The sequence below is a fragment of the Toxorhynchites rutilus genome, chromosome 1, assembly GCF_029784135.1.
Source record: "Toxorhynchites rutilus septentrionalis strain SRP chromosome 1, ASM2978413v1, whole genome shotgun sequence".
NCBI lineage: Eukaryota > Metazoa > Arthropoda > Insecta > Diptera > Culicidae > Toxorhynchites > Toxorhynchites rutilus.
The window spans coordinates 192,923,543-193,043,849 of record NC_073744.1 but is presented as its reverse complement, the minus strand read 5'-3'; the positions used below and the strand labels follow the sequence as shown (position 1 = coordinate 193,043,849).

General features: G+C 39.3%; 1 protein-coding gene across 2 annotated transcripts; it reads left to right on the top strand.

The window, feature by feature from the left end:
* The first annotated feature begins 54,249 nt into the window (after positions 1-54,249).
* Positions 54,250-115,899, top strand: LOC129762419 (PAX-interacting protein 1-like). 2 transcript variants are annotated; one of them, XM_055760653.1, is made up of 3 exons: positions 54,250-54,398; positions 54,934-55,051; positions 113,544-115,899. In XM_055760653.1, the coding sequence occupies exons 2-3, from the start codon at positions 55,034-55,036 to the stop codon at positions 115,227-115,229; spliced, it is 1,704 nt and encodes a 567-aa protein (XP_055616628.1). In that variant the 5' UTR covers positions 54,250-54,398; positions 54,934-55,033; the 3' UTR covers positions 115,230-115,899. The 2 variants fall into 2 exon arrangements, with proteins under 2 accessions (XP_055616628.1, XP_055616629.1); XM_055760654.1 differs by having other exon boundaries at positions 54,295-54,433.
* Positions 115,900-120,307: the final 4,408 nt, after the last annotated feature.

Here is a 120,307-nt window from a genome sequence, read left to right as displayed (position 1 = left end):
GTGCCAAATCAGAAAACAGGTCACTTTTTTATTAAATAAACTTAACGTTATTAACTATTTTTTGCTACGAACGGATTTAAACGTTTTGTATACCAATCGAATTGGAAATTTTTCAAAGATTTTTTTTGTTTGATATGCTATACATTACAATCCCATAGTCTGTATATGGTTTAAATTGATGAAAAATGGAAGCATTCTTATTTTTCCATACATTTGTTCTGTCCATTTGTGTGCTTTCCCGAACAGAGCTGCCAATAACGGGTAACTTATGCAACCGCTAGAACAAAAATAACGAAGGGGGATAGCGAAAAGAAAAAATTTGCATAGTATGTAAGCTGTTGCTAGCGTATAAATATTGCATCTCCTCTGAGGAAAATTCTCAGAATATTTCTGTACCCGAAACAACAAAGGTCGCTTATTCTGCTCGTTTTGTGTTTAATGTATCCCTTCGAGCTATGAACGTGAATATTTCACTTGAAGTGCATCTGGCATTGCAATTAACACAACCATCCGAGGCATGGCAAAGCAGGCGAAAAAAGAGAAGAGTACAAATGATTTTAGGTCGCTTCTAAACATCAGTGTTTGTTTTTTTTTGTGTGTAGCTTGTTTTCATTGCGCAAAACATAGAACTTATAAACTTTGTTGACGGTATCGACCGAGAGTCGAGAAACGATTTTTCATAAACGGTCATTCTTGCGATGTTTCATTTTTAGCACTGCAACTGTATGCATCTGTTAGATGCGTGTTTGATGCTTGTTGAAAGTGCGATACACTTCTTCTTATTTTTTTGAATTATAGACACTTGAAACTCAGAGAGTTCATTCGTCTTCGATGGCGATGCACGGAAGATGCCACTCGTTAATATTCAGTGCAATGCGTGCATTGATATAAAGAAACGAATTGCGACATATGACCATAGCGTATTGTTCTCGCAAGGGCAAAACATGATCGTTACTTCTCGAAATGAGTCTACAAAACTACGCAAGCCATTAAACATTTTCAGGGTCCCCGGAACTTTTTACAAAAAAGTTATTTATGAAATTTCGACGTATTCGCAAATAATATTTGAAATGATAAACCATCAAATTTCAAAAGAAAAAAGATTTCGTAGTCCTACGTTCTCAGCGGTCGTGTCTCTGATACAACCCCTCGATTTTTTTTTTACGATTTAATGTTTGCTGGGCAGGCCCGAAGGCAGTTTTAAATTGTTAAAATATGAATGAAATTTTTTACTTCATCTTATTTGATTACTTGAAACATGTAGTACTGAATTTTATTTAACCATTTCTATATAAATTTAGCGATATTTCCACTAAAGCACAAAAACAATCAGGAATGAAGTATCCGAGTGCAACTCTTTCGTATCATATGTAAGAACTTTAATTGCCCTAGAATCATATTTCAGGTAGCCATACTAGATAGCTACGGCTTGATAATCCAAACAACCGGAGTTCAAATCTCATCGAAGCAATTTTATAAGCGTGGCCCCACTCATATCAAACATTTATATCCCTGAAAGTCAATTGATTAATTCCTATTTGTACAAACATAATGTTTATAAAGGTTCTATATACATACAAAAATGGTGATTCCCTGGGCCGAACATTTTACTTTAATATTTTCCGCCATTTTATGGCAGTGATGAATCGTATATTCGTATGACAACAGACTTATTATGTTATTAGGTATTGCCTAATAACCTTGCATGTACAGTAAGTTACATCTAATTCGACATTTAGTTAATTGGACGGACCTGTAATGGGACACAAATAATAGGACTTTTCCATCTCTAATTGAATATTTTGTAAACATCGAGTTTGGTACCCGAAGTATGGCCCCAGATTGGAAGTCGCCACAAGACGTCGACATTGTACCACTATCATTGTGAATGTCCAATTACAGGCCAATCACCTCTAATGCGACACTGAGTAGTGTCTCGGTATGTCGAGGATTAGAGGTAACTTACTGTATATGCTATTTGGGCGCATCATATACCACCCAAAATATCAGATATTCGATGCTCTATATACGATAGTTATACGATTTAATGTTTGCTGGGTTGGCATACTTGGCAGCTTGGTTTGTCAAGTTCATAATCTCATGTCTACAGTTTTGAGTTAAGTGCAATTGAATGACGAAGTTGAACTAATTTATTTTTGTCACTATGTTTATCAGAACTCAAAAGACCGGCAAACAGATAATCTTTCGTTCTTAAAAGTTAAAAATAAAAAAAAGCAACTTTAACTTTCACTTTTCTCAAAACCGGAAATATTCTGACTTAAGAATAATTTTTAACTTAATATTCCAAACATACATGTATTTACAAGAATCTATAATAATTATCATAATTATCAAGAACATTTTCCGCCATTCGTTTTTGGGTTGTCTGTAGTAAATCGTATATACGCATGACAATAGTCGTACTAGATGCATGTAGGAGTCGGATATTCATCCATCCAATCATCGTGAATACTGTTGCAAGTGGAAAATAAATGTGTGTTCATTGCTTATGACATTATGCATTGTGACATAAATAACAACATAATACAGGAATTTAAATTTAATGCGACATGCCGAGGCATCACTCAGTGTCGCTTTGGAGGCGATTTTGGCCTGTAATTGAACATTGGCGATGTGAGGCGATGTCGACGTCTGGTGGCAACTTTAATGTGGCGCCATAATTTGGTCCCCGAACTCGATGTTTACAAAAATGTCCAATTAAACGTGTATGTGACACGTTTAATTGGACATTTTTGTAAAATAAGGTCTAAGGTCTGGTCTGTTCAATAATCTAAACGTCGCATTAAATGTAACTTACTGTATATAAACAATATTTATTCCCAGCTGTTTTGAGGCATCTCGCACAAATTGACAATATCATTCAGTTGTCAGTGCAAGTCGGTTCGATTTTTAGAGTGTAAAAAAAGTTCACTGTTTACATAAAAACAATATCGAATCGGTCCCACTTTTTTGCTTGAAGTTACTATCCCCTGGTGTTATACTCATTATGACAGATATGTTGTTGAGTTTCAACCGAAGAGAATTCATACGACACTGGGGAAAGGCTAATTCTTTCATTCGTGATTAAATTTTGATAATTTGTGGCACTGGTCAGAACTGCTCTTGATTCTTCTTTTTTTTCTTATTTTTTTATTCCCACTGAAAATCGAATTAATTTAAATACTCAAATGAACGTAAACCATCGATGAATTGTTTTTAATGCTTTATAAATAAACTTTCGTTTTGAAATATTTTTAAGTGTATCATTAAACTTTACAAATGAATTATCGTCTTCCTAGGAGGTCATTAAAAATATGCGTGGACAGGTTGTTGGCTATTTCAGAACCTTTTCCTTCCTTTGCGAGGACAATGACCCGCAAAAATCCAGAAATTTTTGCATGGAGTGTATGTATTTGACCTCTTCTGTCGTTCTCTTCCTAGGATGAAACTGTCCACGAACAACATGAGTAGCCTTTCGAATCGTAGCGTAATTCAAGAACTCTCCCCAATGCTGAAAACACTAAAATATGTACAAAAACTACAACTTTTCCGTAAGTGTCCATCTTTTCCACCTTAGTGAAGAAATAGTATTTCGATGCATTTTTTTCAATGACCCAGAATACATCAATGTTGGAAAAAATTTACTAGTATCAACGGTAATTATGATAGAAAAGGACCTGAAGTTTCAATTTGTACAACAACTGCGATCATGAAAGCTATATATGTGTAAAAATTGAGATTACACCTTTGGGTGTCCGTCTTTACTTACTTTCCCCTAGGGGATTTTTTCGCGATTGAGGGTTTTCTGGCTGCTGCTTTCCTACGAAATGGTGGTTTTCTCGCGTATTTCTTCGTAGTTTTCTCAACGGATGTGTAGTAGGATACTTTTACGGGACATGACGAAATGTGTCAATTACAGTTCTCAACTTGGGGTTTCTGGGAGATGATTTGCCTTTCAAATCGTTAGAGTAATGTCGGGACATTTTACCCATAAGCATTTCCTCTGAATGCCTCGTATTCTCAACCAAGCAAACCTATCTGCAGGTGCAATCCGTTCCTACAGTCAAACTACCGTTGGCAGAAAACATTTCATCTTTGGCAGAAATGATGCCATTTCCTGTGCATGAGAGTCAAATGCGCAAATAATGAGCTATTTTAAAAGCTTAAAAATGGTTTGTATGTATGCGAGCAGACATCTTTTGCTGTTTTCTTTTCTCTTTTCATTTGGGATTATGCAAAAAAAAAATGTCCATACGACGCCAATGGGGATCGAACCAAGGCCGGCTGGAATGCAAAGTTACACGACCACGCTATCCATATAGCTGCCAGCGTGTTATATTGAAGCGTGATAATATTAAACCTTATCATAAAATGAAGTTGGAAGGTGTTTTCTAAGACGATAAAGAAGAACATGATCGAGAATATATCTTTCTCTGTCTGGGCCGTGTATTTGGCAAACTATACGCAAAGCTTTCATATGCTTTCATTTAAATGGTCTCCTGTTTCGCTCCCTCATATTGGCTCTAGCTTATACAGGGTTTTCCAACTTTAAATTCCGAAAGTAAATTGAAATAAAACACACTTAGAATTCGAATTTCGATGAAACTTTTATTTCAAATTGAAGTTTGGTTTATGCCATTATGTGTGAAATACAACATCATTCAAATGTCCACCTAGGGCTTCCTCGCACACCTTGATCCGGAACAGGTAATTTTCGATGACTTTTCGGCACATATGGGGCGGTATCTCGGTCATAACTTCACGAATGTTGTCTTTCAAATGTTCAAGAGTTTGCGGAGAGTTGGCATAGACACGGTCTTTCGCATAACCCCACAAAAAAAAAAAGTCTAGCGGGTTCAAATCGCATGATCTGGACGGCCAATTGGCATCACCAAAACGCGAAATTATGCGTCCCACAAATTTCGTTCGCAATATGACCATGTTCGGTCGTGTTGTGTGGCACGTGGCGCCATGCTGCTGAAACCACATGTCATCCGTATCCATATCTTCAATTTGTGGCAAAAAAAAAACGGTTTACATGCGGCCATAGCGCTCACCATTCACAGTTACCGTCTCACCGTCCTCATTTTCAAAGAAAAAGACGGGTGGGTAATGTCGGGGACATAACCGGAGTGACGTAGGACTATACAAAGGGGACAGCTTTTGTTAAATATATATTTTAAATATATTGTTTTATTTTCTTCTCCTACGTGAATACCTACCTATCTACCTGAAAAATGGATTAGTTTACTGTTTACTCTTTATGAACATGTTGATGATTCTGAAAAGATCCTTTGGTGTTGCGTTTTTGTTATCACTCGATATCCCCATCTTGTTCGGTTAAACCTTCCTGTTTAGCTATTGCGTTTGCCACTCGCCACAGCTTTCACAGTAGGAAAATTTCTTCCCATCCAGCTTGTGACATGTTGTTCAGGAAATTACATTTAATGCGACGTGCCGGAGAAACACTCAGTGTCGCATTGGAGGCGATTTTAACCTGTAATTGAACATTTCCGATGACAGAGGTACAGTGTCGACTTTCAATGTGGGGTCATAATTTGGACCCCGAACTCTATGTTTACAAGAATGTCGCATTACAGATCCATCCAATTAGCTAAAAGTCGAGCTAAATATAAATTACTGTACTTTCAATCTAGAAGCAATTTAAGAATTGGTGAAAATTGAATAATCGGGGAAGTCCCCAACCATCAATAAGCTCAGCACAACTGCCGAATTCTCATACTCATCATATCCTGGCAAACAAATTATGAAAAAATCAATTTGTGTTTTATTATTATTTTGGATATTGTTTTAGAAAGCATTAAACTGTATTTCGTTAACTCTTTTTTGAAAGGTTTAATGGCCCTGATAAGCGCCTTGTTTTATGGAATGGTTCCAATTTAGAAAACTTTGTACTCGTGGTTTTGAAAAAAACCATTTCGAACGCCCTCGATGCCGCCTTGTTCTGGATTTGCCACCAAAGCAGTTTGTATAAAGAACAAACATTTTTCTTCTGCTACCTGATGCCGTTTTGCGATTGCGTTTGCCACTCGCCACTCGCTGCAACTGCCTGTTGTCTTGGTGTCCACCGAACCGAATGTGTTCTGTTCCGAATGCGGGTTTTCTTTTCGTCGCGAGCAGCTTTGCCAGCTAACTCGATCACTTCGGTGGCCGAAACTATATAACGCCGGCTAGGTGGACTGATGCACTGGTACTAACGCGCTCGGCCTAGCTACCCTTGCGGGGAACTCCAGACTAACACGGTTCGAGCGGGATTTTGCCTTTCCCTTCACTTTTCCTCCTTTGCCATATCCAACCATGGCTGCTTGTGTTGGTTGATTGATGTGATGTGATGCGAAACGATGTGGTGTACGGTTTGGATGAGAATGATCGTTACGGCAGCGGAGCGGGGATTTTTAAGCTGACTGGCTGGTTCGAGAATTACGCATGTGTGAGACTGCGACCAATGTTTCGTTCATATTTTTTCTTTTTCCTTTCCAATCGTGCTTCGTTGTATTTCGCTGCTGCGCTGGTTGACCGTTTTGGTCGGTACGATTTGAGGAGCACAAAATGGACCAATCAAAAATGGGCACATAGTGCATTTGGACAATGCTTGATATTTCACAATTATTTAATTATTTATCTCAAGAAAACTGAAATGTTATTCATTATGATAGATGCGTAGATATATTTCCTATCAATTGATGCAAAAACCTTTGCGATCTATTGAGAAATGCTCGAGTTATAAGCGTTCCAAATCTTGCATTTTTTCCTACTTGTTCAGTGCCTAGATTTTCATTTCACCCCCTATATCTTCCGGTTAGACGTAGTCCTACGTCAAAAGGGACACTTGACCGCAGTAGCAGCCGCACGCTTTGTACACCAGTAACCACGACAGCTGATAACTCGCTCGTGGGGGAACGTGAATAATACATACGTGTTGGGAAAGTGTAACACCACGACGGATCTCCAAGGATATAAGGATAATATTATATGTTAGCTTACCCCTCGTATATTGAAATATTCAAATTCATGATTTAAATAATAATCCAATCGCAATTATTAGTTTAGGAAAAGTAAAACTGAAATTAGGATATGTAAGAGTAATACAACCCATAGAATTATTTCAATTCCAAGATATGATAAATAACTTTGATAAACTAGTAAACCAAAAAGTTAAAACCAATCAATTGTATGCACTCCTTAGAAATAAAAACCTATTGTTACAACAAACATTTTCGAAGATCAACCCAGAGAAATAACGCATTAAACGATGGGACAAAATAGGAACGTTTTGGAAATGGATAGCAGGCAACCCTGATGCGAGCGACCTCCGAATGATTAACAAAACTATGACTGATTTGATTACAAATAATAACGATCAAATACTCATAAATCATGCTATTAATGGAAGGATACAACATATCAGTAAAATAACTAATGATCTTCTGCAATTGGACTACAAATCTAAACAACAACATGTAATAGAATTGAATCTTCTGACAATGCTGAATATTGATACCATCCAACAATTTCAATTTTCAAATTGAAATATTAGAAGATGCCATTATGCTAGCCAAACATGAATTTCCGAGCAGCCGAATTTTATCCATCAAAGACTGTTTAAAAACAAAGACATTTTTGAAACAAGCAAATATCTATGCAAACAAGCAAATATATATCATTATGAATAAAACACACATAATGTATATGTTTAAAATACCGCAATTATCAATGGAACAATATGATTACATAGAGCCACTTATTCAGAACGAAAAAAAAGTATCAGTGAAAAATAACTATATTATTTGAAATGATTCTCACATATAAGAGACTTCAAAGAAATGTTCTGGAGAATCCAATATGTTCATATGTGATACTGATGTATTACAATTACCTAACCAATGTATCAACAATTTGGTTCATATTGAACACGCAGACTGCAACTATGAAATAGTTCATACAACCGGAATAAACAAAGAAAAAAAATAAATTCCCTACCTCGAGTTGATGGTCTTTCTCCGGCATCCCAAACAGTGGTTGATGGTCCTTCTCCGGCGTCCCAACGAGCAGTTGATGGTCCTTCTCCGGGATCCGGACCAGTGGTTGGAGACGCACTATTTGTGGACGCTTCAGTGTTAGCCCGACAACACCGCGCTTCCTCGACGACTGTCCTTGGTTGTTTGGGAGAAGGTCCCGCTCGTTGTTCTCTCGCGCGTTTGCGGAAATTCCGCATATACTTTGCTGCCATATGTTTTGACATTGCACTTTTTATTTTTTACACACTTTCTCAATTTTTTCTCACTATCTTTTAGTTAATTTTTTTTCTGAAACCTTTGTACTTATCAAAGTCGGGCAACTTTTGGCGTATGCACATATCGTACAATCAAAATGATGGCTGTGATAGGGAATGCATAGGTGGTCATCAACGCGCGTTTTGTACTCTAGCGGTACACACTCACAGGATAGAGACAAATCGGCAGACTCAGCCAAAGGGGCGAGTCCAACGAGACGAACGAATGAGCGTTAAAAGGGAGCGATGGCAAAAAAATACATGCAATACTAAAAAGGGTCCTTTTCAGGATCACAAAAAGTCTAAAGAGTTTATTGTTTTGTTATCACTCGATATCCCCATCTTGTTCGGCTAAACCTTCCTGTTTAGCGATTTGTTGTCACTCGCCACAGCTTTCACAGTTGGAAAATTTCTTCCCATCCAGCTTGTGACATATTTTACAGTAAATTACATTCAATGACACGTCGCATTACCACTACTCAGTGTCGGATTGGAGGTAATTTTAACCTGTAATTGAACATTTGCGATGACAGTGGTACAGTGTCGACCTTCAATGTGGGGTCATAATTTGGATCTCTATGTTTACAAAAATGTCCAACTAAATAAGTCGCATTACATGTCCGTCCGATTAGCTAAATGTCGAACTAATTGTAGATTACTGTACTTTCAATCTGGAAACAATTTAAGAATTGGTGAAAATTGAATAATCAGGAAAGTCCCCAACTATCAATAAGCTCAGAACAACTGCCAAATTCACATACTCATCAAATCCTGGCAAACAAATTATGAAAACATCAATTTGTGTTTTATTATTATTTTGGATAATGTTTTAGAAAGCATTGAACTTTATTTCCTAAACTCTTTTTTGGAAGGTTTAATGGCCCTGAAAAGCGCCTTGTTTTATGGAATGGTTCCAATTTAGAAAACTTAGTACTCGTGGTTTTGAAAAAAACCATTTCGAACGCCCTCGATGCCGCCTTGTTCTGGATTTGCCGCCAAAGCAGTTTGTATAAAGAACAAACTTTTTTCTTCTGCTACCTGATGCCGTTTTGCGATTGCGTTTGCCACTCGCCACTCGCTGCAACTGCCTGTTGTCTTGATGTCCACCGAACCGAATGTGTTCTGTTCTGAATGCGGGTTTTCTTATCGTCGCGATCAGCTTTGCCTGCTAACTCGATCACTTCGGGGGCCGAAACTATATAACGCCGGCTAGGTGGACTGGTACACAGGTACTAACGCGCTCGACCTAGCTACCTTTTCCGGTGCAATTGGCGGATACACCTACGGGAAATTGCAGACCACCACGGTTCGAGCGGGATTTTGCCTTTCCCTTCTCTTTTCCTCCTTTGTTGAGTACACGATGCCGATGCCGTACAACCACACGGGTTTACGGTTTGAAAGAAAATAAGATATTTTTTTGGGGTCCGCGTGTTTTATACTCTAGCGGTACACACTCACAGGATAGAGACAAATCGGCAGACTCAGCCAAAGGGGCGGGTCCAACGAGACGAACGAATGAGCGTTAAAAGGGAGCGATGGCAAAAAAATACATTCATTACGATTTGTTCGCTCGTTGGATTCACATACAGACTAAAAAGGGTCCTTTTCAGGATCACAAAAAGTCTAAAGAGTTTATTGTTTTGTTATCACTCGATATCCCCATCTTGTTCGGCTAAACCTTCCTGTTTAGCGATTTGTTGTCACTCGCCACAGCTTTCACAGTTGGAAAATTTCTTCCCATCCAGCTTGTGACATATTTTACAGTAAATTACATTCAATGGCACGTCGCATTACCACCACTCAGTGCCGGATTGGAGGTAATTTTAACCTGTAATTGAACATTTGCGATGACAGTGGTACAGTGTCGACTTTCAATGTGGGGTCATAATTTGGATCTCTATGTTTACAAAAATGTTCAACTAAATAAGTCGCATTACATGTCCGTCCGATTAGCTAAATGTCGAACTAATTGTAGATTACTGTGCTTTAAATCTGGAAACAATTTAAGAATTGGTGAAAATTGAATAATCAGGAAAGTCCCCAACTATCAATAAGCTCAGAACAACTGCCAAATTCACATACTCATCAAATCCTGGCAAACAAATTATGAAAACATCAATTTGTGTTTTATTATTATTTTGGATAATGTTTTAGAAAGCATTGAACTTTATTTCCTAAACTCTTTTTTGGAAGGTTTAATGGCCCTGAAAAGCGCCTTGTTTTATGGAATGGTTCCAATTTAGAAAACTTAGTACTCGTGGTTTTGAAAAAAACCATTTCGAACGCCCTCGATGCCGCCTTGTTCTGGATTTGCCGCCAAAGCAGTTTGTATAAAGAACAAACTTTTTTCTTCTGCTACCTGATGCCGTTTTGCGATTGCGTTTGCCACTCGCCATTCGCTGCAACTGTCTGTTGTCTTGATGTCCGCCGAACCGAATGTGTTCTGTTCTGAATGCGGGTTTTCTTATCGTCGCGAGCAGCTTTGCCAGCAAACTCGATCACTCCGGCGGCCGAAACTATATAACGCCGGCTAGGTGGACTGGTACACAGGTACTAACGCACTCGACCTAGCAACCTTTTCCGGTGCAATTGGCGGATACACCTACGGGAAATTGCAGACCACCACGGTTCGAGCGGGATTTTGCCTTTCCCTTCTCTTTTCCTCCTTTGTTGAGTACACGATGCCGATGCCGTACAACCACACGGGTTTACGGTTTGAAAGAAAATAAGATATTTTTTTGGGGTCCGCGTGTTTTATACTCTAGCGGTACACACTCATAGGATAGAGACAAATCGGCAGACTCAGCCAAAGGGGCGGGTCCAACGAGACGAACGAATGAGCGTTAAAAGGGAGCGATGGCAAAAAAATACATTCATTACGATTTGTTCGCTCGTTGGATTCACATACAGACTAAAAAGGGTCCTTTTCAGGATCACAAAAAGTCTAAAGAGTTTATTGTTTTGTTATCACTCGATATCCCCATCTTGTTCGGCTAAACCTTCCTGTTTAGCGATTTGTTGTCACTCGCCACAGCTTTCACAGTTGGAAAATTTCTTCCCATCCAGCTTGTGACATATTTTACAGTAAATTACATTCAATGGCACGTCGCATTACCACCACTCAGTGCCGGATTGGAGGTAATTTTAACCTGTAATTGAACATTTGCGATGACAGTGGTACAGTGTCGACTTTCAATGTGGGGTCATAATTTGGATCTCTATGTTTACAAAAATGTTCAACTAAATAAGTCGCATTACATGTCCGTCCGATTAGCTAAATGTCGAACTAATTGTAGATTACTGTGCTTTAAATCTGGAAACAATTTAAGAATTGGTGAAAATTGAATAATCAGGAAAGTCCCCAACTATCAATAAGCTCAGAACAACTGCCAAATTCACATACTCATCAAATCCTGGCAAACAAATTATGAAAACATCAATTTGTGTTTTATTATTATTTTGGATAATGTTTTAGAAAGCATTGAACTTTATTTCCTAAACTCTTTTTTGGAAGGTTTAATGGCCCTGAAAAGCGCCTTGTTTTATGGAATGGTTCCAATTTAGAAAACTTAGTACTCGTGGTTTTGAAAAAAACCATTTCGAACGCCCTCGATGCCGCCTTGTTCTGGATTTGCCGCCAAAGCAGTTTGTATAAAGAACAAACTTTTTTCTTCTGCTACCTGATGCCGTTTTGCGATTGCGTTTGCCACTCGCCACTCGCTGCAACTGCCTGTTGTCTTGATGTCCACCGAACCGAATGTGTTCTGTTCTGAATGCGGGTTTTCTTATCGTCGCGATCAGCTTTGCCTGCTAACTCGATCACTTCGGGGGCCGAAACTATATAACGCCGGCTAGGTGGACTGGTACACAGGTACTAACGCACTCGACCTAGCAACCTTTTCCGGTGCAATTGGCGGATACACCTACGGGAAATTGCAGACCACCACGGTTCGAGCGGGATTTTGCCTTTCCCTTCTCTTTTCCTCCTTTGTTAAGTACACGATGCCGATGCCGTACAACCACACGGGTTTACGGTTTGAAAGAAAATAAGATATTTTTTTGGGGTCCGCGTGTTTTATACTCTAGCGGTACACACTCACAGGATAGAGACAAATCGGCAGACTCAGCCAAAGGGGCGGGTCCAACGAGACGAACGAATGAGCGTTAAAAGGGAGCGATGGCAAAAAAATACATTCATTACGATTTTTTCGCTCGTTGGATTCACATACAGACTAAAAAGGGTCCTTTTCAGGATCACAAAAAAAAGTCTAAAGAGTTTATTGTTTTGTTATCACTCGATATCCCCATCTTGTTCGGCTAAACCTTCCTGTTTAGCGATTTGTTGTCACTCGCCACAGCTTTCACAGTTGGAAAATTTCTTCCCATCCAGCTTGTGACATATTTTACAGTAAATTACATTCAATGGCACGTCGCATTACCACCACTCAGTGCCGGATTGGAGGTAATTTTAACCTGTAATTGAACATTTGCGATGACAGTGGTACAGTGTCGACTTTCAATGTGGGGTCATAATTTGGATCTCTATGTTTACAAAAATGTTCAACTAAATAAGTCGCATTACATGTCCGTCCGATTAGCTAAATGTCGAACTAATTGTAGATTACTGTGCTTTAAATCTGGAAACAATTTAAGAATTGGTGAAAATTGAATAATCAGGAAAGTCCCCAACTATCAATAAGCTCAGAACAACTGCCAAATTCACATACTCATCAAATCCTGGCAAACAAATTATGAAAACATCAATTTGTGTTTTATTATTATTTTGGATAATGTTTTAGAAAGCATTGAACTTTATTTCCTAAACTCTTTTTTGGAAGGTTTAATGGCCCTGAAAAGCGCCTTGTTTTATGGAATGGTTCCAATTTAGAAAACTTAGTACTCGTGGTTTTGAAAAAAACCATTTCGAACGCCCTCGATGCCGCCTTGTTCTGGATTTGCCGCCAAAGCAGTTTGTATAAAGAACAAACTTTTTTCTTCTGCTACCTGATGCCGTTTTGCGATTGCGTTTGCCACTCGCCACTCGCTGCAACTGCCTGTTGTCTTGATGTCCACCGAACCGAATGTGTTCTGTTCTGAATGCGGGTTTTCTTATCGTCGCGATCAGCTTTGCCTGCTAACTCGATCACTTCGGGGGCCGAAACTATATAACGCCGGCTAGGTGGACTGGTACACAGGTACTAACGCACTCGACCTAGCAACCTTTTCCGGTGCAATTGGCGGATACACCTACGGGAAATTGCAGACCACCACGGTTCGAGCGGGATTTTGCCTTTCCCTTCTCTTTTCCTCCTTTGTTAAGTACACGATGCCGATGCCGTACAACCACACGGGTTTACGGTTTGAAAGAAAATAAGATATTTTTTTGGGGTCCGCGTGTTTTATACTCTAGCGGTACACACTCACAGGATAGAGACAAATCGGCAGACTCAGCCAAAGGGGCGGGTCCAACGAGACGAACGAATGAGCGTTAAAAGGGAGCGATGGCAAAAAAATACATTCATTACGATTTTTTCGCTCGTTGGATTCACATACAGACTAAAAAGGGTCCTTTTCAGGATCACAAAAAAAAGTCTAAAGAGTTTATTGTTTTGTTATCACTCGATATCCCCATCTTGTTCGGCTAAACCTTTCTGTTTAGCGATTGCATTTGCCACTCGCCACAGCTTTCACAGTTGGAAAATTTCTTCCCATCCAGCTAGTGACATATTTTACAGTAAAGTATATTTAATGCGACGTGCCGAAGCACCACTCAGTGTCGCATTGGAGGCGATTTCAACCTGTAATTGAACATTTACGATGACAGTGGTACAGTGTCGACTTTCAATGTGGGGTCATAATTTGGATCTCTATGTTTACAAAAATGTCCAACTAAATAAGTCGCATTACATGTCCGTCCAATTAGTTAAATGTCGAACTAATTGTAGATTACTGTACTTTCAATCTGGAAACAATTTAAGAATTGGTGAAAATTGAATAATCAGGAAAGTCCCCAACTATCAATAAGCTCAGAACAACTGCCAAATTCACATACTCATCAAATCCTGGCAAACAAATTATGAAAACATCAATTTGTGTTTTATTATTATTTTGGATAATGTTTTAGAAAGCATTGAACTTTATTTCCTAAACTCTTTTTTGGAAGGTTTAATGGCCCTGAAAAGCGCCTTGTTTTATGGAATGGTTCCAATTTAGAAAACTTAGTACTCGTGGTTTTGAAAAAAACCATTTCGAACGCCCTCGATGCCGCCTTGTTCTGGATTTGCCGCCAAAGCAGTTTGTATAAAGAACAAACTTTTTTCTTCTGCTACCTGATGCCGTTTTGCGATTGCGTTTGCCACTCGCCATTCGCTGCAACTGTCTGTTGTCTTGATGTCCGCCGAACCGAATGTGTTATGTTCCGAATGCAGGTTTTCTTATCGTCGCGAGCAGCTTTGCCAGCTAACTCGATCACTCCGGCGGCCGAAACTATATAACGCCGGCTAGGTGGACTGGTACACAGGTACTAACGCGCTCGACCTAGCTACCTTTTCCGATGCAATTGGCGGATACACCTACGGGAAATTGCAGACCACCACGGTTCGAGCGGGATTTTGCCTTTCCCTTCACTTTTCCTCCTTTGTCATGTCCAGACATGGCTGCTTGTGTTGGTTTGTTGGTGTGAGGTGATGCGAAACGATGTGGTGTACGGTTCGGATGAGAATGATCGTTACGGCAGCGGAGAGGGGATTTTTAAGCTGACTGGCTGGCTCGAGAATTGTGAGACTGCGACCAATGTTTCCCTCATTTTTTTTTTCTTTTTCCTTTCCAATCGTGCTTCATTCTATTTCGCTGCTGCTCTGGTTGCCCATTTTGGTCGGTACGATTTGAGGAGCACAAAATGGACCAATCAAAAATGGGCACATAGTGTATTTGGACAATGCTTGATATTTCACAATTATTCAATTATTTATCTCAAGAAAAATGAAATGTTATTCGTTATGATAGATGCGTAGATATATTTCCTATCAATTGATGCAAAAACCTTTGCGATCTATTGAGAAATGCTCGAGTTATAAGCGTTCCAAATCTTGCATTTTTTCCTACTTGTTCAGTGCCTAGATTTCCATTTTACCCCCTATATCTTCCGGTTAGACGTAGTCCTACGTCAATACGGCCCGATGACTCCACCAGACCATAATGCGCACCAAACAGTGACTTTTGGCGGATGCAATGACCTCTCAACAATCACGTGTGGATTTTCTGAGCCCCATATACGGAAATATTTGGTGTTCACATAGCCACCGAGCTCGAAATGTGCCTCATCGCTGAAGAAAATTTGATGCGAAAATTCAGCATTTTGCTGTTGTTGCTCGTTCACCCAATCGACGTATGCCCGACGCATTCCATGGTCACCACGCTCTAATTTTGGTACCAGTTGGACTTTATATGGATGTAGGTGCAAGTCCAAAAGCAAAATTCGCCACAATGATGTATTTGACAAGCCCAATAGCTGAGCACGCCGTGGAATCGAAACATTCGGGTCATCCTCCACACTGGCAGCAACAGCAGCAATATTTTCGGCCGAACACACATTACGATGATGCACAGGTTTCACAATATCCGCTACGGATCCAGTTTGATCGAATTTACGCACTACATTAGCGATTGTGTGCTCTGTAGGCCGTCCATGACGACCAAAATCCGTCCGTAATGCTCGAAAAACATTTGCCGGTTTTCCATCATTTTATAGTATAATTTAACAAAATTAACACGTTGTGCGATGCTAAAACGATCCATATTGTAAAATGGCAGACATTCAACTAACGATATGACGCTTTGGTTGACAGCTATGTCAAACGGTTGTCAGCGCAGGGCTGTATACTTTCGGAAGCCCGAAATGGAAAACCCTGTATATTATACAAATGATATACATGTATTGGGGAGTAGAACATTTTATGTTATCTTTCAGCTCATTTAATGTAATAAATCGGGATGCCAGAACATGTGCTAAAAATTCACTTTGGGTGTACTTAACAACACACAAGCTTTCAGCCTGAAGCTTTCTCCAACAAAAATCTAGTTTAGAAAACGTCGGGAAAAGTTGTAGACAGGACTTTGACGTCATACTAGCAATGGTGAACATGAGGGCAGGCATTATTCCACAGCTAACAATTGACGATCTGAGGTGAATTTACAGAACCAAATAATCAGATTGTCGGAGTCAGGTTAGAACACTCTATGACCCGATCCCCAAAATATATCGCTCAAAACAATGATGTCCCTAATTGGAAAGAAATGTTTGGGAAACCCCAAAAGCCCAAAATGCAACGCACGGAAATCAGCGCCAAAGTGGCTCGATTGCGTGATCGTACCCTTTTCGCTCTTTCTCGATCACGCATGCATGCATATTAAGGTGTCATAACCACAGCGCCATTTCGAAACTTTTGCTCTCGTTTCTACCGTTTTGATGTTCGAAATAATAAGCTCGCCATTTTCTGAGCAACTCGCATATGATCGTGTGTTATTTTTCATCGCACACTCGTATCTGGTTTCGTCTTGACAAAATCGGCACCACGCGTCAGTCGATACCCGTTCTATTTGGTTTATTTTTTCTCGAGCAACAGACGGATAAAGTTGTAACCGCAAAGCCCCGGTCCGAAAAAGAACTCTGCGAATGTCAAACCACCTGTTCTGGTATCATTTTCATCGGTATAAAGTTCTTTTAAGGCAAGAATTTGACATTCGAGCCCTCGGAAAACTCGAATCCATTGCACCATCGGTGAAAGACAAGTACTTTCTCGCAGCGGTTGCAGAGGGCGCCGTAATCAAAATCACCCGCCACGATCGCGAAACCCAGGCACAACTAATTAGGCCGGTCTCTCGACAGGCAAGATCAATCGTTCAAGTGGAAATTACTACCGCTTTCCTCGTGTGTGCACATAACCTAGCCTCGGGAGGACGACGGTTCTCATAGAGCACCGCTTCGATGTCATTTCCACTAATCGCTGTTGGCTTCAATAATTATGGTTTGCACCGCGTATGTACGTGCCACTCAATTATGCAATTCCGTCCGATAGGCCCATCACCAGTATAGTGGTCAAGATATTCGAGCCGACGGAATTGAAATGGAATCGATTTTCCGCGTTGTGCTTTTCTTTGGTTTCAGTCGCCGAGGGGAGGAAGTGGTCCTCCCCAAAGCAATTAACATTTCGCCGAATTACGAACACGGACAGGGGGGAGGTCCAAAAACATTGACCCGTGTTAAATTGATCGGTTTTCGGGTGAGGAAACCTTCAAACCGAGTTCGATACAGCTGTTCACGACTGCATAATTGATTATGACGAATAGGTTCGCGGTTATATGATTTAGATTTCGATCGGTAAATAACATCGGCCCACACGCCATTGGTAAATTGGTGCAGTAATTCAGGTGAAGAATCGTACCAAACCGAAACAAAAAATCGAACAGACGATGTAATGGGCGATTCGATAATTTTCACCGCCCTGAACTGGTTGCGACAGCTCATCGTTAGAATTCCATCGGTTATTATCAAACTGGAATGATCCCATCCCATGCAGCAACAACCTTCGCACCTCAACCGTGATCGCGAAATTTGCTGCATTGATGCATGCAGGTCCCATTGTGTGCATTACCGCACGCATTTTGCACGTGAGCAACCTCACAATGTCCGAATCATCGTTGAGCGACTCGGCCAGCCATTAACCCAATCCTGTCGTTCAACCACTACTCATCGAAAACGATTTTGGACGCGAGCAGAAGGAATGCTAAGCGATCGTCACGACTTGTTAATACCACTTACGAGCCACCTCCGAGGTCGCGGATTCATTATTCGGCAAGACCTCCCCGCATGAATGGATATTCAAAAAAGAAATTTCGTCTGCGCCTTTGTAGACTTACTTTGCCGAATTAAACCACCCGGCCGGAGTCATTTTGCGAGAAGTACAGGGTTTTCCATTTCGGGCGTCCGAAAGTATACAGCCCTGCGCTGACAACCGTTTGACATAGCTGTCAACCAAAGCGTCATATCGTTAGTTGAATGTCTGCCATTTTGCAATATGGATCGTTTTAGCATCGCACAACGTGTTAATTTTGTTAAATTATACTATAAAAATGATGAAAACCCGGCAAATGTTTTTCGAGCATTACGGACGGATTTTGGTCGTCATGGACGGCCTACAGAGCACACAATCGCTAATGTAGTGCGTAAATTCGATCAAACTGGATCCGTAGCGGATATTGTGAAACCTGTGCATCATCGTAATGTGCGTCCGGCCGAAAATATTTCTGCTGTTGCCAGTGTGGAGGATGACCCGAATGTTTCGATTCCACGGCGTGCTCAGCAATTGGGCTTGTCAAACACATCATTGTGGCGAATTGTGCATTTGGACTTGCACCTACATCCATATAAAGTCCAACTGGTACCAAAATTAGAGCGTGGTGACCATGGAATGCGTCGATTGGGTGAACGAACAACAGCAGCAAAATGCTGAATTTTCGCATCAAATTTTCTTCAGCGATGAGGCACATTTCGAGCTCGGTGGCTATGTGAACACCAAATATTTCCGTATATGGGGCTCAGAAATTCCACACGTGATTGTCTGCCAAAAGTCACTGTTTGGTGCGCATTATGATCTGGTGGAGTCATCGGGCCGTATTTCTTTGAAAATGAGATGGCGAGACAGTAACTGTGAATGGTGAGCGCTATGGCCGCATGTTAACCGATTTTTTTTGCCACAAATTGAATATATGGATACGGATGACATGTGGTTTCAGCAGAACGGCGCCACGTGCCACACAACACGAGCGAACATGGCCATATTGCGAACGAAATTTGAGGGACGCATAATTTCGCGTTTTGGTGATGCCAATTGGCCATCCAGATCATGCGATTTGATCCTGCTAGACTTTTTTTGTGGGGTTATGCGAGAGACCGTGTCTATGCCAACTCTCCGCAAACTCTTGAACATTTGAAAGACAACATTCGTGAAGTTATGACCGAGATACCGCCGCATAGGTGCCCAAAAGTCATCGAAAATTACCTGTTCCGGATCAAGGTGTGCGAGGAAGCCCTAGGTGGACATTTGAATGATGTTGTATTTCACACATAATGGCATAAACCAAACCTTAATTTGAAATAAAAGTTTCATCGAAATTCGAATTCTAAGTGTGTTTTATTTCAATTTACTTTCGGAATTTAAAGTTGGAAAACCCTGTACATTCATAAGACTGGCCATTTGAACTTTATGGTTGTGTTCAGGAGCGAAACATTCAATCAACAAAAACGCCAGTGTTTGATATCTATAAAACCAGATGGAAAAACTCTTACTCCTTTGCAAAATAAGCGTCAGTTCCACACGAATTACATAAGTTTCAAATTCGTAGATCATCTTTAGTTCTCAATCAGTTCAAATAACCTTTTCGGGGTGTTTTCGACCAAGCTGCGCCATGTTGTAGTGTGTGTCTCGTTCTACGCAGAGGATACTGCTCGTTTAAGCTCTTGAAATCACTCATACTGCTTATAAACTGCATCTACTTGTGAGATGCTACTAGTTCATAATGATCTAATACTTATGACAGACATACAGCTGTACTTGCGTTGTACTTCGAAAATTGTATGTCTGTCACCATGTACAGCGCTAGAACCATGCAAGCAACTCGGTACAATCGCTGTACCTGTACCGACCTATTTTTCCGCTGTACATGGCTACAGTTGTACAGGGGTTAGACATCAATTGAATATAGGCTATCCAAAATCAAAATCAATATGGCGTCATTTGTTTACCAACATATCATTTGCGAGGATTGAAATCGTTGAAATCACGGAGATAGTATGCTTTATTTCTAACTGCATGAGCGATTTTCATATTTCGGTTTTTCATGGAGGTGTTCACATTTAACATGGAGTTTAAAGTTAACCACTATTCGACTATATAACCGGACCGAGTTGTAAACAATAGTAATTGACAGAACCAAAATGTCAGTGAACCGCAGCAATATTGGGTACACTGGCAATATGAGGGATTTGACGTTTTAGTCATACCCCTGCAGTTGTACTGTGCGCAGCGCCATAGACGGTTAGTGGTGGGTAGCATGAACAAAACGAATCAAAACATTTGGTATACATTCTTTTCATTGATTTTCTCTTGAGTTAATAACTCAGATTGAAACATATTTGTTGTGTTCGATAGTATAGACGCTAAATAAAAACCTTTTTCATTGAAATATTGGTGAAAATACAATGCAATAAATTCAAACTTCAGATTGTCAGTCAGACATGCGGTACAATGTACAACCAAAGTATGTGTGTCATGCTATCGTGGTACCTGTACAACGCTGTACACGTACAGCGCTAGTACAGTTCTATGTCTGTCCATGGTATAAGATAAGATCAGACAATAGGGGGTCTTTTACGGACCAATCACGGCTTACAGAGACAAGGCTAGCTACTCCGGATCAGTCATTTTTTAGTGACGTCATCTGAGTCGTTGAAGTAAACAATGTGTTCTTATTTTTTATTTTTCGTGCTTTGTAAGTTTGTGCGTTGATAATATAGTTAATTATATTTAACACCATGAATAATTTCATAAAACATTTATCCACAAAGAACATAATTCTCGGTTTTTCGGAAAGCGAAAGAATCTCTTTTTTGGCCCGATAATGTCATTTTCATAATTTATACACCCGCTCACAGTGCATTGTACCATTTTCGATTTTTCATTTCAGGAACATTTACGCGTAAGTCGGAAAACAAAATACAACTGGCGACTGTTTACACTGACGACTCGGATGACGTCATCGAAAAAAATGTTTACTCGCTAAAGAACTAGCCTTGTCTCTGTAAGCCGTGCGGACCAATTTTCTGTCAGTCGTTCTGATTTCTGATTGGCTGATTTCGAAAAATTTTGTAAACAATGTCGATTTTTTCAGTGTTGCCAATAAAAATAGATAGCGTTCGATTTGCATTGAATTTATAAATATGAATTTAATGAATATTACGATATTTAGTTTAAAAGAAATGTGAAGGAATTATATGCAGGTTATGTATATGTTTTTTCACAAAGGAAAAAAGTGAACGGCAAAACACTCATTTTTCAATTTAGCTTCGTTAGGTCCCTAATGCGATTTCACATTTCAGAATACAATTTCCATTGCTAAGAAGAAATGAAAAGTGTCATCATTCACTATGCAGATGGAAGAGTTGTTAGCTCTTGCTCGTAAATATGAAAAAGAGATTGTTGATACACTCCAGGTTGTGTTTTGCAGACTACCAATTGTTACACTGCTGACATGTTCCTTCCCGCTGACTTATTTTGATGAGCTGTATAAAACAACAAATTTTGTTCTGTTCTGTCGAGGAAAATTTTCGCTTCATCGACGGTGTACTCGGTGTACTTATTCAATATTCATGTCATGCACATTATCACTAAAATTAGATGAAGTTGAAATTCGATATGATGTCGATGCTGCTTCACTGTTCATCAATTTCTGGGCTGAACATTCTTCTAGCCGCTTTGATAGCAAGTCCATCAAACCAACAATATGTTCTTGTGTATCGACTGTATACGAAGCATTCGGAACTACGGTCATGTGTTGCGAAAGAGTAACAATTTTCAAGTTGTTCCTGAATAGCAATGGAGTTGAGCGCCGTTGTTTTGCACGGAGAAAAGACTCTCCAGAAAATCTTGGACGAGTTGCTATGGATATCATTACTATATTATAGATATGGGTATTTAAAAGACTTATTTTATCTTTTAAAACATATTTTTTAGATTGCCTAATTGAAATTATGCAAAATCATTGAATTCGCACCAACCAAATGTTACGATTCATAAAAACCGAAAAAAACCCTAAATTTTATAATATTTGGCAACTCTGACATCTTCATGTCATGGCTTCGTTTTTGGACGACGAAGAATAGTAGGAAGCCAGTTGTCTCATCTTATCTTATACCATGGACAGACATACAACTGTACTAGCGCTGTACGTGTACAGCCTTGTACAGGTACCACGATAGCATGACACACATACTTTGGTTGTACATTGTACCGCATGTCAGACTGACAATCAGAAGTTTGAATTTATTGCATTGTATTTTAACCAATATTTCAATGAAAAAGGTTTTTATTTAGCGTCTAAACTATCGAACACAACAAATATGTTTCCAATCTGAGTTATTAACTCAAGAGAAAATCAATGAAAAGAATGTAAACCAAATGTTTTGATTCGTTTTGTTCATGCTTCTGAAATGATGTCGGAAAAGATTTATTCATCTGATATTTTTGTGTGTCATTTTCACGCTCTCACCTTCATAGAAACAAACAAAGTTTTGTAATTTTCGCGATGATATGATGGTATTTTGGAGGCTCCTAGTACTGGTGTATGTGATTTGAGAAAACTAGTTTACAATTAAGAAACATTTCATTGCAAATTCTGCTATTTCCGAGGATTAGGGATACGACTGTTCTCTGGACGTTTTTGCTCATTAAATGATGGAAGTAAGTCACAATACAATTATCATCTATTAAAAAACAATTGGTTACAAGATTTCATGAGCATTTGGCCCATGACATGACTTGAAACTTGAGAATCGGGATCTGCTACATTAGTTGAATATGAATCATTCGCTTTGCATAGTCCGTGTGATCCTGCTGTTTCATGATGCTTGGAGAGGTTCGATATGTATATGTTAGAGGCAAAGAAGAAAACAAACTTTCTACACCGAAAGCGTACATGAGGGTTTCGCTTGCGTGCTGGTGTATCATGAAGTACGAACCGAAGCAGAGTTGTTTCGTTCTCCTTTGTGTCGTGATTTGTAGCACGTAACAACAAAAGAATGCCGCTGGGGGAAATGATTTCTGTAAGATCATATTTGAATGAACGAAAGCGATTTTTTCACTGAATGTATCAATTGGCATACACTGGTCACAACACGTGTTGGGCGATTCCTCGGTTTTAGGAGCCACACACTACTATTCGTACGATCGCTCTTCATAACTTCTTGATAGGGTTTGATCTGGTAAGCAAGCTGACCAGTCCAGAATCTGAAGCCCCTATTCATTAAACCATGCCATGACCTTCCGTATTTAATGAATTGCTGTCAAATTACCCAATTATCACATTGTTTTTGATGCAAAAACAGCAGTAAATGATTCTGAAGTACTCCGTTGTACTTCTGACCGTTCATTCGTGTTGATGGTAAGCTATCTAAATCAGGCGTTTTTGAGAAAATTCTCCCCAAACCATAAAAAAATTTCTACAAAGCTGCGGGTCCAAAATTGGTATGGAAGCTAATCCCATGGGTTTAACTGTTTCAGAAGAACTTCTTTGATAAAAAAAAACAACTTGAAAAGAATTTCTTCATACTGGAAGGACTTACGGAACGTGTCATGTAATTTTTCAATTCGTAACTTTGCAGGTAGCAGTTTGATCGTTTGAGGAAACTATTTTGAAAAAAAAGCCCTGGTTCAGATAGCTTTTCGTCAACACGAATGAACAGTTAGACATATGACGAAGTACTGTTTGTTGTTTGTTGCTGTTTTTGCATCAAAAACACTGTGATCATTGAGCTATTTTGTATCAGTTCTTCTTAAGGCCTAATGGTTATTATAGTTATACTAGCTGATCCGGCAAACTTCGTCCCGCCCAAAATTTGTTTTTTGTTATCAATCAACCATTCACGTATTCTTACTATGAGCAAGATCATGGGTCCAATCGCAGAACTGTTCATTGATTGATCTTCTATTCGACCCCGTTGAATTTACCTTTTACTATAAAATTCCTAGTATTTCTAACAAAACTCATTCTAATATCAGATTATTTTCAGACATAATTCTCGTTCAAGATTTTTCAACCACTTGCAAATAACATGTTTCTCCGTTACATGGAATAAATGTTTTATACAGAAAATATGGTAGAATAAAAACTAAATCGGAGGGAAGACCCTAAATCGGACAATTCCTTCCTCGAGTTCTGCTCTTAACAACACATCCGGCGATCCTTTTTTTTGGTATAGATAGAAGAAGATATATGAGTGCGTTTCATCACATTAAAATCCATTTCCAGTTTCGAACACAGATCAATTTCGCTTAGCGCAAACATCAAATGGACTAACAGCACTTGTCACTATGTAATTGTAGAATTTTCCGAATTTTCCCTTTTTCCTTCAGAGTTTTCCGAAATTTTTTAATTGTTTGGTTGGAATATTTTTGGTTGAAATATTTGTAATAATTTTATTGGACCTCCCCTCCATTCCAGAGGACGGGGGGGGGGGTTATCATACCATTATAGAAACATTTCTCATACCCAAAAACCTCGCGTTATTGCACCCTAAAACCTTCACATGCCAAATTTGGTTTCATTTTCTTGATTAATTCTCGAGTAATGCAGGAATTTGTGTTTCATTTGTATGACAGCCCCCCTTTGAGAGAGGGGTGGAGAGTCATAGAAACATTTATTGCACACTAAAACCTCAATATGCCTAATTTGGTTTAATTTACTTGAATAATTCTCGAGTAATGCAGAAATTTGTGTTTCATTTGTATGACAGCCCCCCCTTATAGAGGGAGGTGGAGAGTCTAACCACAATAAAAACATTTATTGTACCCTAAAACCTCAATATGCCTAATTTGGTTTCATTTGCTTGAATAATTCCCGAGTAATGTAGAAATTTGTGATTAATTTGTATGGCAGCCCCCTTAGAGAGGGGGGAGGGGTCTCAAACTATCACGAATACCTTCCCCGGCCCCAAAAATCCCTACATACCAATTTTCATGTTGATCGGTTCAGCAGTTTCCGAGTCCATAAGAATCAGACAGACACAGACAGACAGAAATCCATTTATATATATATATATATATATATATATATATATATATATATATATATATATATATATATATATAGATACTATATACTGCAATTCAACCGACCTCCGAAATTGAGTGGTTCATTGAGTTTTGTCAAGAAACGCAGTATAGCAGCAGTCGTAGTAGGCGTATCTGAAATCTTTTGACAGCAAATTGTTTGGAAAATCTGTATCTAAGGAAACCAAGAGAAATAGTTTGATTCTGGACGCCCGCAATAAAAATCCGGCGTCATCAGGTACTAAAATCGCGAAATCGCTGGAGGTAAATCGACCTGTAGGATGTGCCTAAACGTTTCGGTGAACATACAACTTTTGTTCGGATGGATCAGAGTACGCGTCGTAGTGGAACTTACGATCGGAAGCTGTGGTTTTTTTTTATTCAAATATATATTTTTATTAAGGCTCATATGGCGTCAGCCTGACGGGGCCGGGAGTTCAATATTTCGACAATGTTTGCCTTATAACTATGTTAGTAATATGTAACCGATTACTCGCGGATGGACCGAGGTTAGTATTACAAGTGTTTTCGCAATTGTGTTGTTGCTGTCTCCAATGTTCAATAGCTGTGGTTGAAGGTATTGAGAACAGTTGAGAGGGTATAATAGTGTAGAGACACGAGTTTCGGACGTTTTCTCGAGCTCCGTATACATAAAACAAAGAATATTTTTACTATCCACTATAACATTATTTCTTCATCTATCTTTCAACAATAAAACAAAAATTGGACGAAGAAAAAATATTCATAACTAGAACAGTTAAGAGCTGATGAAGTGAGGGGGTTGAAAAAAGTTTTGCCATGGCGTACACGATTTTAGCCCTTCTGGCTGTCTGAATCTGAATGAATGAAAAATCGAACAGATTCTGAATCAGTAAAGATGCCGCTATCGCATGAACCTCAAACAAGTCAAAAACCTCTTTTTTGACAAAATGGTGGCCGTTTGAAAAATAAAATGCGATTTAAAACGTTTTTTATTATGTTTCCCGATTTTTTAAAAATAGTAAAATTTAAAAAAATATATTTTTTGGAGGTTCATGCGATAGAGAGATACTCGCAGATTGTATTGATATAAATTCGAATGAATCGATTCAGTAGAACTTGAGATATCGTGTTTGAAAAAAAAACTGGGTTCGAGGAAAACGCGTTTGGAGTTAATTGTTATGGCCGTAGCGGGTCAGATACCGCATGGCAAGCTCCAGAATGCGCGTGACCACAGTGCAAGTTGGAAGAAATTTCATCGACGAAAAATTACCCCGACCAGAACGGGCATCGAACCCGAACCCCCGGCATGTTAGGTGTGACGCTAACCACTCGGCCACGGAAGCACCTTTTTTACTTCTTAAATAATGAAAATAAGTCACAATACAATTGTCAATTGTCAACAACAAACAGCTGGTATATTTCATGAGTATTTTAGCTCATAACATCATTGAACCATTAGTATTTTCGTATATTGTTTTGTTCTACTATGGAAGATATTGAATACTGTGAATACTGGGAGCAAATGATGATTCGTTGTTCCAGTCCGGTACGTCCTCCTGTAGAGATCAATAAATCACAGAGCTCAGTCGAGATACAACACAACAGCAGAAAACAAACTCTTTTCCTTGTTTGAAATGCTTTAATTGAAACAATCCATAACTAAAGCAAATAAGCGCGGATGAGATTCGAAAACTCATCCAAAACAGGAAAAGATTCATGCTTGTGCTCACTGTCCGGCACTAATGTGTCGCAGACTTGGAGGCGAATGAACTGCAAAGTTTAAAGCCTCTTAAAAACAAAGAAACGTGAAAATGTGTCGCATCCGCAAGCAGTTGTTATGAGATTTTCAAGGTTCCGAAGCCAAATCCAATGCCGAAAAAAAAATGGTTTGAGAGACTAAATAAAATAAAATCATTTCAAAATCTTTCAAACGACCGTTACATTTTCGAGTTTCGATTGTTCCGCTTGAGTGTGTCACTGTGGGTATTTTCAATGACAGACCGCAATTGACAATCTAAAACGTGATGGCAATAATAAACGTCATTAGAGTAGGCACTGCTCGCTGCATCGCAAGGAGGCGAAGTCATCGATTGCAACACTTTTGCGCAATCTACTAGCACGCATGTGTTCACTTCTATTTTGAACTAGTAAAAATTGCAATTTCGAACAGTGCCTTATCGAAAGGCCACGACAAATGTATCAATTTTTTCATTGGGCAACGCGCACTACAATTGAAACGCACCACCAATCGTTTCGCGACGAGGAGGCTGGGTTCGCTAACCCCGCCGTGCGTTTATGGCGCGGAATGGTTGATTTACTAACCTGTTTTGTAACCTTGCATCAATCTGGAGGAGGTGTGTGCCGTGTGGATTGTTTTTCACCGACCGGCATTTACATGTGTGGTTTACTGACTTACTATTTCTCTAGTCTAGACCCTCTCCCTTGCCCTGAGACGTGAGACGAGAGCAATCAATGCGTGACGTATCGATATCAGTCAAAGACGCTGAAAAATGGGCAAACCAGGCCACTTGGAATACGAAACGCCTTCGAGTTATTGCATGCAACGATGTAAACCTATAGGTGTTGTGTTTGGTCCTTTTACATTCACCGGTTGGATTTATTATTTAATAGCTGTGTTCAGATTAGGTGAACTGCTGTTGTTTGCCAATTGGGCTGTTAACGATGAATGTAACTTTATTAGGTTCGAAAGTGAACATATATTTTCAGTTTTACACCTGCAATTTAGAAAGAAAATCAGAGATTACTAAACAACAAAGGCCTGCCTGCAAGCGTGCAACAGTGTAGCAAACAACTCCGTTACGTGACCCGGACAAATATGGACCCCAAACCACCACCACCACCAGCAGCGGAAAGTTGAAACGCACACGACTTGTTACGAGCAACAACAAGGTTAATTTCAATCGAAAGCAAAAGTTATTTCGCGAGCATTTCACTCTCAAGTGAGGCGACTTTTCTCAAGGTACCGGTTTCCGCTTCAGAAGAGGAAATGAATCGAATCTTAAGCGGTGTTTGAATATTTCAAGGCAACAATGGTTGGCAAACTATGACAACCAACGCACGATCGAACCCTGAACCCCACAACAACTGTCCTACCCACCCCTGCGGCACAACAATACACTGAGAGAAATAATTAGTAAATATAACGAATTTTTTGGTAAATACTACCAATCTATAGTAATTTTCGACCGTACTAATAAACACATATGTCAAGCAGAACCATGATTCGGAAGCCCAATATTGGCTACATTTTCTCGCCGAAAATGCAAGTATCAGAATTATATCCTTATTATACCTCCGTATTGCCTTATGGGAACAATGAAAATGGTAAATACGCGCTTTTCTCACCAGTTTTCAGATATGACAATATCCAAGCTTACTAATGTTATCGAGTAAAATATACTAATCTCTGGTAGGGATGCGGGTTTGTTGACAATATGTACAAAAAATTTGTACATTCTACTAATTTTGCATTACCAAATGTATTTAGTAGTTTTCGACCGAGGATTTTTCTAAGGGTACAACAATTCAACAAGTAGCGGGTAACGATGGTAACGATTATGTTATGTGGGTTTTCTCGTGCACGCTGTTTTTCCTTTCTTTTCGCTGCCAGCTGGAACTAAACTGATGCAATCGGTGGGGTGCATCATCAACACCATCATCGTCATCATCTGCACGGAAAACGAAAACAATAGTTATTTTGAACCGCCGTCACGCTTCCCGCGACTCACTTTTGCCTTCCAGCAGCGATGCACTTTCTTCCGCTCCGCGTCACGCAAATTTGTTGCAGACGAGTTAATTACTTTCTTACAGATGGGGTCACAAAAATAAGAGGCTGTGGGAACGTCGGCGCGGTTCCACGGCCTACGGATGGCATCTTCGGGGTATTGTATAAAATCTGTATTGTGTTTTCCTAAGGTTAGATTTTCCTCTCATGCAAGTGGGATCGCATCAAGGCTAACGACCTTCAGATGTTTGCCTTTGTTTTGATTGTTTAGATTTCATCATTTTTACGATAGTTTCCCATATCATGATTGCGGAACGATGAAATTGATTTGGATAACCTGTGCGTGTGCACTGTAGAAACCAGTAATGTTTTACATCCAGATATTGTAATCTTCAACGGAGAACAATCGTTCTTCGTTAGAGTCCGAGAAAGAATACCTTTTTTGACGTAGGACTACGTCTAACCGGAAGATATAGGGAGTGAAATGGAAATCTAGGCACTGAACAAGTAGGAAAAAATGCAAGATTTGAAACGCTTATAACTTGAGCATTTCTCAATAGATCGCAAAGGTTTTTGCATCAATTGATAGGAAATATATCTACGCATCTATCATAACGAATAACATTTCATTTTTCTTGAGATAAATAATTGAATAATTGTGAAATATCAAGCATTGTCAAAATGCACTATGTGCCCATTTTTTATTGGTCCATTTTGTGCTACTCAAATCGTACCGACCAAAACGGGCAACCAGAGCAGCAGCGAAATAGAATGAAGCACGATTGGAAAGGAAAAAGAAAAAAAAATGAACGAAACATTGGTCGCAGTCTCACACATGCGTAATTCTCGAGCCAGTCAGTCTGCTTAAAAATCCCCGCTCCGCTGCCGTAACGATCATTCTCATTCAAACCGTACACCACATCGGTTCGCATCACAACACATCAACAAACCAACCCAAGCAGCCATGTCTGGTCATGGTAAAGGAGGAAAAGTGAAGGGAAAGGCAAAATCCCGCTCGAACCGTGTTGATCTGGAGTTCCCCGCAAGGGTAGCTAGGCCGAGCGCGTTAGTATCAGTGCATCAGTCCACCTAGCCGGCGTTATATAGTTTCGGCCGCCGAAGTGGAAAAGCTGCTCGCGACGATAAGAAAACTCGCATTCAGAACAGACCACATTCGGTTCGGTGGACATCAAGACAACAACAGGCAGTTGCAGCGAGTGGCAAACGCAATCGCAAAACGACAGCAGGTAGCGGAAGAAAAAAGTTTGTTCTTTATACAATCTGCTTTGGTGGCAAAACCAGAACAATGCGGCATCGAAGGCGTTCGAAATGGTTTTTCTTAAAACCACGAGTACTAAGTTTTCTAAATAGGAACCATTCCATAAAACAAGGCGCTTTTCAGGGCCATTAAACCTTCCAAAAAAGAGTTTAGGAAATACAGTTCAATGCTTTCTAAAACATTATCCAAAATAATAATAAAACACAAATTGATTTTTTCATAATTTGTTTGCCAGGATCTGATGAGTATGTGAATTTGGCAGTTGTTCTGAGCTTATTGATTTTCACCAATTCTTAAATTGTTTCTAGATTGAAAGTACAGTAATTTACAATTTTCTCGACATTTAGCTAATTGGACGGACCTGTAATGCGACATATTTAGTTGGACATTTTTGTAAACATAGAGTTCGGGGTCCATATTATGACCCCACGTTGAAAGTCGACACTGTACCACTGTCATCGCAAATGATCAATTACAGGTTAAAATTACCTCCAATCCGATACTGAGTGGTGGTAATGCGACGTGCCATTGAATGTAATTTACTGTAAAATATGTCACAAGCGGGATGGGAAGAAATTTTCCAACTGTGAAAGCTGTGGCGAGTGGCAAATGCAATCGCTAAACAGAAAGGTTTAGCCGAACAAGATGGGAATATCGAGTAATAACAAAACAATAAACTCTTTAGATTGAAGATAATTTTGTGATCCTGAAAAGGACCCTTTTTAGCCTGCATGTGAATCCAACGAGCGAACAAATCGTAATGAATGTATTTTTTTGCCATCGCTCCCTTTTAACGCTCATTCGTTCGTCTCGTTGGACTCGCCCCTCTGGCTGAGTCTGCCGATTTGTCTCTATCCTGTGAGTGTGTACCGCTAGAGTATAAAACACGCGGACCCCAACAAAATATCTTATTTTCTTTCAAACCGTATACCCGTGTGGTTGTACGGCATCGGCATCGTGGACGTAACAAAGGAGGACAAGTTAAGGGAAAGGCAAAGTCTCACTCGAACCGTGCAGGTCTCCAGTTCCCTGTTGGTCGCATTCACTGATTGCTCCGCAAGGGTAACTAGGCCGAACGGATTGGTGCCGGAGCACCAGTATACCTAACAGCGATTATAGAGTTTCGGCCGTCGGAGTGCTCGAGTTGGCTTGCAAAGCTGCTCACGATAATCAGAAAACCCGCATCAAGAACAGAGCAGCTTCGGTTCGGCGCTCATCAAGGCAACAATTAGTTTCAGTGAGTGGCAAAGTGTTTCTCCGGCACGTCGCATTAAATGTAATTTACTGAACAACATGTCACCAGCTGGATGGGAAGGAATTTTCCAACTGTGAAAGCTGTGGCGAGTGGCAAACGCAATAGCTAAACAGGAAGGTTTAACCGAACAAGATGGGAATATCGAGTGATAACAAAAACACAACACCAAAGGTTCTTTTCAGAACCATCAACATATTCATAAAGAGTAAAAAGTAAACTAATCCATTTTTCAGGTAGATAGGTAGGTATTCACGTAGGAGAAGAAAATAAAACAATATATTTAAAATATATATTTAACAAAAGCTGTCCCCTTTGTATAGTCCTACGTCTCTCCGGTTATGTCCCCGACATTACCCACCCGTCTTTTTTCGTTTATTTATCTGTTCCTAAGATATTACATGGCCTGCTATTATATACATTTCTCTACAATCCCTCCTTGTTTTTATTGAAAATAATTTAATGTAGCTCATAATCCTTGAAGTAATGAGGTTCTTTACACATTCTTTTATTTGGGTTATTATCTATTTCTTCATCCTCTACTTCATTCAATTCTTCGTCCTTATCTTCATCTCCGCCTCCAATTTTCTTCGAATGTGCAACATTACGCTTATATTCTTCTCTTTTTTTTCATAGACTTTAAAATACAGTCTGCTCCATTTCTCCGTGTAACAACAAATTTTCGTTTCCACAAGCTTTCAATTTCCGATCACAACCTTTCGTTGGCGAATAACAACAGCCTTCAACAGGTTCCAAGCCTCCGGTGTAATCAAATTGCGATTGGCTCCAAAATCCACTAACATGTCCAGGTTCACGCCACCAATGCAGCATGAAATCAAATTAGACTTGTTTCCGGAGTAAAAAAGCATAATACGTCTTATCAGATTCAACATTTTCAACTTCCGTATCAGATTTCGTTTCAGCGGATTCAACAAGCCGTACTTTCTTCAATTGCCTCATATTTCTGAACAAGTAGAATACGTTTCTTTTCTTTACGACACACCGTCTCAAAATGACCTCGCATTTTATAGATCCTGCATTCTTGATTAAGGGGCGGACAATGCGGATAATTCGAAAAATGATCGTGTCTTCCGCAAATGAAACACGCTACACGATCATGTGGATTTTGGTTGCTGCGGATCATCGAACTTTTCACAGTCCGGTGAACTGCCTCATCGAATTTTGGGGCCTGCAATCCTCCAATTTTCTGCTCTTCAACATAATACTCTCTCTTATCATTTAGTTGAGAGCTAGACAGACTCTTAACTTGTTCATCGCCACTTTCATTCATAACTTCTAAAGGCTCGATTTGTGAAAGAGTTTGACCCTTTTTTCCCAAAATATATATTTTTATTAAGGCTCATATTGACCCGTGGTAAATACCTAACCTAACAACTATTTTTTCTAATTTTAAATTAATTATAAAAAAATAAATTTCGCTACCAGCAGGTAGAAACATTAGTATTTCAGAATACCATCGCTACCACCAAGGTAGAATCTCCTTTTACAGGATCCGAGATCCCATCGCTACCATATAGGTAGAAACTCCATAGTATGGATTCGAAATCCAAACGCTACCAAATGGTAGAAACTCTATTATTTGAGTCCGAAACTCCATCGCTACCAAACTGGTGGAAGAACTCCATTCATTGGACTCGAAGTCCGACCGCTACCGAAAGGTAGAATCTCCATACCGCTACTCAATGTAGAAACTCCGTCCAATTTCAACCGTTGATGAATCACACGGGCAATCTGAATTCACTTAATAATTGGATGCAAAAAATATTGACTAATTACCTTCTGTTTCACCTCGTCGCCAGATTGTAGAAACCAGTAATGTTTTACATCCAGATATTGTAATCTTCAACGGAGAACAATCGTTCTTCGTTAGAGTCCGAGAAAGAATACCTTTTTTTCGTTTATTTATCTGTTCCTAAGATATTACATGGCCTGCTATTATATACATTTCTCTACATGCACCAACAAAACATTATAATGTCCTTGGATCACAAATAATCTGCTTCGGGAGCAAATTTCGAATGGGTTGAGATAGAGAAAGCTGAGTGTGATCCTTCTTGATAACAGAATGAAATTAAACATCAAATTGCACCATTTTCAAATGGCTGCATCTTTTTACTCATTGGGTATTTCCTATTTAAATTTTGAGTAAAATTAGTTCAATATATATTGTGTACACTGTGTAAGTTTCACAAGCGTATGCACAATCGTTGGAGTTGAAAGAACATCAGCAGCGAAAAAGAATATTGCGCGCGTACCTCGAGAATCCGAATCTCCCTCATCGTGCCATCAGCAAGAAGCTGAGATTGGTACAGTCTACAGTAAGGCCGTCCGAACACGAGTCAACTGAAACTCAATCGAACTTGTCTTCATCTCCGCTGTCAAACTTGAACTCAACTTCGATCCGCACTCGAAGCAACTCGAAACCGACAGATATCGTTAAGTTTTGTCTGTCATCACAGAAATCGCAGAACTTGATTCTGGAACTTTTTTGAAGCGACAAAGATAATGGATTTTCATAGGGAATGAACAAACTTTCAAAACAAAAATTATGAACAAAAAATAACTTTTACGTATCAAATAAGCATTCTGTGTAGTTAAAAATAAAATTTTTCACTACTTTTGTGAAACAACCGCCCGAAGCCGAACGGTGACTGCCTGCCAAGTGCCTAGCTCACTTGATCGCTAAACTGACGATGCCCGTGTTGCCAGAACTGGGCATGCCACACATCTTCTCTCTTCTCAAAAAAAAGAAAAAAGAATTGAATAAAAAAGTCAAAAAAATAAATACACGTGGATTTTGTTTTAGTGTATTTTCCTTCACATGAAACATTTGAACCACATTTGAAATGTATGAGCTAATTGTAACGAATTGATGACTAACAAAATATGGAGTCAAGTTCTGTTCTCCATACGGACGTCCCGAGCCCGTACTTGATCTGCGCGGTCATCCCGATCCGCAAATAATTTTACTTCCATTTTTCAACAGCATGGTTGTTCCCATCCACACTCTTATCATTATCATTTTTTCATACGGTCGTCCCGATCCGCAAATAATTTTACTTCCATTTTTACACATCACGGTGGTCCCGATCCGCACTCTTATCATTATCTTTTTTTTCATGCGGTCGTTCCGATCCGCAAATAAATTTACTTCTTTTTTAACATAGCACGGTTGTCCTGATCCGCACTTTTAACATTATCATTTTTTTCATACGGCCGGTCCCGATCCGCAAATAATTTTACTTCGATTATTACATACCACGGTCGTCCCGATCCGCACTCTTATCATTATAATTTTTTCATACGGTCGTCCCGCTCCGCAAATAATTTCACTTCCTTTTTTACACAGCACAGTCGTCCTGATCCGCACTCTTAACATTATCATTTTTTTCATACGGTCGTCTCGATCCGAAAATAATTTTACTTCCATTTTTATACAGCACGGTCGTCCCGATCCGCACTCTCATCATTATCTTTTTTTTTCATAAGGTCGTCTCGATCCGCAAATAATTTTACTTCCATTTTTACACAGCACGGTCGTCCCGATCCGCACTCTTATCATTATTATTATTTCACACGGTCGTCCCGATCCGCAAATAATTTTACTTCCATTTTTACACAGCACGATCGTCCCGATCCGCACTCTCATCATTATCTTTTTTTTCATAAGGTCGTCTCGATCCGCAAATAATTTTACTTCCATTTTTACACAGCACGGTCGTCCCGATCCGCACTCTTATCATTATTATTATTTCACACGGTCGTCCCGATCCGCAAATAATTTTACTTCCATTTTTACACAGCACGATCGTCCCGATCCGCACTCTCATCATTATCTTTTTTTTCATAAGGTCGTCTCGATCCGCAAATAATTTTACTTCCATTTTTACACAGCACGGTCGTCCCGATCCGCACTCTTAACATTATCATTTTTTTCATACGGTCGTCTCGATCCGAAAATAATTTTACTTCCATTTTTACACAGCACGGTCGTCCCGATCCGCACTCTTATCATTATTATTATTTCACACGGTCGTCCCGATCCGCAATTAATTTTACTTCCATTTTTACACAGCACGGTCGTCCCGATCCACACTCTTATCATTATAATTTTTTCATACGGTCGTCCCGCTCCGCAAATAATTTCACTTCCTTTTTTACACAGCACAGTCGTCCTGATCCGCACTCTTAACATTATCATTTTTTTCATACGGTCGTCTCGATCCGAAAATAATTTTACTTCCATTTTTATACAGCACGGTCGTCCCGATCCGCACTCTCATCATTATCTTTTTTTTTCATAAGGTCGTCTCGATCCGCAAATAATTTTACTTCCATTTTTACACAGCACGGTCGTCCCGATCCGCACTCTTATCATTATTATTATTTCACACGGTCGTCCCGATCCGCAAATAATTTTACTTCCATTTTTACACAGCACGATCGTCCCGATCCGCACTCTCATCATTATCTTTTTTTTCATAAGGTCGTCTCGATCCGCAAATAATTTTACTTCCATTTTTACACAGCACGGTCGTCCCGATCCGCACTCTTAACATTATCATTTTTTTCATACGGTCGTCTCGATCCGAAAATAATTTTACTTCCATTTTTACACAGCACGGTCGTCCCGATCCACACTCTTATCATTATAATTTTTTCATACGGTCGTCCCGATCCGCAAATAATTTTACTTCCATTTTTACACAGCACGATCGTCCCGATCCGCACTCTCATCATTATCTTTTTTTTCATAAGGTCGTCTCGATCCGCAAATAATTTTACTTCCATTTTTACACAGCACGGTCGTCCCGATCCGCACTCTTAACATTATCATTTTTTTCATATGGTCGTCTCGATCCGAAAATAATTTTACTTCCATTTTCACACAGCACGGTCGTCCCGATCCGCACTCTTATCATTATTATTATTTCACACGGTCGTCCCGATCCGCAAATAATTTTACTTCCATTTTTACACAGCACGGTCGTCCCGATCCACACTCTTATCATTATAATTTTTTCATACGGTCGTCTCGCTCCGCAAATAATTTCACTTCCTTTTTTACACAGCACAGTCGTCCTGATCCGCACTCTTAACATTATCATTTTTTTCATACGGTCGTCTCGATCCGAAAATAATTTTACTTCCATTTTTACACAGCACGGTCGTCCCGATCCGCACTCTTATCATTATTATTTTTTTTCACACGGTCGTCCCGATCCGCAAATAATTTTACTTCCATTTTTACACAGCACGATCGTCCCGATCGCAATCAAAACAACGCAGCTCATCAGCTCATTACGGAGCTGGAGAGCTGATGAGCTGTTGAGCTGTTGAGCTGATGAGCTGCTGAGCTGTTGAGCTGATGAGCTGCTGAGCTGATGAGCTGTTGAGCTGATGAGCTGCTGAGCTGTTGAGCTGATGAGCTGATGAGCTGTTGAGCTGATGAGCTGCTGAGCTGATGAGCTGATGAGCTGCTGAGCTGATGAGCTGATGAGCTGCTGAGCTGTTGAGCTGATGAGCTGCTGAGCTGTTGAGCTGATGAGCTGATGAGCTGTTGAGCTGATGAGCTGCTGAGCTGCTGAGCTGATGAGCTGATGAGCTGCTGAGCTGATGAGCTGATGAGCTGCTGAGCTGATGAGCTGCTGAGCTGTTGAGCTGATGAACTGCATAGCTGTGAAGCGCAAAAGCAGCAGAGAGTGTGAATTTTGAGACGCGGAAGAATTTTTCGTCTCCCGCGCTTTATGATATGACGTCAGTTTGTTTTCGTGTGTCCCTCTTCGTTCTTTAGCTTTAGCAAAGATGCCAGAGAGGAAAAAGGTTTTTGTTTTGAAGATATTCAATCGTTCCATTAATTTTTTCTTACATCGCCAAACAAAATAATAAAAATTATTATATGCTTGTAAATGGAATTACTATATTACATTGTTATTTAAACATAACTGTTCAAACGCATACATTTATTTCCGCGTGCTGAATCAGAACAATTCAGAAAACTACCCGCCATAAATGCTGATGATTGATAATGGTATTTTTGTTACCTTTGTCATGGCGAAGAATTGCTTCTCGTTGCGCCTATTAATGGATTTATTTTTATAACCTTGGATGCAAAAAATAAATATCTCGCTAGTTTTATCAAAAATCGTTGTCTCAGCCAGTATTTCTGAAGGCATTTTATTTGGCTACTTCTGGTTCTTCTGTTGTTTAAGTTCAGCATATCCTAAGCATCTTCTATGTTGGATTTCAGCATTCAATATTTGTTGTATATTATATTATTAGAATCCATATTAAATTTAGTTTGTGTACAATTACAAATTTAAGATTTCATTTAAGAAAATGAACACTATAAAATGTCCCATGGTAGTTATGCAATTGTGTGGACAGCCGCAAAATTCAATTGAGCTGAAGAGCTGTTCCGAATGAGCAGCTCACTTGTATGAGCTGGACGGCTCTGAGCCGCTCACCATGATGAGCTGATTTGCCCATCTCTAGATGGAACTTCCATCAGAGTTGCCGTTCTGCTCGGTTCGAGCAATCATTTTCGGCAGTGCTACTATCTTTTTTGAGCAAAGTGCCAAAAGTAAGATTTATCGCGTAACTTTTGAAAAGGTTCAATATAACATTTACGTCAACTCGAGAAAAACAAAGCTGAAGACCGGAACATCGTTCAGTGAATTGTTTTGAAACGAATCTTTAAATGTCACTACTTTCACCACTAGCAGTAAGTAATATCTCTTAGAAACCAATCGTACCTGTTGTTCCGTTATTTTAGTTTAAAGTTGGATCCTCAGGATTTTGAGTGCTTTGTTGCTCCGGGTATTCCGAGCGTTCGATGAAAGTGGCGTCCGAAGCAACAGTTGAAGGCTTATAATCCGAACCTGTACTTTGGTCCTTTTTGTGTCGTTGATTGAAAGATTAGGAGGATAAATACTTGAATGATTGTTTCTGCAATACTTTCGATGATTGAAAACTGATGGTGCGCATCTATTTACTCGATTTGTTAACATTTGAATCTCGCATAACTTCTGAAAAGGCCTAATTCAGAAGTTATGCGAGATTCAAATGTTTAAACCTATGTTTCCCAGATGTTCATTATTCTTAATGTCCCATATACTTTCCCTTGCCATTATTTAATATTCTGCTGCTACTTTGCAGAAGCTGCATGTGAGTTAACCCATGTGAACCGTTTTTCTGGGGCACTTACGCACAATCTTCCATCGTGGGCCAAGGAAAATGTTTCACCGCTGCCGCAGTTTTGGCTTAATATGAATAATTACAGGCAAATTTGCCTCAAATACTGCCAATTGAGGAAGAGTCATGGGGGATGACTGGATCCATTTATATTGTGCCTCGTTGTTGTGAAAGAGAATACCTACCAATTTGCCATTTTCGAATGTAGTCGTGCCTACATGTTTCCCCTTCCCCCGCCAATTAATTAATACTTTCAAGTTTTAAAAGAATCAATCAAGATCGTTAATCTCGTTTCGTTTCCATTATGTCACGTGCCCATCATCACTTTGGTGCGTTGGGACTGGTCCGAATGTGGTTACACCGCACGAACGGTCGTAATTCGATTTAATATCATACAACGGGACGTAATCGACGTGAGTGTGTATAAATATTGAACAGGGATGGTGACAGCCGCGCAACAGATAACAAGATTGTTTGGAAAATTTTGTGATCCTACACTGAGGGTGCTCATACACTGTTTGACCGAAGCCAAATATTTGACTCTTTTTGACAGATAAAATTTGGTCAACGTGTACTGATCAAATATATTCTACACAAAACACGACAAGCAAATATTCAATTATTGGATGCCTAAAATATTTTTGACGTAGGACTACGTCTTTCATTTCTATACCGGGGTGTAAAATCAAAGTTTCGAAAACGAAAGCGTTACGCCGGAGACCGAGATTTTGAGTGTTAATAGCTCCTAAACAACTGAACGAAATGGTATGATAAACACTTCATTCGAAAGATAAAATGTCTACGCGTTCTATACTTGTTACTTTCTGATCCAAAAACTTGTTTCAATAGTCTTAAATTTGCTTTCAAAATAGGCTATTGAAATCACCAATCGGTATATAAGCGAGCGCCGCTCGGAAATCCACTCAGTTCTAATTGAACAACGATTGGAGCATGTTGTCGCTGTTGTGGTGAAGCTCTTCATTTATCATGAAAGCGCGGATGAACGGTGTCACCAAGAGCCTGTTTGTGCACCTTAGGCCAGAAGGGAATCCATCAGGAGGAGAGTGATGCTACAAACGGTTCCCCGGGAAGATCTCGAAGCAGCCGCTACACACACACACATACACGCACGGAATTCTTTCCGTTTGGATCGAGAAAGATCCGGAAAATAATCTGCCAGTTCCTCTAGGAATTTAAAAATACATTCATGTGAAAGAGTTTATTTGAATGTTTTCTATCCATGTAACACTGTGACCAAATATGTTTCAATCAAGTGCTATTAACAGATGGTTATCGAGTTAGCATTAACCACTGGTGGGCTTCCAGTATCGAGGAAAATGTGGAAATATCTAATCGTTACTGAAAATAATCTGCCAGTTCCTCTGGGAATTTAAAATTACATTCATATGAAAGAGTTTATTTTAATGTTTTCTATCCATGTAACACTGTGACCAAATACATTAGGTTTTGTGATTTTTCAATCAATCGCAATCAACAGGATAGCTTCTGAAGATTATTCTTCCCCATCAGTAGGATATTTCCGTATCCAATATTGGATGCATAAAACCTTGTGCCTCCAACGTAACGCTCTCGTTTTCGAAGTTCTCCAAATATTCATTCATTCAGAATGAATTCAGATTCAACTTCATACAAATGATCTCTAAATCAACGATAGTCCTACGTCACCCTTGCGGTTATACCATAGATATAACCCACTTCCTGTTTTTCAGTGTGTTCTTCAAACCTGTCGGTACATGGTTAGGTTACCTTGGATATTTCAGTTGATTTTTTTCCATGTTCGGTGTTTGATATTGTTTACTACTGTTTAAAATTGAAGAGTGGCAAACAAAATAGTGTTTGTACAAATATCAAATCAAATCTTATCTGTCAAAAAATATTAAATATTTGACCTCCGGGCAAACAGTGTACGGCCACCTTGAGCGAAATGCAACTGCTAAAATTATCCGGCTAGTAAAATGAGCAATTGACTATTATTGAAAAACATAAAATTTCGCTTAACCACTTCGAATCGTTTCGATTAAAAGCGAAAAAAAAATGAGAAAGGTCATTGAACGATTGTTCGCTCGAGAGTTTGTTGATCTGAACATATAGGCACGGGGATGTCCGTTGAACAAGCGATTTGAGATTCGCTGGGTGAACAATGGCGTCGTCTCCCCATTCGTGACCGTGGACCATGAAGCGAACCCATCAACCATCAACGGAACGAGCTGTCGTGTGGTGAGATGCTTTCTCTGCGTTAGGGTGACTGACGTTGACGTTTCGGATGTGTATGTTTTTGATATTGCTTTTCGGTGGCGCTTTAAATTTATCCATCGTTTCGATTGAATGTGTGGCTTCGCCACGATGGGCAGAGGCTTGTAGCTGTAATCACCCGGTTGCAGCCGATGAAAGGTACTGATTACGGGTGGTGATGTGAATAGCGCACAGATGAGTCGGATGGTGGTTATGGGGCGTATTTCTTCTTGTTTCCATACGCCATACGCGGCGTGCGTTTTGTTCGGGAGATAATTCGATTTGATAAAGATGCTGCTCGGTAGACAGTAGACGCCCGGATGGCGACCAGTTTTGTGCCATTTGACCTAATAATATGGATGTGCCAAAATTAATGTGCAATTATTTCGGAGGAAAGTGAAAGCGCCAGTTGAAAGTGAAATTCGTTTTCCGGAGATGCGTATCCGATTTGGGATAGTTTGGATTGATACAACGGATAACTTCATATTCGAATCGAATAGAAGTTCGCGGTGGACAAGACTAATGTCGCTACGTTTATGCGATTAAGCTACGTTTTGGTTGAAGCAACTAAATGCTGCCTAAAAGATATTTTTGTGAATAACAGACAATATAGAGTAGCATATTTTCAAAATTTCACGCATGTTCTCCTTGGAACAGATCAAAATTTGCTTGATTTTTCTGGTATCCGTACTCACGATTGTTAAAAGGAACATGAAACACATTGCTGAATATGAAATTTGTTTTCTAATATACGAATGAGCACTGTTGGTATGAAATTCGCGTGTCGAATATGGTGTCAACGTTGCCAGGATCTATTATCTTGATATGGAATATATGATCTGAAAACGAAACTTATAATCTAAGCTCTTGAGTTCAAAATTTCAAAATAAGACCTTGAAATCCAGCGTCTCAATCCTGAAATTGAAATTTGAAACTAGTAATCTGAATGAATGAGTGAATGAATGAATGAAAATGAGTAAAACAAAAATTGAATAATGGAAATCAAAATGCAAATAGAAACTCTCCATTTTTATAAAGCTTGTCCACGTTAAATTTCGGACACCAAGATGATGCCAGTAAAACAAGAATTCACGTAATTCAACAAAACCGATTGTTCATTTCAGTAAAATAGACTTATATCTAAAACTAGGAAAGCTTACTTCGATGTTAATTACGTTGTCTGTAAAATTCACGAGCTTCCTTGAGAACATCTGCCATTAAGTTCCGTACAGTATCCTCAGATATGCTAGCGGCGGCGCTTTTCCATCTCCTCTTGAAATCATTAATGCCATTCGCTTTCTTCTGAGTTTCGAATAGTTTTCGCTTAATCAGAGCCCAGTACATTTCCACTGGGAGAAGTTCTGGACAGTTCGGTGGATTTGCTGTTTTTGTGGCACATATTTGACCTCATGTGCATTATACCATTCCAGGATGGATTTTGCATAGTGACAAGAGGCCAAATCTGGCCAAAAAAACGCTGGAGAGTCGTGGCATCTTATGAATGGTAGCAACCGCTTCTGGAGACATTCCTTCTCGTGGACATCTTTATTGATAGTGCCGGTAGAGACGAAAGATTTGGATTTTCGGCCACAACTGTATATGGCCTGCCAAACCAAGTACTTTTTGGGGAATTTAGACTGCTTCTTGGTCCGGAAACACTCGGCTATGGCATTCCTTCGCATTGCAGTATAAAAAGCGAGACCCGGAAGCTGTTTAAAGTCTTCGAGAACATAAGTTTCATCGTCCATTATGGTGCATGAACATTTTTGCAAAAACTGGGTGTAGAGCACCTTAGCACAGCTTTTTGCAGTGAAATTTTGCTTATCATCACGAATGGGCACCTTTTTCACTTTGTACGCCTTCAGTCCATGCCTCTGCTTCACTTTTTGTACACATGATTTTGATTTTCCAACCTTTCAAGCCACATTTCTAACTGAAAGGTTGGGATGTTTCTCAATAATCGCAACCACGTTTCGGTCCATCTGTCGGGAGCATGTTTTTCGATTTGTTCCGCTTCCAACCTTCCGATCCAGTTCAGTTTTAGCTTTTTGGCGAGATCGCGTACCGACAGGGTTGGATTTTGCTACCGTTCACGCTAAATGCGTTTGCGTACTTCCACTTGATTCGACGCCATTTTACCAAACTGAAGAAGAATGTAAACATGTTCGACATCGAAATAAAGAGAAGGGTTTCGGCTGTCATGAAATGGAATATTTCATTGAATAGTGAAATATAGTTTATGAAATATTGAAAGAAATAGTTTATGAAACACTGAAAGAAAAGTGTCCGAGATTTAACGTGGACAGGCAGCTGTGGGTTGCGACAGGTAACACTTCCAAGGATGAGAATTAAACCTTTCTTAAATTTCAACATTAAATGCCGGTTATGAATTTTCACGCCTAACACATATCGAACATATGGAGTAATATCTGTTTGGACACAGCAAAATTGCAATTCAAAACTCGCACTATTTATCTGGATAAGCCAATCTGAATCTAGAATCTGATCATTTGTTGGGATTCGAATTTCGATAATTGAATAAAACGTCTAATCGATCGGTATTCGGAAATCTCATATAGACAAAATCTGGAATTCTGAAAATTGACTTCGGTCTCGCCTACACACAAACTAGAGTTGGGTGAAGATATCATGTGTGACAGAAAATATGCTATATCTTGTGTTGAAGCATTAAATGCACAAATAAAAGCATATTTTTTAAGAGTGTCAAACAGTTTGAATGTGTGGAACAGAAGTCTCATTCTCTTAGACTGAATGTCAGCTTGGAATTGTACCCCAAAAAAAAAAAAGTTCCAAACAATGCCATGCAGGGATTGAATCAAGACTGGCTGGTGACAATATTACATCACATTATAAAATGTACACGGAAGAGAGTTTTTTTTCTGAGAGTAAAACGGAGAGCGTAAACTACTTTTTTTTACCTTCGATGCGTGCTTATTTGCAACGTGTTTCTTATTTGATTCTCATATATTTCTATAACATATATTTTATGCACAAACTCGCCTCTTGCTAGAGTAAACGCCGCACCAGTAAGAGTGAATAACACAATACCATTGAAATCATCTTCAGGATCAACTGATGACAAAATTCGAAGGATTACTTCATCATCTTGTTTTCAAGTGCAATAGTGAATATCAGCTGATGGGTTGAGCACGGTCATCATGGTCATCAGGGCCTTACAATTTCTTTTAAATTAGCACATCTTCATTCAATCATTAGTGTTACTCGTTAGACGATTCTCTTCTCCCATAGACACAAACCTCAATACCTAATCATTTCAACGAACATTTAGTTTTATAATATAGAACGATCTCACCAAATAATTTCACGAGTGCAGAATTACATCCCCTCGATGCTACCTAAGCAGGCGTTGAAAATGCCACGCACACAAGGCTACACACAGTTGTCGCTTGAAGCAGGAAAAAAAAACATCGACAGCTTGATGCTTTTTCCAAAATGCCCCACACTTGTACTGCATTCGAATCGAACCATACACAGAAGCTGCCACACACTCAACTCTCAGTGATATTATCACGCTCAGAGAATATCATACACAGACGTTCGACGAAACATGAAGGCAGAGAGGCACGCTCGCTTTGTGCACAATCAATTATAACTCACACAGTACACAAGAGGAAGAGAGAATTAGAACACATACACTCGAATCAAAAATGCAACGCGTACCATTTTCTCTATCGAGGAAACATATTCCGGAAACAGACTTTTTCCATCACTTTTTTATCACAGAACTGCTTCCCTTCCATAGAAGTTAAACTTCCGGTGATACTATCACGCTCAGAGACCAACATCCACGGTCGTCCGTTCAAACACAAAAGCAGCGGCAGAAAGCACGGAATATTAATCGATTCCTAGACGAACGGATAATTTTCGCCAATATACCGGCAATACCGGCTTGCACACACGTTGACTGCAACACAATAAAGCTCCAATGTAGAAACAATTCCATTCGGACATAGCTTCGTGTACTTCATTCGGTTGCTGTTTTTCATGGCACTACAATTCAATGATTCTATTCACCACCATTGTTGTAACCATTGTTGTAACACAAAACACCATTTGCACTATGACGCCATTGTGCAGGCGAAATGAAACACAGCGGAGCGATCAAAAACACGTCTGTACGCGACGAATACCCGAGCCTCTCTCCCCGTATAATTAATATTGTATTGTGTTCACAAAATTAAAAATTTCCTGCAGACAACAGTTCATATTGTTCTCTCTAAACAACTTCATTACTAATCCACTTACGTTTAGTTTCCTCATTCTCACCTTCTGTCTCTATTTTTTTCCTCTTCATAATTTCTTATAATCGTTGCATTCTAATTCAATAATAATATAATTTTCTTCAGGTAATGGATAGTAATGGCAAAATCGTGACAATGATATTTTTTCATCTTGACGTTTCAATCTCTCCCAAAGGCTGCACGATCCAGATTGCTTCGATGAGGAGCGCCGACCGATAGGGATGTGACAATCAGCCTGTCACCTTTCAATTTCTTTCAAACTCATGTAGGCTGAACATAGTGCTACTCTCTCTTCACGCTCAATAAAGAGAATATCACTTCTCCTTCGTAGAATCTCGTTTCATTCCACGTTCGTTTCCTTCATTCCTCACACTGAAGCGAAATTATCAAATCGTCAAATGTAAATGAAAGGTTCTCATATCGAATGAAAAACTCTTTTTTCGAATGAAAATTTCGTTGGAGCTCGAACCATATTCACTGAAACGAATGAAAATGACGATGTGAAAGAATGTGCAGTATGCCAGCGGGCGTAATCAGTTGTCGAAGCTGGTGGTAAGACTAATATTTTAATTTTTTTTGGAAGACGGTCCGGAAAAATTCGGTTTGATGGAAAGAAATCGAACTTTCAATTGAAAGCAGTGATTGGCCCCTCACATGAGAAACTGAAAGTGGCATATAGCCGTTTCAAATGACACTGAAAAGGGTTGTTTCAATCGTCGAGTGACAACATCCGCTTTCAAATTTAAAGGAAACGAAAACAAAGAGAAGGCGAAATTGAAGAATCAATATTACAGTATGCGTGGTGAATACACGCATTTGAAATTGAAATTGGCTGAGGAGAAAAGAAGAAGTAAACATATCATTTTCATCTTTTAGTTTCGAAATTGTCTAGTAACTGAGCCCTCAGTATTCGTATAACATGCTAGTCCATCGGTTGGCGAAGTTGGGAAAATAAAATATGGTTCTATCACTCGTTCGTAGTTTCTCTGCACTGTAATATGCTGAGGATCTATCGAGAACAAAAAAGACTTTAAGGATGGCTTAATCAGGCCTAAAAAATGTATCACATGAGAGACAGGTTGATCGATGATCCAGTCATTGAGCAAATCTCGCATCGTCCGTTGATTTCTCGATGCTTTGTCATAAACAGGCAGATCGCTAAGGTTTTTAAAAATCCGATGATTGTTTAACTTTCCAATTAACATGAATGGAAGCTTAGGACTTTCATTCATGTTTGCAGATGGACTTTAAAGTGTAAGCCACTCTCGACTGCGCTGAATATTCGACATGGTTAGAAATTCCGGCTCCACATTTCCACAGAAAAGTCTTCCACATACTCGTCATTGGCCCCATTCGACTGAAAAACATATTCCCGGTTTATCATAAGTTGGCGTATGCCATACCGCTTGATAAATTTGTTAACGACCGCGACTCATTCACCCCCTCCAACCATTTGAGAAGGAAACTGTTGAGCTTGCATTTGCAGTACCTTCGCGTTTTTGACGTAGGACTACGTCTTTCATTAACGGTGCCAAATCAGAAAACAGGTCACGTTTTAATGAAATAAAGTTCACGTTAATAACTATTTTTGCTGCGAACGGATTCTGACGATTTGCATGCCAATCGAATCGGAAATTCTCTACGATTTGTTTGATATGTTATGCATTACAATCCCATAGTCTCCAAATAGTTAAAATTGATGAAAATTGGAAGCATACCCATTTCCCCATACATTTGTTCTGTCAATTTGAGTGCTTTCCCGAACAGAGCTCTCAAAAACAAGCATCTTGTGCAGCCGCGAGAATAGAAACAACGAAAGGAGATAACGTAAAGAGAATATTTGCGACGTAAACTCCACCCTGGCACAGTAAGTACACTGTCGCTAGCATCGAAGCAACATTGTTGCCGTCGAGAGTCGAGTGGGAATGAACTGTGTTTCTCATTCTGCTCTTTTTGTGTCATCTTCGTTCCCCTTTGAGCTGTGGACGCGAGCGAATATATTTCACTTGCTGTGTATTGGCATTTGCAATGGCGTGCATTGACATGAAGAAATGAATTTGCGACATATGACGACTCCGTGTATTGTTCTCGCAAGCAGTGTTGAAAAAAATCGTCTTCGCTAAATGCATAGTCAAATGCATAGATTTTCGGGCTAGGTTGCATCGAAAACCTATATACTCCAAACGAAAATCAAAATAACAGATCCAGACAACCAGTGAATACGAGCAAATGAACTTTTGTTCTTCAATATCTTTTGAAGGTTATTTTTTCACCCAGTGTCATTTTCATATTGATAATTCGAGACAGCAGAAATGAATCTCATTTTAGCTAAATGAATATCAGCTGTTGTTTACTTTTAACCTGAGGCTGCTGTGTGCGGATGGTTTTTATTTAGTTCTAATTTTTATTGTATTGCTGCTTGCAATACGATAAATACAGCGTTTAGGGATCGTTCGTGGTTTTTTGCTTGTTTCTATCCAAATGTTTTATGAGCCCGTGCTGCTTCGCAGCTGCCGTGTTTGGAAAATTCACTGCCAGAACGAATATCATTTCGAATGTGATGAATATCAATTTGATGCTTTTGATATTTGAAGTATAAATAACAGCGGAGTTGTGAACGACACTCAATGCCACATTCATTCATTATAGCAAATTTGATCATGCGTCAGCGATATGAACAAAATTAACTCGTCTGTTATTATCATCAATATAAGAGGGAAGTGTGTTTCAAGCTGAAAAAAAGTCATTTACACTGAAATAAAATCATATTCGTTACTCGTGAATATTTGCTTATATTCTAAGACACTGCTCGCAAGAGCAAGAGAGAATCGCTGCTTCTAGAACTGCTTCTACAAAGCCAAGGGTGAATCATTTACCCTTTTCATGCTGTAATAATTCATTAAATTTCTTTGCATCTATGAATTGTATCCGAAATGATAAACAAAATTTAAACAAAATTAAAATTAAATGAAAAGAATGCGTAGTCCTACGTACTAAGCGGTCGTGTCATGGATACAACACCCTACTTTTTGACGTAGGACTACGTCTAACCGGAAGATATAGGGGGTGAAATGGAAATCTAGGCACTGAACAAGTAGGAAAAAATGCAAGATTTGGAACGCTTATTACTCGAGCATTTCTCAATAGATCGCAAAGGTTTTTGCATCAATTGATAGGAAATATATCTACGCATCTATCATAACGAATAACATTTCATTTTTCTTGAGATAAATAATTAAATAATTGTGAAATATCAAGCATTGTCAAAATGCACTATGTGCCCATTTTTGATTGGTCCATTTTGTGCTCCTCAAATCGTACCGACCAAAACGGGCAACCAGAGCAGCAGCGAAATAGAATGAAGCACGATTGGAAAGGAAAAAGAAAAAAATGAACGAAACATTGGTCGCAGTCTCACACATGCGTAATTCTCGAGCCAGCCAGTCAGCTTAAAAATCCCCGCTCCGCTGCCGCAACGATCATTCTCATTCAAACCGTACACCACATCGGTTCGCATCACAACACATCAACAAACCAACCCAAGCAGCCATGTCTGGACATGGTAAAGGAGGAAAAGTGAAGGGAAAGGCAAAATCCCGCTCGAACCGTGTTGATCTGGAGTTCCCCGCAAGGGTAGCTAGGCCGAGCGCGTTAGTACCAGTGCACCAGTCCACCTAGTCGGCGTTATATAGTTTCGGCCGCCGAAGTGATCGAGTTGGCTGGCAAAGCTGCTCGCGACGATAAGAAAACCCGCATTCGGAACAGAACACATTCGGTTCGGTGGACATCAAGACAACAGGCAGTTGCAGCGAGTGGCGAGTGGCAAACGCAATCGCAAAACGGCATCAGGTAGCAGAAGAAAAAAGTTTGTTCTTTATACAAACTGCTTTGGTGGCAAATCCAGAACAAGGCGGCATCGAGGGCGTTCGAAATGGTTTTTTTTCAAAACCACGAGTACAAAGTTTTCTAAATTGGAACCATTCCATAAAACAAGGCGCTTTTCAGGGCCATTAAACCTTCCAAAAAAGAGTTTAGGGAATACAGTTCAATGCTTTCTAAAACATTATCCAAAATAATAATAAAACACAAATTGATTTTTTCTTAATTTGTTTGCCAGGATCTGACGAGTATGTGAATTTGGCAGTTGTTCTGAGCTTATTGATTTTCACCAATTCTTAAATTGCTTCTAGATTGAAAGTACAGTAATTTACACTTATCTCGACATTTTGCTAATTAGTCGGACCAGTAATGCGACATATTTAGTTAGACATTTTTGTAAACATAGAGTTCGGGGTCCAAATTATGACCCCACATTGAAGGTCGACACTGTACCACTGTCATCGCAAATGTTCAATTACAGGTTAAAATTACCTCCAATCCGATACTGAGTGGTGGTAATGCGACGTGCCATTGAATGTAATTTACTGTAAAATATGTCACAAGCAAGGTTTAGCCGAACAAGATGGGGATATCGAGTGATAACAAAACAATAAACTCTTTAGATTGAATATAATTTTGTGATCCTGAAAAGGACCCTTTTTAGCCTGCATTTGAATCCAACGAGCGAACAAATCGTAATGAATGTATTTTGTTGCCATCGCTCCCTTTTAACGCTCATTCGTTCGTCTCGTTGGACTCGCCCCTCTGGCTGAGTCTGCCGATTTGTCTCTATCCTGTGAGTGTGTACCGCTAGAGTATAAAACACGCGGACCCCAAAAAAATATCTTATTTTCTTTCAAACCGTAAACCCGTGTGGTTGTACGGCATCGGCATCGTAGACGTAACAAAGGAGGACAAGTTAAGGGAAAGGCAAAGTCTCACTCGAACCGTGCAAGTCTCCAGTTCCCTGTTGGTCGCATTCACTGATTGCTCGGCAAGGGTAACTAGGCCGAACGGATTGGTGCCGGAGCACCAGTATACCTAACAGCGATTATAGAGTTTCGGCCGTCGGAGTGCTCGAGTTGGCTTGCAAAGCTGCTCACGACAATCAGAAAACCCGCATCAAGAACAGAGCAGCTTCGGTTCGGCGCTCATCAAGGCAACAATTAGTTTCAGTGAGTGGCAAAGTGTTTCTCCGGCACGTCGCATCAAATGTAATTTACTGAACAACATGTCACAAGCTGGATGGGTAGAAATTTTCCAACTGTGAAAGCTGTGGCGAGTGGCAAACGCAATAGCTAAACAGGGAGGTTTAACGGAACAAGATGGGAATATCGAGTGATAACAAAAACACAACACCAAAGGTTCTTTTCAGAACCATCAACATATTCATGAAGAGTAAACAGTAAACTAATCCATTTTTAAGGTAGTTAGGTAGGTATTCACGTGGGAGAAGAAAATAAAACAATATATTTAAAATATATATTTAACAAAAGCTATCCCCTTTGTATAGTCCTACGTCACTCCGGTTATGTCCCCGACATTACCCACCCGTCTTTTTTTTTAAAGAAATCATACGTATAACACCTCGTCTACCCTTTGGAAGTTAGGCCTTTTTGAAACGTTTCCGGTGTATTGCTAACTTGGAAATCAGTGGAAAATATGTTCGCGAGCGTGAGAACGGTCGGGTCGTCATCCAGGCGGCGATCCGAGTCGACGCCGAAAATCCTAAAAACGAATACGAAAAACTAAACTTATAATGCAAATTATGCTTTTTTTCTGTGGGGCATTTATACTCATGATGTTTTCCCGCGCCACAATGTTTCTAGCGAATTTCAATAAATTACTGCTTTTACGATAATATCTCATTCTGAATAAAAAGATCTACTTTTCTCATTTTTTATCATCATAAAGGGTGTGTCACATCAAATTGCATCACGGAAAAAACGCTGTAGAAATTTAATTTTTAGGAATTATATCTTCAGCTTTCGCTTATAATCAGATAAGAGTGTATAGATCACGTTGGCCATGTTCACTGTCAATTTTTACTAAATTTGGAAAAATGTCGTCGAACGAAAAAGAGCGTCGTGAATTAATCCTGCGCACTCATTTCGAGAATCCGAAGTTGTCACATCGGGACATCGGTAAGATGCTGGGAATCGTCCAATCCACGGTCAGCAGAGTACTAAATCTGCTCTTGCGGAAAGCGGAGCGCCCCCTTCGTGATGACCGGCACGGTAAACGGGCAGGTTTACCTTAAGGAGTGCCTACAGAAGCGCTTAATACCACTATTGAAGCAGCACCAGGGCCCGACCATCTTCTGGCCGGATCTCGCTTCGTGCCACTATTCAAAGGACGTGTTGGAGTGGTACGAAATCAACGGGGTCACCTTCGTGCCAAAGGAAATGAACCCGCCCAACGCGCCGGAGCTTCGCCCAATAGAGAAATATTGGGCGATTATGAAGCAGGCCCTCCGGAAGAACCCAAAAGTTGTCACATCGGAGGCGGACTTCAAGAGAAAATGGATTTCTGTTCAAAAAAAAACTACAACCTGACGTTGTACAGAACCTTATGGACGGGGTAAAGAGGAAGGTGCGAGCATACGGGCTTGGGCTCGAAGTATGAATAAAAAGAAAATGCCAAAAGTTGTTTAATAGTTTTTATTTTACTGTCTAAAATTTTCAAAAGGATCGATCTACTGGGCGAATTTCTACAGCGTTTTTTCCGTGATGCAATTTGATGTGACACACCCTTTAATGTAAGTAATTGAAGAAAATAAAAGAAACAAAGTTTTTCGATTGTTTTGGGTGGTAGTTCCGAAAAAAATACGTGTCTAAAGCAAGATTTTCTGTGGTGAGACAATCCTCTGGTTCGAACAAAAATCAATTCCATAATTCCTACCACAATTTTTTTTCAAGATCCATTCATGTTGCATTGTATTCCACAAAAACGAGGACAAAATAAAAAATCGAAACATTTTCGATAAGCTTCCATCGTGAGACCCCTCGAATGTTTATGTTTTGAGTATTTTGACGTTTAAAAACGAACGGCTTGACTCCGGAACATTTGTACACGTGTTCGCACTTGGTGAAGTCGAGAAAAATGGTGAACGCAGTTATTTCAATAACGGTTCCTTTGTGCATCCGAAGATTGGTAGGTTCGAGATGTCGAGAAAGGCGAATCGCACCGGGCGGTTGCCAAGAAGTACGACTTCAGCATGGCAGCGGTAATTCTTAAAAAGCTGAAGATCGGTGGTGGGATCGCCCAGGCTGAGGAAGGAAATCTAGAACAGATACAAGAACAGACAAGAAGATCATCCAGGAAGAGCATCAGCTTTCGGTTTCGCATCGGACTATCGAAGCGCATGGTTTCAGCAGCAGGATGGCTTTGAAACGGCCTTTCGTTAGCAATGCGAACAAGGTTGAACGGGTCAAATTCGTCGAGGAGCACGTTGATAAGCTGCAGAAGTACTGGAAAACGGTACTGCGGACAGACGAATCTAAATTCGAACTTTTCAATCGAAAGAGAATCGGGTTAGTGAGTGGCGCAAGTCGGACGATGAGCTGCAGGAGCGTCACATCCAAGGGACGGTCAAACACGGAGGAGGCAACAAGATAGTGTTGCAGCACATTGAAGTGAGGTAAGGTGAAGATTAGAGGATGACGACATGACGACAGTGTAGTACAGCAATATCCTGCAGGAAAATCTCAAAGCCTCCCTCATCTAGATGAGCCTTGAAGAGCGCTTCGTTTTCCAGCAGGAAGTGGGAAGTACTGGCCGAAGCGCTTACCGAAGTCTAAAGGAGGTCATATCAATTATTGAAATGTTCTTGTTTGCCTTCAGTTATGTTTTTTTGAAGTTTTTCTGATCTGTGTTCTTTTTTGTCACTGTTTTTCTGGACTTCAATTTTTCTTCTATAAGGAAAACTCCGTTTCTCAGTGCAACATGAATAAAATTCAAAAAGAACATAATAAATAAATTTTTGAGAATGATTACCAATGATTTACTGTTTATTGAACGAAATGTACAAAAAATGAGTTAGCACATTATCTTGCCAATCACTGTAGATGCATGTGATAACAATCATCCTTAACAACATAACAAATAGCATCAATAAAAACACAATACCGTGGACAAATTGATAATAAGCTTGTTTACATGGTGCTTTAAAATTTTCCATTTGCACGTTGAGTGTTTCCAGCTAAGGATCGTGATGCACTTAATTCACTTTTTATTACTCTCATTCGAACTGTCTCAAAACGCTCGACCTTCACATGCTGCACTTTTACGAAGTGCCCTATGATCGGTTCTGAATGAGAGCTCAGCACACTTCCCAATTCATTTGCGAAAACCGTGCAAAAAAACCGTTGAATGGTTCCGATGCCCAACGTTTTTTTATTTGATGAAATGGCAAGGTGAGGAGTTCTTGGTGTGCAAAACTGCGTTCACCCAGACGGCCTCCGCCCAATTCACACCCATCATTGGGGCGCTTAGAACCCAAGCCGGATGCGCAGCTAAAGTTCAGCCCCGGCTGAGGAATGTTTTCCTTTCTTTATTTCAAGCTTTCAGGAATTCTTCTTGACAGCCGATTACCTTATTACCTGATGGACGCATTCGCTTTCACCTCAACCCAAATTCATCCGAGAACGAAATTTCATCCTTAACAACATAACAAATAGCAGAAGGGTTGTGAACAAGAAGCGATCGCAGAAGGTCGGTCTGTGTGATCTTACTTTCATCTAAATTGAAACAGTGTTGAAGCAGTTGACAACATTTTGGCAGTTTTGGGATCCTATTTGTCCGCTAAATCTCGAGCATCCATGACATCTACTATACCGCTCCGAGGACAGCGACGCGGTGTAGCTCGTAAGTCATATTTCTCGCCACAAACCGCGGTGCCAACTCTCGCTCTCAATTACACCCCAAGGAGGGCTACTAAGTATCCATTCACCCTCCCAAGAAAAACCCTCACCGAGAGCGGTGGTGCGGTGCTAGAGAGACAGCCAGCGAGCGGGAGAGACCTCCAGCCAAGAGACTTCAGCGCCTGCTGAAGCTGCTGCTGCTGCTCCGGCTACTGTTGCTGTGTGGCTGACTGCTCTGTGGGTCCGAAAGGTGAGAGGCGCTCACCTGGTGTGCGCAAGTAGTTTCTCGAAACCGCAAGGAGCGATGCGGCAGAAAAAAAAGGTTATAAAACACTGCGCAGGATAGGTCATTAGAGTCATTTTGCAAACGAACGTTCCCGGGTACGAAGCATAGCAGCAGGCCCGCAGCATAGTCAACTCCTCGAGAGTCGAACGCGTGTGGTTTTTTTTGTGCCTCCTCCCCCGAGTTGTGGTACGTTTGTGAGGATATTTTTTCCGTTCATTCTGGTTTGTGTTTAGATTTTGTGTCCGTGTGCGCAAGTGGCAGGATTAAACAATCGACAAGGATATTGGTCCCCTCTGAGACATGGATTATACAAAGTGCAGAGAAGTGACATATTGCAAACCAACGATAGAAAAGATGAAACAAATATAGTTAACCTGTGTTGCAATTACGTGGGTGTGGGCGTGAATGTGTATGTGTGTATGTGCACAGGGTGACACAGTACTCGATCGCGCTCGAACGAGGGGCACTGGAATTGGAAAATGACGTTTTTGCTTCCTCGCACACCACCTTTCGATGTCGATATCCCAGTGAAGGAAATCAGTGGATGATGATTTGAAAGATTGTAGTGATGAAGACAAATGTGATTCCCGGACATGAACAGTTCAAATGTTGCATTAATAATGCAAACTATTGAACTGATAAATTTAGCTTTTTCAAGTGATTTTTGTTTCCGAATCAGTGACAGTTTGATTAGATGTTCCTTTCTCTTCATTTCTCCTAGGCTTCGTAAAACGATTAGTGTGAATTTGTGGTGTCGAAAAAGAAGTATTCTGCTGCTAGGAATAGAAGCAGTCTTCAGTTGAATACTGGCGGATACAGAGATGCGCTTCCAGAAGACGGTAAGTTTAAGCAGAGAGATTTGACTCCCGTTTTATAATTAGCTGCTACATTCATTAGAAGATTAGTCTTCGCTTTTGTATTCTAGTGTTTAACCTAGTGTAATTTTTCTTAACGAAAAATCTCTGTTCCCGATCGGAAATTTACTCTGAAAGCTATCCAACTTGTTTCATTTTGAATTCGTACAATATTCAGGTACGGATAATACACATCGTGTACATTGCTCAGATTCATAACCCTCAGATACACAATATTTTTCCAACACAATACATGTCAGATGTCAAATTGATCCAAATGTTCAGAAAAAATGGTAATAGAAGTAGTTTTTCATAGACAATAACTGTTAACTTTTTCAAGCGAGCGCTTGCTTTTCAATGATTTTGGGATGAAACTTGACAAAAAATATGAATCATGTTTCACAGTGAATATATAATACCCATCTTTGCAACACGAGCATTGATTGTGCCTGAGAACTGTCAAAACAGTTTCAAAAAAGTGGCTATCGAAGGACAATACTTTCAAAAAGAGATTAGAACCATTTTTTCGCAGTAAATTCTCAAATTTTGAGAGAAAACGACTAAATTCAATTTTTATCCTGATGTCTAGATAGAATTTCTAGAAAAAATATACCAAATTCCACGTCTACTCTTAGGTGAAAACTTACAAAAAAAATCGCATGGTCTCTGATGTATCGAGTTCTAAGGAGCAGTATGTAGTTTGTTTTCGAAAGCACACACTTGGCTACAGTTAAACATTCAGGAAAGCATATTTTTCGTTTGCTCAATCGGATGTGAGGATGTGAAAAAGCAGCGAACTTATTAAATGATTCTGATCTCAACACGATCGCAAAATTAATCGCGAAGGTGTCTGCAATAAAGATCAATTGTTAGATTGAATCCATAAGGCAATTCCGATTCGATTTCCGAAACTTTTTTGACAATCTGATCAGTAGATGATATCGAAATTAAAGGATTCGATTATAAATTATTCGATAGTAAATTATTACATAATATAGGAAATACTAGAAGCCAAATATAATGGAGTATCATTTGTTTTGTACACGACGAAAATGATTTTTTAATTCTTGATAAGTTATCAAAAAATGAATTTCATATTCAAATAACTTTGATTGCCTTTTTCCTACATAGTTGAAATTATTTTTCTTGTACTTGTCTAATCAATATCAACTCCCGAGAAGTATAGTTTGTGATTGTGCCTAACTGGCAGCGGAATTTTAGTTTAATACTCTATATATATTATCAAATTCTAATTACCATGTTTTTATCTCAGAATCACTACCAGACTCCATCCAGTCTCAGAGATGCCAACCTTCCTGATATTTCTGGATTTCCCAGATTTCTTGGTACACTCCCTGATATCCTGACAAACACTCGATTTTCCCTGATTTTACTGTAATGATACTGATTTTTCCTGATTTTTGTAGTTTTTACTTCATTAAAATTAAAAATTATGCGTAATAAATACACTGGAAATGTTGGAATTGAGAACTGTCTCAACAGCTTACAGGAAATAAGCCATTCGGTCTGCACTTCTATAATGCTTAATCTTTGTTGGATTTTTATGTATCTATTCCGAAGCGATTCGTGTTGCCGGAGGGAACAATGTCAACATTTATTAAATCTTGAAGTTGGCGTGAAAGAAAAATACATTATCAGATTAGAAGTAGTTGCAAATCGTTATATTTTGAATTGAAATAATTATTCATTGTTTTTTTTTTAAATGTTGTCCTGACTTTTATTTTACCATTTGTCTACACGTTTCTTGATATTACCACAAAAGCTTGCCGTTATAATATAAAATCATTATCAAATACAGTTTTCTGTTCAATATTTTTCACAATTAAAAAAACCAGTTTGTCTGTTACGTAGAACACATACTCGATGCGGAAAAGTAAAATTTTATCCATAGTTCATAGTTCTTAGAGTGCACTTACTTGAAGTATCAAGTATGATTTTCGCTTCACAATGACAGAACATGAAGCTCAATGCCGTCAACGCTAATTCAATAAATGAACGTTCAAGATAGTGTTGCAAAATTTGTTCTCTCACTTCAAGGATGCCAGCTTGTCATACTTTGTCCCTACAAAGTTCTTTCAAGGAAAAAACTTCGGCTCTATAAACGACATAGAAAACCTTGAAAAACTTTGTTTTCGACGACAAAGCAAACATGATGATGAAATTTATATCCTGCGTGAAAACTGACGAATGATTGTGGAATAAAACTGTGAATATAAAATTAAAAGTTAAAAACAAAAAAGTTGCTATTGTTTTCCTTAAAAATGATCACGGACTTTCCGGACAATCCAATATTAATTATCCTGATTTTTCCTGGTTTTTATTTTCATTTATCCCGATTTTTGAAAATTTAAGTTGGCAACCCTGTCCAGTCTGGTTACATTTAACTTATGCAGACGTATGATATATTGATATTTTGAAGGATTTTTGTCCTATATTTGCTCCAAAACTAGACCCAGACATGTCTAAAATGTAAACAAATAGAAAAAAAGGGAACACGAACTGGACGATTTTTCACCATTAACTTTTCACTTTCCGTCTTACCCACTCTAGCAGTTATTCGTCTTACCCCACCAGCAATGAGGTACACATGAGGTGGAGTAGTAGGTAGAGTATATTTGGATTGGTAACCAAAATATGGTTTACCCCCAAAATTGATTTGTAGCTCATGTTTTGTCATCCCGATTTATTACATTAAATGAGCCTAAAAGTAACAGAAAAAGCCATGACTCTCAAATACTGGTAAGCATGTGTCTAATAAATACGGTACAGCAATATTAGATTAGTACGAGCGAGCGAGACAAGAGACTGTCCGCTTTCCGCATACTTTGCCACATACAAGGCCCAGATCAAGATTGATATAGCTCTCCTTTTTACTTTTAGAAAACACTTTCCAACTTCATTTTATAATCAGTTGCAATCTTATCACGCATTTACTCAACAGCATAATTAGCTATGTGGATAGCGTGGTCGTGTAAAACAGCCTTGCATTCTAGCCGGCCTCGGTTCGATCCCCGTTGACGTCGTTTGGCCTTTTTTTTTGGTGCAATTCCAAAAAAGATGAAAAAAAGAAAAAGAGAGAAATGTCTGTTTCCATACATACAATCATTTTAAAGCGTTGGGAGACAGATGATTTTATTTGCCCATTTGACGCTTCGGGACACGAAAAGGAATGGTTTCTGCCGAAAACGAAATGCTTTCTGGCACCGATAGTTTGCATTATTTGCATTCAATATGGAACGTATATGGAAGAAACACAAACAAAACTGACTGTTTCATTACGTTATGAGTCAAATTGTTCATGAAATCTTGTAACTGATTGTTTTTTAAATAGATGACAATTGTATTGTGATTTATTCTCACCATTTAGGGAATGAAAAAGTACAGAGAACAGTCGTTTTCTCAGTCGACAGAAACAACAGTATTTTCAATGAAATGTTGCTCAATTGTAAACTATTTCCTCAAATCACTTACACCGATACTGTGAGCCTGGAAAATATCGTCATATTATGTTAAATCTCATTGGAATAACCGTCTTAAAGGCATCCGTGATCGAGATATTCGAAATTTAATTTTAGTACAATTGAAAAACTTTTGAAAAGAGCGCATCAGACACTATTCACGTTCCTCAAACAACATCAATGGGTCTTTCGAAATGTGTGATTACTCTATCACTACTCTCTTTTTGTAATAGTAAGGCTATTTGATGAACAGTTCATAAGACATAGCGTAAAATTGTTCAAACAACAATTGTTGTATCTTCCTTTTGTTCAAATTTTTGCTCCTGTATTAGATAACAGTTTTAATGTTTGTTAGTTTGGAGACCAATGTTTTTCCTCTTTGGCCTTCATTGCATATTGAATTGACTCCCCCAAAACGAATTCGTCTCTCTCTCTCTCTTGTATCACGTATACATGTATCGATGTTTGAGTTCAACGTGCTTCGACTTATCTACAGGTGAGTTATTTTTTTTGTGTCGTACACAAAAATTACTCACACAGTGTTGTGTTCAGAAACACTGACAAATTTGTAATTTTTTTTATATAAACCCGTTTTTCTGAATGTTTTTTTTTCACAAAACTGAACTCGGAGACAGAGTGAATTAAAATTTTGTTTAGAATTTCTCCCAAACTGCACGCTATTTACTAATAATAACGCATACCTAATAACTATCTAAGTTCGTTGGTTTGAGTTTATGCTGGATAGACAATAAACCGTCCATTAATGATGTAAGTACTTTTTTTGCATAAGAAATCAAGTTTTCGTTTCACGTCATATGGACGTTAAAATAAGATTATGCACCCGCGTAGCAAGATTCATGTCAGGGGAAAGAAGAGGTGTGTATTGAAGTCAGTTGAAGAGGCAGATTTGTATTCATTAGTCACTTCAATGAGTATGGACTACAACAGTTCCTCAGTTATCGTCGCTCTCAACGCTAGTCAATTCATTTGCTAGTCAACTTATATTCTGGTGACGGCGAATGCCGGACTAGTCCTAGTCGAAGCGAAGCTACAAAGAGGAGAGTCGATCTTCATTATTCATCTTCGAAGATTTCGGGCCCTGGTGGAGAAGAAACAATCAAAAGTGCGCCCGGTGGATTTCTGTGCGATGTCGAGAGCTGTGCCAACAGTTCATGGTCGACATCGGCCTGAAATTCCTACGACACCATCAACAAAATGGCGTAAGGAGAAATACATTCAATTGCGAGACGCTATCATGGGTAACGCTGACACAGCCTTGAGAGTGACATTCTAAAAATGCAATGCATTGTCATGACAATACAGAATGTATTCGGGAAAATGATGATGGATTTTCTGATGAAAGAAATACGCCTTTGAAACATAAATCATAAATCAAAATTATCTCTACTGTATCAAATATGTGTTCTATGTAAAAGAGCAACACATAGGGGGAATGCCGGTGAGGAATAGTGTTGAACGAAAATTGTGTCTGATAACGAATTTATATTTTAGATAAAGTTAAGGTTTTGATAGAAATATAAAAAACATCGAGTAATAAATTTCATTCAAATTTTATTAAACGGGACCCAAAAAACGGCAAGCGCCTAGTTATCACCAACGAGACAGTAGTTCTACGAAATTAAAATAAAAGTTATTTAGACAATTTTTGTGAGCAAAATACCAGACCGCACATGAAATAATAGCCTGCAAACCTGGAAAGAATCAATCGCTTCTTTGTGATAAAATTATCTATTGTTGTGGCAATCGTATTGAACAAGCAGGTTTCACAGGTTGGATAACAATAATGTAATGAAACTTTGTACATCTATGATAAAGCCATCAAGTTTGAACGTTTGATACCAGATACCAATGATACCAGTTAGTAAGTTTGAACTTACTAACTGGTATCATTGTAAATTAGAAAGCTTAACATTTTGACGTAGGACTACGTCTTTCATTTCTATACCGGGGTGTAAAATCAATGTTTCGAAAACGAAAGCGTTACGCCGGAGACCGAGATTTTGAGTGTTAATAGCTCCTAAACAACTGAACGAAATGGTATGATAAACACTTCATTCGAAAGATAAAATGTCTACGCGTTCTATACTTGTTACTTTCTGATCCAAAAACTTGTTTCAATAGTCTTAAATTTGCTTTCAAAATAGGCTATTGAAATCAACAATCGGTATATAAGCGAGCGCCGCTCGGAAATCCACTCAGTTCTAATTGAACAGCGATTGGAGCATGTTGTCGCTGTTGTGGTGAAGCTCTTCATTTATCATGAAAGCGCGGATGAACGGTGTCACCAAGAGCCTGTTTGTGCACCTTAGGCCTGAAGGGAATCCATCAGGAGGAGAGTGATGCTACAAACGGTTCCCCGGGAAGATCTCGAAGCAGCCGCTACACACACACACACACATACACGCACGGAATTCTTTCCGTTTGGATCGAGAAAGATCCGGAAAATAATCTGCCAGTTCCTCTAGGAATTTAAAAATACATTCATGTGAAAGAGTTTATTTGAATGTTTTCTATCCATGTAACACTGTGACCAAATATGTTTCAATCAAATGCTATTAACAGATGGTTATCGAGTTAGCATTAACCACTGGTGGGCTTCCAGTATCGAGGAAAATGTGGAAATATCTAATCGTTACTGAAAATAATCTGCCAGTTCCTCTGGGAATTTAAAATTACATTCATATGAAAGAGTTTATTTTAATGTTTTCTATCCATGTAACACTGTGACCAAATACATTAGGTTTTGTGATTTTTCAATCAATCGCAATCAACAGGATAGCTTCTGAAGATTATTCTTCCCCATCAGTAGGATATTTCCGTATCCAATATTGGATGCATAAAACCTTGTGCCTCCAACGTAACGCTCTCGTTTTCGAAGTTCTCCAAATATTCATTCATTCAGAATGAATTCAGATTCAACTTCATACAAATGATCTCTAAATCAACGATAGTCCTACGTCACCCTTGCGGTTATACCATAGACATAACCCACTTCCTGTTTTTTCGAAGCTTTCTAATCTAAAACGATACTTTTGAGTCATCTAGTAAGATTAAAAAAGAGATTGACATTCATTCTCGGATTGTAGAACATCATTTCGTATGCGGTCCAGTTTTATTCTTTTTCAAACGTTCATCTAAATACGTTCCATTTGCTGCAATAATATCAAGTGGTCAGATGGTTCAAATGTCACAATGTTTTTTTTATAAAAGATAGCTATCGAGATCTTCAACAGAATTCAGAAGAATGCCGTTCTCACCTTGGTTCGGCAATGGCTTAGAATGACTTGTACTTAAATCAATACTTCTGTTAACTTTAGTGATACAATTGGAATTACCTGCTTGCATTAAACCTAACTCATTATTCGCTAAGTTGAATTCAAATTCAATTCTTTATGCTATTCAAAGCTATTGTTTAGATGCCTATTTGAAATTGACAGTACATTACTAATACACGAACCTATTCAGGAGTTTTTTTTGACGTAGGACTACGTCTTTCATTTCTGTACCGGGGTATAAGTTCAAAGTTTCGAAACTGAGAGAGTGACGCTGGACTGCAAGGTTTTGAATGTTAATACATCTTTACCGGCTGAATGGAGTGACATAACAATCACTTCATCCGAAAGATAAAATGTCAACGAATTATATGATTGTCACTTATTGGTCTAAAAAATCGTTTCAATAGCTTTAAAATTGCTTTGAAAGCAAGCTATTGAAATCATAACAATCTAGCTCATTGATTATGATTGGTGATCGCAATGTGTTCCCGAACACGGACGCAAAATCTAGGTACCTGGAGAAACCGTCATAGCGAATACATGCAAGCTATGATTTCTTTTGCTCGCTTGCATCAGTGTTTGGGAAACCATAGCGGACACACGGACACACAGGGCGTGAGTTCTTTTACTCGCATCAGTTTCTGTTCTGCTTTCGCATGGAACAGTCATGAAAAATTGTTTGCGTGTGAATGCGTCCGAGCGAAGGAATATTCGCACCCATTTACGCGTTCTCCTTGGTGTTCCCAGGATGCAATCCAATTCGCGTTGACGGTGGAATGGTGTCGACATCTGGATACGACATTAGTTTGTATGAGGCCAACTCTTCTCTATCAGATTTGTCGGCCCTAAGGCAGTTCTAAATTGCTAAAAATCTGCTTTCGCCTGGAACAGTCGTGAAAAATTGTTTGTGTGTGAATACGTCCGAGCGAAAGAATATTCGCACCCATTTACGCATTCGAATTGGTGTTCCCGTGATGCGCATGGAGTGATCATGAAAAATCTCGTGTTATTCTCACGAAAACAAAAATGAATCATGTATCAAACATCTTCAGTTGCTTTTACAAGGTCACTCAAATTTCATCGGTTCGTTTCGGGACCACCAACAAGTTAGAAAGAGTCGAATTTTATGTTAATCACAATGTTAATCACTTATATATGTTAATCATATATACTACTTATACCATATATACTCATCCACCCACGCACTAACAAGAAAAACTTTCAGCAATCTTTCAAAATATTCATTCATTCATGCATTAGGAATTGATTCAGATGCAATTTCAAATAAATGATTACCGAGCCAACGGTAGTCCTACGTCTACCTTGCGGTTATATCACAGGTATAATCCACTTCTTGTTTTTTTTATTCAGTGTTGAAGTATTACATTCGAATGTGAATTCTTGTCGCTAGGATTGTTTATAGTGACAACTGTAAACTGAAAACTGTTATGAAAAAATATGGTTCTGAAAATTTTCGTTTGCGAATAAATGTAAAGATTTGAACGAAATTGAAGCAACTTTTTTGCTACCATGGTTTTCCTTTTTTTTTATTCTGTCAAAATTTGAGAAGATACAATTAAATTTTTGAAATCGTTCCAGATGTGAGGTGTTTTCATTTAGAAACTTCAACTACATCCATCATATCTATATAGGGAAACTGGGGGCATAGTGGTCACCCTAAGGAATACGCCATATACCGCTTCAGTCCCCGTTTCTCGAAGAATATTGTGGCTCAACTTTTTCTACTTCAAGATAACAAATGGTTTTACTATGAAAATTCAAAATAGTACATTTTTTGTCAATAGAAAAAAAGTTGAAAAATCGAACATTTTTGGGGCTAATGCTAATGCGTTGGGGCTAATGAGCTAATGCGTAATTATTTTTTTCACCAAGTGGGGGAAAATTGGTCACTCGTACATATCATGCTAAATGGGATATATTTATGCGTTTTTTGTCCAAATTTGTTCAAATTGTTATTGAAGTAGTAGGTACATGTATTAAATAAACTCGTACATATCATGCTAAATGGGATATATTTATGCGTTTTTTGTCCAAATTTGTTCAAATCGTTATTGAAGTAGTAGGTACATGTATTAAATAAACTTGGCCTATTCATCTAGAGTCGTAATTAATTTTTTTCATTCAAAACGTAGTAAGAAACACATAGCGTTTCGCATAATTAGGCTTGGTTCAGTTGATGTGGTATATTAGAAACCCCCTCCCCTCTGGAAAGGAGGACTTGCATACAAATGAAACACATATTTCTGCATATCTCGAGAGCTATTCAAGCAAATGGACACAAATTTGGCATTCGTAGCATACAAGCTATCATAAATTCCGTTCCTCATCAAAAACAATTCGACCCCAAGCGAAATTCCACATGGCGACCACCCAGAGTATATCACATGGCGACCGTGATAAAGCGACCGAGAAGTGATAAAGCAAATGGAACCGAAATCGGAATGTAAGGATTTTAGAGCACAAGAAATGTTTATATGATGGGTTGACCCCCCCCCCTTCCTCCTCTGGAGGGGGGGGGGGGGGTGAGGCGGGTACATAAATGAAGCAAATATTTCAACCCAACATGACAATCGGAAATTTTCGGAAATCTGTAAAGGAACATGGGAATATTCGGAACATCGGATTCCCATGTGTTCTACAACTACATCGTGATGAGCGTCGTTGGTACATTTGATGTTTGTGCTAACGAAATTGATCATTGTTCCAAAGTGGAGATGGATTTCCATTTGAAAAAACGCACTCCTATATCTTCTATCGCAAAATGTGTTGATAAGCGCAAAAAGCGCAATCGTTCGTCGATTTGAGCTGTTTGTATTTTCTTTTTCTGTATCAAACATGTATACTCTGTAACAGAGAAACATGTCATTTGCAGGTGATTAAAGAATCTTGAACGATGATTGTGTCTGGATTTTTTTATTATTATGACGAGTTTTGGTAGAAGTTTGGAAGAAGGAAATTTAGAGTAAAAGGAAACGGTAAAGGGTCAAAGGGTAATGAAGCTATGAATACGAACGAACGAATGAATACGAACGTTCGCTTAGTGAGAAAATGTGAATGTTGGAAGGTATTGCTAGCATAAAATCCATTTTGGACGAGACGTAGTCTGCCGGGTCAGCTAGTAATATATATAAAATACAGAAAGAAAGTTGTTTGAATGAAGTGATTTGTTGTTACAATATACTTTTCATAAACATCCAGAAACGAACGAAATCGATGAAGATGAAATTTTCACTGGAAGCTTCCCATTAAGACTTGCTAATTGAACCGGAGCGAAAAGCCGGACATAGAGCAAGCCACACGCACTGATCAACATTGTAGAACACAGGGACCTTGGCCAGGCGTGGGCGGAGCAACGAACAAAGGGCAATTTGTTCCAATTTCCGAAGTAAACAACATCAACAGGAATATTGCAGTCTGTAATTTCCACTACCCATTCCGGCTACGGCTGCATACCGCACACAGTTTGACCAGAGGGGCAGGCACTGGTGACAAGAACGAGTTGGAGTCATTTCTTGGATGCTGTTTTCTTGTTGTTGAATGATTTTTTCTTCCTCCTCCTCTGTCTCTGCTCTGAGAGGTTGAGTCTGATTCAGCGCCGTAAGACATACGGGTACTTTTTGTGGTGCTCTTAACACAAGTGGCTGCTGCAATGTAAGAAATTCCAGCCGCTGTTTTGTTTTCCGTAGGCTAGTGTAGTGTTCTCTATCGGGTTGATATTGTTATTGTGGGTGTACCCACCCCCAGTGGCTCTGTGTGTGTGTGTGTGTGTGTGTGTGAGAGACAAAGAAGACTGGTTTCGCGGTTTGATTCAGCTAATGGGGGACCTCGACTGACCTAGAAGCTAAGTTCGCAAAACTCAATCTCCGTCTCGGAACGGTCCAGGAGGTTCCACGCCACGGTTGTACAACTGTTGGCTGTAGAAAACGAAAGCGTCTGCACTGCGGAATACAGCATGGCAGCAATATGTGTGTATGAATTTATTACTGGTTTGCATTGCTGTTGCCGTAATAATAATGGGATGGAGAAAAATGTTGCTTTAATGAAAACAGCTTACACGACCTACAGAAGGTTGGAACCGGGGAGCCGTTCGGTGGAGCGACGAGAAACAAGTCCAGATCATGACGTATCGGATCGGTTACGGGGGATGAAACCACCGAACAGGGAGTCACAGGGTGAAGGAAGGGGGAAAACCAGCGCGGTTATGTCAGTTTTCCAAGTCTAATGATCAAAAGCAATACTGCTGCTGCAGCTTCGAGAGGGGGCAAAGCTCAGTCTTCATCATTATGAGTGGAGGATTTTGCACTGACTTCGTGTGTGCCAAATGCCAGCCGGTCGAAGCTTTGCTTGAATCAATGAATGGCAATCTTTCCCACACATAAACACCTTCGATCGCTGATGTCTGTTTTCGGTATGAATTTTCCGCCATTCCGCCTTCGACCACGAGCACCGGAATAAAATTACGACCGAAACTACCGCAAAAGTGTGTTGATTGTTTTGAGCCAGTCGAATGGGTTTGATTTGTGGGCATGATGTAAGGAGAAAATCGCATTATCCAACAAACGGAATGTTTAACGTCATTTCCGGTTGATTGTCTTGGGGGTAAAATTCCACTCCGCGTGATGAATCCAATGTGTTGCGCCACTGGCAGTGGCATTGTTGATGGCGATGGAGCTCAAACTGCATTTGCAGGCTCATTAATAAAAATCGACCGAATAAAAAACCAACCCCATCGTTTAGTCACGGCAGTCTCATCCCCTCGAGACAAAATAAAGCAGCGAGCAGACTAATTACAACCTGCTGCTTAGCCGATCTTGACCGACAAAACGGCGAACAAAAAAAGACCCTAACACCCCGTTTAAGCGCCTCTGGCCAGTGTCGGCATTGAGCCCAAAACATATTGGAAACAAAAACAAACTAACCGGATTGCTTCTTTTTTTTTTGGTTGGCTTTTGCCGCCCCGTGAGAATGCGTGCGAAAGTGGTCTCCAATAATGTGTCAAAATCATTTGCGCCGGAGGCGGAATTAGTTTAGGTTCCCCCCGAACAAAGCATCAGTTTTAACGTCGGTCCATAAAAAAAAATACGATCATCCATCATCCGGCAGTAGGGATGACCAAGAGCCATGTTGTTTTGTGGGGGTTAATATGCGCCCTCGCATCTCGAGGCAGTGATACGAAGAAGGATATCACGGCAACACACCTCAAACTGACTGACTGACTGATTGGCAATGATTGATTCGATTATGATTGATACCCATTCCGAAAGTCTGCGACTTTCGGCCACAATATTTCCAATACAAGTCAATAAAACAGTTTCGTTGAAGGCGAACAATCAACAGTTAGGGTTACACCCAACAACTTATAGTGAAAACGTTACGAAACTGGATCCAGCGCTTTGTGGCATTAAGGTCAAGATTAACACCTCACACGGCTCGCGGGTGATTCGGGTTCGAGCATCGCAAAGCGATTTTTCACAACAGCTTTTTATTCACTCTGAAAGTCATTTTTCTTTTGTCCGGAAAATATATATATATTGAAGGCATCTGTAAGGATTTCTCCCTTACAATATAGTTCTGCGGTTTTGCCGCCATTCATCTTCTGGCGCGGAGAGGATGGAGGGTCTGACCGGAAAATATGAATAATGATGCAAACTAGTGAATCAATTTGTCGGCTCTTAATCAGTGGTACACAATGGGCTACTCCTTGTGGGAATTAAGTGGTTCTTGTTCTTGTGGAAACATGTGGAAAAGAGACTTATGAGACTTCAAATATATCAGAGATCATTAATTTTATGCATAACAAGCCTTCGCAGAGATTTGTTCGACCAAAGGACATGCAAAACAGATGTGGTTTCTGCGCAGATCTCCGCGAAAAATTCGGTGGAAGTAATGCTAAGATGCACGTAGAAATGGGGCACTTCATTTTGGCGATGGTGACGCTTCCAGTGGTCGAGTATGCAAGCTTTTGACAGCGTTTTGGTGTTTGTAAACAGTTCTGCCCAGTTCATCAGCGTTTACTCGGGAGCTGACGAAACTGTTGAATTATCCTACACCCAAAATTAATTTTTAGCACATGTTTTGACATCCTACCCTCCCATACTAATACCACATTTGTATAATATACTAGCTGAACCGGCGAACTCCGTCCCGCCAATTTTGATATGAATTCTTTAGAACAAATTTCTAATTTTTTTCTCATCATAACATTGTTCTACGTTCAAAACTCAGGGTCCTCATTGACCATCTTTGTGTTGTTAAAGAATAACTATGTCCACGCAACAATCATCAGCAATGGAGATCGATCCACGGTCGAAACAAGATCGATTCATCCATACAACTGCTCTGCTCTGCAAGAAACATCGGGCTGCTGTTCTATAAATAACTCAACAATGATCAACAATTGTCTCCGCTGTCCGGGTCTAACTGGATAATGGAAGAACAGATAGAAAACTCTTACGCCTAATAGCTACTGTGTGAATGTGTACCATATGCAATGATATAGAAGGGAATACTCTAACGCCGAAAATGGCAACTGTGTAATGTGCTAATTATTATAGATATGATAAACATGTGACATGTACACAATTAAAAAAAATTCGGCTCTGTTACAGCTGAAATGCTAATGAGCCTGAAATAAACAAAAGGGATAAAAAAATAAAAAAAAATAACATTGTTCTATGGGCAGAATACAACAAATACAACAAAATGAAGACGGCTCAAAAGAGACCTTTCCTTCTTCGGATTTTGCGATTAGCAACACATTTGGCCTTCCTTTTTTATTTATATAGAAGATAGGAATGCGTTATTCCGCCTGAAAATCCATTTCTACCTTTAAACAAAGATCAATTTCGCTAGCGCAAACATCGAATGGACTAACAACGCTTATCATGATGTAATTTTCGAACATATGAGTGAAATGATATTTCATATAATAACAACCTTTATACAATGAATAAACTTGACATTGCAAAAAAAAAGTATTCAATTTACCGATTTTTCCGAACTTCCTTCAGAGTTCTCCGCAAATTTTCCGGTTTTCCATCCGCTATGTTGATCTTCGGGCTTTGCGCTTAGCCACACATTTGGCCTTCCATTTTTTTTATCCCATTTATTTATTTATTAGGCTCATTAGCATTTTAGCTGTAACAGAGCCGGGTTTTTAATCGTGTACATGTACATGTGTTTATGTTTCTATAAATTGTATATTACATTGTAGTTAGTAGTAGCCATTTAGGCGTTAAGTTTTCTGTTTCATTTCATTATGGTAAATTACACAGTAGTAGCCATTTAGGCGTAAGGGTATTCTTTCTGTTCTTCCATTGTTCAGCAGACCGGACAGCGGAGACAGTTGATATTGATCATTGTTGGGTTATTTATAGATCAGCAGCCCGATGTGTCTTGCAGAGCAGAGCAATTGTATGGATGAATCGATCTTATTTTGACCGTGGATCGTTCTCCATCGCTGATGATTGTTGCGTGGACGTAGTTATTCTATAATAACACAAAGATGGTCAATTGAGGACCCTGAGTTTGAACTCACGATCGATCGCTTGGTAAGCGAACGCGTAACCAAGTGGCTACGAAGACCCCCTTTCCTTCCATTTTTATTTATATAGATATAGAAGATAGAAGATATAGGAGTGCGTTATTTCACCTGAAAACTCATTTCCACTTTCAAACAAAGATCAATTTCAATAGCGCGAACATCGAATGGACTAACAACGCTTATCATGGTGTGATTTTACAATATATGAGAAATCATTTTTCCGATTTTTCCTACCTTCCTTCAGAGTTTTCCGACAATTTTCAGATTTTCCTCTCCATAACATTGATTTACAGGCAGAAACAAATACATTAGAACGAAGATAGCTCAAATCGGTCGGTTCCTTCTTTGGATTTCGTGCTTAGCAACACATTTGGCCTTACATTTTTATTTATCTCATATATAAAATTCTCGTGTCACGATGTTCGTGGTCAAACTCCTCCGAAACGGCTCGACCGATTTTAATGATATTATACTCAAAAAACTTAGTAGGCATGAGAATAGGTCGTAAACTATATATGATACCGCTAGGATACCTATTACTTTATATTTGATACCGATTAGGGTGGTCCCATGCAAATAACATTGTTTTCGTATTTTTTTTGCATAAATTTGGCTTGAGAAAAAACTTATAACCATATATAATCAATTTTTACTCTCATCTCCTTTTTTTTATCGCGATATATGTATTTTTATATAAACGATACCAAATAATTGATTCGTCGTTCGTTTTTTAAACAGGACGAATTCATTTACGTTGTTTGATGGCACTTCGTCCTCTTCATCGAATTTCACCCTACACATACGCTAGTAACCTCAATTCGACTAAAACTAGGAATATCGCCGGCGAGCTGGAAGCCTTTTTGGATGAGCACAATGAATTATTGAAATTATTCTAATCACACCCATGCTCGGAAAGGATCCGCTACTAAATTATAGGAGGTTGTGTCCAAGATACGACCGCATTGTTGACATAGAACTACGCTGTTATTTTATATAAGTCGCTTGTTTATACCTTCGGATATTATTCTATAATGCTGTGAAATTTTCTAAACAACTGCTTAGTAGAATAATCTTTGAAATGGTTTTTCATTGTAGAATCAGTTGACGATAATTGATTGATGATTCATTCTTGCCCTCGCAAAACAATAAACTAGCTGATCGTATGTCGCAATTTATTCCATGTCAATGCATTGAAAATTTACCTCGAACGCTATTCCGGTGGCCTTTTTCGCAATTGACATAGACTCGGCTACAGTCGATTATATACATGTTACTCCAGCACCATTATTCCACATCTCATAACTACATCAATATAGCTTTGGCACCGAATGGAAACAACAACAATGACAACACTTGCAAGTATCAAATATAATGCTACAAGTTATTTAGTATTGCCTCAAAGCAATCGCTTCTCTAGGCATCGTTCGTACAACATGAACCAAGCGCCAAACAAGCGTTCGCCATAGCATGCATACAGAACCATACATTGGTTGCATGAAGCTACTAGGAATACAAATACTTCTCATCATTGAGCGCTATTCTCAAAAGAAACGCTTTTGTTAATATTACTGGCTTCAAAAAAAGTTGCATTACTTTCTCATGCTCGAGAGAAGCGCAGCTGTCACCCTTAGTGGAGGAATTTTTGCTACTGGTAAGCGAAACCTAATCACATACAAAACTCCAGAACGACATTTATTTTCTTGGTGACTAAACAAGCGAAATAAACTCTATTTGTTAATATCAACAAACTCGAAAACAGTAGCAATGCTTCATTATGATCAATGTTAGCGCAAATGCAATCCTAGTTGAAGGCATTTTTGCGACTGGCACGCCAACCTAAATAACTTATAACATTCCAGTAAGACATTCAAGATGCTTGGTATTCCCCAAATATTTTTTTGGAGCATAACCTTAACGCCTGCTTCGCCATAACGTCAGTTGAATGCATTGGTGCATTCTCAAAGGCACCAAAGAAGCCGTTTACATTTTCAACCGACGCGCCGAAATCGCCTATTTTGCTGTTGTTCGATGCGGTGTCATACTCGCGAAGGCTCGGTTCAGTGCGAGCGCTTTTCACTACACCAACATCGCGTGCATCATTAGATGACGCTTGCCTCGAAATTTCATTGCCCCTGGCAATGCGTTTGTTTTTTGCAGGGCTCGAGCCTGCCTTCCTCTTCTTCTTGCCCATCACACACTACGCGAAGCGTTCAATGTACGACGCGGGAAGAAAAACACATGATACGAATAACGAATAACGAACAGAAAAAGCAAACGACGATATCCAAGTTGGATTACCACTGGTGGGGTCAATCTTAGATCGAAGCGCAGCGAAAGCAAAGTGAACTGGATTGCTCAACAGTCCGATACCGAATGAAAATTTGCCTCAGCGAGATCCACTGTTTATACTCAAGGCAAATATTCCCCTTCATTCTTCTACTTTTTCACGGCGACTTCAAATCCTACGATTTCCCCTTCATTGTTCGTCGATAAGTTGCTCGTTATTGACAGGTCTGTTCGGGAAAGCACACAAATGGACAGAACAAATGTATGGAAAAATGAAAACGCCTAATGTTTTCATGAATTTTAACCATTTACAAACCAGGGGATTCCAATGTATAGCATATTAAACAAATCTTAGGGAATTTCCGATTCTTTTAGTATGTAAAACGCTAAATTCCGTTCGTGGCAAAAATAGTTATTAACGTTAACTTTATTTCATAAAAACGTGACCTGTTTTCTGATTTGGCACCCTTAATGAAAGACGTAGTTCTACGTCAGTAACAGTCACGCTATTGTCGTCAATCCTGATAAAAAACCGATTGAAGAGCACGTGAGTAGATCCAATGCGCCACAGTTACTTTAATTATTAGGAACATCATCACTCATTTTGAATTAATATTTTAATATTATGTGGTTGGAGGAGACGAAACAAACAAAAGAATGCCCTCGATGGGTTCTTATGTGTGTCGTTTGATGAATTGGCGCAGTGAGGACAACGTCATTCTAGGATGTCTTGAGCTGTGTCAATAATCCATGGTCAACATATTCGCAAAGGCAGAGAGCGAACGACTGCGATTCCTATGAGACAATCAACAGAAGCGGTTCGAGGAATGATAGCGAGACGCTATCATGAGCAACACCTACACAGCCTTTGTTCAAACGACATCACGTGTGTTCAAACTAAAAAATGCAGTCTTTAATGGGTTCTATTACAAAATTATACGTATTTCGTCCAACATGTTGCTGGATGTATACAAGATTTATAGAAAAATCGTTAAGTTCGGTCTGTTTTCTAAGTATTTAAACAACATCGAGCAATGATTTTCATCCAAATTTAAGCAATTTAAAATTATTTTCGTGTCTGCTAATCTGATACAGATTAAATTGCACCACGAATACGGATTACTTATTTTGAAGTTTATTTTGCGCCGAGGCAAGGTTGCTACATTTCATAGCACGAATGATCAGATTTCTGAATGCAAAAGACGAATCCTGAGATCCGATCGATCCGGTACATTTCTCTGTACATCATAGATCTCATCTCCATCTCCACATCACACTCAGGTTCGGGAAGTTCCCACGGTCCAATGCAATACACGGTCAAATCTTCACGTATCTGCTCGATATCCGCGTGGAATCTATCTTTCATCGATCATAATCAATTAATTTTATAGATCGTTGAAACATTTGAACACACATGTATTGCAATACATGTATGTACATGTATTGCAATACATTAGTTATTTTTTATTCAACAGTCAAAATATTCACTAGAAGTAATTTATATGGCAGAACAACGTTTGCCGGGTCAGCTAGTATATTATAACATATACCATTGGACGGAAAATTTATCCAGCATTTTTTTCGCCTGAAACATCAACAGTGGAAATAATAAAACAATTGAGTAATTTTACAAATAAAAGAGTATGTTTTGCGAGCGGATGCGTAGATAAATCATGTACTATGCATTCTTTCTTTCAACTTCGTTCCCATGAATGGTGTATGCAACACAACATTGTGTGCAATAATTCGTTCTATCAAACAAATTAGCAAGACCTTTTTCGAATGTAAACAAGTAATCAGATGCAAGATTTCATGCATCACTCAAATTTCATGTAAGATTTCATCAAAGCAACGAGGAAAGTGTCACCCATACAGTGATCGTTCGTCAATTGGGCTCAATTCAATTGGTCAATTGGGTTAATAGGATCAACACAATTATCGAATTTTACTCGCTAACTGGACTACAAAACAACAAAAGCAAATCGAATTCAAATTGTAGATGACATCTTTTATAGATACATAACTGCTTTGTAGCCCAGTAAACATACGCTCTGTTATAGATAAGTCCAGTTGCAGATAGTCCAGTTAGCGAATGACTTCTGTATATGACGGGGTGACGAACATCTTGAGCGAGTGTCTTCCGGGCAACATGGGCAATTGTATAACGAGAAATGATACCTATACTAGGAGGATGGCAGCGATTATCGTGCATTACATCGTTACATCGCATCACAAAAATAAAATATTAATAATGTTCATGACTCCTATTTATAATTCTCAATGAGTCAATTCTTCTATGATAGATTGAGCAGTAGAACCAATACGACTTGATTGTGATAGTTTGCAAACAAACATTATTTCACCGAAAAAGCTACTGCTCCCAAAAGCAACATCATGATTTCATTTGTATTTTACCTCAAAATATCACGAAATCGTAAGTATTTTTAACTTGTTTTCTGTTTCTTCCTCATAAATTTCATATTCAATGTGTTCAATGACGATATATTTTTTTTTTGTTTGCTGATCCACATATACTTCCTTTACCATTCCACCCTGTTATATGAGGGGCTTAGAATGAAAGAAGTGTAAGTGATTTGATCGATTTCTCTACATCGACTCTCTCTTTTGGTCATAACTTAGCTGCAAATACATTCCCAGCTGTATTTGACAATGTGGAAGATAGGTCAGAAGCTCATCTATCAGATTCTATAGCAAACTTAAATTGGAACGTTTTTGCAGTTGAGTTATTTACTATATAAAAGACGGGTGGGTAATGTCGGGGACATAACCGGAGTGACGTAGGACTATACAAAGGGGACAGCTTTTGTTAAATATATATTTTAAATATATTGTTTTATTTTCTTCTCCTACGTGAATAGCTACCTATCTACCTGAAAAACGGATTAGTTTACTGTTTACTCTTTATGAACATGTTGGTGGTTCTGAAAAGAACCTTTGGCGTTCTGTTTTTGCGTTTTTTTTATGAAGGCTCACCAACTAGCCCCGTACATGGAATACATCTTTACATTGTCTTTGATCCCCATGTACGTCCATCACGACCATTTGTTTTAGAAAGCATTGAACTGTATTTCCTAAACTCTTTTTTGGAAGGTTTAATGGCCCTGAAAAGCGCCTTGTTTTATGGAATGGTTCCAATTTAGAAAACTTAGTACTCGTGGTTTTGAAAAAAAAACCTTTTCGAACGCCCTCGATGCCGCCTTGTTCTGGATTTGCCACCAAAGCAGTTTGTATAAAGAACAAACTTTTTTTCTTCTGCTACCTGATGCCGTTTTGCGATTGCGTTTGCCACTCGCCACTCGCTGCAACTGCCTGTTGTTGTCTTGATGTCCACCGAACCGAATGTGTTCTGTTCCGAATGCGGGTTTTCTTATCGTCGCGAGCAGCTTTACCAGCTAATTCGATCACTTCGGCGGCCGAAACTATATAACGCCGGCTAGGTGGACTGGTGCACTGGTACTAACGCGCTCGGCCTAGCTACCCTTGCGGGGAACTCCAGATCAACACAGTTCGAGCGGGATTTTGCCTTTCCCTTCACTTTTCCTCCTTTACCATGTCCAGACATGGCTGCTTGGGTTGGTTTGTTGATGTGTTGTGATGCGAACCGATGTGGTGTACGGTTTGAATGAGAATGATCGTTACGGCAGCGGAGCGGGGATTTTTAAGCTGACTGGCTGGCTCGAGAATTACGCATGTGTGAGACTGCGACCAATGTTTCGTTCATATTTTTTTCTTTTTCCTTTCCAATCGTGCTTCATTCTATTTCGCTACTGCTCTGGTTGCCCGTTTTGGTCGGTATGATTTGAGGAGCACAAAATGGACCAATCAAAAATGGGCTCATAGTGCATTTGGACAATGCTTGATATTTCACAATTATTCAATTATTTATCTCAAGAAAAATGAAATGTTATTCGTTATGATAGATGCGTAGATATATTTCCTATCAATTGATGCAAAAACCTTTGCGATCTATTGAGAAATGCTCGAGTTATAAGCGTTCCAAATCTTGCATTTTTTCCTACTTGTTCAGTGCCTAGATTTCCATTTCACCCCCTATATCTTCCGGTTAGACGTAGTCCTACGTCAAAAAGTTGATGAAGAGAAATCGATCAAGTCACTTACACCCCTTGCATTCTGAGCCCCTCATATGTCACACCGATATTCATTAAACATTTTCAGTTAGATAGTTGAATTTCCTGACAGAATCTTATTATATTTTTTTGTTCGTTACGAACCGTTTGACGGTTATGAGTACATATAACAAACGATCCTTTTCAACGCTACTACTTGGAGTTTCAAAAGAGTTAGAATAACAGATTTCTGAACAATGAAAAGAATTACCTTAAAAAAAACAACTGTTCTGAACAATCACAGTCCTACGTCAAACTTCCGCCTGTGCCCCTAGGCTCAGACCCTTCTACTTTTTTTATTTGTTTTTATAATTTTCTTTAATAAACCATGAATTGTTTTTTTTGTCATACTCTAAAATACCCATTTAGGAACAAAAGGAACAAAAAAACATGAATATTGGAACACTTTGAATTCAAATGGGGGTGGAATTTTTTGCGGAGTACACCTTATGATATACACATCATGACACTCAACGATGATTATCAGGAAGCAACCGCTAATATATGTAGATTACAGATGTCCGAATTCCAATTGAATGAGATATTGTCTGTCCAGCAGTTCGAAACCCTAATTAACATAAATTCTACAATTTATGATCCCAGAATTCAGCGGTGCTGAACCGTGGGAGCGTCCGAAAAAAATGGATTGTTCGGTAGAGCACATATAAAACATATTTCCAAAGATACCGATCATACCGAAATCTCGCATCTCTGTGTTCTCTTCGTCTGTGTAGATTCCAAGAGTGTCACCCTTATTCTATTGACAACCTTTCAATGATCAAAGCACAATCCTCCGCTCATCATGCTTGCTCTACGAGATGGATAAATGTCAAATAGATTCGAAAAGAAGACGGAATATCAAGGGGGGACTAAATTTTCAAACTATGGATGCTAATTTTTTTTTCAGAATACAGTCAAAGCTCTCTATAACGACAATTTTTATAGCGACAAATCTCTTTATAACGACATGTTCAAAGATCCCTTCAAAATCACATAGAAATTCTTTTCTTTGTTGCGACATTTCTCTATAACGAGCTTCCCTATAACGACACATTATCGGTTCTATTTACTAAAACATGACATTCTCTATTGCGACGATTTTCAATTTCACTCCACTCATTGTGTGTGTAAAAAGTCGAAGGCCTCCCAATCTATGGTGGGATAGCATTGGTTTCAAGCTTTATGTAGAAAAATCGAATGCATTTAAAGCTTTTCGGAAACGTGGAACCCCTGAAAATTTTCAGACGTATTTGGCACTTGAAAATCAATTTAAAAACTTGATCAAAGGGAAAAAACGTGCTTATTGGCGAAATTTCGTGGGAGGTTTGTCACGAGAAACGTCAATGAAAAAAATATGGAAAGTGGCTCGAAACATGAGAAATCGCTCTTCAACGAATGAAAGCGAAGAATATTCACATCGATGGATTTTTAATTTTGCACGGAAGGTTTGTCCCGATTCCGCTCCAGTGCAAAGAATTATTCGAGATATACCACAAGATAGGTGCGATCTTGATTCCGAGTTTTCGATGGTAGAATTCTCTCTTGCTCTCCTTTCATGTAACAATTCTGCTCCGGGATCGGATAGAATTAAGTTCAACTTGCTGAAAAACCTCCCTGATGTGGCGAAACATCGCTTGTTGAATTTATTCAATCGGTTTCTGGAGCATAATATTGTTCCAGATGATTGGAGACAAGTACGAGTTATAGCTATTCAAAAACCCGGAAAACCCGCGTCCGACTTCAATTCGTACCGCCCAATAGCAATGCTGTCTTGTATACGGAAATTGTTGGAGAAAATGATCTTGTTTCGCCTTGATCGATGGGTTGAAACGAATGGCCTACTCTCAGATACACAATATGGGTTCCGCAGGGGCAAGGGGACGAATGATTGTCTTGCGTTGCTTTCTTCAGAAATTCAAATGGCTTACGCCAAAAAAAAAAACAAATGGCTTCAGTATTCTTGGACATAAAGGGGGCCTTTGATTCTGTTTCAATAGAGGTTTTGTCAGACAAATTACACTCTCGGGGTCTTCCGCCTCTATTGAATAATATGTTATATAACTTGCTTTGTGAGAAGCATTTGAACTTTTCTCACGGAGATTCGGCAGTAAGTCGGGTCTCTTACATGGGACTCCCCCAGGGCTCATGTTTAAGCCCCCTTTTGTACAACTTCTATGTAAGCGACATCGACAATTGCCTTACACAAAATTGCAGCCTAAGACAACTTGCAGATGATGGAGTGGTGTCTGTCGTAGGATCAAACGAATCCGACCTGCAAGAACCCTTACAAGATACATTGAACAATTTTTCAACCTGGGTAATTGGGCTAGGGATCGAATTCTCCACGGAGAAAACAGAGATGGTGGTTTTTTCTAGGAAGCATAGACCAGCAAAACCAAAGCTTCAACTTTTGGGTAAACCGATCACTCATGCTATGTCATTCAAGTATCTTGGGGTCTGGTTCGACTCCAAATGCACTTGGGGGCCCATATTAGGTATCTGAGTAAAAAATGCCAACAAAGAATAAACTTTCTCCGTACAATTACCGGCACCTGGTGGGGAGCCCATCCCGAAGATCTTATAATGTTGTATCGAACAACTATTCTCTCAGTGATGGAGTACGGCAGTTTCTGTTTTCAATCAGCTGCCAAAACACACTTCATTAAACTCGAGCGAATTCAGTATCTTTGTCTCCGTATTGCGTTGGGATGTATGCCCTCAACGCATACCATGAGTCTCGAGGTTTTGGCAGGCCTACTCCCACTAAAAGATCGCTTCAATTTATTATCTCTTCGGTTCCTCATCCGGTGTAAGGTTATGAACCCATTGGTGATCGGAAATTTTGAACAGCTGATCGAGCTAAATTTTCAATCTGGGTTCATGAGTCCATATCATGAATTCATCTCCATGCAGGTTGATCCTTCTTCGTATATTCCCAACCGTGTTTGTTTTCCTGACTACATCAATTCCTCTGTGCATTTTGATCTGTCCATGAAGCAGGATATCCATGGAACATCAGACTATCTTCGATCGAGGATCGTTCCAACGATCTTCGATGCAAAGTATGGGGATATCAATTGTGATAACATGTACTTTACTGATGGGTCCTCTATGAATGAGTCCACAGGATTTGGAGTGTTCAACGAATTTTTTAGCACCTCACACAGTCTTCAGAATCCTTGCTCTGTGTATATTGCTGAATTGACAGCGATTCACTGGGCGCTGGACAGCGTCGCCTCACGACCTGTTGAACACTATTACATTGTAACGGATAGTCTTAGCTCTGTCGAAGCTATCCGTTCAGTGAGGCCGGAAAAGCACTCGCCGTACTTCCTTGAGAGAATACGAGAAATTTTGAGTGCTTTATCCAGACGCTGTTATGTCATTACCTTTGTCTGGGTCCCTTCACATTGCTCAATTCCGGGTAATGAGAGGGCTGACTCATTAGCAAAGGTAGGTGCAATTGAAGGCGATATTTATCAGCGTCAAATCGCCTTCAATGAATTTTATTCTTTAGTCCGCAAAAATACCATAGTTAACTGGCAACGCAAATGGAACGAAGATGAATTGGGCCGGTGGCTCCACTCGATTATCCCTAAGGTTAGCCTCAAACCATGGTTCAAAAGTCTGGACTTAATTCGCACCTTCTCCCGACTCATGTCCAATCACTGTTCGTTAGATGCACTACTCTTCCGTTTCAATCTTGCCAGCAGCAATCTCTGCGTTTGTGGCCAAGGTTACCACGACATCGAGCACGTTGTTTGGTCGTGCGAGCTGTATCTTGTCGCCAGATCGAATTTAGAAGACACCCTTCGGGCCCGAGGAAGGCAGCCCATGATGCCGGTGAGAGACGTGTTGGCTCGGTTAGACCTTGATTACATGTCCCAAATATATGTATTCCTTAAAGCTATCGATCTTCGTGTGTGATTGTCCTTATACCTTCAGTTTTTCCTTTTCCTTTTCCTTTGTGAGAGATCGGATCCCTTCTTAAGAATAAGATGAAATGTAAATACATATTAGATATAAGATAGGTTTAAGAATTGAGTGTGATGAGTGTGATTGAGAGTGTGAGTGTGATCATTGTCAATATATCCTCGTATCCCATCCTTTTCCTGAAGAAAATATGTCACCCTTCTAAACTCGAGTCGACCGCGAGTAATCGGTTTCCTATATTATTAACATTAGAATTAAGGAAAAATGTATATATACTAGTACAATACAGTAAGGAGTTCGGCTCCTTTAAACCTATGTAACTGAGCCTGTAAAAATAAACGATTTAAATAAAAAAAAAATAGTATGTGTGTCTATGCCAGTGCTTACGAACGTAAATAGTCTATATCGTGTATTATAAGTTTTAATCAACTGTGAATCAACTGTGTTCACGTCCAACTGATTTAAATTTTCGGATACTCACAAAACAGAAATTAAAGCCATAAAAGATAGGAAAAGTTTGTTGAAACAAATTAGTCGAAGAATTGTTGTACAGGAATCCCGCCCCAGAGCAAAAGAATAAATTGCATTATACAATAAATTTAAAAATAAATGTATTGTTTGCGCAATTGTTTTACGGATAAAGCTATTAATATAGAAATCAGGCAATAACGTGAAGTATCGTTTGTTCCACTTCGAAAACATTCACTGTCCAAAATGAGTTGAAATACACCAAAATCTTCAACGCTAAAAATAAATTGGACATTATTCAAAGGTTCGAACAGGGTACTAAAAAGACAACCTTGTCTAATGAATTCAATGTGCCGCACAATGCGAATTCATTCATCATCAAAAACATGGACTAAAGTTGTGAAAAAGGTAGTAATAGACGGATTTTACGCCAACTCAACTGGTCATTGGCAGCACCATTTCAGATTGCAGTGAAACGTTTTTTTTTATAATTAGACTACTTTTTAGAAAGGGCAAAAAAATTTTTCAAAAATTTATATCTTAAAACTATAAGACTTACAATATTTTGGTCAAAGAAGGAAATCGTTCAAATTTCCATAAAAAAATATTTTATTTATTGTTTTTAATTTACACTAAACTTTTTTTTTCCAAAAACTAAAATTCAATTTTCTCAAAAACGTGTTTTTTAAAATTCTAAAAAAAAATGTGTGAATAGCCCGTACAATTATCAACAAGTCGTCCATTCATCCGAATATGGGCACTTTTACAGGAAAAAAGTTTTTCTCACAACAAAAAAAAAACAACCATTCCTAATTTTGTTTAAAGTCAAGATAGCAATATAGTTTAATCGACAAAGTTTTAGATCTTATTTAAATATAAACTTTTGTCGAAGACGTCAACTTTCTATCTTTTATAGTTTTTAGAATATAAGTCAGTTTTGTATGAAGACTTCTGAAAAAAATAAAGTTTTGCTCGAAACATTGTGAAATTGTGTGTAAATTCTCACGTTTGACATGTTCTTGACATGTTTCTAAATAGAAAAAAGTTTGCAGAGCATTCAAAATGCAATAATTTATACATAAAAATGTAACAAATTGAACATTAGTAGCATTTTTTCGAGAAAAACATGAAAAAGTTTTTGTTCGAAAAACTTTTTCCATGTAAATGTGCCCATCGTACGATTTTGTTGGGAATTTTAAGGGCTATTTATATATTTTTTTTTCATAATTTTAAAAGCATATGTTTGCGAGAAAAATTAATTTTAATTTTCAAATTTTTTTTCAATGAAATTTTTTTCCAAAAAATTCTTTGATAATTTTTAAACAAAACCTAAGTAATTTCCTAAATTTCATTCTCTGACCAACTTTTTGTAGATCTTATAGTTCTTCAATAAAGATTACTCAAAAAAAAGGTGAAAAAACTCAAAATTAAAAAAAATCTACAAAAAATTGATCAGACCTACAAAATTTTAGTCAAAGAATGGAATGTAGGAAATTATTTTGGTTTTCTTTAAAAATTATCAAAGAATTTTTTGAGAAAAAAAATTTCATTGAAAAAAAAAATTTTGAAAATTAAAATTAATTTTCTCGCAAACATATGCTTATAAAATTCTGAAAAAAAATTATATAAATAGCCCTTAAAATTTCCAACAAGTTTTCCATAAATCGGACGATGGGCACATTTACATGGAAAAAGTTTTTCGAACAAAAACTTTTTCATGTTTTTTTCGAAAAAATGCTACTAATGTTCAATTTGTTACATTTTTAGGTATAAATTATCGCATTTTGAATGCTCTGCAAACTTTTCTCTATTTAGAAACATGTCAAGAACATGTCAAACGTGAGAATTTACACACAAAAATGTTTCGAGCAAAACTTTTTTTTTCAGGAGTCTCCATACAAAACTGACTTATATTCTAAAAACTATAAAAGATAGAAAGTTGACGTCTTCGACAAAAGTTTATGTTTTAACAAGATCCAAAACTTTGTCGATTAAACTATATTGCTATCTTGACTTTAAACAAAATTAGGATAAGTTGTATTTTTTTTCAAAGAAAATATAAAAAGTTGTTTTTAGAAAAAAAAATTCCTGTAAAAGTGCCCATCTTTGGATGTATGGACGACTTGTTGATAACTGTACAGGCTATTCACACAATTTTTGTGAGAATTTAAAAAAAAATACGTTTTTGAGAAAATTGAATTTGAGTTTTTGAAAAAAAAAAATTGGTGTAAATTAAAAGCAATAAATTTTTAAATATTTTTTAATGAAAATTTGAACAATTTCCTACAATTTCTTCTTTGATCAAAATTTTGTAGGTCTTATAGTTTTTGAGATAGAAATTTTTGAAAAAAAAATTAAAAAAAACTTTGGCCCTTTTCAAAAAGTGGTCCAATTATTTTTGGAATATTTCAATTGCATACTTGAAATATAGTTGCTTAAATGACCAATATCTTCACACCCAAAACGTTTCACTGCAATCTGATATGGTGCTGCCAACTCCTAAGACGAGTTGGCGTGAAATCCGTCAATAATGGCATCAATGATGTTCAATTGGTATGTTTTGTCTGACGATGAGATAAAAAAATCAATCATTTATTAAATCAACATCTGACCAGATGTCCAGATTATCTATGCTGATTAATTAACAAAAAAAAAAAACAATTAACAAATTACCCTTTTTATCTAGAGAATAATTTGTAGGGGAATCTCAGGTAATGCGGACAGTGGGGGTAATATGGACAGGTGGTTGATTTGTTAACGATAACACCTTCTACATGTTATTCCATAACTTAATGAGAACACTGCTTCTGTTAATGAGAACACCTTCTACATGTTATTCTATAATATTTAAGGCAACCTATGGCAATGAATACCGACCAAAATAGAAAAAGGGTAACAAAAATCGAAAATCATACACGATTCCGCGTGAGAATGTAATTTTAGCGGCTTTTGAGAGGTTTTATATCAAATTTCAATTCGCTGATTATATTTCGGTTTGTGAGTTAACAGAGAAGCGATATTCGGTATGTACGGAAAAGTGAATTCATTGGTGAGTGAAAATTTAAATTTTCAAATAATTGTGGGGTGGAACGGACAGTTGCCAGTGGGAGTGAGATGAACTGTGAAAAGTCTGTTTAATCTGTTCCTAAGGAGTGCCCTGCGTCTATAAATGGATATCAAATCGCCTAATGTGGACTGTTTAGAAGCCGACTGGAACCAAAAGCAAAATAGTCGAGGGTCTGTCCGTTTATACTGTTGAAAAGCACGATCTCACTGCTAGGTGGATTAATTCGATTTTTTCATCATTTAACGGACATTCGTGATGAGTTCAGACCTTGGCTGAATAAAATTATTCGTCTCGCGATCGATAAAACTCTACGCTTCATATATTACAAACCTGTCCATATTACCCTCACTACATGTCCATTATACCCGCAAAACATTGAAAAACACTTTTTTGTAAAATATTTGGCCAATTAGATAGAGAAACAATATATTGAGTTGCAAGAAACTGCATCAACATTTTGGGAAACATGAGTTTCCAAAGATATAATTGAAGTTCTTCTTAACATTTCCGTTTTACCCCCACTTCCCCTATCGGACGAATGAGCTGAATTTCATATTCATTGTTTAATGTTTTTATTTTTTTTTTGTACTAAATTTATTTTCAAATGGCTCAGCAACATTAAGTAACAATGAGCCGTGTTTATGAATAGGGAAAAGCCTCTTTGAGTAGAACAATGCCAATGTTCTTTCTCAAAAAGGCATAAAAACCCTATTATCTTTTCGAAAAATGTTACAATATGGACAAACAATATGACAAAATTCACAATAAGATAATATTATAGGCTTCTTGTTTAAGCTTCTTGTTGCAGAGATGACCATCTCCTAGGAACTAGTTATCTCCTTGGGACTAGGGAAGGGATGAAAATCTGCTCACTTTTCGAATTCTGAAGAAAAAAGTTGAAATAGAGAAAAGGAAACGCTAATAATAAAAATCAAAACAATAAAGGAAAACTAAACATATATATTCATATTTGAAAGTGTATGGATTTGAGAAAATCATAAATTAAAGAAATAGCATCAATATTACGAGTAGCCAGAACGTCGCGAATCGGATAATTAGGTGGCATTCCCTTATTGCGAAAATTTTCTATTAAAGATAACCTGTCATTTTGAAACTCAGAACAAAACCACACAATATGATCAATATCCTGATATCCTATACCACACACGCATAGGTTACTATCACTGATGTTAATTCGAAAAAGATGTGCATCCGAAGAATAATGGTTAGACATGAGTCTGCACACTTCCCGTAGAAAATCACGAGAAAAATTATATCCTTTAAACCATGGTTTGAGAGAAACCATAGGAATGATAGAATATAGCCATCGGCCCTTATCACTACTATTCCAACTTGACTGCCAAGATACAAGTGCCCGTTCACGAGGAAAATGAAGATATTCATCGAAAGTAATAGGCCTATAGAATAAGTCTCCTTCCATAGTGCCCTTCTTAGCAAGAAAATCTGCTTTCTCATTTCCAGGTATCGAACAATGAGACGGAATCCATACGAAAGTGATATTAAATGAACTAGTAATCAGAGCACTTAAAAGTTGATGGATTTCAGATAAGAAATACGACGTATATCTAGTTCTCACTGAACGGAGTACCTCTAAAGAGCTGAGACTATCAGAAAAAATGAAAAAGTGATCTGGGGCCAAGGTCTGAATATGGAGTAAGGCCATGTATATTGCAGCCAATTCTGCAACAAACACCGAACAGGGTAAACTAAGCCTACGAAAAGTGAAGAAGTTAATATTGAATATACCAAAGCCTGTGGATCCATTAAGGCAAGATCCATCAGTAAAAAAAGTTTTGGTTGGGTCAATATGTTTATACCTTGACAGGAATATCGCAGGTATAACTAAATGGCGGAGATCATCTGAAATATTATGCACATAATCCTTCATTGACAGGTCAATAGTAATAGAGGAATTGAACAAAATTGAAGGAATGATCTGGAAACCAGATAAAGAAGATGGACTTTCCAAAGTCATAAATTCATGATATAGACATTCAACATTTTTTCAAAGTTTGCTATCACCTTCGGATTAAGTGTTTCACACCGTATTAAAAAACGGAATGATAACTCGAAAAAACGTACGGAAAGAGGAATTATGCCAGCTAGAATTTCTAGGCTCATTGTATGTGTTGACTGCATACATCCTAGAGCAATACGCAAACAGCGATATTGAATCCTTTCCAGATGCAAAATATAGGTACAGGCAGCGGACCTGAAGCATAAACTACCATACTCCATAATAGATAAAATGGTTGTTTTATACAACCTAATCAAATCCTCAGGATGAGCTCCCCACCAAGTTCCTGTTATGGATCGAAGAAAATTTATTCTTTTCTGACATTTTTGTTTCAAGTAGCCTATGTGTTTACCCCATGTTCCTTTGGAGTCAAACACAACACCTAAATACTTGAATGACATCGAGCGACGAATAGGTCTATCCAAAAGTTTAAGCTGTATTTGTGCAGGATGATGTTTTCTTGAGAATACAACCATCTCTGTCTTCTCAGTAGAAAATTCAATACCCAATCTACAGGCCCAATCAACCAAATTGTCAAGAGAATCTTGCAAAGGATTATGAAGATCGGTGTTGTCTTTGCCTATTACCGATACAACACAATCGTCTGCAAACTGTCTCAAAGTACAATTTCCCGATAAACAAACATCAATATCATTTACATAGAAGTTGTAAAGAATTGGACTAAGACATGAGCCTTGAGGAAGACCCATGTAGCTAATGCGTAAAACTGACGAAGAACCATGAGAAAAACTCATATGTTTTTCACGCATTAGGTTAAACAGAAAACTATTTAATTTCTGGGAAAACCCATCTAGACGAAGTTTTTGAAAAAGAACTTCAATGGAAACAGAATCGAACGCACCTTTGATATCTAGGAACACTGATGCCATTTGTTGCTTACTACACAAGGCAAAGTCAACCTCTGATGAAAGAAGCGCAAGACAATCATTGGTTCCTTTGCCTCTACGAAACCCGAACTGCGATGGCGAGAGAAGATTATTAGATTCAACCCAGCTGTCTAAACGATGGAGAATCATTTTTTCTAGTAATTTGCGAATGCAAGATAGCATTGCAATTGGTCTATAAGAATTATAATCAGACGCAGGTTTACCAGGTTTCAGAATAGCTATAACTTTAATTTGTCGCCACTCATGCGGAACAATATTCTGCTCAAGGAAAGCATTGAACAGTTTCAACAAACGTCTCTTCGTATTATCAACAAATTAAATTTGATCCTATCTGACCCTGGAGCCGTGTTGTTGCAAGAAAGAAGGGCAAGAGAAAATTCAGTCATACTGAACGGAGGCTCAACATCATCAGATGTCTCCAAGAAGGGAGAAGGTGCGGGGGCAGAGTCTGGACATATCTTCTTGGCAAAGTCAAAAATCCACCTTTCTGAATATTCAACTTCTTCATTTGAATGAGATGAATTTCTCATTTGTCTGGCAACTCTCCAAAGAGTGCTCAAGGAAGTCTCTCGTGAAAGCCCATTTACAAAATGACGCCAATAGCCTCTCTTTTTAGCTTTAATGAAGCTTTTGAATTTACGCTCCAGATAAATGTAGTTATCATAACGTTCACGGGTGCCCAATTTTCGCCAATCCTTGAACGCATTCGATTTATCTTTATAGAGATTTGTACATTCTTGGTCCCACCATAGATTAGGAGGACGTCTACGAAACGAATTACCAGGAAAGCGCTTCGTCTGAGCATCAATAGCACTGTCAAGAATTAAACCAGTTAGAAAATTATATTCTTCCAGCGGGGGTAACTCATGAACTAATGCCACCGATTCTGAAATAATTGAAGAGAATCTCTTCCAATCAATGTTTCTAGATAAATCATGCTGAATATTTGTTGTTTCAGACGATTTTGAATTATTTGAAATGGAAATAGTGATTGGCAAATGATCACTTCCATGTGGATCTTGGATGACATTCCAATTACAATCTAAAGAAAAAGAGGAAGAACACAGAGACAAATCTAAGCAACTAGCGCGGCCTGAAGATGGAGCGATTCTTGTTACATCACCTGTATTCAAAATTGCCATGTTGAAGTCCTCATAAATCAAATTGGCCCTTCGATCATCAAAAGACTCACCCCATCCAATTCCATGAGAGTTGAAATCTCCCAAAATAAGATAAGGTTGCGGTAAAAGTTCAACTATATTCACAAGATTTCTATAATTAAGCATAGTTCTTGGAGGAATATAAATAGAAGCAATGCATAAATCTTTACCCTTGATACGTACCTGACACGCTAGAATTTCAATTCCTGATACTAAAGGCAGGGGAATCCTGTAAAATGGGTAGCATTTTCTAATACCTATGAGAACTCCTCCATAGCAATCATCGCGGTCTGAACGGATAATATTAAAATCATGGATGTTTAACACATTGTCCGAACGAAGCCATGTTTCAGAAAGAGTAAACGCATCACAATTCAAAAAATGGATCATTTGCTTGAAAGAATCAAGTTTAAGAAGAATACTTCTACAATTCCACTGCAAAATAGAGGATTTACCTGAATCGTCCAATAAATTAGACATCGAAATTAATGAACGAGAGGAGGGGCCACTTTGAAGGCATTTGTTTAGCTATCTGGCTGATAGCAGGAAGCCAAGCAAAAATGATACCTTTCATTGAATCTGATATTCCGAAAAAATCAAGAATCCATTGAACAATTGATGAAAAGGAAATACCTCCTGAAAAAGATGAGGGATCAGGAACCGATTGAGAAGTAAATTGAGAATGGCTTGACAATTCAGGGAAATGAACGTCATAATTTGAAGATCTCCAACCAGGAGGGTTATTCTTGGGTAGAGCAGAATAATTTGAAGATTCTGGCTTGTTAGAGATCAATCCTCTTTTTTTAGATGGCTTAGAGGAAGAAGCAAAAAAATTCCTCTTCCTGACTTTTCCTGTGATTACTGGATCAAATTGAGAATCCGAATCATCATCCTCTGATAAAACAGAGAAAGGATTTTCTGAAGCCTCGGGTACCTCAGGTGAAGCTGCCTTGAGCATATCAGCGAAGGATCGATTAGAACGATCCTTAAGTGATTGCTTGAGTTTCATCGAACGTAATTTGTATTTCGGACAATCCTTAATTGTATGAGGAACATCTCCACAAAAGATACATTTATCAGCATCTTTGTTACAAGTGACTTCGTCATGGTCGTTACCACATTTTGAGCATTTCGTTTTATTACAACAGTAGGTTTTAGTGTGACCTAACTGATTGCAATTTAGGCAAGTCATTATTTTAGGGGTATATAACCGAACTGGAAGACGAAGTTTGTCGATAAGCACATAATTTGGAAGTGCTGTGCCTTCGAAGGAAATTCTAAAAGAGCCAGATGGATAATACTTTTTTTCTGTACCCTCAGATATCAAAGAGTTCAGAGATCTCACCTCCAAAACTTTAATATGTGGAATATTTGCATTGTGAAAGATACCCTTAGCTTTTACAAAATCTTGAAGTTGAAGAGACTTTTCCGTAACTACACCATCGATTTCAACAATGTGAGCCGGAATATAAACTCTATATTCATTAGTGAACAAAGAGTTTTTCACTATCGCGTTAGCATCTTTGTAATTTGAGAGTACAAAACGAAGTTTATCTTTATTGACTTTCGTCATTTCTAAGACACCTGAGTAGTTAGACGTCAGGTCTTTGCAAATTTGAGATACTCTTAGAGGTTTCCCTTTGGGACGGAAGAATACCACCCAACGGTTTTTCGATGATGCCGGGGCGTTCTGGTATTGTCTAATACGTGGAAGTTGAGCAGAGTTAGGCAGAGATTGTGTCGAAGAGCGGAGAACAGAGTCACTACTTGGTACAGACGAAGAGTTTGACTGCGATTGTTTTTGTTTTTTTTCCTAGAGAAACCGTTCAACCATCTGGAGGAGGGTCTGAGACCCTCATTTCAACATCGGAGGGTTCATTACCCTCCATTTTTCAAAAAAAAAAGTCGTAAAAATGAGAGAGAAGATTTTTTAGAACACGCAAATATTAAATGATAAAATTAAAAAAGAAAATAAATAAATAAATAAAATAAAATGAAATATGTGTATGTATATGTATATGTATACGTATGCGTGAAAGAAAAATAAAACGAAAACTTATCTTAAATGTATCTAGATGAATGTCAGAGAACTTCTAAAATCCTTGAAGCGGGTCCAATGGAAGCTTCACACTCCAAAAAACACTTGAAAAATAATTCCGACTTCAAGAAAAATCCTTTCTTTTCAGTATATCGTCCCGGCTTCTTTCGAAATTCCGTCAAAAAAAGTTTTGAATATTGAATATCTTCAGAAATTCTGCTCCGAGGGTCAAAACAGCGGGATATACACAACTTCTTCCGGAAATAGTCTTTCAAACACTGAAATGGCTTACAAGAAAAAGTCACAAAGAAAATCTGCAATATTCGTTATGATGAAAATTATACGTCACCTTTATTCCACGGCTTGCTGATGTATGTTTAATGTTTTTAGTTCCCAGATGATTAGACATCAATTACTTTTGTTTCTAATATAGTTTGATTGTTTCGCGTGAGCTTGGGCATTTTTCTCCTTAAAGCGACAATCTTTTACAGCGAGAATTCTCTATAACGACGGTCCCTTGCGATGTCGCTATAGAGAGTTTTCACTGTATATCCATATTCCGTAGAACTGACAAAAAGGCGTTTTAAAGTATTGGAACTAAAATTTTTCGATTAGATAAAGAATATTAATTTTTATTCACGTTGGATCTTTTTTCATCTAATCATTCATTGCTAAATGATAAAAATAGCAAATTCCTTCCACGATTTGTAAAAAATCAACATTTATCATAATGAGTATCAATCTGCAATCTGCAATCAATTGAAGTGAATGTGTATCGGAGTCAGTAAACACATTCGCTTGTTAGGTTTAGAATCAGAACGATTATATCGACGCAAGCTGTTGATATACATTTGCGACATTTATGTGTCCCTGCCTGACACAAAGGAGTGCCGTGAATTTATACTTTTCTCCCAATATTATTCGCAATTCAGAACTACTTTCCCGAGACCCTCGTTACCGGCTCAATTAGAGCCGCGATCCTGCTGCAGGGTGAGAGGATTTTTAATCATCCCATATCATCGCATCTTGCACATTAATGAATTCAGCATCCCCAAGGAGCGGAGGCACTTTCGCACCAATTATACAAATAGGACGAACGCGCGCTCGCGCTCACTACTTTGTAGATTTCTATTCAGATCTAAGCTCTTGTTTGACGGGGAGGGGGTTAGTGATTGCATAATTGTGCCTCCGAACAAGACGACGATTCGTTTGCGGGAAATTGCATACCCCGATGTCCTGGAGAGACAGAGACAGTCAGAGCACAACGTAAGTACACACATTCAAAGTGATGATTTGATGGTTTCATGATGAGTCAGCTTGCGTGTGCTACCGGAATCGGGAGACTGCCGGTAATTATCTGCACTGATTGCAGCACTCAGGTGATCTCCGATGCATCAATTATCAAGTCGTTCGATGAATTGCGATTTAATGAAAGCAGGATATGCGGGAAAGAGAGTGGCAGAATCGGTTCGAGAATGCGTCACCAACTGTTTGCAAAGGTTGGACCAGGAATAGAGAAAAAAACAGATAATTTAAACAAGGCGCTCAACGCTCTCACCTTGCCATGTGACATTGAATTGGCACTTAAAATCGATCGCACGCCGTTTACCATCTGCTGGCCACCTCCGGCTGGTTTATTATCTCGAAAATAACCAACCAACTGATTACTTTTTTACGACATCGCGCTAAATCCTATGCCTCCGGGGGGAGGGAGATGAAATGGGACGAGAGGCTCTATAAACAACACAGCCGTTGTTTTATAGTTTATTAATTTTCTGTTTTCAATTTTGGTACCCCTTTTTCGATGGCGCACGTCGGCAACTCTTGTGTTGGGTATTGGCAGTCACGGGACGAACATTAATTTCGAACGTTTTCCTAAAACGGTGGCGGCCAGAAAGAGACACATATTGATGGCTCCTTGGGCTCGCAAATGTCAGAGGAGAAGAAGAAAAAAGCGTGCATCCTCTGCTCGGATGATCGCGGTGCGTTGGGAGGCTGGCAAATCAAGTTTCATGGTTGTGAAAACGTGTGTTCAGCTGGCCGTAATGGATGGCATAGGATTCGTGCAGAGATTGGGGTACCTCGATAATGGATAGAAAAGCTAAACAATAACCGCCGCAGCGATTGCCACGTGGATGCTATCCTAGAAACACCCAAACAATTTGCGACTTAATTGGCTGCCAATTTTTCCAAGAACCAATAATCAGCGCCCGTGACTGGGGCTTCAATCTTGAACTGTCGGAGTTGACTGTCTTAATCAGCACTCACCGCACCGATAGCGGAATCACCGGTAACCTTCTCAGCAGCAGCATTCGCATAGCCCTCTAACGATTACGCTAATTATTGTACCCAACAACAACAGCATAGAGCTCTTCTCACAGTTCTAAATCTTGTCCATGGCGAGATGGGTTCGAGTTGAAGTTGCGGCTGCATTAGCAGCAGCAGCCGCAACTCCACGAAATGTAAACAAATTCTCACGGTTCTGCAGCTTCCCGCAGTCGATCGAATGCCGGTTCAATACTGTTCATATATATATATATATATATATATGTGCGAACGTATCTTCTCGTGGGTACGAAAGAGAGAAGATAATTTACAAGACTCATCTCGTTTCGTCGCAATGTCTGGCGGTGACCGCGCTGAAGCATCATGCAAAGATGCTTGAAGCCCACGCTCGGAGTGGAAGCTGCATGGCATCCTCACGCTCACAGACATCTAACTGAAGAGTTGCACTTTGTAGTCGACTCCGTAGACTTATGAGTCAATTCTGGCAGCTCAAGAGGGTCTTCTTGATATTGATAAAATTGGTTATAGACGATGCGGAAACCAATAAAACGAGAGACAGAGAGAGAGATGGTGCAAATAAAACGTCTGCCGCAGTCCACACTCAGTCCCACGCTATAGTTATTCTTGGACTTGTAACGAATGACAGCTGCAATTGTGCTCAACGGCGTGAACCCTTGAATGTGGGGGGAGGCGTCCTCCAAGTCGACGACATTCAATCCTCCCAACGGCACAACACGCAGCACAACTTTTCCATCTCGATTGCACATAAAGTGGTGCTGCGAGCTGCAAAGTACTCTCACTGTCTTTTGCCAGCGGCGCCGCACGTTGTCCTTCCGAAGAGCACCGGTGTAAATTTTGCACACTCCCACACACCCTGCCTGTGAGTAACTTGTCAATGTAAAAGGAGAAGACTTCGAAAAGTCCTGGCGCTGTTTAGTTTCAAACATGGAACGGAGAAAAAAATAACAAAACAAAGAAATGAAATGAAACAATTCGACATGAAGCCCGGTGTCTGTAGTTTTATTTGTTGCAATACTTTTGCCACCTAGACGTTGTCGAAGGCGTTGACAGAGGTGTCTCTCGAATCAGCGAAAGCGAGTAACAGTCGCATGTACAGGGTTTTCCATTTCGGGCTTCCGTAGTATACAGCCCTGCGATGACAACCGTTTGACATAGCTGTCAACCAAAGCGTCATATCGTTAGTTGAATGTCTGCCATTTTACAATATGGATCGTTTTAGCATCGCACAACGTGTTAATTTTGTTAAATTATACTATAAAAATGATGAAAAACCGGCAAATGTTTTTCGAGCATTACGGACGGATTTTGGTCGTCATGGACGGCCTACAGAGCACACAATCGCTAATGTAGTGCGTAAATTCGAACAAACTGGATCCGTAGCGGATATTGTGAAACCTGTGCATCATCGTAATGTGCGTTCGGCTGAAAATATTGCTGCTGTTGCTGCCAGTGTGGAGGATGACCCGAATGTTTCGATTCCACGGCGTGCTCAGCAATTGGGCTTGTCATCATTGTGGCGAATTTTGCATTTGGACTTGCACCTACATCCATATAAAGTCCAACTGGTACAAAAATTAGAGCGTGGTGACCATGGAATGCGTCGGGCATACGTCGATTGGGTGAACGAACAACAGCAACCAAATGCTGAATTTTCGCATCAAATTTTCTTCAGCGCTGAGGCACATTTCGAGCTCGGTGGCTATGTGAACACCCAAAATTTCCGTATATGGGGCTCAGAAAATCTACACGTGATTGTTGAGAGGCCATTGCATCCGCCAAAAGTCACTGTTTGGTGCGCATTATGGTCTGGTGGAGTCATCGGGCCGTATTTCTTTGAAAATGAGGACGGCGAGACGGTAACTGTGAATGGTGAGCGCTATGGCCGCATGTTAACCGATTTTTTTTTGCCACAAATTGAAGATATGGATACGGATGACATGTGGTTTCAGCAGGACGGCGCCACGTGCCACACAACACGACCGAACATGGCCATATTGCGAACGAAATTTGAGGGACGCATAATTTCGCGTTTTGGTGATGCCAATTGGCCGTCCAGATCATGCGATTTGAACCCGCTAGACTTTTTTTGTGGGGTTATGCGAAAGACCGTGTCTATGCCCACTCTCCGCAAACTCTTGAACATTTGAAAGACAACATTCGTGAAGTTATGACCGAGATACCGCCCCATATGTGCCGAAAAGTCATCGAAAATTACCTGTTCCGGATCAAGGTGTGCGAGGGTTGTATTTCACACATAATGGCATAAACCAAACTTTAATTTGAAATAAAAGTTTCATCGAAATTTGAATTCTAAGTGTGTTTTATTTCAATTTACTTTCGGAATTTAAAGTTGGAAAGTTAAATTTGAACTTGTTATTTTTTTTCCATAGTGCGTTCACAAGTTGTATTTGATCTTGAGGGCCACATACCACTTGGACACATATAGCACGATTCTACACTTCCACCTCCCGGTTCGTGGACATTGACTAAACCTCTCCCCTGTTGTCCTCGTGGACATTCTTCGATATTTTTTAATTAATAATTATCAAGTAAATAACTCGATTGCGCCCTTATTGCATTTCAAGCATGATTGATGTTATTTTTTGTTTTTTGTTTGTTTTTGTTTTTGTTATTAACAAAAAGCGTTCCTCTCTATATTTTGAGTCCAGCGTATTGAAAATAGTTTTGGTTTAGTTATTGAATTTTAAAAAATCATGGCTAGGAAAAAAAAAATGATAAAAAATTACACTGCTAAAAACTTTCCAGTCAATGCGTAGGCAAAAGGGCAATGTAGATAGTGGAGTGGTTTAGTGAGATGGTTGCAATACCAAAGATATTTTTTTTTGTTCGGATCAAACTAGTCGAAATGTCGCAACATTTGACTGCTGTTTACAATCGGACTTATATTCGTAATAAGTGCAAGGGTGAAAGTGGTGCAACAAAGCCTGCACTAACTGTTGAAGAACGTGTTAGGCGGGACAGAAAACGGAAGCTAGGAGAAACGGTTCCATCGACGTATGAAGCTGATGGCTACACTTGGATGCTCAAGCGGGGAATTGGAACATTCTGGACAAAGAAGTTGCGGATGATACATCTTACCACTAGAATTGTTACAACCAGTTTGAGGGATATCAGTACATATAACAAGCAGCCCTTTTCCGGGCCACTATTTGGAGTTTCGAAAAAGTTAAAATAACAGATTCATGAACAATGAAAAAATTATATTGAAAAAACCAATTGTTACGAACAATCACAGTCCCACGTCAAACTTACGTTCGTGCCCCTAGGCTCAGACCCTTCTGCTTTTATTCATTCCGCTCGTTAATCACTTCGGATGTTATTTTAGAACGCATCGAAATTTTAGAGTTATTTCTTTGTAAGAAAGCTTTAGTGGCCCTGAAGAGGGCCGATGATTTTCGTGGTTTTGTAGAATCAACTAAAGATGGTTGATTCATAATTCATTCTGGCCCTCGCGATAACAATACACAAGCTGACCGTATGTATGGGAAAAAAGTGACCCTCGAATTTTCAAAGCGAACTTGACTAAAAATGTTGATTCCCACGAAAAACTACCCTATGCAAAATATCAGCTCAATCGGACTTCATTCACTAGTGTCACACAGCGGTCAAAGTTTGAGTTTTATGAAAACCGAAAAATCACTCAAGAGGGGAGTAAAGGAAATCGAGGTTTCCGAAAAAAAGATTTTGATGCCAAATGTCTTCAAATTGCATGAAACGTTTTATTTTTATTGGCACTTAAAACCATACGTTTCGTCTCGTATTCCAAAGTGTCGTAAGTCCCAGAGTGTCGATTTTTGACAACAAAACTTTTTTTCGAGATGACACTAGATCTTGACGTTTCATGCAATTTGAAGACATTTGGCATCAACATTTTTTTTCGAAAACCCCAATTTCCTGTGATTTTTCGGTTTTCAAAAAACTCAAACTTTGACCGCTGTGCGACATCAGTAAAGAAGTCCGATTGAGCTGATATTTTGCATAGGTTAGTTTTTCGTGGGAATCAACATTTTTAATCAAGTTCGCTTTGAAAATTCGTGATGGCCATTTTCATTGGCACTCTACTGAGTATCGAACGAATTTTTTCTTCTTTGTACTATAAAGGTATATGGACTCTGAAGTTTGAAACAGACCAATGAACTCGTTCGTAGCTTTGAGGATGATATCACACACAGTTATTCATTTTATATAGGGACAGGGTGGTGGAGACGGACACCTTAAGTAAATGTCTTTTTCGTGAATTTCGCGAAAATATATAGCTTTCTCATCACCAATCGACAGCCTCTTGTTATAATAAAAATTGTTTTGAGGCTTAAATTTTGCAAAATTTGTGTGTCCGGCATCCTTCAAAAGATAAGAAAGAGTCGGGAAAGACGTACACTTCAAGGTAGTGATGAACACCTGTGGTGAAAAGATAGACATTAACTGAAAAGTTATATTTTGAAATTCATGTTGAGGTACTCAATAAGTTGTGGAGGTTTTCAAACAGGCCTTAAACATTATTCTACAAAAAGGCTTTACTAAAATCAGCTAGAAATGCCTTGTAGTTTTTCTCATTATTTCATGTCTGAAATAGTTTTTGACACCCGGAATGACAGATTCGGATTACGTTTTAAAAAGCGCTAGGCCAGAATTTTCCAGCCATCTATTGAACGCATTCTTCAGTCCGTTTTTCCGCCAGCTCGAAAGCCAATTTTCTGATTACCGTCATGAACTTGCCATAGAATCCTCTCTAGGTCGAGGAGATGTCGCACCAGCTCTTGTTCCTACTGCTGACTGAGAACTGTCGAGAGTAGTCCTAGCTGTGGTGAAAAAATCAAATTTTCGAGATGCCGTATGAGTGTTGTTTTTGGAATGGTGGTATTCAATGCAGCTGTGTTGGGTTAGGTTAGGTTTTGAATTAAATTTGTTGCTAAGCGCGAAACCCGAAGAAAGATTCGTCCAATTTGAGCCATATTTATTTAGATATATTGTTCTCTGCCCGTAGGCCAATGTTAAGGAGTGATTTTTTTTTTGAAAAGCTTTGCGAGAGAGAGTTCGAAAGAAATTAATTCCCATATGTTCTACAATGACATCGTTGTTAGTCCAATTTGATTTCGCGTTTGCGCAATTAAGCTTAATTCCGTTGGTGTGAAGCGAAAATGGCAATAGATTCTCAAGTGGAATTAAGCTTTCGAAAAAAAATATGAAAAAAAAATTTACATTTCTGTATCAAACATGTATCCCATGTAACTGGGAAACCTGTTATTTGCAAGTGAATCAAGAATTTTGAGAGAAAATTGTGTCTGAAAATAAATTTGTATTATAATGACGAGTTTTGGTAGAAGTACTAGGAAATTGTAAAGGGCAAATTAGAGGATCAAATCAATGAAGAGTTGTGCGATTGAATCCACGAATGTTCGCTTAGTAAGAGAACGTGAATACTCGAAAGATTCATATCAAAAAATCGATTTTGAGTGGAACGAAGTTCGCCGGGTCAGCTTGTTCAAAACAAACATGCAACTTATCAATCATATATAAGTGTCCATCCTACCCGCCCTGTCCGTCTTTCCCGACCTTCCCCTATAATTAATAAATTAAAGTTAGTCTTTACTGTGAGTTTTTTTTCGTATAAGTGCACATACCTTAATTACTCAATAACCTTCCTATACTCGCGCATAGGTCTGACAAACCGCATCAATGAGGTGGCTGATTTAATTCACTATTATCTATTCATATATTGAAACTAAATGAAGTTGAAGCAAAAATATTTTGTGGAGTTTTTTTCATTCGATTATATCTTTTTCTATAAATAAACACCAATAATGCCTAAAATTCACAATAGCAATATCACAGAGACACGCACAGTCCGTGAGTATACGAGTTACGATTTTATACGCGAGTATAGGAGAGTTAAACATTGAATACGATATATTTCACGAAAACACGAAAAATGCTGCCATTGATTTATTTGAAGAGTAAAATTTTACAGTACTTCACTGAACTACGTTAAATGGGTATAGAATTATAGTAGGTATTTGGCGCCAGGATGAATTTATTGTTTACACCATAACTTCACCGGAACAAGCGCATCGCGAAATGACTCAACACACTCGGGATGTGAGCCTCGGACTATCTACTTGTGACATGGCTGAACTGAGGTGTTATTCCGAATATAACCGATGATCAGCAAAAACAGCCGATCCTAACATCAATTGAGGATTGAGGAATCGTGGTCGATTGGAAGGACCAACTGAAGAAGAAGGCTACTGGCAAGCGAAACCTAGTTACATAAAAAATTCTAGAACGACATTTACTTTCTTGGTTACTAAATAAACGAAATAAGTTATGACTGTTACTCTCAATAACCTCGAAAAGAGTTGCATTGCTTCATTGTGTTCAAGATTAGCGCAAAGGCCATCCTTGTTGAAGGCAGTTTTAACTCACAATATTCCATTAAGGGGGTATTCTAGTGTAGAGACTCGAATTTCGGACGTTTTTTCGAGCTCCGTAAAAATAAAACAAAGAATATCTTTACTATCTATTATATCCTTATTTGTTCATCTATCTTTTAACAATAAAACAAAAATTGAACGGAGATATAAACATTCATAAATAGAATAGTTAAGAGCTGATGAAGTGAGAGGGTTCAAAAAAAAAGTTGTGTCATGGCGTACATGATTCCAGCCCTTCTGGTTATCTGAAACAAAAAAATCGAACAGATTCTGAATCAGTAGAGATGTCGCTAATAGCATGACAAGTCAAAAACATCTTTTTTGACAAAATGGTGGCCGTTTGAAAAACAAAATGCGGTTTAATACGTGTTTTCTTATGTTTCCCGATTTTTTAAAATAGTAGAATTGAAAAATATTATTTTTTTAGAAGTTCATGCGATAGAGAGATGCCTGCAGATTGTACCCATATAAATTTGACATGAATCGGTTCAGTAGAACTTGTAATATCGTGTACCCCAGTTTGAAAAAAAATAGTTTCGAGAAAAACTCGTTTGAAGTTCATTGTTATAGCCGTACCAGGTTAAATACCGCATCACTAATATGATTCTAACTCGGTAAATAATAGGATTTTAGATAAGTCCTTTCTAGGGTATATCCTTCAATGCCTAAACTATAAAAATATGAAAGAATTTTGTTTTGATTTTTTTCAAATTTCTAGACTAGAATACTCCTTTAAGATATTCTCTATGGATTGGCTTGTTATTCCCCAAATAATTATGTGGCGTACAATTTCAACGCCTGCCTCGTCATAGCGTTGGTTCGATGCATTGCTAAAACAAAATACTAGTGATGTTAACTGCTTCGAATAAAGAAGTGACCTAATATTTTGATGCTATGATGGACGATAGTTTGGTGGTGCAAATTATGCAGTCGCGATAATAAATATAAACAAAGAGGGAGGTAGTGTAAGAGGATTAGATGTGCTATTTGTACATACGGCTTATGAAGCACGCACGAACGCACATAGAGCCATACATCAATAACTCGAAGCAACTAAATATATACACACACACACACACTTATCTCCGCCTCGCGCTCTTCCCAACAGAAACCCTTTCTATTAATATTTCCGGTCTCGATTAGCTTAGCTGTCATTCTTGGTGGAGAGTTTTGCTACCGTCATGCGAAACCAAATCACATACGAAATTCCTAAACAATTATTTTCTTGGTGAGCCGATGATAACCACGTCAACCTTGCGGTTATATCATAGTCCACCCATTTTTTTCAATATGGTTTACGTCCTACATCTGGTGACCCCAGATTTCTTATCAAGTTATGTTGAGTATCCTCCTTTGTAATAGATAAGAGATAGATAGAGAGAAAGAGAGAAAGAGAGAAAGAGAGAAAGAGAGAAAGAGAGAGAGAGAGAGAGAGATAGAGAGAGAGAAAGAAAGAGAGATTTGGAGAATTCGGGATTTAGTTTCGCCATCACTTGCAATGAATATTAACCCTTTGCGGTCGTTTGTCTGCTCTCAGCTACCACAGCAAGGAATCATACTAAACACTTCATTGAACGATTTAATAGAGTTCATTATTTTTTTAAATAATTCTAATAAATGTTTACGGAGTTTCTATGACTAGCAGCTAAAAGTACTCGTTAGAAACAATATATTATTTGCTTGGAAAGATAACGGGTGTTAAATAAAAAATGAGAATTTTTTCAATCACAAATAAAAAATTTTTTTTTCATCGATTTCAGTATTTTTTATTAATAACATAATGTATGTAAATGTTAGTGAATGTTTGAGTAAGGGCCGTGGTCTGCTGTTCGACGCAACTTTGTCGCGATGCTCTCACAAGAACGTTGTACGGCACTTACGTCCATTTTCCGGATACAATTCCGGATTCTTGTAGTCAGTTGCTTCGTGTCCTTGGCCCTCCAATTGTTTTTATACACTAGGGCACTGAGTGAGCCAAAGAAATCCTCTATTGGGCGGCACTGGGGCAAGTTTGTTGGGTTACGATCTTTCGGCACGAATGGTATCTTTTTCTCCTCAAGATACGCCAGCGTCGTCTTCTTGGCGTAATGGGAAGACGCATTGTCCGGCCAGAAGACGTACTTCCCATCCGCGTGATGCTCGTTCAGGAACGGCAGCAGGATTTTGTTGAGGCACTCTTCTCGATAGATTTGTTGGTTGATTGCCAGACCGCTCGGCTTAAACCAAGGCCCCGGTCGGAAATGGCGATGTACAACATAACCTTTTTTTCAAACTTGTGCTTGAACTTGTATTTCACTTCAGGCGGTGTAGATGACTTGTCGCTGGAGTAGTAATTATCATTTCCTGGAATATGCGTTTTGGACAGCGGAAAATAGCTTTCGTCGTCCAGAACGAGAGACGTCCCGCGGTATTTTTTGGTCATCCACCGACACTGTGATTTAACCGTCTCAATCTGCTCCTCCGTGTACTCCGGCGACCTCGTCTTCTTCCTGCAGACGATTCCTTCCATCTTGAGGGTCCGATGGATCAATACGTGGGAGCAGCCATATTTCCGACCGGCGTCACGCAGGCTGGTTGCGTCCTTGTTGTCAAACAGCTTCTTTAACGATGTCTTCCTCGGCTTCGTCATTATCGTCACCAGACGACCACTTCCGACCTTCCGCTCTACGTTCAGGGAACCCAGGATACGATATACCGTGCCACCGTTTTCCTTGCTGGAAATGCGTTTCGTAGAACCGTACAATGCGTTTGCGGAACACGTGCTGTTTCGACTCCATCTTTGCTTTGACTAAATTCAAACTAGCAAAACCAAACACGCCTACTGTTTCTAGGGAGCCCAAAGAGCAATTTTCTTGGAGAAAGAAAATTTTACGCTCTTTATTTGAGTTACTGAAAGGTATTGAAAAAATTCTCATTTTTTTTTAACACCCGTTATTAACCCTTTGCGGTCGTTTGTCTGCTCTCAGCTACCACAGCAAGGAATCATACTAAATACTTCATTGAACGATTTAATAGAGTTCATTATTTTTTTTAATAATTTTAATGTCTAGTGAACTTTTTCATAAATGTTTACGGAGTTTCTATGACTAACAGCTAATGGTTCTCGTTAGAAACAATATATTATTTGCATGGAAAGATAATAGGTTCTCTTTCAAGGAACATTAATTCCGACCGCAAAGGGTTAATTATCACCTCTCTCGAATATCGATGACTGTATGTTCTGCAACACCAGAATTAGCACCACAAGAATAGTTTGCTACACCCAGGTGTCATTTGATGTGTTTTTTGTTATATCTCGCTTTATTGAAGTATTGTCAATACCAGATAGCGCACTCCTCTCGACCACAGTGCCATTATTTTTTGGGATAAACGCAGTATTGTTTAGCTGAAAATTGGATACTTATCATTTCGAGATGGGAAGGACCTTGTGGGATTTCCTATTGAGTTGCTGAATCGACCTCGAAGTGAAAAATCTAAGAGTGAGGAACGAAAACTGAAGAGCTGAACAAGTTTTATGAATTTCAAGTGAGAAAAAAATAGAATGACCTTGATATTAATCATTACAGTGACATTCAGCACATTTTGACTGGTTCGTCACTTTTACTTCCATTTTTGGAAGAATGCCGGGAGTGAGAATTGAACTCGTGATCTTTGCCTGAGGGAAACAACTGAATTATGTAAGTCTATGAACTAAAAGAGAATTAATGGAAATTGTTTTCAATTTGATAAAATGAGCTTACAGTTTTTGACAGAAAAACGCTTTGGGATCAGTTATTCGCGATTCGAATACATTGGTTCTGTTAAATCACTAAGAGAACCTACGATTGTACTGTCAATTCAAGTTCAAGCTCAAGCAAGCATTTTTGCTTTGATCCGCTTACATCACAAAAAGATATAAATAAACCGCGGAAATTGCAAACAAACTGCATCCACACAATCCGTCAATTTTCTAGACAATGTGCGCTGATTTCCGGCCAATGTGAATAAAAGCACAGGAACTTTAACCATCGTCGGGGTTTGGTTTCCTGATCCGTTTTGGTCGCCATAAGGGGCTAATGAGCCATGGATTATTGATTTCTGCCGGTGCAAAAGCATTACGATTCCCAAATAAAAAAGACCGCCCAAAACGGAAACCAGCTATAGTTCAGGGTTACCGAGCCACCGTGAGCCGGGGTGACTTTGAAACTAATGGCGACGCTGAAGATCTGCCTCATTTCGGAGTGACCATTTTACCGCTGGACCGCGACAAATTTATTGCTTCGAATTTGTCCGACAGCATCCGCTGCTTCGCAGCTTGGAAGGTAATTCAATCGTTCAATCGCAAATGACGGTCGATGGCGTTGATTCCCATATCGAAACTGATGCTGCGGACGGAAAAGGTCAGCTTACGCTGAATTAAATGAACTCATTCCGTTGATTTGCGTCTTAATAAACCCCTCGCTGGCACTCGTGTGGGTGACGATTGTTCGTGCCATCCCCTCGGAGAAGATATATTGCCGCTTTGCGCGCCGCATTCACCCAGCAGTCAACAGTGACAAAAACTCTCAGCACATTCTGGTCGTCAAGTCGTCTCTAACCTTTAACTCTTAAAAGCCAACCAATTTATTCTGTTTCAACTTGCTCAATTTGTTGAGATTGCTGTTTATTTTTTTTTTTTTGCTTCGCTTGCCATAATAACATATTACTTCAGCGTGTCTTCCAGCTGTTGTTGCTGAGGCTGCTGCCGCTCGGAACTTTGGTTTATGTGTGAGATCTTGCGCCTCACCGTGATGCTGCGCTGAAATTAAGCTGTTGTGAAATGATTTCTCGCGCCTTGATTACACTTTTGCCCGCCGAAAAGAGCGCTGTTCAGTGAAACAAAAACAGCAAACAGTGTTTTTCGGTGGGTATGCGAAACGCTTTTGGTTCTCAAAGTTTGCCGCTGCCTAGCTTTTTTTTTTTTCTAACCCACGGTGAGCAAAAAATATGTAACATCGTGAGAAATTTCACGCCGCCATCCAAATCGGAATGCGTGAGAGGCTCGGGGGGGGGGGTCTATTTTGACGCACTTGACCATGAATTGCGTTCTGTTTTGAGTCTGCCATTTTTCACAGCATTTAGTGCCCTGATTGGGTGGTTTCTCGTGAGAAAATGTGGTGTTTGTTTTCTGTGTGTACTTTTCGTAAGTATGTTTCGATTATGAAGGGATTCTAAGCGATTAGATGAGATAACGCTGGGCTGGTGGATTGTTTCGGGCTTCCCCACATTACGCCACATATGCGTTCCCATTAGCGTTTCTCGCAAGCGAACAAGCATGTTACGTCAAACCAATTTGCAAAGGAGCCTCTTTAGTCGGCGAAGATCTGGATCAAACGCAACCACAAGTAGCAGCTCTTCCAATCTGGGTTAATTTGGAACGCCTCTAGGCTGTAAGACATCATCATCATCATCATCGGCATCCTCCTCCTTCTGTGAGTTCTGTACCGGCCAAGCGGGTTTTGTGATCGACAAAAATCCATTCACAACCCCCAACCGTTCGAACTTTTCGGTCCGAGCGGTTGTTTGTTTGTATGGGTATAGAATTTCAAGGTCCCAATTAAGGCATCCCCCTTCTCTGTGCGGATGGACGACGCGATCCAGTTGGGGATGAGTTGTGCATCGTCGCTGCGGGTCATAAAAGAGAGTCTGGGACAGCGTTCAGATGTGAGAGGTGCTTTTTGCTGCTGCCCTTTTCCGTTTGGTGATGTTTAGATGTGGCTGCCGCCGACGAGAGCTGTCTGCCTAATGTGGGAGGTTGAAGGACGTGGTTAATTTTAGGCAAGCTCTGGTCAGAGTGCACCTGAGTGCAGCGGATTAACACACCTGTAGAAGACGCATCACTCTTCAAGATCATGCAACTCGATGCACTGCTTCATTCAATTCAAACAGTTAGTAAGGTATACTTTTGAGGTTTCCGGTTTAATTTTTACTGAGGTTCTCACACTATAGTGTTGTTTGGGCTTCATCACTAGTCGTGTTCATTCTATTTCATTTTAAAAAGTGATCAGAAACGTTTCCAAGCTCATCAATGGAGTTGTATCGCTTCTTATCAGCATAGAATCGTCTAACAAGATTTACCCAGAGATTTTCCACTGGATATAGATCGGGACTGCAAACGGGCTACTCCAGAAAATCGACATTCTGAGTATTGAATCATTGTGCAATTGAACTTCAATTATCTTGTTGAAATACGAACTTTTTGGCGTGGTACTTCGTTCTGAATGTTACAAGATGTTAACGCCAAATCAAGCTTGCCTGTAGAACAAAATTCAAACAAAACCAAAATCGTTCTCCAAGATTAAATTTGAAGCAGAGCTCCGGTACATAGATATCTAGGAACACAGCTCACTAGCATCTTGTAAACCCAGTCCAAATTGTTTTTCGTTTTATTGGAATAGATCTCCTCAATTTAACTACAACCACGATAACAACGGCCGATACAGGGTATCTTCGATATAACGTACGTTTAACTTTCAAAATTGTACATTGTATCGAATTGTACGTTATATCGAAGCATAATAACGAACTCAGAACATAGTTTATATTATTTTTTGTTTTGTTGTTTAGATGAGGTAAGTAAATAATGATGAAAAAGTTCAACTAGAAGATAAAGCCAACCTTTTTCATTCTGTTTACCTTCATATTGTTGATTACAGCTTGATTCATTTAGAATCCGGAATCATAATACCAGTTGTATCTCAGGGTTGGTTAGAAGCACAATGAAAAATTTTATATCAAAATATAGAAGATTTATTGTTTTTTCAGAAAAAAAATATTGTGGAAATCATTTCTTTACAATTTCGATGAATTTTCGTACTTTTCGTAAATCTGACTCGCAGTCCGAGTCAGATTTTTCGATTCGAATCGATCCCATTGTCACGGGGTACCACTGAAGCACCCCTCGACTGTGATGGCAACTTATCAAACCTAGTCAAAACTTTACCGAACGTTACTGCAGGCACTCTCCCCTATACATCTTCTTCACACCTTGGCTTCCGATCGTATGTTCCGCTAAGACGCGTCCTCTGATCCATCAGAACAACACTTGCACGAAAGCGTTTCAGCACATCGCGAATTCGTGATTTGAGTACCTGACCACGTCGGATTTTTAATGTGGGTGTTCAAAATCAAATTTCTTCTCTCGGCATTCATCCTGAACAACTTTTCAAAAACGAAACGGGTCAACGTGAAATCTTCGCCGTCGAAAGATACATGTTTTGCAAACTATTGGCTGTCAAAATATTTGGGATATGCCTACTACGACCGTTGGTATAATATGAATTGGATATCAAAATTCTAACTGAATCAAATCCTAAGAGTAAATAGATAAAATGACCGTCGGCACCTTTATTATTCAGCACAAGTTTCAAAAAATTTCATATGGAAGTCCTGGTTATGGGCTATTGCTTCAGGCATGATACTATAATCAGCTTATTTGGAATGCACAATACACAGGTCGATTGGATATCAAGGCCCTAATTAAAATTCGGGAACCTATACCCAAGTCACCAAGTAACATTCGTTGAACCTGTGAGATTGACATGAAACTCTCAGCACCTATTCCGAAAATATTTTTTACGCATGGAAAATGTATACGTTATATCGAAGTTCCCCTGTATTGATAATGTTTTCATGTCTTTGGAAAGCAACCATATGGTAATGTTTTTGCATCAGATGACAGCGACCCACCACCTTGAATACTGGTAGATTCAGAATCAATTTGATTTTCGACAACGTTACAATCCCGCTTATTCCACGCGGCGAGTGACGTGAGATAGCAAAGTTTCTCGCTTCATTGTGGAAGCTACCTTACTATTCAACTTCTTTTTGATACCCGAATCGATAACATATTAGGAGACGACTTCAAATCTCACCTAGTGACAGACTATAGTCACGCCATTCGCCTACGGGAATGCAGTGACTTGAGCCATTTCACCTCATTCGCCGCGCGGAATAAAGGGGAATGTAATTTGAAGCAAGTTTTACATTATTTCGAGTTTACATCGCCAAATGCTTTGAATGTCTAGATTTTGGCTGGGCAATCGCGTACATTTGTGGATCTTTTCCTTGATGATTCCATATACCATCATTATTTATATCATGATTTCCGATAGTGAATTGTCTGAATTTCTAAGGTTTCTAAACCTTAGAAATTCCTTTCTCTTCCTCACTTAAAACACTCTCTTCCAGAGTTTTGAAGCTGTCCCCTTGAGTGAATCAGCGAAAGCCGATTACAGGAAGGTTGTGTCCCAAACACAGCCGCATAGTTTACGTAGGATTACGTTTGGATATTTGTTGCATATTGATAATTTGGTGGCCCCGAGAAGGATTCTTCAATTTGATTGTTGGATATTGTTTGTTCACCCCACTAGTGGTACAATTGTTGTAGTGATAGCAGAAGGACGATTTGGTAGATATTGGTAGAAGTAGTTTAGAGTGTAATATTTAAACTATATTTTTTTCGCTGTCAGTTTTTCCAAAATTGGCGTCACCTGAATAGCAACGTTGCCAATTGATTTTGTGCAAGCACCTGGAAAATCTTCAACTCTCTCATCGGGACATCGGAAAACAACTCGCAATCGTGCAGTCAACTGTGAGTCGTGTGATTATACGTTATTACGAATCTCTGAGCATCGAACGGAAGAAGAGAGGCGGTCAGAATGGATGTTCTATTAGTGATCAGGATCACAAGCGTGTCTTGAAAGCGTTTAAGCGGTATCAAAATGCGTCGGCCAGGGATGTGGCCAAAAAGCTGAATCTGTCTAAGTCTTCCGTTCACAGAGCCAAAGACCGGAAGGGACTGCATACTTACAGATCGTGATGAACGGTAAAGTACGTCTCGTTGTCTCATCACGAATGATGAGACCTACGTCAAGGCGGACTTCCAATAGCTTCCGGGGCTACTGTTCTTCACCGTTCAGTACAAATTTGATGTTCCACAGTAAGGAAGTAAGGAAGCAGAAATTTTCAAAATTTGCCAAGTAATACACGATTTGGCAAGCGATCTGCTCATGTGGCAAACGGAGTGCGCCGTTCGTTACTACCGGGACTGCAAACGGGCAGATCTACCTCAAGGAGTGTCTACAGAAGCGTCTGCTTACTCTTTCGAAGCAACACGAGGGCTCTACGATCTTCTGGCCAGACCTAGCTTCGTGTTACTATTCAAAGGATTTCCTGGAGCGGTACGAAGTCAACGGGGTCACTTTGGTACCCAAGGACATGAACCTCCCCAACACATCGGAAGACATGGAGAAAAAGTGGGTTTTCGTACAGAAGAAGCTGCAGCCAGATGATGTACATAACCTTATGAGTGGAGTTGAGCGTAAGGTGCGAGCATACGGTTATGGTATTGAAGTTGAATGAAATAAATATGCCAAATGCTTACTAATGGGTTATATTTTATTGTTTGAAAGTTTGAAAAGGATCGGTTAGTTAAGTAATTTTTACGGTGATTTTTCCGTAATGCAATTTGATATGGGACACCGTTTTCCCCTATATGGCCCTGGACGAATGGCACTTGCAGTTTTCGCTTCAACCCAACGGAACACGAAGCTAAATGCGTCAACGCAAATTTCGAATGAACTAACAACGCTTACTACGATCGCAAAGCAGAACATATGAGAAATCACTTTTTGACGTAGGACTATGTCTTTCATTTCTATACTGAGGGGTGTAAGTTCAAAGTTTCGAAAACGAAAGCGTTACGCCGGAGAACGAGATTTCGTGTGATCATAGTTCCTAAACAACTGAACGAAATGATATGATAAATACTTCATTCGAAAGATAAAATGTCTACGCGTTATATGCTTGTTACTTTATGATCCAAAAGCTTGTTTCAATAGCTCTAAAATCGCTTTCAAAACAGGCTATTGAGATCACACCAATCGATATATAAGCGAGTGCTGCTCGGAAATCCACTCAGTTATGATTGCGCAACGATTAAGGTACGATCGCTGGAATGGATGGATGGTTCCCTAACACAGACTTAAAAAACCATGGAGCCAGGGAAAGTCAGCATTGCAAAATTGATGCAAGCTGTGGGTACTTTTGTACTCGCTTGCGTTTTTGCAAATTGGAATGTTTCCCTAACACGGACTTCAAAACCATCGACCCTACGGAAATCGGCATAGCAAATTATATGCAAGCAGCGGGAACTTTTGTACTCGTTGGCGTTTTTGCAAATTGGAATGTTTTTCTAACACAGACTTCAAAATCATGAAGCCTTTGGAAATCGACATTGCAAAACTGATGCAAGCTGCGAGTACTTTTGTACTCGCTTGCGTTTTTGCAAATTGAAAATTGGCATTTTTACACTCCGGAATTCGTTTTGCTAACACGGTCTACAAAAGCGGGTACAAATGCAACGCTTTGGCTCGATTATTCAAGGTTGTATTGGAATATATTGGAATATACAATAATGCATGAATTGACTTAAATTGGGATTTGTTTGCAATTGAATTCGTAAATAGTTTCATTCATTCACTACTTTAATCAATAATTCAATCAAAACACACAAAAGATAGCTCTGTGCAGCGGCGATATCGTACCCAATGAGTAACATCCGAGGTGGGATTACTGTAAATTGAAGAAATACAATTGATTACTAAGCCAACGGTAGTCCTACGTCAACCTTGCGGTTGTATCATAGGTATAACCCATCTATAGTTTTTCTTCAGTTTTGCAATTTTTCTCGCTGTATAAACATTGCTTAGGCGAAGATGAACACAACAAAACAGACAGCTCAAATTGAACGATCCGTTTTATATGGACGAACAGACATTTGTGGAGATTAATAGATTGAATAGATGAATATTGAAAAAAAAATACGGCTTTAAAGCTGATTCCAGCAAAACTGCTACAAGATTGCGTTACACTTATACTTATACTGACGATTTGGGAATTTCAATTGGACTAACAACGCCTACTATGAACAGACGAACCAGTCTAGCAGGCTGACAAATTTCTAATATAAAATGTATAAAAACGCCTACTACGATTCCACGGCGGAACACGTGGATGCACTTTTTCACATTTTCGTTCACTTTTCCATTTTTTTTATCGCCGTATAATCCTTCCTTGGACGGAGACGAGCACATCAATCAGACAGCTCAAAACGGACGATCCGTTATGACAGAAAATTGTAACATCTTTACGGTTGTTGATACTTCGGTTGTATTGAAGATACTTTGAAGTAGTTTGCAGTTCATTCGTTTCTAGTCTCCTCGCCGCTAGAACACCATTTTTGTAAATTTATGGCTGGCTAAAGTATCGCTAAGGGGTGGAGCTTGCGACGCAGTTCTCGCTTCTCTTCAGGAACTGAACACCTAGCGATGTGCACAAATGTATGTGAAGTTCTTTTAATCAGGGCTATGGATTCGGAGTCGGAAAAAGTTTCATCGTATTAGGAGTAGGAATCGGAAAAAAATTACCGACTCCGACTCCGACTTCTAATAAATTCCAATAAAATCAAAATATTTAGCACAATAAACAAAATTGTCAGCTCTACACTGTATTCCGACGGATTTCTATTTCGTTCGAAACCGCTATTTTGTTCGAGTTATAAATTCGCATTCCCTATTTCGAACGTTTTGCCATTTAATGTTCGAAGAGAAACAGATCGATCGAAATGCAAAAACAACGGAATACAGAATTTTATCAAATCGTTCGAAATATTTCGAATCGATCGAAATACAGAATAGTGGTATGTATTCCATGATAAGGAAACTTTGATGTTAATTTTGTGTACTAACATCATGGTTAACAATGCGAACTAAATGGGATTAATACTTTACAAAAAAAAAACCTCGCAGAACAGCAAAACTATCTATTTTGACAGTACACCCAGCCAGGGACCGTCAGATTCTCTGACATTTTGGTGACTGCAAGAACAGATGATGTCATAATTCAGTTTACGGACAATGTCAGTAAAATGAGACCAATCAATTTGAAGACATTTTTCCATTATACAACACGCACCCAGTAGAAGTAAACAAAAATTAGAAGCAACATCAAGATTCGAACCAGAGACGTCGCGATTATTAAACCTTCATTATGTCACCACTCTACCTTCACCACTTCTTAACCCATAGCAGCCATACAAAAATTTAATAAAATTTAGTTCTTGGTGTGAACAATTACATTCATACATTTAACATTTATACAGAACAAAAGTGTGATTGTATCTATGAAATCAGGAGTAGGATCAGGAGTGAGAGTAAATCGTGAAAAAATGGGTGGGTTATATCTATGATATAACCGCAAGGTTGACGTGGAACTACCTTAGCTTAGCAATCATTCGTTTGTATTGATTAAATTCTTGATTGAATGAAACAGTTTCCAAATTCAATTGAGTTCAATATATTTGCTCTGTGAGTGAAAAAAATGTACAAATGCCATGTAAAGTCAATTCATTTATTGTGATTGATTGTTCTTCGTTACAAGTAAAATTAATGACGGACCTTTTACGTTTGGTATGATGACTAGAACAAAATATATGTACGGAAGAATTATAAAACGTTTGATGAACCAGCCTAAGGCTGAAAATCTTTCCAATAAAGACAAAAAATCATCAAATACATCTCAAAAGTGTACATACTTCTCGAATCTCGAATTTGCTTGAAACTGGGAAGTTCATTCGCTTCTAGTGGCTGCACGATTTTCCCAGGTTCCTAAGTTTAGAAGATCATGTTAGGACAGACATATTCCACTCTGCACAAAGGCAAGTTTGCATTTATTTGCAGAGCCGATTTCCCCAGAAACCTCGGTTTTGAAGTCTGTGTTAGGGAAACACATTTCAATCGGAACAAAAATACCCCCGATTTGTATGAATTCGCAATGCCGATTTCCCCACGCTCCATGGATTTGAAGTCTGTGTTAGGGAAAACACATTCCAGTCGGAACAAAAATACACCCGACTTGCATGAATTTGAAATACCGATTTCTCCAGGCACCTTGGTTTAGAAAACTCTATTAGGGAACACATTTCGGTGGGAACAAAAGCTCCCCCTACTTTCGTGTGTTTGCAATGCCGATTTCGCTGCTTGGTTTTAAAGTCTGTGTTAGGGAACATTTTTCGATGAGAACAAAAGTCCCCCTATTTTCATGTATTTGCAATGCCGATTTCCCCAAGGCTGCTTGGTTATGATGGCTGTGTTAGGGAAACCGTAAATCGGGCCAATCTAAACGATGCAGTTAGGGCGTTTAGATAACGCCTAATATTTTACAGTTATTCAATTGTTTATCTAATGAAAAACAACATTTTGTTAGTTGCGATAGATGCGTAGAAATATTCCCTATCAAGTGATGCAAACATCTCTCCTATCCAGTACGAAATGTTCGAGCTATAAGCATTCGAAATCTTTCATTTTTTCCTGCATGTTCTGTGTTTAGGTTTTCATTTTACCCTCCATATATTTCGGTTAGACGTAGTCCCACGTCAACGAATATAACCGTCTTCATCTTGATTTGTGTCGTCTATTCATGGGCGAAAGTTGTGGTTTTGGGATGCAATAAATTAAAAAAAAAACATTTTTATGGAAAACCTGCAGCAGGAGTCGAAATCGGAGTTGGTACTAATAATTGTGAGGAGTCGAAGTCAGGAAATTTGTCTCTGACTCCACAGCTCTGCTTTCGATTGAGTACAAAAGCCGCTTGCTTGTATCGTTAGTGATTTTTTTTTATTTAAATCGTTTATTTTTACAGGCTCAGTTACATAGGTTTAAAGGAGCCGAACTCCTTACTGTATTGTTACTAGTATATAAACATTTTTCCTTAATTCTAATGTTAATAATATAGGAAACCGATTACTCGCGGTCGACTCGAGTTCGTTAGTGATGATGAGGATGAAAAAATGCACAAATGCAAATGCACTGTAAACAATGAAAACAATGAAAACAACTGGGAGAGCATAGATTGCTTGTATGTTCCCGAAAGACGTAATACCGTTTTGTCTCATATTCCGAACACTTCATTTTTAAATGTAAATTTACTAAACTTTTATGTTACCAGAGATAAAAATGTGATCCAAATTGCAGATCAATCGGTCAACGGGAAGGGGGTTAAATTTCTATTAATGTGGTACAGAGCTACTGACAAAGTTATAAAGTTACAAGGTCACAAACATACGAGTACAAACGGATCAAGCTAGATAAAACCGTTTGATAAATAAGTGCAAATCATAATTATATTACGTTTACCGAGAGTAAATTCGTTTTTTTATGATTCGATTATCCGGAGGATGCGAATATCCGGAGTGAAAAAAAAATACTCCGGATAATCGATTCCGACCTGTAGTATGAATGATTTATTTGTAACCGTTTTTCACGATAAAATTGCATTTTTATTCTAAACAACAGCGGAACCTTTTTTTTTTGCATCCTTATTATGAAGAATCGGTCTATTATTAGATTTCGAAAAGGAATAAAATTTAGGTAATGATGAAACCGCCAAGGCTTTTCCAAGGTTATGCTTTTTATTTGGTACATGTTTGGTCAACAAACCGAATAGTAACGTCACTGGTGATGTTGTTTGTCGACTGATGCAGCTGAAGGCAGATATATAAGTAAACGATCAGAATGGATCAATAGGCATAGCAAAAGAGTTTTCCAATAAGGATGTCAATTGGGATAACTGCAGTGCTCATCACTGTGGGGATGTACATTCGGCTTATGACAAATGTTTTTTCAACTGTCCAACCAATGAGTCTTCTATAATCCAAAATATGAAAATAGTTCAACAAGGCAAATTGGTGAACATTTCTACGTTTAGTTTAATCGAACTTCCAGCGGGAGCGAATGCTCCCCCCGAAACATAATCACACAAAGCGTGTGGTACTAATTTTCCCTACACAAACAACGTTTAAAAATTATGACTTTTCCCAGCTGTTGTTCGGCGCTATAATATTGGCAGCTAATTAAATATTTTCGAGTCACCAACCCAAACCCCGGATTTAAACTGCGCCATCGCACCGCTACCAAAACAGTGTAATAAATCTCACCTATTTCGGTGTTTCCCATCCCTCTGGTGCTGACCGGATTTGATTTACGGGAATGTTTCCCAAAATATGGATGATGAATCGGCTCTCATTTAGCCGTTCGTCAGTGAAGCTAATTTATTGATTAAGGGATTTTCCCGGCGTTAGGCTTCACCGGATTCTCGAGCGGTGTCGATTTCGTTATCTGCGAGATGGGAATACATCCTCAGTCATGTTCAATCCTATTTTTATTCGTGAGACTAATCAGTTTCGAATTGAATGATAACGTGTGAAGGGTGCGAATCGAATCTAATCAATGTCAATATTCTACTTCTCTCTTCCAGTGGTTGCTAGTGGCCGGAGTGGCCGTACTCCTGGCGTATGGCGCCGAGGCCCAGCAGCAGCGTAGACTGCGGGTACGTCCGAGGGTGCAGCAGCATCAGGTGGAATCCAGTGCTGAGCTGGAGAGCATCGAAGATCAGGATAACCGGGCGCAGCAAGCGATTCAGTACTATCGTGCCCAAGCCCGCGAGGATGAGGATCCCCGGCAGCTGGTGCTGGTGGCCAGCGATGATGACTACAACGGTCAGTACGGAACACCGGCTCCGAGAGCGCGCGCCGATACGTATCGGCCACCGGTGAAGGTAACCACCGCGGCACCACTGGCTGCACGCCAGAAGGTCCAGGAAGCCCGGGCACCACCAGTTCAGACGATCCGAAACTACAACAAGGTCAACGACGATGGATCGTTCACGTTCGGTTATGAAGCCGCTGACGGTTCGTTCAAGGAGGAAACCCGAGGCACCGATTGTGTAGTGCGCGGAAAGTACGGATACATCGACCCAGACGGTAACAAACGTGAGTTCACCTACGTCTCTGGAAACCCATGCGACCCCAACAACCCGGAAGGCAGCGAGGAGGAGCAAGACAAATCCGAGGAAGACGCCAACGAGAATGTTCCACAAAACTACCCCAAGAGACCTGTTGCCCCACGTCCTGCCGTCCCACGTCCAGTCCCCACTCGACCTGCCCAAACCACCCCTCGTCCAACTACCACTGTCTTCCAGAACACCTACACCTCGAACTACGACGATGAGGAGTCCGAGGAAGAGGTTCAAATTGGCCAACGCCCCCGTCCAGTAGCTCGCCCATTCTCGAACCAACCCCAGACTGTAACTCAGCGTCCACGCGTGCAGGTCATAAACACTACCCCCAACAGCTTCTCCCGCACTCCGACTCAAACCTCTCCCGTGAACATCACCCCTAAACCAGTTTACCGCCTGGCTTCACCAAATACCATCCAATCCCAACCCCCACCAACGACCTATCGACCAGACACCACCACCCCGCTCAGCAATTTCTTCTCCACTACCAAAGCTGACGCACTTCTCGGCGGCACCCGCCAGCCACTGGACTTTGATGCTGAGTTCAAGAAATTCCAGCACGAGAACAAGATCCCATCCACCACCCCTGCCAAGCCAAGCTCATCTTCGACCCAGAAGCAGGTCACCAAGAACCCCGTCTACCAGACCCAGCTGGTGTTCGATCCCCAGACCGGTCAGTACGACACCGGATACTACCAGCAGCTTCCCCAGAGCGAAGGTGACTTCCAGCTGAACCACCGCATCCAGCCTTTCGTTCAAAATCCCGCCGCCCACCAGCAGTCCCAGCTGGTTTCTCTGGAGCAGCTCCAGCAGCAGAGCCCACTGTACCGGCAGCAACAGCCCCAACCTGCCCCTGCTCAGGTCCAAATCCCTCAGCAAATCTACCAGAAACAACAAAACGAACTGCAGTTCGTGAACAGCCAGCAGCTGTTCGCCCAGCAGGTTGAACTGCAGCAGAACCAGCTGCGTAACGACCGGTTGGAGGCCGCCAAAAAGGTCAACAGTGGCCTTCGCTACCAGACAGCCGCTCCCCAGCATCTCCGCCTCCAACCCCAGCCCCAGCAACAGTACTACTTCATCCCACCTCAGGGACAATCCGGTGGCCAGATCGATGCCTTCCTGCGGGGACACAACATCGAGTACTAAACCAGTCCTTACCATCCCCTCCCTCACCCACTCGAAAACCACTCCCATTTCCCCCCGTACTCCCTTATAGTAGCTAGAGTTTTGTGTTTTGTCTAGTTGTTTAGAATGCGAAGTGAAGCCATCTATTTTTGTGTCGTGTTAAGGTTTAATTTAATGCTGAGTTTCTACTGCCTTATGCCCCGCCGGAGGGAGCGGCGTTGGTTCCCCTAATTCCTCTCTCCCCGTACCTAATTTAAACAAGTCCCTGAATCATTCTCACTTTCTTCCTCCTTTCCGTGCCGCGAATCACCGCGGCTCGGGCCAAGACTTTTACGTAATATTTAACCATGTTAAGTGAACCGGGCTCAGATTTGTTGTTCCGAGCGCAAATTGTTGATAGAGTCGTTGTTAGGGAGCTAGGCAGCAAACGAACAATGAATTATTGTGTAAATAAGTGACAAGATACTTTGATTGTTTGTGTTGTGTTTGCTTTTTCGGAGCCGCCGCCGTTTTGAAGTTTATTTTGAGACCATGCGAAAGAGAGAGAAAAAAACAGGAGAAAGCCCTGCGTTCCGTCTTTCTCCGGCTCGGTTTGGCTCTTGTGTAGGTTTACCGTTATACGATACGATATGAGTTAATTGCTAATCGAATTGAGGAAATATTAAAAAATATATATGTGAAAAAAAAGTCAGAGTGGTGTTGATTATTGGCAGTGAATGATATCACATAGTTTCATGAAAGTTCAACGCAGCGTTAGAAAATCTCATTTCATTATTGGCAGGAACGTGGAAAGTGAAAATATAACAATGTTTCTATATTCAACATTCACAATATCAATACTTGTGTGTCTGAAAACACATGGATATCATATAAATAAACGCGCTTCAAAAATTCGTGTCCAAAAGCGCGGTGTAAATAAACAGAGAGAATGTTAACAAAAACACAGAGAGAAAGAGAGTTAGCAGTGAGCAACTGCGATGACATGGCTTGCTTTGTGTCGCGTGTCAATGAAGAGTTGAAGAAAATCAGCTGAAAATCTGCAAATGCATGAGTAGCCAATACGTAAATCGATCAAAGTGAACAGTGACAAAATTCAACTCCTGTCACAAGCGACCAATCTAATCGACAAAAATTTTCTCTTTCGACTTCGGAGATACCAAACAAGAGCAACAGTGAACGAGAATTCCTTTACTATTGCCAAGCTGATAGTCGGATACCAATTCTAGCAGCAATGGTATCGCTTTTCTTGGTGAACAGCGTCCAGCTGACTAGTGAGTGTCTGTATGTACAGGGTTTTCCATTTTGGGCTTCCGAAAGTATACAGCCCTGCGCTGACAACCGTTTGACATAGCTGTCAACCAAAGCGTCATATCGTTAGCAAGACGGGTCTATGGTACTAGGTGAGGCCGTTTCGTCACTAAGTTGGTTAGGGGAGTGGGATATGAAAACAGTACGGAAGAAAGCAGAAGGGGAATTATTTGCTTGTAGCGCGAAAGAGACAGACTGATCACGAGCGAGCTTCGGCACTAGCGTATTGTATTTTGTTTACAAACAAAACACAGTAGACTTCCAATATGGCTGAAGAGTGGTTTTAGCAAGTTGGCCCACCTTAGGATATACTTCTAGGCGCCTTGATCGTTAGTTGAATGTCTGCCATTTTACAATGTGGATCGTTTTCCGTATATGGGGCTCAGAAAATCCATCCATGATTGTTGAAAGGCCATAAGCATCCGCCAAAAGTCACTGTTTGGTGCGCATTATGGTCTGGTGGAGTCATCGGGCCGTATTTATTTGAAAATGAGAACGGCGAGACGGTAACTGTGAATGGTGAGCGCTATGGCCGCATGTCAACCGATTTTTTTTGCCACAAATTGAAGATATGGATACGGATGACACGTGGTTTCAGCAGCATGGCGCCACGTGCCACACAACACGACCGAACATGGCTATATTGCGAACGAAATTTGAGGGACGCATAATTTCGCGTTTTGGTGATGCTGATCATGCGATTTGAACCCGCTAAACTTTTTTTTTTGTGGGGTTATGCGAAAGACCGTGTCTATGCCAACTCTCCGCAAACTCTTGAACATTTGAAAGACAACATTCGTGAAGTTATGACCGAGATACCGCCCCATATGTGCCGAAAAGTCATCGAAAATTACCTGTTCCGGATCAAGGTGTGCGAGGAAGCCCTAGGTGGACATTTGAATGATGTTGTATTTCACACATAATGGCATAAACCAAACTTTAATTTGAAATAAAAGTTTCATCGAAATTCGAATTCTAAGTGTGTTTTATTTCAATTTACTTTCGGAATTTGAAGTTGGAAAACCCTGTATGAGTACATCGAACTTTGACCAATTATTAACACGTTGACTGCCACGTCAGTCACCGGTGACTGACACCGAGCTTTCGCTCAGACTGCGTCAGTCACCGGTGATTCGCAATATTTGTCAAGATATTACTAATAGTAACTTCCTCTGTATTGACCCATTCTCACCCCCATCGACGATACCACAAAGAACACTACACAAATTAACAAATAATTGGATGCTTTCCAGGTATGGAATTATTATATCCACTTCATAGTCCACTCTATAGTACAAAAAAAAGACAATTTCAAATTTGTTCTAGCCAGCGAGATGTTATCAGCATTCCTCAAGGTTAAGAGTGCACCTTTAGTTTTCCGAATGCCAAGGCCTCCTTCGAAAAAGAGAGAAAATGAGAAGAGAGAATGAAGGAGAAGAGAGAGAGAGAGAAGAGAGAAGCGATATATGGAGAAGAGAGAGAGAGAGAGAGATAGAGAGAGAGCGAGAGAAGAGAGAGCGGGAAAGGAGAGACAGAGAGACAGACAGATAGAAGAGATACATACATACAACTTCCGCTTCCAACGCGCTTTTAGTGGATTGATTGAATGATCAATTTGACCAAAACAAACAACACCAGGGCTAATTTGCCCAATGAGTATGCGGGGAGCTTATGAAAACATGGAAATGGGCCGCTTCGGGGTGCGGTTTTTGGTTCTTGTGCATTGGTGGATGAAAAAGCAAATCGAATAAGTCCTTGGTAAAAAACGCGTTCGTATCTTGAACGCCACCCCTATATTTTTTCTCCACATCTTTTCCTACGATCTTACGTTTTTAAAAACGTTTTATGACATAAGAAACTGTAGAGTGTACGATTCCCAACCTTTTTACTGTCCGTTATACAGTTTCGAGCATTTTAAAATGTGACATGAGCTGTATTACGGATTCAATTGATGTGAAACCGAACTCAAGTCAACATACACTTCATACAGTTGATCATGACAGGCGATATTTTGATTTACACGAAAAACTCATCCTCTTCTCATTCGAATCGTTTTGACAGGTGAAATGTGTTTTCATGGCCTTCTGAGATACATCTGCCTTTTTTAAAATTAATAATCTCAATGATTCAAGCTTGTCGCCGTTCATTTCTACACCCAAAGTAGCATTGATAGAAAATAGGTCAACTTAGCACAAAACATGCTTTTTCCTGCCTTAAGGAGGCAAATGCGCAGAAAAAAATCCCAGATATGATCTTCTTGAGAGGGTGAAATGCTTGTATGCAGGGTTGTCAACTATAATTTGAAAAAATCAGGGAGAATAAAAATAATAAAATAAGTAAAAAAAACTTTTTAAGTTAAACGGTTTAATTGTGATTAAACATAATAATGTACTAGAAGCTAGAAAATAATTAGGCAAGTAGCAGTTAGCAGTTATCACACCTCTCCTTCATTAGTCTAGGGCATTGATAAGACTAAAATAAAATCGTGGGACATATGATGAAGTCGCTAATTGTGGATAATGGAAATCCAACGTGCCCCACGATTTTATTTATTTCTATTAATATTCATATTATTCTACAGGGTGGGCCATTTAAAGTGGAAGGATTTGTTTTTGCAATAGCAAAGTAAAGAAGTGGAATTTTAATTTTTTTTTTTGAAATTCATTTATTTTGGTCCAAGGAGATTTGTTCTAACTACTTTTTGATTATGATATCTCGTAAATGATCGCCTCTGGCCTTGACCGCAAAATGTGCCCTTTTTCGGAATTTTCCATCACTTTGCCCAATGTTTCGGCCGATATGGCAGCAATTGCTTGTCGGATATTGTCTTTCAGCGCAGCCAGGGTCCTTGGTTTACCAGTGTATACCTTGCATTTTAAATATCCACATAAAAAAAAAGTCAGGAGGCGTCAAATCAGGTGATCTCGGTGGCCAGTCATAATCGCCGTTTTTCGATATTAATCTTCCGGGGAACATTTCGCGCAATAATTTGGTCGTGGCAGCCGCTGTATGGCATGTAGCGCCGTCCTGTTGGAACCAGTAATTGTCCAATTCATTTTCACGAACAAATGGCAATAAAAAGATGCCTAACTCTTGCGAACGATGGCGACCTGATGTCGATGGAGTCTCTGCAACACTGGCTCGAACGGCATTAATATTCTCGTCGAAACGTCTTGGTCGTTGTCTGGACAGATGACTGGCATTACCAACACTACCAGACGATATAAATTTGGCATATAATCGACGTATAGTGTTGTCTCCAGGCGATGTTTTAACTTTATTTTTATTTTTCCACGCACGTTTAGTTAACACAATTGAGAAGTTATTTTGAATGTACAGCTGAACAATTTCAGCGCGTTGTTTAGGTGTGTATTGTTCCATGGTTAAAATTGTACTGAAATGACGCTTCCAACGCGGTATGACATTTGTTAATCTGACATCTCTGTCAAAAGTTATGGGGTTGCCAGATGCTTCCACTTTAAATGGTCCACCCTGTATTAATATACAGACATACAAACATACATACAAACAGTTCAAGCTAAATAAAACCGTTTAATAAAGAAGTTTGCTATTTTGTGATTGCGGCCATTTTGGGTTTGGATTTTTCATGGTCTGCTGTAATCTACTATTCAAGCCCTTTCATTTGATACTCATATTAATGGGGTTTTTCATAAATAACCGTATTCTACAGTTCGCCATTTTGTAGTTGAAACCATCTTGGATTTGCACTTTCCGTAAATTACTGTGTTCTACTAGTCAAGCCCTCTTATTTGATACCCATAATAATAGAG